This window comes from Lissotriton vulgaris, chromosome 12, assembly GCF_964263255.1.
Source record: "Lissotriton vulgaris chromosome 12, aLisVul1.2, whole genome shotgun sequence".
Classification (NCBI taxonomy): Eukaryota; Metazoa; Chordata; class Amphibia; order Caudata; family Salamandridae; genus Lissotriton; species Lissotriton vulgaris.
In genome coordinates, this window is record NC_141700.1 from 372,138,365 (window position 1) to 372,282,543 (window position 144,179).

Consider the following 144,179-nt stretch of genomic DNA (forward strand, 5'->3'; position numbering starts at 1 on the left):
TTAGTAAGTTTACAATTGTTTGCTATTCACAAACTCCATATGTAGTTTTACAACTCTGCACTCCCCATACTTATGCATATGTATTTCTTTACTCTGCAGATTCTCTGGGTGTTAGACTTCCATACACAGAAGTATATAAAGTGCAGAATTGTAAATCCCCGCAGGTAGTTTGTGTGTACCAAAAAATAGTAAACTTACTAATAAGTGAAACTTTATCTTTGAGAATCCGGCCATTAGGTTATTAACCAACTTACTTATTTGGAGCTGCATAAAATTGGCTCTACTCTCATTATTATCAAGTAGGCCACATAAGTATATTATGGCCTTATATATTCAATTCATGAGCTATAATGTAGCTTGCAGAGGAAAAGTGCACTTAACATAACATACAGAGTGCACGTGTTTTGTACTCCATACATTTTTATTTACTTGTGCTGCTAATGCTTTGCTTCAGTAATAACAGTTATAGTTTATATATCCAATTATACGTTTATTTTTTGCTTTGCTGTGTAATGGAATATATATTCATGAGAGATGCAGTTACTTTTATAATGTGACTGTTCATTTATTAGCATATATTCAGGTATGATGTGTATTTAAGATTTCCTTAGGTAACTTGACGAAAGGCCTTAAGTGTTTGGATTTTCGCAATGTTTAACCTTCAACATGATAGTTCTTTCGAATGTGGTGTTTTTCTTCCTTTTTTAGGTGCCTCCTACAATGACCTAAAGAATGAAAACAAAACTCTTTGGTGTGATTCTGATAAAGTAACAAGAAGACATTCAATGGTGCAATAAATAAATGCCAGAAGGGTGGCTTACTGCCTGTGTAGAATTGGAGCACTCATTAAAGGTTAACTAGAGATATGCAGAAGAAACAAAAAATAATTATTGATGTGTTTTTGAAACATACATCTAGGGAGAAGTAATTTCGGTTATGTCATGTGAAAGAAAGTATTGTTTAAAGGTAGTCTCTAATTAGGTCCATGACAATAATTTAGTAGGATATTTGAGAGTATAACTAGGCAATGCTTATGATTGTAAGCAGCACATTATGCTGAGACTCAGGAGAGGTTTAGACCTATATGTCCTATATTTCTATGCTTAATTCTAATTGCATGGCTTTGTGCTGTGGGATGCTTCATTCTGAAACTTCTACTGAAGTGTCATGCTGACATCTTACTTTTCATTATATTGATCTAATGAACGCTGTTGGGCACATTATGATATTGGGCGGATAGCCACCACCGGTTCGGCGGTGGCGATCTGCCTGCCAAGTGTCCCTGGTTCAACCCTGCCATATTAGTATGGCGGGGGCATTGCGGCGGATGGGAAGACCGTCTGCCTGTTTTCCACCGGTCGAATTGCCGGCCGGGTGGAAACGGGACTCAATATGGTGGCGGTGCCTTGCAGGCACCGCCATCCATATTAGGATGCATGCCTTTTCATGGAAAGGCATGGGGGAAATCTCCGCAGAGGAACATTGCGGGGTGGGGGGTCTGCACTGGAGGGTTCCCATGGTACCCCCCCATCATTGCCATGCACAAGTGGCAGGCACCGCACGGTGCCTGTCACATTGTGCATGGCAATGCACAACATGGGGATTAACATTGCGGCGGGTGCTGCTTACAGCACAACCCTCCGCAATGTTAATGTCGAGGACACGCCCGCCAGTGTGGCAGGCGCATCCTAAATTTCATGGCGGAACCGCCGCAACTTCAGCGGCGGTTGATCCCGTGCTGTTTTGCCATGGTGGGTGGACAAAGTCTGCCCGCCATCGTAATAGGCCCCTAAGTTTAGCATTTGTAGAGAACTTTAATATAGATTTAGTGATCTTCATGCAGTGTAGACAGGAAGGTCGAACTTTTCAATCATCTTATTCTGTTGTGGCTTTGTTGTTCTGTACTATTATCTTTGAAGTTCTCATTGGCTATTTGCTATTGAAAATCAGCTTTGTTCATAGAGCTGGAAGTCCATTGATAATTCTGTATTGCTACGCAATATTTTTGAGATTGACTTTTATTACACTGACTATAAATTTGTAATAAATATAAATGTAATCTGATTTCCGACTTGGAGTTTTACTGTGTAGCCAAATAGGTTACACCGTAAACTGAATTGAAATTAAAACCTACTCATTTATTTTTCAGGCTCCCTAAAAAGATCTGATACTGGAGTGGACAGAGGCACCCAACATCCCCTATGCTGGATCAGATGATAGCAGAAGATGGTTAGGGTCTTCAAATAGGGAGTTCGTTATTGCCCCAGGTTAGGTTGGTTCCAGTCCTAAAGTTCATACTTCGATTCTGAATATCGGCGCAGAACCAGTGTTCAGTGGTGGCGTAATAGCAGCAGAAGCAGTGAGTACTAATAGGGTTGTGTGCGTATGATTACGTCTAGATTGCGGTGTTATAATGATTGTATGATGTCTAGGGGAGGTGTTGTGTATGTCGTGTGACTTGAGTGTTTAATGTAGTAAAGTTGGTAACAGATCCAACATGGCCTAAGAACCCAGAATAGTATTAAAAGGCGTAGAATACTCCATATTGTATTGTCTGCTGGAGTTTTGTGGGACTTGTTGTGAGACATCATCGACAGTCCAATAAATATAGGGACTGTTCTTGTGTGATTGATGAATGTTATTATTATGATGGACCCCTTGTGCAGGAAAATACTCTACTGATCGATATGATGCTTCACAGGTCGAGGTTTCGCTTGAATGTGTGTTCGGTGTTTTCGCGTGCAATAGAATTTTGTTGATTTTTTTAGTAAAGTAGACAATTGCGTTATGTTTGGTTGTATGTGTGAAGTTGAAAGAATATGTTTGTGAAAATTGTAAATTGGTGAACTCTGCAAGGAGTGAGTTTAACACCACACTGTGCCGTGCTGAGATTGGTTGGTTAGTGTAAAGCTGTGCTGTTATTGGTTTATTGGTGGTATTGGCACAAAAACTCATGATTTCCGGAGGAACCAGAAACTCCGGATATACCAAAGAACTGCTGCTGTAACCAGCACGCTTCCGGAAGAACCTACAATCGGGCCTTCTCTGGGGCCGCACCAAGAATCTGAAACTCTCTCCCACCCTCTATTAGAAGACTTCCATCCTTGGCACACTTTGAAAAGGAGACCAAAATGTTCTTAATTGGAAAATGCCTCATCTAATGAATACCTTTCAATCACCTCATCAACATGTTCCACCCTCCACCTCTGCATTATCCAAGGCCTCCACGAATGCGACTTTTTCCTGCACTCCGGAGCATCCCCTCAAGAGCTGAGACTGAGTGTATGTTATACCTTCCTGCTTTAAGTTTTTTAACTACTTTAATATTGATCCCACACATAGCTAGGACCCTTAATGGCACGCACCTCATGTATAATGCAGCTCCTGGTATTTTTTATCTACTTGCTTTATTTTTTCCCATATGTAGCTTGAACTATATACTGCGTGCTCCTCCCTTACAATGTATCCCAAACTTTCCCAATGTGATCCCTCCCCCTTAATCCTGTAAAGCGCTCTGATACCCTCAAGGGTCTGGTTCGCGCTCTATAAAACTGTAAAATAAATAAATAAATAAATAAATAAATAATACTGATTGTGATGTATTGCACAAAAATCAAATTTTTTACAGTGATATGAGACTTAATTAGAGAAGATATGCCTATTCGTGTAAGAGAGGGAGAGGAAGTGACAACCGGAGGATAAAGCCGGTCATTATATGGCTATAAATATAAGATTTCATATGTGTGTTTGGCTCAAACAATGGCGCAAAATTAAAGAAAAGGAGGGTTCCTTAGCATTTCCTCGCAATGGTACATTTATCATACGAATTATTGAAAATTTGAGGTGTTTTTGTTTGAAATGTAGCCGCAGCCTTGACGGGCCCCGACCGAGGTACCCAATGCATGGGAACATGCTGAACAGGCTATTGAGAAAGAGAGATTTCAAGGAGAGGCTAGAAGGACAATACGTACGTATGCAGATGCAAGATGGGATGCAGAACTGAAAAAGTGGAGGACGGATATGTTAGAATGAGCTAAATTATATCCGCCTTAACGGGTGAGAAGTTTGGAAATGAAAACAAAAAAGAAGTGAGACGAGATGGGTTAAAGGAAGTAGACAAGGGTGCTGAAACAGATGGGAGTGACTCTAGTGATGATCTTTTAAATCTTTTACTGGCTGAGCATCCCCCTGCCTATAATGACACATGAGTGAAGGAAGGAAATTTTAATGAAAATTCAGAGGTAGCTACTGGCCAATAAATACAAGCATCAATGCAGTGGGAGATGCCTTTTCTAATGGTAATCAGAATGTGATACGAGCCAATTCAGGAACTTGTGTATTTAGTCACCCCATTGCCCCTTAGTACCCATACACAGAGATTCTCCTGTGCCACAAGTGCACACCCATCCATAAGTCAGGAAGGATTTCAACCTGTAAAGTCATTTGTGGCACTGCCAGAGCTGGGTTCCCTTGTCTGGGAAATGCCTTTGAGCATATTTAAAAGTATGTCAAAGGTTAACAAAGTGCCTAAGCCACCAAAAGTCCCATGTATATTGACGGATTGGAATATGGAGGATTGGTTAAAGAAACGAAGCGTTCCTCAAAGGGAATGTAATGCTTCATCAAATAAAACTCTGAGTCCAGAAAGAAGTTAGGGAATGATTGAGTCTGCTATGAGGGTGAATTTGATAAACATAGGAAAATTAAAACTTAAATTGGGTGAGATGATGATGAGAACTTTGGAATGGAATCGGATTGACACTTATCAACCGGGTGAACTTTTATTCATTAGCAAGGATGTAACCCGACAGGCTCATGAGAAGTTATTTGTATTGGCACAAAAGTACTGGGTGGATTTAGAATGAACTATAGCTCTACAGAAAAGTCATCAACTTGATTTCTCTGATCAGGACTTGGGAAATATGAAGGTGATAGGTTTAAAAATGGCAACTCATTGAAAGTGTTCACATTTTGGGAACATTGGGAAAATAGGAGGCTAAATGGTCAAGGAAGAATGATGCATGAAGCTCGTTAGGAGAATTGCCTCTGTTCAGATTTTACCTGTACGAGAAGTGCCCAGTGGAAGTTATGTATGTTGTACCATGGAGGCAAAGCTATCATGTATCACTCATGAATGAGTTTACTAAAATGAGAGAGAAGCCTCTAGATTGGTTTAAACAAGTTGAGCAGTTTGTGAAGATTTTGAAGGTTTTGTAGACTGACTAAAATACATTGTTTCATATTGTGGCTCAGAGTGATTTGTGGTTGGAATGCAAAATAGCAAATTAATGGGCTGAAAGTGAACCAGAAAGAGATCCAGAAACGAATGGTCCATCAGAGATTGCGATGTGGAAGTATAATCAATTGATGATATGGTTGAAATTTCAAAGGTCACCTAAGGTTGTGGATTGGGTCAAAATTGATATTGTCACTCAGGAACCCAAGGAAATTATTCAGGTTTATTATGAAAGATTGTTGCCGGCATTCAAACAGTATAGTGGGATGTATACAAGATTGTTGCAGGCATTCAAACAGTATAGTGTGATGTATACATTGGAACCCAAGGATATGGGATGTTTTGTGTCCAGATTTGTGACAGAATGTAGGCCTGAGATTAGCATGAATATATAGCAGCATTTGATATATTGGCAAAATAAATATATTGTTGCCATTTAGCATTATGCAAAATATTGCAGTGATGAGATTGAAATGTACCAGAAAAAGTCGAAGGAAAAGTTCATGGTAGCTAAAATTAAAGCACACAGAGAGAAAATCAAGGTCCGCCATTAGTCGCAATTGTACTTCCTATGCAGGGAGTCTGCGAACAGAAAGTCCCTACTACTCAGGGTGGAGGTGTATGTCTGTCTCAAGGTAGGGATAGAATACTGGAATTAATGTGGCTACGTTGAAAAAGTCCAATTCATGCCACATCTGTAATAGGTTGGGGCAGTGGAATCAATACTGTTCCTTTAATCCAGCAAATCAAGGGCAGAATAAAGGGTTTATACCCCAACAAGGTAACACTCCTATGCAGATGGCGCGCATGCCTAAACAAAGAGGTCAACATTTTAAGGTTCCTCAAACCCCAGTGATGGAAGTTCCACAACCCCAATGCCACAACATAATGCAGCTGGCCCCAGGTTTGTTCTGAATCAGGTTCCAAACATAAATCAAAACCTGAGTCAGGCAACTGGTTCGTATCAACAATATCCCTTATTTGGGTCCGTCCTAGAGGTAGTCCAGAATGGCCCTTATGTAAATGGTGCAGTAAATGGCCACGATGTGTCATTTTTGGTTGACACTGGTGCTACCTGTTCTACTAAAAGATCAGTGGAAGTTCTGTACCTACCCCTCTCTGGAAGAACAATCCAAGTTGTTGGAATTGCTAATTGACAAATGAGGAATCCCATTACTGAGGAAGTCCCTGTTAGAATAGGAAATTGCCAGTTTGCGGATTGTGACTCAAGTCCAGTACACCTGTTAGGACATGATTTACTGTGCAAGCTCATTTGAACTATTTACGCTACACTGAGAGGTATGTAGTTTCAAACACATGATGACGGTGTAACCTTTAAAATGGCTAGTCATACTCCATTTGTTACCATATATCCCATGATGACATGTGAAGATCTACCTTTAGATCTCAGAGATTCATTGAAGGTTGAATTGTGGGTTTTCTTGGGAAAGGATATAGGACTTATTTAATGAGTTGAACCTGTTTGCATACAGAAAGAACGTATACACACAATTTGAGTCCAGAAACAATTTCCGGAATAACACCAGTGATTAAGTCCATGATTTAACAAGGAATGCTGAAAGAAAATATGGGGACTCCATGCAACTCACTCATTATTGGCCTACAGAAGCCCAGCGGTAAGTATCGCATATTGTAGGACCTACCTAAAATTAATTATATTGTGATCCCCTGCTATACCATGGTACCGAAATCTGCTGTAATGCTGTGTCAATTTCATGTGAGGCTGGGTGGTTTTCTGTCATTAATTTGTGTCAGGCGTTTTTCTCCACACCCTTGTATGAGGACAGCCAGTTATTTTTTGCATTCTGGATGGGAAATCGTGTTTTGGTATGGTGCCAAGTTCCACAAGTGTATACAGAGATTCTCTCTGTTTTTCACCAGAACCTTAGGAAGAATCTGGGGTCCTTGGTTATGCCTTGAAATTTGATTCTGCTTAAGTATATTGACGACCTGTTGGTTGTGTCAAATACTCGAGAAGCATACAAGGTTCATACCATTGCATTGCTGATCCACTTGCCTGAGAATGGACATAAATTATCCTTTGGAAAGTTTCAGTAGTGGTTGAAAGAGGTTCAGTACCTTGGTCATCATATCGAAAAAAGGAGTCCGAAAGGTGTCACAAAAGAGAATATCGGTGATTCTGAAAACAAAACCGCCAACAATACAGAAAGAGGTTAATCAAGGTCTTGAACAGCATGATTGCTGGAGGGGCTGCTAGACAGACTCAGTGGAAGTTCATTCTAAGCGCTAGGTCTTGAATCGGTCAGTGACGCTGATTGCCTGAGGTGCAGGGGTTGGGTGTTCCAAGTCTTGGCAGAGAGGTAGGAGAATGATCCTCCTCCGATTCTGGTCTTTTGAATTCTGTGTATGGAGGCGAGGGTGAGTTGGGAGGATCGGAGTTGTCTGGTGGGTAAATGGTAGGGGAGGCAGTTGTTCAGGTATGCTGGTCCTTCTTCGTGTAGGGCCTTGAAAGCATGCATGAGTAGCTTGAAATTGGCTCTCTTGTTGACGGGAAGCCAGTGGAGTTGTTGTAGGTGTTGTGTGATGTGGCTGTGGCGGGGGATGTCAAGGATCAGTCTGCCAGCGGCGTTTTAAACATTGTGTAGTTTCTTGAGCTGTTCCTGGGTGGCACCGGTGCAGAGTGTGTTGCCATAGTGGAGTCTGCTGGTGATGAGTGCATGGGTGACCATCTTTCTGGATTCTGAGGGGATCCATCTGAATGTCTTTTGAAGCAGGCAAAGAGTGTGGAAGCAGGCTGAGGAAACTGCCTTGATTTGGTGGTTCATTGTGAGTGAAGACTCCAGTACTGAAGCAAAGATTGAACTTGAGGTAGCTGTCTTTCATTCATGCAGCGGCGGCCTTCATTCTACTGTGGAAGTTGGTTCTGGCAGTAGGTTCATTGGTGAGGAAGAGGATCAGCTCGGTGTTGTTGGCATAGGAGCCGGTGTTGAGTGGCTTCTGACAATGGCTTTGAATGGAATGGAACTTTGAAATCAAGGCTTGTCAAAGTATGTACTTCCACATCACTGAAATGGCCTTATGCTGTCTTGCTTGTGTTAGTGAGTCTTTGCAGTGCACTTGATCGAAGGGCAGGATCGTACCCCCATGAGGTTATTATGGGAAGGGCAATGAGACTTCCTTCAGTATCTTGCAATGTGCTGGTAAACATCACTGATGATTTGGTGCTTGATTACTGTAAAGCCCTGGCTTATGTAGTGCGTTATGTGTCCCATCAGGTCGAGGCAGCTACAGTCCAGCGTCATAAAGAGCAATGCCATGACCCGTTCCCTGGTGACTGGATCCTAATCAAGAAACACATGAGAAAAAACTGTTTGGAACCTCTTTGGCGTGGACCGTATCAAGTAATTCTGGTCACCAGGACTGCCGCCAAGTGCCAAGGTCTTCCCAACTGGGTGCATGCTGCCCATACTCGCCAAGTTTCATGTCTCCTCAATGAGTAACCATCGCCTGTCCCAGAAGAACCAGTGGTGGTCAAAAGGCCACAGGTGCAGCTTAGCCAAGCTATTGGGAACTGACAAGAATTGGGAACACAAGAATTTGAAACATAAGTTGAACATAAGAGTGTGCCAGTGCTTTTAGGCTTGCCAAGGAGGATGAGACAGAGGTTTGCCAGCCTCTGTTCACCACTAAAGTCTAAATAAAAATGTTTTCATTTCCTTTTCAAATTCGACTTCCTGCGGTATAAGTCTCAGATATTTGGGTAGTTTATTCCAACAGCTTGCCGCTTTAATAGTGAAGGAGGAGCCTCCCTTCCACTGTTTCTGAAAGCAAGGAATTTCAATAAGTCCTGCAGAAATGGAGAGCAAAAGTCTCCCAGGGCAGTATACCTCAATGTGTTCATTTAGGTAATTTGGACCCCTGCTGTTAAGGGCTTGATGTGTTAACGTCAATGCTTTGTATTTAATACAATGACGAACTGGCAGCCAGTGAAATGTATCCTGATAAGATGCCACTGAGGTAAAATTTGGGACTTTAAGTAGTAGACGGACTGCCATATTCTGCAAGACCTGCCCGGAGACAGCCTTTAAAAAGTAAGCCAACAAACAAGGCTGGACTGGGAACCCAAAACCACCCTGGCATTTTTGTCACAACAGCCCATCCAGGGGCAAGTGTGAAGCACTGATGCTTTTGTTAATGGGCACCTATGCAAAACCGCCCCCCACCACCGCAAAACTGGCTTCCACCCTTTCAGCCTTCGGGTGAATGCTCAGTGCCCGCTACAACAAGTCCAGACATGCTTCCAAAGGTCGATTTTGCTTCCTAAATTAGAACTCAGAAAGAGTTAGTAGGACTTCCTATTTATCCATACTTCCAAGCTGTAGGATGGCTGTTTACATTTTCTTTTAATGCTACTGGACTGAGAATACAAAATATTTTGAAATGTATCTGAACTCCATCTTTTGGCAGAGAACCTTACTCTAATTGTGCTTACGGAAATGGCAGCTTTATAGGCAGCAAATAGTCTGCATGATCTCTTTATTTCTATTCTTCTTAGACTTTAGTGCTCACTTTCAGCAGCAATGTCCAGATTTAAACTTCAACTAAAAACTACAGCCCTCTGCCTGCATCCAACAAAGCTTGCTGCGACCATCCTTCCTCCGTCATGTAATAGGATGGGCCATAGCGGAGTGAAAAGTGAATTCTCTCTGTGCATGTGCTAATTTGGAAGGGTGGCTGCCAATGTCAATCACACACTGTGTCCCTTCTTTCTCTTTCAAACTCCCCTTGCAGAGAGGGTACTTCCCTCCCATCGGTACATAGTCCGCCATGGAGAGCGGAAATCACTCCGAATACCTTGTGCTTAGTGTAAAAAGCCCTTTTATTTCAAGCAAGCAGAGCTCTCTCATATTACCTTCGGCTGAGCTGCACACTCTAGACTTCCTCTCAAGTTCTGCCTCACGCCCCATTTGATAACATTTCAACTTTAACACATTATGTTTCCTATTCCATGTCCTGGCCATGTCATTCTGTTCTTCATCTGCCTGTCCACGCTAGGCCTGGGTAGCTCCACGGGTGAATTGGCATGATGTGTCTACTTCCATTCTGCTTAGACTTGTCATCTTTTTCCTGCCTTGTCCTGAGTTCTCTTTCACTGCCACCCAAAAAACATCCCCCAAGTGTTCTTTCTGTCCCCGCTATTGCCAGACCACTTGACGTTCCCAGACTTTACTGATTCCTCAAACACTCCTGATATCTTTGCCAAATATGTCTTGTTACCCAGTACTGACAAGTGAACTACATGTTGCTAAAATGGGATCAGCAATTTATATATGATGTCCACATGTCTAACATCCCAATGCCTGAAACTTTAAAGATGGCCACCAGTTACGTAGCCCCCACCAAACTCTCCTGAGCAGCAACAGGGTCCACATCAATTCCGCTGTGTCTCATCTGTTGCGCATCGTTATCAAATCCCACTTTACCATATTAAATCATTCAAATCCTAACAGCAGCACCAGGTGATTTCCCCCCAATTGCACCACTATCAGATCCAGCCTTGATCTGCTGCTTCGTAAATCCCACAACATGGGGATAACCACAATCTTCTTGTTGTTTAAACCAAGATGCTGGCCACGGCATTGCCTCCTTGCATTCTCCTGTGTCTACTTTACAATGCAGTGGCCATAGATCCACACTTCTGTCTTCCTCCCATCTGCCTACTTCAATCCTATAGGGAAGGATACAATTACAGATTGTTACTGCTTCCCCAAGCCTTCTGGCCCCACATAACCCCACATCTTGCCTGAACACCTTATACCCAGGATATTTAACTTCTCCCTCTCCCACTCCGCCATTAATGCTTCTGTAACTACCTCTCTCAAAATGAATAAGTTCCATACAGACATTCAGGCTGTCCTTCAACCAGAGCTCTTCTATATTACTCCCAATACCTGTCCCTTTCCCTCTTCATGTAATGAGAAGTTTGTCTGACCATCACCACACACCAATATTCATTAAATTCCTGCACTGCATTCTCCTATTGGCTGAGTTTCCAGTCCGTACCCACATTCCAAGGCCCTTCCAGTCTGTTGTACAATACATTTCATGGGCTTGGCCTTATCCACATAGCAGTGTCCCTCGAATGAATCCTCAATAATCAAAAATCATCAAGGTGTAAAGGAAGTAGATTGAACGTATGCTGATCTGTCCTATTGGAACACCTTTGCCACACCTTCTCACCAGCACTACTGCCTTGTACAAACCTGTATTTGACACCAATCACACCTCTTTTGTGATGTAGTCGTTTATAGAATTTCCCTTTGGCCATAAGGTGGTGAATGAGCAGGTTTTTCCCAGCTACCTTCTTTGGCACTATCACTACAAGGTACACCATCAAATTATCCATGGGTAGGTCATGAAAGAACCTGTCATTCAGCCCATCTGACTTCCCTGTTCAACTTTGCCTCCTACATCCTTTTGATATATTTTAGGTTGTCTTTTCAGTAATATTTGAATGGTCCATTATATGTTATGTAAAAATCCTTCAGTGAGTCCCTGTGATAATCGCGATACACAGCCTGCGTGTTTATGTTCAGTTAACTTTTGAGTCACTGAGCCATTATCTCCATCCTAATGGACCCCTCTGCCTCTTCCTACCACTCTGGTCCTTCCTCTGTGAAGCATTACACCAATGGGTGTTTCCTACTGCACCCAGAGCAATGATGTGTGCATCTGCATGCAAACCAGTAACATGTGCTCCTCCACCAAATATGCCTGTGCCCCAACCTGTCTCCTTGCGTCATGTCTGAAAAGGGGTATGCAACTTAGGTAACCCACTGGCTGGGCTGTGTAGAGTATGGGTATTGGTTTGATATGTGTCATGTATTGGAGTCACAACTGGTTCTCCACTGCTCCCCAAGATTTTGTTGGGTCAAATACTCTCCTTCCCCTGAATTCAAGGGAGTCACCAGAAAATTAAAATAGCCCCCACTTTAAACCGAAGTACTGATGCCACCAAGTAAGCAAAGCAGGTGAGGCAAACCCACTCTAGAACAGCTTCCTTGTCTCTTCTATCCATTCACATATCCATTCATTCTTTTACTGTTCCATCTACCTGTTTATATCCACTATTTCACCTTCATATTCTGCCATCCATTTGTTATTTCATCCTTAATTCAATCTGTCATCCATCCATCAATCCATCCATCCATGCAGCCATCCAATCTGCCATCCATACAATCTGCCATCCATCCATTCTGACACCCATCGAACCATCCACTCTGCCATCCATCCATCCATCCACTTTGCTATCCATCCATCTAGACACTATCAACTAGCCATTCATCCATGTACTCTGCTATCCATCCACCCACCCATCCATCTACTATGAAATCCATCCATCCATCTAGCCATCCACTCTGCCATCCATCAATCCACTCTGCAACCGATCCATCCATTCATTCTGCCATCCAGCCATTTTATCTGCCCACCCATGTACTCTGCCATTCATTCATCCACTCTGCCATCCACTCATCCATCCAACCAGACCTCCATCCTTTATCCGTCCACTCTGCCATACATCCATCTATTTACCAACTCTGCCATATATCCATCTACTCTGCACTACAACCATCCATCCACCATGTCGTCCATCCATCGTCCATGAAGCCACTCTGTCATCCATTCGCCCATCCCATCCATCCCTGCTGCCTGACTGATCCCTGCCCCTGCCTCTTGCTCACTGCCTGCTAGGGACTGCCCTCAGGCCTCCCCCCTCGCCGCTCTGCCGTTTTTTCCCACCTCTCCTTTCCCGCCACCCCTCCTCCTCCCGCCGTTCTCTTCCCTCCCTCCCCGCCGCGGCCCCCCTGCGGCCCGCCCCCTTCCTTTCCCCGACCCTCATTCGCCGCCCCGCTCCCGCCTCCCAGCTGCCCCTCCCTCGCTCCGCCCCCCCCACTCTCCACATATGGCAGAGTGGCAAAGGTGCAGCGTTGACGCACAGCGGGCGCGCCCTAAGCGCGCCGAAGGCGCGCCAAAGGTAGGCCCGTCTGCGCCCGTCCGCGCCTGGACTGCGGCCAGCCCCCGAACCCCTGGCCCCCGCAGACACCAGCCCCCCCGCCGGACCTACAACACCACCGAACTCAACGCACTCACCACCGGCCGGATCCCGGGATGCTACCGAGCCACCCCGAGACGTACCCACGGACCCTTCAGCTGCCACTCCTGCAAGTTCACCTGCATCCGGACCTGCACCGCACCCGCCAAGCCGAGCAGCAACAGCAACCACCTGAAGTGCATCCTGCTCAACACTCTCTCCGTCCACAGACACGCCGTCGAACTCTGGAACCTCCTCGACACCACATCCCCAGACGTCGCCCTCCTCACGGAAACCTGGATGAACGCCTCCTCAGCACCCGACATCGCCATCGCCATCCCGGACGGATACAAGATCACCCAGAGGGAGCGCGGCAACCAGACCGGAGGAGGCATCGCCATCATCCACAGGAGCACCATCTGCATCACGACCAACACCGACGACACCCTGACAACCGCCGAACACCTGCACTTCCAGATCCACACCGACCCCAAGACCACCCTCAGAGGCACCCTCATCTACAGACCCCCAGGACCACGCACACAATTCAGCGAAGACATCGCCGACTTCATCATCCCGCACGTCCTCCCCTCCGCTGACTACATCCTCCTCGGGGACCTCAACTTCCACCTGGAGAACAACAACAACCGCAACACCACCACCCTGCTGGACAACCTCACCAACCTCGGTCTCAAGCAGCTGGTGACCACCCCCACCCACTACGCCGGTCACACACTCGACCCCGTCTTCTCATCCAGCAAGGACATCGTCTTCAGCCACGCCACCGGACTCCACTGGACGGACCACAGCTGCATCCACTTCAGCTTCAGAAGAACAATGGTCCACCACCACCAGCAACAAGTTGCACGCTGAAGCTGGAACAAGATCACAGCCGACCAGCTTGCCGCATCCCTGAGCCAGCACCCCCCCACCAGCTCAGCGAACCGCAGCCAGGCCGCCGACCCTCACAAAGTGGATCAGCAACTGCGCAGACGACCTCGCCCCACTGAGGACCCCACCTAGCAGACCCGGCAGTAAGAAAGCACCTTGGTTCACCGACGAACTCAAGAGCTCCAAGAAGAACTGCCGAGCCCTCGAGAGAGCCTGGCGCAGAGACCCAACCCCAGACAACATGACCACCCTCAAGCTCGCCACCCAAAAACACCATCAACTGATCCACGCCACCAAGAAAACTGCATTCAAGGAACAACTGGACAACAACGCACACAACAGCAAGGAACTCTTCAACATCGTTAAAGAGCTCTCCAACCCCAACGCCAGAAACAACAACATCACCCCATCTCAAGACCTCTGCAACTCCCTCGCCTACTACTTCCACAACAAGATCGCTGACATTCACTACATCTTCAGCACACAACCAACGCTCCCCATGACCGCACCTACGCCCCCCACCACCACCCTCCGAGCCTGGACCCCGATCAGCACCGAAGACACCATCCGCACGATGAACACCATCCACTCAGCATCTCCAACCAACCCCTGCCCTCACCACGTCTTCAACAAGGCCGACGCTGTCATCGCACCCCATCTGCGGGACATCATCAACACCTCCTTCGACACCGCTACCTTCCCGGAGAGCTGGAAGCACGCCGAACTCAGCGCTCTACTGAAGAAACCATCAGCGGACCCCACCGAACTCAAAAACTACCGCCCCATCTCGCTCCTCTTGTTTCCGGCCAAAGTCATCGAGAAGACCGTCAACAAGCAGCTGGCCGCCTTCCTTGAGACAAATGGATCCCTAAACCTCTTGCAGTCTGGCTTCCAGGCCAACCACAGCACCGAGACCGCCCTCATCGCAGCCACCGATGACATCCGAGCCCTGCTCGACAACGGAGAAACAGCGGCCCTCATCCTCCTGGACCTCTCCGCGGCATTCGACACAGTCTGCCACCGCACCCTAGTGCAGCGCCTCAGCAACGTCGGAATCCAGGATAAGGCACTGGAGTGGATCATCTCCTTCCTCGCCGGAAGGACACAGAGAGTCTGCCTTCCCCCGTTCAGATCAGAAGCCACTGAAGTCATCTGCGGCGTCCCTCAGGGCTCCTCGCTCAGCCCCACCCTCTTCAATGTCTACATGAGCCCCTTTGCGGCCATCGCACGCCAACACAACCTCAACATCATCTCCTACGCCGACGACACTCAGCTGATCCTCTCCCTCACCAACGACCCCGCCACCGCCAGAGCCAACCTACACGAAGGGATGACAGACGTAGCCGAGTGGATGATGACCAGCCGCCTGAAACTGAACTCAGACAAGACAGAAGTTCTCATCCTGGGCTCCTCACCCTCCGCCTGGGACGACTCCTGGTGGCCCCCCGCCCTGGGCAGCGCACCCAAACCGACAGACCACGCATGCAACCTGGGCTTCATCCTGGACTCCTCCCTCTCCATGACCAGACAAGTCAACGCCGTCTCCTCGTCTTGCTTCAATATCCTGCACATGCTACGTAAGATCTTCCGGTGGATCCCCACCGAGACCAGGAAGACGGTCACCCAGGCCCTCGTCACCAGTCGACTGGACTACGGCAACGCCCTCTACGCCGGAACCACCGCCTAGCTCCAGAAGAGACTCCAGCGGATCCAGAACGCCTCAGCAAGACTCATCCTCGACATCCCCCGACACAGCCACATCTCCGGACACCTGAGAGACCTGCACTGGCTCCCTATCAACAAGAGAATCACCTTCCGTCTCCTCACCCATGCTCACAAAGCCCTACACAACCAAGGCCCAAGATACCTCAACAGCCGCCTCAACTTCTACACTCCCACCCGCCAGCTTCGATCGACCAGCCACGCCCTCACCGCCGTCCCCCGCACCTGAAGAGCCACAACAGGAGGAAGGTCCTTCTCCTACCTGGCCGCCAAGACTTGGAACTCCCTCCCGACCCACCTCCGCCTGACCCAAGACCAGCTCGCCTTCAGGAAGCAGCTCAAGACCTGGCTGTTCGAGCAGTAGCGGACCCCCCCTCCCCAGCGCCTTGAGACCCTCCGGGTGAGTAGTGTGCTATAGAAATGCTATTGATAGATTGATTGATTGATTGATTCGCTCATCTTTTCACTCACACATCCATCCATCCATCCCTTTACTCTGCCATCCTTTCACCTGTTCATCCATCTATTGATTCATCCTTATACTCTTCCATCCTTTCACCTGTCCATCCACCTGTTCACCTATTCATTCAGTCACTCTTCCCTCCACCCATCTCTTTAATTTGCCATCCTTCCACCTGCCCATCCACCTATCATTCACTTATCCTTTCACTCATTCATTCACATTCGCATTCATCCACCCATTCAGCTATGAATCCTTGTTTACCTTTCTTTCCAATATTCCTTTTTTTACTTCCCTTTTCTGTTTATTCATTGTTGTTTTTGCTTCCTCCTGCTTGCTCTTCTATTGACTCTGTATTCAAGCATTAATGATGAACTTTTGTCTGCTGAGTTGCCATCACCATAGGCAAAGTTTCCTGACTTCGTTCGACTTTATTAAAGAAGAATATATTTCCCACAGCCATAGTGCAGTCATTCAAAGAGGTATCAATAGAAATGCTGATATTTGCCATGCGTAACTGGACTAGAAAATCGTGCAATACTTTTATTTCACCTACATTGGTAAAAGTGATTCATTAGTTGATAGAAAGTGCAGAAATGACAGACCTTTCAGGGAAATCACCCTGTCTGAAAAATTATTTTTCTACTAGCCTATAGTGTAGGGTGGTTGGATTGCTTTCTATTCATTTTTAGGAGCGTGCATAACAGCCAACACGAAAGTGTTGGTTAAGCAAGGGTAAAGCTGATATCCATGAAAAGTCTCTGTGTATTATAGTCTCTGTGTATTATAACACTGACAAGGTTTTGTGGTGCATATCTCTATGTTTCCATAACTGTAGCATCTTCAGCTCTAAATCAAATAGGGGGCAGGATGGCGGACACGGGGCCGTGTCCCAGTAAGCCAGGTTGTTGGTGCTCTCCTTTATCCCCCCGCCCGCCAGAGCCCCTTGCTCCTATGAATTTATCTAAGCATGCAGAGAAAATGGCACGGACAGCGTAGATGGCAGACAAGAATGCGGCACGAATAAAGCTGATATTATATATCAAACGGAGTGACTGTCTGCTGGTGAAAGGTGACGGAGCACGAGGAAGATAAAGGATTTTATAAAAGATTTTGAAGAGAGGAAACTGGCAAGATTTAGTCTGCGTCTGGCATGTGGGCTCTCCTATGGCTCGTTCAAATAGCTCGCCAGAAACGCCGACTCCAACACTTACTTGTTGCTGAGAACCGCTGTGTGTTCCTCGGTGCTCTATTGTCCGGCGGCTTCTGCGGAGCTGGGAGGAGCGGAGCGGAGCAGGCGAAGCTGAGGCACGGAGGCTGTGTTGTGGCAGGGTGGCACTGGAATCAGAGCTGTATCGTCGAAAAGGCGAAACAGGAGAAAGAGGGTTCATCTACCAGACAGCAGCTGGAGGGCCACTGCCAAAACCCGGAGCAGAGTTCGGAATCCATGACAATGAGACTTAAATGTACGAACATGACATCAAAGGGGGCAACAACAAGGGCAGCGGCTGCTGCAAGTAACCCTGCACCACCCTGTCCTAACTCACAGGTGCATTCAGGCCACAATAGTATGGATAATACTTCCAAAGCACAGAATGTGCGGATTACTGATAAATCCAAGACTGGAAGGATTGGGAACATGAATATCGAATCTTCTTCAGTTGGATCGCCCTCTGTCACTGTTGCCTCTAATGCTCCCACACAAGTCCCCAAGGTAACAATTCCGCCTATTTTCAATAAAAAAAACTTAGTGCATGAGGGTACAAATGATGACTGTGGCTCCTGATATGAACTTACCAACTAAAATAGTGGGGGCAGTGGTATCTGATCCATCCAGTGCAGTGACGAGCACATTGACCGGAAATAGCCTGCACTCACTGACTAACGCTGTCTCCGATCCTCTAGGGACAGAAATTGCCCACTGCAGCCCTGAAAGAAGCATAGTGAGTGTTATTCCGAACCCCCTGCCAGAGAAAGAAAGTGGGAATGATTAGGATTCCTGTGGTTCAGGGGGAAATTATTTTCAATGTCGGATGTCTTTGCGGTATCAGAGGAAGAAAGTGTCGATCTCGATTGGGCAGACGACAGAAGCTTTGCTAGTTCGGCTCTCATGGAGAAAGAGAATTTCTCACCAACGTCGGGGGTGACAATATGGTGGTAACGGTACAAGAGATGCTTAATACTAGAACAGTTCAGGCACTTAATGATGATGGCTCACCTCTACCGGACCACGGGTCAGTAATGCAGGACCCAGAGTTCAATAAGAACATAGAGACTCAAAGGCCCCTGCTTGATGAAACTGATAGTAGCATTACTCTTTCTACAATTTACCAGGCCATTATGTTACATCGAGAGGAGACGAAGGCTGAGAGTCTCCGCATCCATGGAGCTGTGCGCAAACTACAGAACACTGTGCGTCGTATAGCAAAAACATGCTCTGATCTTTCTATAAGAGTGGGCGAGGCTGAAGGTAGAATTTCTGCAATAGAGGACGATGTTTCTGCATGCAAAGCCGATGTCTCAGCCCTACATTCGGTCCGGGATGATATAAATTGGAAGTTGACTGATATGGAATATAGGGCGAGGAGAAATAACCTCTGCATACTTGGGGTCCCAAAAGGTTTGGAGGGGAAAGATATCTGCCAATTTGTTATTGATTTGTGCCTAGAAGCCTATCCAGAGCTAAAGGAGTGGAAATGGGATCGTGAGGTCCAGAGGGTTTATAGATTTCCCTTCCAGGTTCGGGGGGGGGGGCGAGAGGATCTGAGGTTAAACCAAGGGCAATTCTCATCTGTCTTAACAACTTTATATTGCGTGAGGAGTTATATGATCTGGGCCGCCCTGATTGGAAACGTAAAGCTAAGGGTTGCAAATTCTTTGTTCGCCCTGACTACTGTCAGGCTACCGTTCAATTAAGGTGGCATTTGCCCCAACTTATTCCATCTTTCCAGGGAAAGGGGGCACAGGCATTTCTACTGAACCCTGCTAGGCTCAAGGTGGTCTCCAAGGATAAAACTTTATTTTTTTCATCTGAGATGAAGGCAAAAGAGTTCTTGGAGACTCGTTGAGGAGTAGTCTCCTTGCCTGTTGTGGCCTTTGTCTTTTCTTGGTCTTCTTGCAGTCGCTAGTGTCTGCTCACTCTTGACTAATATGCTGTGTCCTTTTCTCTTTTTATTTTCTTTCTCTGCACTGTATCAATTTTTCTCGATTTTTACTGTCGGGGCAAGGGGAGACGGGGGGCAGGAGGGTACTCACTCCTTTTTCGCCATCACATATAGGGATTGTTCACTCCCTCTGCCCCACATGGGTGGGTTTGGTGTTTCTCTGGGGGGTGGGGTTGTGGGAGGTCGACTCGGGTGGGACGTGTTGGGTGGGCTTTGGGGGCAAGGAACAGAAGGAATAGAAGGAACAGAGTTTGGAAATTGAGTCAGTTTTGGCTTGATAATAAATCCCTTAAAAGTATTGGATACAGTCTGTATTATAATGACAATAAGTACAGTCAGAAGTACATGTATGTTTTGTATGTTATACTGATACGATCTCTGTTTGAAGATGGGTAAACTTGCTATTTGTTCTTGGAATGTATGTAGGCTAAACAATAGAAAGAAAGAGGGGTTATGGCACAGATCCTTAAAACAATGGGGATAGAGCTCCTTTGTGTTCAAGAGACACATATTGTCTGGAACAACAGGGCCTGGTTGAGAGATTTGGGATTTGAAACCTTGGTCTGCCAACGACAGGGCTCAACAACAAGAGGGGTGGCTATCTTAAAAAAATATTGCTGGGGTGAGTGCAAATGCGCAAAAGCCGATCAGCACGGTTGGTGGGCGATTATTGAGCTTAAGATTGATGCCTCATTAATCACAATATGTTCCTTATATGTTCCTTATATGGTCCTAATCTGGATGACCCTGATATGCTCAATGATGTTAGTATCGAACTTGCCTTGTGGCCATCACCACTAATTCTTTGCAAAGATTTTAACCTACACATGCGCGGAGATTCTGATATCCGTAGGAATTGCCATTATGAAGGAAAAAAGAATAAGGTTTTCAGGGCTACTAAGGGTCTTGACAACGAGTTTGGACTAGTGGATGTTTGGTGGCTCAAAAATCCAGAAGCTCCTGGGTATACATTTTACTCTGCCCCACATCAAAAACATGTCCGAATTGATTATTTTTGTGCCCCTCTTGAACTATTAAATAATGCTAAAATTGATATTTTACCTAAATTAATATCGGACCATAATCCAACTATTTTGGAATTAGAAATAGAAATCTTGTCCCGGCCCATTGTAAGACCGTGGACCTTTGAGCGTCATCTACTGGTGGATCAAGCTTATATAGAACATATGCTTAGATGGATTCCAGAGTTTTTCCAAATTCAATTCCGGTTCTGCTTCAGTTAGTACAGTATGGGATGCATTTAAAGCTGGAGTCCGCGGGGAGACGCTCAGCTTTTCTATTAATAAGCAGCGTAGGACAAGGGTAGTACAAGACGAGGAGCTGATCAAACTGCGTGCGCTACAGATTAGGTTGATGCAAGTAAATAGTACTAGTCAAGAATTCGATCAGATAGTAGCTGATCCAGCTATTCAAAAAATGAAAGTTTATCAAAGCTTCGCTGATAAGTTAGCTGCTCAAATAGCGATTCACCGTACTGACCTGTATGAGGTGGGAGAGAATTCTGGACGACTACTAGCTAAAAGCTTAAGGCAGAGGGAAGTGGCCAGGAGAGTGGAAACAATACAGGATTCACAAGGTCTTACACATACTGATCCGGTGAAAATTCTGAGAATTTTCAAGGAGTTTTATAGCCATCTTTATTTAAATGAGGACTCCACAGACACAGCTGAGAAGCTTGCACTATTCTTGGGGGACCAGGAGTTCCCTAAGCTTACCCTCACTCAGAGAGAAGATTTAGAGGCCCACATTACTCCAGAAGAACTTGAGGCAGCAAAACTATCGCTAGCGACAGGAAAGGCAGTCGGTCCAGATGGGATTCCGCTGGAATTTTTTCGAACCTTTTTTTTTAACATTGAAGGAGCAACTATTGAAGCTGTGTTTGACTGCGCAGAGAGGATCACCTCAGTTTGGCGTAAATCAATAATAACCGTGTTTTTAAAAAAGGACAAATCTCCCCTCTCACCATCTTCTTACAGGCCAATTTCATTAACCGCATCGCTGCGGTGGTTATTTTTCCGCTGTGCAGCTTTTTTCGAAAAGCCGCGTTAGATGACGAGCTCAGCTCGTCATCCGCACACGACCACCGTGGCTGATGTCGAGCTGAGCTCGTCATCAGCAGCGAAGGGGTTAATCAATGCTGACAGTAAGTTCTATTCTAAGATCTTAGCAACTCGCCTTTCCTCTATGATTTCTACCTTGGTATCACTATCACAACATGGTTTTATACCTGGCCGCGATACGACTGACTATGTGCGTTGAGTCATTGCTCTGAGGATTGGGCCGAGGCTACCAAAACCCCTCTAGGTATCACCCTGTTGGATGCTGAGAAGGCTTTCGACAGGGTGGCCTGGCCTTATTTATGGGAGGTGCTACGTTTGAAGGGGAGTATAGGCAACATAGGAGGGCTTATAAAAAAATGGTACTTCCTAGAGCCAGTGGAGGTTGGGGTGTACCTTATTTCTTGTTTTATTATTGGGCCGCGGTCTTGCAATTCATTTCCCCCTAGTGGACGGGGAGAAAGCAAGGTCATTGCCATGTCATAAGCCTTCAATATATACATTTGGGATTGGTGAGGAAGTTAATAGCTGTTTTCTGAAAATTGTAGAGCCAAGTTACTATCAAAAAACAAGTTCAAAATTCTGAAAGCAGCTTACTCAATTTGGAGGCAGATCAAGCAGCATCTTGTACTATTTAATATAAATGGCTATACTCCTTTTGAAGCTGCCGGTATTTTACCTATTATTTTTCGGGACTCTACAACTAGGAAGTGGCGTCAGAAGAGGATTAGTTGTTTAGGGTACTTGTTACAAGATGTACAACTTCTGTCTTTAACTGAGTTACAACAGAAATATGGCTTATCCAAGCACGATTTCTTTAAGTATTTGCCAATCCGCAGTTTTTACAGCACGTTAGGGCCGAACAACACCCGGTTTAGGAAATGTCCTTTAATTGAGGGGATAGGAAAAGGAATGTTGATAGGCTTTTTCTATTTGAATCTAATTCAGATATTACCAGATGATATAGAGCAGAGCCAAGATAAATGGAAAAGAATGCTAAACTTAGAGACGATTGATTTAAACCCCTCTATTACTTTGGCAAATGAAATTCTGATTTCAGGCAGGATGCGGGAACAACGCTACATGGTTTTGTATGATTTGTATTATTCTCCCCGGAAAGTTTCTAAATGGAGTACAGGAGCTGGAGCCAATTGCAGCAGATGTGGCTGCTTTGCTGCCGACGCCCTGCATATGTTCTTTTCCTGCCCAAACTGTCAGATTTTTTAAAGTCAATACAATATTTTTGGGCAGAATTACTGGGTTTACCTATATGTATTACAGGGGAGTTGGCAACACTAGGATATGAATCAAATGTGCAAACTAGATCTAAATCAACTGTCGCCTTTCTGTTTATTTGTATGGCTGTCCTCCGTGCCTGTATCACTAAGGACTGGATCTCTCCAGATCCTCCACTATTTTCTTCATGGAGGGCTCAGCTTCTATTTATGTATAATATTGAGGTTGCAATTTTTAAGACTAAGAATAGTCGAAAGAGGACAAGAGGGTTAAAAGTATGGGCCCCAATAACAGAATGGATTTAATGGGCGTTAGAGCTTTTTTTGTTTCTCTCTTGTCTTAGATTTATTTTGGTGATTCTGTTATATTTTAATTGTACCCTACTACTTTGTTATTTTTATTCTAAAGCTTGGCTCTCGGTTGTGAATTTTGTAGAAATCTGCTTCTGCTGCGGTGTGTTTTTTCTGTTATTTCTATATTATTTCTGTTCCTTGCAAATAAATGGAAAAAAAAGAAAGTGCAGAAATGACAGACCTTTCAGGGAAATCACCCTGTCTGAAAAAAGATTTTTCTATTAGCCTGTCGTGTAGGGTGGTTGGATTGCTTTCTATTCATTTTTAGGAGCTTGCATAACAGCCAACACAAAAGTGTTGGTTAAGCAAGGGTAAAGCTGATATCCATGAAAAGTCTCTGTGTATTATAGTCTCTGTGTATTATAACACTGACAAGGTTTCGTGGTGCATATCTCTATGTTTCCAACTGTAGCATCTTCAGCTCAAAATCATTCCATAGTGCTGTGAAATCTGCATCATCTGTAATATTACCTCTGTCCCAATCAAAATGTGCAACTGTCAAACTTCTTCCCTGATCATTGCAGCAATAATTACCAGCAAAGGCGAGTTTCAGGTGTACTCCACTAAACATAAAAGTGGGAAATAGGCCTTCACAAATATTTCACCCCATCCCTCCCTAAGCATCTTTGACTCACTAAAAATCTGTCAATACCTAGCAAAAAGGAAGTGGTGTGTGAAAGAAATTGTGTTATTAGTTGGGTGGAAGCCCACTTAAGTAATAAACATAATCCTCGCCACCAAATTAACCTGTGCTTAACCCTCTGGTAGCTTGGCACCAAAGCAATTAGTCCTAACAAAGAGGCAATGAGTAAAGTAGCCATGCAGTGCACAAGGGGCATATTCTCAAGGACTTATCGCTGAGTTAGCTGCACTTTATCGCAGCCAAAGTGGCAATAGATTTTTTTCACAAGCTGGTGCTAACGGCCAATATCGCCAGTTTTCCTGCAATAGCAGCCGCAAAAAACATGATCACGGATCACAGCAGCAACTATAGTTAATGAGATGCAGAGAAGGTGTTTCCGTGCAAAAAGCCGCAACAACACCACTTCGCAACATTCTCAACGACCAGCCAGATCAGCGATACGATCACAAAACATGTGATAAGGTGCGTCAGCAGCCAGGAATTAACACCTGCTCTTTTTTTGGAAATAAGTTGGAGGATAACCTGCACCAGAAATGGGAGCCCAGCCCACAGCCACACCAGAAGAACAAACAATAGATGCCATGGAGCTACTGGTCATGAAGCGCGGACACCCAAGAGGTCCACAACACCCACCGCCACCCCTCTAGGACCCCCCTCCCCGGGCCGTACCCCGGGGACCCCCCCAGACAAAGATATTTTACATCATCTTTAGGAAATCATGAACAAAACAATTGGCCTGATGTCGCACAATTGCAACAATTAACATACATGTGTGGTCAGAAAAAGGAGAATCATTCATTCATCTTTGAATTTCCAAACAAATCATTTTATTCCAATTAAACTCAAAACAACTATTTGGAGGAGTCATGGCAGATCATCTGTGGACAATCTGCAAGACAAAATTCAAGATAAGAAGGTGTGTCATGTGCTCATCAAAGGACAGAGAGAGAGAGAAAAAGAGAGAGAAAGAAATACAGAGAGAGAGAGAGTGAAAGGAATAGAGGGAGAGAGAGGGAAAGAGAGGGAGAGGGAGAGAGAGTGCTGAAACTGCTGACCCAGACCTCACTGCTCACCTGCTGCCACTGGTGTGTCCCCAACCACGTGCCGCTATACACTGCAGTCCACCAGGTCCTTTCTCTGAAACATAGTCCAGATTTATGAATGACAGAGTTCATACCATTGCACATGCCATCATCGCTTGTCCGCCCCAGCGCACATAGGATGCTGCCCCCCGCCCCTCCCACCGCCCAGCACTGATCACCCGCCCCTGCACACCCAGGCCTCACTGCTCACCTTCCGCCATCGGTGTGTCTCCAAGAGGGCTCACCATGGGCCGGTGCAAGCTCCAAGCCTGGGGCCCGCGACCATGGCAGCCTCCACATAATGCAGACCGCACTGCGGGCCACCAGGTCACACACATGATTCTGGGTCTTGATTTCGCAATGGCAGAGATCATATCATTGTACACGGCACCATCACAGCCTGAACATCCGCTCAGCTCTTTAGGTGCCGCTAGCTCTGTGAACCATGAAGCTATGCCACATGGCGGTAGGCCCGCGCTGCCCGCTGGCTCAGGCCTACATTGCGGTCCAGCAGGGCTCACACAAATCCTTACGGGTCTGGACTGTCAAGACGACGCATCATTGCAGGATGCACACCTGCCCAGCACTTAAGGTGCCCCTACCTCAGTGCACCGAAAGTCACCATCCCGTGGTGGTTGGCCCGTGCCAGCCGCAGTGTATCCGGTGCCACCAACTCTGTGCAACTCAAGTCATGGACCCTTTATGATTGAGTATCGTGGTGTGGACGTTATCATGTCACCTCTGGCAGTGGGGAATATGATGTGGAAGAGCCCTAGACCCTCAAGCATAAATAATACCACAATGGATATACCCAGATAGATGGTAGAAATGGCCTTGAGAACGTGCGCCCGGCCCTTTTTATTGGCAGGGTCACATGTCCTGTGACGTTTGTGCTGGATGGGCGTGGTGTTGATGTAACAACCACTTGGACTCTGTAAACCAGCCCTCAGGGAGTGGCTCTGGCATGCTGACAACTAGACCTGTGATCAGTAGATCACTACAGGGAAGGCCTGGGACATGTAGCGTTGTCGTCCCCCCTGTAAGCGTAAGCAGAGTGGGCTGGCCTAGCGTCTGCCAGTCCAGCGTAGGGGTGTGAACAATGACCCTGGGGCTCTGGACATGGTTCCATCCTGGGCTGGACAAGGAAGTAACTAATGTGTGTGTCTCTGTTGTAGTGTCGGCGCCACCCGGACCACAATCAGTGTTGCGCAACCTGTGACTCAAGTCCCACAACATGAGCAACATGGACGTAAGGGGAATCACTGACCCTACATTCATCCATACTTCCACACTTGATTGATCATAGACATGACACATCTGTGTGAATATGAATGTTTAATGCACATTCAGTGGAGTGTTGCAGCCGGTGCAGTACAGGGCCATGCAAACCCCACTTTATATTGTTGCCCCGTGGAGGGCTGTCAGAGTCCTCTAGGGAATTTACAAGTTAATCGGAAGAGGAAGAGTTCAGTCCGCAGTCTGATTGCTGTGTCATTGGTAACCAAACAGAATATGGCAGTCCATGTCGAGGTCCAAGGTGATTGTCACAGATTGTATCGGGGGACAGTGAAAGGTGATAATGCAGAGGGCAGAACCAAGCAGAAACAGGCCATATGGTGGAGATTAATGTAATTGCTTCCTTCCTTACCAGTAAGGCAGATTCAACCACATCTTCGTCCTCTGCTGTTTCATGTGCCTCACATTTGGGTGGTGGTGCTCTCTCTCCAGCATTGTGTGTCAGTGACACATCGGGGGCCGGAGGGGGAATGCCTGCCGCACTGTGTGGCACTGACACTTCAGGGGAGACGATGTGAATGGAGTGGTAGCAGCATTCATCCGCGCCTGGCCTTGTGGCAGCAATGCCATGATGAGGGACTGCAGAGCATGGAAGAACCAAGCTACCTCTCGCTGGTGTGCAGCCATGGCAGCCTCTCTTTCCGCCTACATCCGCTCCATGTTCTCCATGATCCTTCCCATGTGTCCCAACTCCTGGGTGACATCGCTGGAGCCACTCTGACTAGACAGTTGTTCTTGTCTCAGAGTCAGGACTCCAGCGATGTCAGCCATGGATCATTAGAGAGCATGGAGCAGACTGTGAGTGTACTTTAGGGACTATGAGTGGCCCCTGATGGGACTTAGACACCCATGTAAGGCATCTAGTTTGGATGCTATGAGGTCAAACCCCACCCGCACCTGTTCAGCCATCTTCTCCTCGCACCCCACCACACGGCATTGGAAGGCCATGTGTTGTTCCTAGGGGTCCTGGGAGACAGCTGTGGTGGTGGGTGCTGCTTGCTGTGTGGTCTGTGTAGGGGGTGGGGTCTCCTCGGTGCAGCTGGGCTGCCCTGGTCTTGGAGGTGGGGTGCTGAGGCTGTCCATGAGCTGTTTGAGGGTGTTAGGGCCTCTTCGTTATCAGTGAAGAGCTGTTGGGTCTGCTCTGCAGGAGGTCTGATTTTCCTGCTGCAATGTGAAGGGGAGACCCAGTTTAACATTGTATTCACATGTATGTTGACGCATTGTACATGTTTACATACAGACTGCATGACAGTGTACATTGTGACTGTTTTGGAGGTGCTGCCTATTTGATGCGGGACAGTAGACATTTCGTCAACATCACGGATGTGTGTTTGTACTTGTACATTATCACCTCACATTTCCCTGCTATGCCAAATATGATTGACCAGTTTCTACGCACAAGCGGCACCAGTTGTGTCCTCTGTTCTGTTGTGAATGTGTTACGGTTTGTACCACATTGTTGTCAATGTTGATGTGCTCTGCATGTTATGTGTGTGTGTGCTGCATTTTGGGAGAGCCGCCCCTGCAGGTCTGATTTTACTGCCCCTTATCCCTTTCATGCGGTGTGCCTTTGACTTCTGTGCTTATAAAGTGCTGAGATGTTGCAGACTTGGGTACATTGGGCTCTTGGTGGTAGTTGGGAGTCTGGGCATGGTTTGTCCGCAGATGTGTTGTTGACGTCAGGGGTTGTTTGTGCATGTGGATGTGTCAGAGTGGATGTGTCAGAGTGTGACCTACTCCTTTACGGTTGTGGTCCACACTCAGCCACCTCAGTGTCGTGATGTGCAACATTTCCTGATATTGACTAATGCAATGCTATTCTTCCTGTAGTGTCACATTCATTGTTTCTCACAGACACGCCGCTTCGCTGGGTTTTGCACATGTGAATGGCTTGGTTCTGAGATTGGTGGTACGTGGGAAGGGCCCCCTCTGGCCACATAGTTGACGGGGGCCTACTTGCTGTTACTAGGCATGTTGCAGTGTGCCAAGGGGATCAGAGACATGTAATTGTGGGTGTGCACTGTGCTATACTTAACCCCTTCCATGCTCATGACGAGCTCAGCTCGTCATGCAGTAAAGTGCTCCTGTGCTCATGACGAACTGAGCTCGTCATGACCACACCCATTTTTATTAGGGCCCAGCAGAGGAGAGGAATATCTCACGCAGCGATGTGGTTAATTGTGCATGTGTGCCATTGTGTCCATCTTCGCCCTGCCCCCCAGTCCCTGGTCATTACTAATCCTTTTACTGTTGTGTCAGGTCATGTTGAGCAGTGTCCGGTCCCACAAATCCTGCCACCGTCTTCACACTGATGACTGTGGACACCATTTCCTCCATCTCATCCAGCTCCTCCTGTGGCGCTGGAATCCCCCCTCCAGTTTGCATTGCTGCCTTCTGGTTGTTGGCGAGTTGCTGCTTGGTTTTGCGCCTCACATAATTCCAGCGCCTCTTGACCTCTTCCATTATCCTACTCAGCACTCCGCCTGCATTCACCTTGTCCATGATGAACTGCCATATTCCATTTTTTTTTGCCAATGACACAGTGGAGGTGGCGAACCGTAGTGGATGGTGTTCTATCACCTCCGTTATCAGGATCCTGTTTTCCTGCGGACTGAACAGTGTCTTCCTCTTCTTCTTGTCCTTGCACTTTCCTGACCATAAGTTCCCAGGCTGGTCCTCCGTGGGGCTTGTGGGATTCTGGTTCTCCTCTGTACTTGCTTGGTTTTGTTTGTGTTTTTTTTCCAGTTTTATAGTGATTTTTTCAGCCTGACTTGTGTGAATTGCAGGCCAGGCAAAGATTATCGCAGATTTTTTCATCGCAGTTGGACCCATCGCAACTTATTTCACGTTGAGGTTTAGATTTTTAGCGCCGTCCCAGTGACTTTATTGCGAACATTTGACGAGTTATCGGGAAACTATCGCATGTTGCCGCCGTGTTGTGAATAGGACGTTAACACAGAGTTATTTTCCCGCAATAAACGGCGATATGAAACATTGCGTTCATCGTTTTTGGCGATGATTATCGCACGTTCCTTAGAATATCCCCCATCTATACTACTATTATAAAGAGAGAACTGTGTCCTTTGAGCCAGGTAAACTCGAAAAGTACACCACTAATCCAAACACCCAATACATCCTTAAAAACGTCAGGGAAAGCAGAAGGACATAGGCTATATAAAAACAAAATACATATGTTAGAAGGGAAACGTAATTTTTAAGGGAAAGTAGTCCGTTAGAAGTAGCGCCAGCTAACGACGTGCGTGCTGCTGCGTGCTGACATCACGGGGGAGCGCGGAAGCCGGAAGCAACACCCTGCGAGGAGCGGACAGGAGAAAGGAAGCAACACCCTCCAAGGTCCGGAGCGCGTAGAGGAGCGTCGACATGCCCAGGGGAGCGCAGAGTAAGAGCGGACAGGAGAGTCTGCAGAAGCGGCTAGGACCAAGAAAACGAGCGCAGAGAACCAGCGGACACGAGCGTGGGCAGAAGCGGCCAGGACCAACAAAACGGGAGCAAGGAAACACTGTAAGTACGCTCTGCTGCTCCCAGCCGCTCTCCTGCGCCTCTCCTGCTGCGATGCTGCCCCCAGCCCCCTTCTGACCCGGATAACGCCGGGGCGGGCTGCTAGTAGAGTTATAAAGTTAAAGTATAACACAAGAAGAATACCAAATCAATTTTAAAAAATAGAGTACATTTGAAGAAATATAATACTACCACAATGGTCAAAGTCTAATTGGTAGAATCAGAGATATTCACTTGTAAACCTTTGGGTGACAACAGTGTCAAAAAGCACAAGGCACCACCCATGGATATCTGGTCATGCTGGACTGGAGCAAAGTGACAAGTACAGGCTGTCCAAGATGGATCCCCGATAGGATACAGGGACCAGGTTAGTCCTACTGAAGAGTTATCTTGTCCAACTCTGTTCGCATTGGCCATGAGAAAGAGGTTGCCAGTTCTAGGAGGTTTAACATTGTTGGCAGTTGTTGCAGTAGCGCAAAGAGCTAGTCATCCAAGGAGCTCGTGTTATTTGACTGTCATGGACAGTCACTGCTGCTGCATTGTGCACGTGGCACTATGCCGGTCATCACAGATTCTCACTGTTGACATCAAGAGCATGACCTGCTGGAGCTTCACATTTGCGGTCATTGCAGGAGGTACATTTTTGGTGCAAAGAGGTCACTTTGAGGTCGCAAAGAGCCCAACATTTCTGTATCTTCACCTTTTCTTCGTCTGAGTTCACACTAATGTTGGTCAAGGATCCAGTACTTGGGGGGCACCTCTTGGGGATCAGGATTCACTCCAGCAGAGGTCAACAGCAGGCAGGTTCAGGTCGGTCTAGACAGGTGCAGGCAGGTCCAGGTCAGCTGGGAAGTTGCAGGGAGAACTCTGGAAGCGTGTTGCATCCCTGTAGATCACAAAGGATGTCAGCAAACTTATCCTTTGAGTCACTCTGGGTAGCCTAAGATCAGGTCAAACTGATGCAATCTTCCTTCTTCAGATAACAAAGCAGTCCTTCCAGCAGTGTTGCACTTCTTCTGGCAGTACATCAGTCCTTCATCTAAATCTTCCACAGGTCCAGTAGCGCTCCGATGAGAGGTTCTGAAGGGCCCTCTTTTAAATCTGGTGCCAGCCTTTTGTGATGAAATTCCTTCCCCTTTCCCTGGTCCTGGCTCCTCGTTGTCTAGGGTGACAAAGGCAGGCCTTGTTTCAGGTTCCTGTGTATGTACTGCAGGCAGAGCCATTTGAAGAATATTCAGGGCAGGGTACAGCTGGTCCCCAGCCATGTTGTCAGGAAAATCCTCTCCAGTCACACCCAGGTTTTCCTTGTCGCACTTTCAGGAAGCAATACACAACTAGGGGTGAGAGTAACTAGCGCAACTTTGTGTAGCATAATCACACATATTTACCCATACATTCTTCAAAATGACAAGGAAATTGGCTAGAAGGGTAATTCTGTATTTAGCACTATTTTCTAAGTGCAAAACTGCCCATTTGAGTCCAAAATGGATGCAAAAATGCATTTTGTACTAAGACATAGTGCTAAATGCAACACAACATTAATATCAGCGTGAGCAATTTCTTGTGCTTGCTAAATGTGCACTTGCAGTAGGATCTTCCCCCAACTTTCTCCCAGCATTTAGCAGGAACCATGCTGATGAGTCCTAATTAGGGTGAAACTGGTTCTAGGTTGCTTGCATTCCTGTTCAGGGCTTCAGGGCCGACTTGGCCTGGCAGTTTGGGCTGGACTGTTTCTATTGGATGTATTCCATTAATAGTTTTTTGTATGCGTTAGTGTGTCACGATAAGTGGGGCAGGTATTCTCAGACGGGGGTCCCATGCATAGCGCCTCACTGGAACCAAGCTATACCTAGCTGAGCGTGGCGCTGTCAACAGACAATTTGGCTTACTCAGTGAGGCTACCGGGAAGGATTGATCCTAAGTCTAGGACTATGGACTGGTTAAAGAAAGTGTTGATTTTACTTTTTCAATGTGAAATAGCCCCTCATGCATTGCAAAGCAAGCACTGTGTAGGAGCAACAATGATTCACCAAGCAGCCAATAGCATTAAATCGAGCGAAATACTCTGGTTCCTGGAGCCAAAACACACTCTATTTATATTTTAAAGAATTGGTAACAAAAGATCTGGCAGAAAGATATAGCTGCCCGTTTGACTTAAAGATGAGTGTCTCGCTGTGAGGTTCTGATGTTCCACCAATCCTGCATATCTCTAAATCATAGGTGTAATTCTTTCTTTAAGGGCTATAGCATAGCTTTCCAAACTTTTCATGTTGGTGACACACTTTTTGGAGATGCATAATTTTCGCGACACGGTAAGGCAGTGTAGCTAGCGAGGGAGGCCAAACCAATTAAGGGGGGCTTAAAGTTATGAAAAAAAGTGGGCAAATGGTGCATTTTAAAGCAATTTGAGAAAGCAGGAAGGTTATTAAAGCAATTGTGAATCTTTTCTAACAAAGACAGTGACTGGCAAAACTGAGTGTAAGGTGAGGTTTGTGCCTGGAAAGCAGCATGTTTTAAAGCATATGTGTATGTGTGTCACGCACAGAGCAGGCACTCAATCACTGGGATGATCGCTATCAATGAGCGTCAGACAGCTGAGGGAGTATTACTCATGGGAAGATGCTCGTACCATTGAATACAATTGCTGAACAGTCTGCATAGTCCCCTCTGACCCTTTGCTACTGCCCACATGCCTCGCGTTTCTAAATTAATCTAAAAAAAAATAGACAGTTTCTGAGTAATACATGTTTGGCAAGGTTGCTCTGTTTGGACGTTAGCAGGAGAATGGCGATACAAATTTCTGAGCCGATAAGAACGTTTTCATGAGAATTTCCATCACCAAAAAAGCAAAGCAATCATATCTATCCTTTCTCACTCAATCAAGGAACCTCTAAAATCTGCAAGACACAATCTGCAAAAACCAGTACTAACTTGTAAAAAAAAAAGTTCTTGTGCCCATGGTTTTTCTTAAGAAGAACCACAGCTGAGTGCCAGGTTGACGAATGTCAAGCCTTCCTAGCCTTGATTGAACATTATGCCTTTTTCTTCCATCACCCAATGCTTCCTGTGTCTTTATCTCACTCTTGTGTGTTCTGTTCTATCCCAGATCTCTTCCATATTCACTCTTTTCCTTCCTTCGTGCATATCATTCTTTGTCCCTGTTCTACTTTGCTCAGTCTTGCTCTGGGTCAAGGTATGATGATGAAAAGGAAGTCCCAGTCCTCAAAATTGAGTGTCTATGCTCACCACCTACGCCCACCAAATTAATTGCGGGTTAATATCAAAGACTGTTTGTCCAGTATTCCGACATGGCAACATTGAATAGAAGCAAAGAGTGAGATTCTGTGACAGAAAGAGGGAGGATTTTATTTTCCAATGTACGTGATTTGGGATGAGATTTACAGAAGGTGGAATTGCCCCCAAACTAGGCAGAGCCGGTTTTTATGTCTCCTCTGCTCATATCAGGCCATCCTTTGCCAGTTTATTTCCAAAAGCATCCTCAAGAGTAAAGCAAACAGATGCAGCCCAATTATTAACAAGGACCAGTCTGTGTAAAATGAGATATGTAACCTGCAGTTTCCGTTTGCAAGTTAAAGTAATTAGACGCTTCTGGCTGGTGTTAAAAAAAAAAGCGGTGCAAAGTTCAGGATATATTTAATCTGTGTCTACAGACGTGGGTGAAAGGGCACTACCTCCGAGACAGAGGCACTGAAGTCCAGACTAACTGTGCAATCATGTCTCAGGCTGCTAACCCCCAGAGTGAGTTCAACTTTCACAAGCACGAAACAGACATTCGATTTACCCTAATAAGAGAAATAAATATAGTTCAGAAAATTATTACTTTCAGAACCAGAAAATCTGCAGTTCCGATGAAAAGGGAACATCAACGACTAGGCTAGTGGCGGCTTTTGTTAATGGGTACCAGGGCCTACCGTTATTTTTACTAAAATACATCCATCATTTCTGAACGCGTTTACAACTAGCAATACAAATATTGGCTACAAATGCAACCTAACGTGTAGGAGATAGAGCCAAGGCGGCTAGAGGATGATACCCTGGCGTCGCTGCCATACTTCCAGCATGCCAGCCAATTATACTCATTGCCCAGAGTCTGTCTGCAGCTTGTGACTCAGCTCCCTGTTTCATGTTAAGGAGGGGGTCACATACCTGGCATCTGCTAGAACCACTTTGCTCCTACCAGGATGAGGGAAGCTTAGTAATAGCATGCTGCATCCCTCTTGATGGATGGACCTCTCTGAACTGAGATAACTCCCCGACATCCTCGGAAAAGCTTTGCTGCAGCTGCTTCTTGGGGAGCTTTTGGGCATGGCACTGATATTGCTTGACTACTTGGGTGACTACAAAACTACTTGTCAATCAGGGCTGGTGAGCCATCATGGCATGTCCCTTTGGTGGTGGCTACTCTGCTGTTGGTGTTGATCAGGTTGCTTGGTGCTTTCAGTGCTGAATTTGCAGCCCTCTGCTGCCAGTGCCTGGACATTTTGAAGACTGCATAGGCTCTGTCCTCTGTATGTGTGTTTTTGTGTGAGGTTGTGTCAGTCAGAACTGGTGTTCCTGGTGTGTTGCTATGGTGGCCAATACTTGGATATGAAAGGGTGTCCACAGAGACTATACCCAGGGCTGGCCCATTGCCGCTTTCCCTGTGACCTGGACATAAAAGTCAAAAAAAGAAGGCAGTACCTAATTTCCTATGCACCACAATGAATACCTATTTTACAGTATGCTTGCTTTGGGACTAGAACCTGCTTGTGTTAACTGGATTGGGAAATTTATAAGGCTCCCGGAGATGACGTATACATTCTAACCCTAACATTCATACTATTCTCCATGCAAAAATAATACCTAACTTGAAAACTGCTACTTACTTCAGCGGACATGGAGTAAGACTGTCTCCGTCACAGCACAACGTTAAGTCATTTCATTTCATTTCAAAATCTTTTATTCGATTAATCGTTTTGATAATCATAAAAAGTACATCATAAAGTTAAATACGACATCGTAAAATCACATTATTACATTACAAGTTAAAAAAATATAAAAAGGATTACTCTTTGATTCATATACAAACTTAGTACAGATAATCAAAAATTCAGCTAGACATCATTTCTATGGCTTTACGAATTGTTAAACATGATTTCAACAACATCGCTACATTCTTTGCCACATATTGTGTTTCTAGCTGTTGCAATGCTAGAAATGCTGGGCGACAGGTCCTCAACCCCATCTGGCGCAACAATGGTATAATCCAACGTTTACGCGTTTCAACGTAATAACGACAAAACAACACTACATGTATAGTCGTTTGAGGGGAGACCTGATCACATGGACATTTTACTAATTCGTGTGACCAATTTAACATTGTTGGAAAGGTGACCAGTCGAAAAAACAAATTGAAACGGAACCTAGTAATAGGTATTTTTCATGGTTCGATATATAGAATGTAAGGTAAGGCTGTATACCTGGGGACACTTGGACCATCAAGATATGAGCATTTGATTGCTTGGCTATTTCGCCAGACAGACGCAATTCTCTTAAGTGATTGAGACATTGGTGCTTCAAGGCTTGTCTACTTATCTCAGTAATAGATGATGGCTCAATAACATACTGAATGAGGTCCAGGTCTTTCAGGAAGTTGACCACATACACCAACCATGGGATATTTTTCCAAGATGTCAATTCTAAACATTCTGAGATCAAAGCACGTGTTAGATGGCATTGTGGCTTAGTCCAAATACGGTGCCATAGGAGTATTGGTTGACATTTGATGTAATCTGCTAGGTAGTCAATTCCAAGCTCGATATGACAACCGTATGTGGGGGCACTCTGTGGGAGTGCCAGCAGATATTTGGTAAAGCCATTTTGAATTTTTTGCAAGTCTGCCGTGTTTACGTAGCCCCATACACCGGCTCCATATGTGGCGATGCTCTGGCATTTTGCTTGATGGATTTTAAGCAGTACAGATGGAGTGGGTTTACCCAGTTTTCTGGAAAATGAGACATTAAGTCATTTACTCACTTAACATTTGATGATGTCCGCCCACCCCTGTGAGTCCGTATGAGTTCTAAGATGTAGAGTGGGATGGAGGTGGCATTGGTGTGCCAAAATGTTACACTGAAGAACAGCATATCCAACATTGTGAGTACTACTAGAAACAGAGACAAAATTAGATGCCTGGGAATGAATCGAGAGCTAGATTTATTTATATGTGACTCACCAGAGCAAGACAATTGTTGCTGGAGAGGTCAAGAATGTGTCATATTTACAAAGATATGTCACATACCTACTTTTTTACGGCCCTGGTGTACTATGTGATGCCTAGCATCAATGCAGGTACCCTCGGCCCATGGTGCAATAGTGCTTACATTGCAGGCAGGATTTGTTTTGTGCAGGAAGGCATCCCTGCATTAACAAAAACAATCCTTAGAGGTGATTTCCTCTTTCAAAGTGTGCTGCACATTTAGAAAGAGGAAACAGCAAAGAGAAATAAAGGTGTGCTGCACATTTAAAAAGAGGAAACAGCAAAGAGAAATAAGGACGCCTCTGGAAATAGAGAATAATATCAACAACATGATGTGTAGTCCCTTCCCTCATAAAGTGACCCATGTAGAGCCCAATTGACCCTAAAGAAAGAATATGACTATGCTGGGATCACAGGAGACTATGGAGAGCAACCCTGAAGATATCTTTTTGTAATTCATAATTCCTCACTCTTTGTCGACCAAAATCCCATCAAACATCTGCAAGTTGGTTGAGGACATTTGGCTATGGCCAAGGGCAATACCAGAAATGATGATGGCTTCCTTCCCAATTCACTGGAAAAAGTCATGTTCCTTTGCCATAATTGTGATGTAGGAATATTTGACCAGTTGTTGGAACTATACAAACTGTTGAATGTCAGTTGTAACATTGCTAGTTTTCTCATCCAGAGTCATTACACCACTGCCATTACATTGGCTGTACTGTTTGTTAATATATTTATACACATGTATATATACATATACACATACGAACACACACCCATACACACACATATGTATTACACAGTGGCAGTCTCTACTGGGTTGTTACACTTAGGACCTGCACTTCCATAGGAAATTAATTTTTGTATAATAACTTTGGTGCCTTTTGACAAGTCGATACAAAACTGCAAAACAAAGTCACATCCACCTCAGCGTTTTCCTGAAACATTTTAGGGTGATCTGTCAAGTGGATACTGGGAAAAAAGGGATTGTCCAAAAACACACTTTCCCCATACAATGTTCCATAGGATACAGCAAAGGCGGTTGAAAAGAATTACGCCAAACTTTGCAGAAAACTAGATTGTGATTCAAAAAGCGTGCTTTGTGTGATTTGGTGTAAATTGTTAAGTTGTTTTAGAGAAATTAAGGTTCAGAATGTATGTATATTTCAGACAACTAAATATCTGTGAAGCTGACAGATCAAAACATAAAATCTGATTAGCCACCACAACATCAACAACGATGTTTTGGCGACCATTTTAGGACTTGTGGACTTAGTCCCCTGTCCTAAAAAAATATATTTTTTAAAAGCATATAGAGGTACAGGGTAGGGATGCCCTGCCCCCCTAGGCCTGGTGGTAGATCCCAGAGTGACCCCCAAATGTCATAAACGTAATACAAAAAGAAATCATGAATTTGGGAAGGATCTGAGGATCCAATGTAAAAAAAAATAGGATGGGCAAGGGATCAGGGGCTGCTGCCATTCTTTTAATTTAATAAAAAAGATGAGTTCGGGGTATGCATAGGCCCCCGTCTCCGATCTTTTGAAAGTGACTGGGAGCTTCACAAGAGGCCCCTCCAGCTGATTTTGGTAACACCTTATTGATACCGGGGAATATGAGGGCTTCGCCACCAAACAAATAGGCACGTACTTCATATAGTTAAGAGGAAGGACCCTTTTTGGTGGAGATTTACCACTTTGTTTTCTATCACAGACTTATGGATGAAGACACACATGGAACAATCACAATGCAGAAATTAAATGCACACAAGGTCATTGGAAAGCACTTCCTTGTGGTCCACTACACAGCGTAGTTTAGAATAAGCACAACACATTTATCCAACGAGGTAGCACATTCTAATTAACCAGCAGAAAATACTCCAGTTGGATGGACATTGTGACACATCCACACAGACAGTAAGACACACACTCACACACCCATTCAGCCACTCTCACATCCACTCAAAGACCCATACAGCCAGTCACACACCCATACAGTCACTCACATACCCACTCATACACCCACTCACAGACCAATACAGTCACTTACACACCCACTCACTCACCCACTCCCAGACCCACACAGCCACTCACATACCCAACAAAACTACTCACACACTCCCTCATGTCATCAGTGATGTCACTGACCATGTCATGAGTGATGTATTATGTCAGGTCATGTCAGAACCCAATTGTCTTCGCAGGAGCAAATGGCTGCTGATCCCAATGCCCGCCCGCCGGTGACGCCGCTCTTCTGACAGAGCAACGTCACCAACAGGGGGAAAGGGGAATGGGAAGTGAAGAGAAGAGACACTCCTCGACAGCTGACACGCTCTACTGCTTCGGAAACTTCTTTCTGTGTAGTGTTTTCTTCAGCCACGAAGGGATGCCCAATGCACACAGGGGGAAAACCTTAACACCACAACATTGCAATACTGCTAACTTCGAATACTGTAAATTGGGTTCTTCCTACCAGACTTTGTTGGAGTATTGCCCCTCTTCTGTATTATTGTATTAACCTCTGTAGTGGTATTGTAGTATTAAGAACTATCTGCAATAGAGAGAGAATAACTTTAACTATAAATACTCAGTGCCTGTTAATCTCCACAGAAGACCTCCTCTCAAATGAACCTTCTAACACTGAAGAGGTTCGTTGGTTTGTAATCCTTCCTATACTGTAAGTAGGAACAAAATGTACAAGTCTTTGCATATATTTGTCCTGAGAAATCAGCAGTCTTTAGTCTGTGAAAATCTTCCTTTCTTTGCTGACGCGGAAAAGGGGACAAGAAAGGTATGAGAGGAAGGGAAAGTAAAGGTAAAGCGAAAAGGAAGGACAGAGCCCAAACCAACTGGAGATGTTTGGATTAACGGACCAAGCGCTGCATAACTTCCATGGAATAGTCTTACTTGAGAAATGCTGAACAGAATTCGGTTCCGTCACTTCCCGAATTCTTGCTTGACCGAACTAGCTGTCTCAGCTTCCAAGAATGATAATTCTCAGTCTAACGGAAGCTAGAATGGCTCGATTGTCTTCACTGCAAACATCGTTCTTCTCAGTAATCTCCGGACAGGAACTCAGAAGAGACTGGAGTCTTAGTGCCAGAAAGTTCTTACTCAGGACTGAAGCTGTGGCTATATTCTCACTATGAAAGCGGAATTAAACCAAACCGCTAACGGGAAATTCTAAGGTAACCGTTCTCTCACGCACTTCACTACTGCGGAGAAACGACTCGAACATGCATACTCGAACAAAGCTAAATTGAAGTGCGCAGTTGAATCCGCGCATGATGCCCTTAAAGACTAGACCGCTCAAGAAACACTAGCATGGCTTAGAATACTCTGCCAATGCGGCAGCCATCTTATTAAGGTCGATTAACATTAATGTCATACCAAGTGTTAACCAGATTTGGTTTTACTATGACTCTGGCTCTTTTCTTGTGAATCAAAGGTGGGGACTTATTCCAGATGGTAGCAACTGTTAGGTTCCTGACAGGTCATAAGCAGTGCATTGTGGGGGCATAAATTATAGTTAGTACAGGTAACTGTAACTGCTAAATTTCTATGGTTTTGTATGTGTGCATTCTGAGCCTGACTATAACATCACTGTAACAAACTGTCCCAGTCTGAAGTCATAACAAATACACCAGTGCGGGTTCCACATTGAAAGTGTAAGATGTGGTGTACACTGCATTATCATGTAAAACAGTACTCAATATAGGGTATGCATAGAATAGTTTATAACATGTAAAGTAGCAAAACTATGATGCAAATTAGAAGAATGGTCAAACAGTAATAGTGCGATCTCGTCTATGCTTGATGCTCTGCTTCCTAAAAAAATACATATTAACAGTAGAGCCCAAGTGGGCATATTGCAGCAAACTCTTCCCATGTTCAAAATATGAAGTTATCAAGTGCCACACTCACAGTACATAAAAACCTATATACATTGAGAGCATACTGCACATATCATCAAGACATCATGAATGCTTGTATACCGATTAATAGGAAGAACAGCATAATTACAGAGACAAATGAAGAACAAAAGACATCATTGCTGTGCATCGCTCTCCAGCCTGATTGCAGATAGTCCCAATGGTACATTCAGTCCGAGTGGGCAACAGTCCCAAAGACATCTCTTGTCATTGTCTTTCTAATTCAAAAACTAACAGGAAAATGTACACATAAATTAAGTCAAAATTAATACAAGTAAAAGCAAACCCATAAAAGGCCTTCTTCTGCGGAAGTATAGGGTAGGGTGCCCCAGTCGGGGCAGCCTCTCTTCACCAGGCAAGGTTTAGGGAGTCCCTTCTACCCCCCCTGTAAGATACAAAATAAAAGCAAAAAGTTAATTAAAGGAGGAATGTGACACTGATACACCACCACCGCCAGCTCCCATTTTTGCAAGACCCCTGCGACCTGCATCCACAACGAGCTCAGTAGAAGTATGCACTGCAGAGAGGCAGACATCTACATGATCATCAACCTCCGATTCTTCGGGCATTGGCAGTGGCACCTATGGCCCAATGGGAAAGTTGACCTCCCCAGTTTGGGACTTCATTATGGTTAACAAACAGGTGGCTAACATTGCGATATACTCCATTTGCCATGCGAGTGTTCAACGAGGTAAACCTGGTACAGACAATGGTACTGTAGGCCAAATGACCCATATGAAAAAAATCAAAAGATCCACTGTGAGGTGCACCTTAAAAGAATTGCTGGTGGTAGCGTTGGTGAAGGTAATGGGAGCAGGCAGTCTGCTCTGATCACAGGAGAAGGTGACGGTAATGAGAAAGAAGAGGGTGGAATCTTTACACAAAGCAGCCTTATTCCCAGCAGTGCACTAGTATTGCCACATCAGTAATGTTGAAATGGCACAAGACTCGGCATCAGAAGGAGACATCACAGCAACAGCATACAGTGACTGCCCTGAGACACACATTGGGTCTACCACTTTACTCTCTCCAGAAGTCACCTGTGTAAGTGGCAGCAGAAAAAAAATCCAGGCTACTAGGCAAGAGGAGCAGTAGGAATGCAACCATCCAACAGCATGTTTGTTCAATGGAAGCTGGCTAAAATGTTAGCGTTGGACCTCCTGCCTTTTCCTTCTGAGAATTTGTGATGGTCATCTGTCTGAAATGGAAGGCTTCCATCCAAAACTATTTTGCCAGAGTTGCTGTTCCAGTACTCCATAACAATGTGCAGGAATTGCTTGGGCAAGCTTTGCAGAGGGGTGCTCTTCACAATATCCACCTTACGACAGACATGTGGACAAGTTGCAAAGCCCACTGATTGCATCTGAATCACTCCACACTAGATCTCTTTTTTTGGGGTTTCAGAAATGATATCTTCAGAACAGTAGTCATGTTTGTCATGGAAAAATCCCATTTAGCTGCAAACATCTTGGAAGACTTTAACAGCAAGGTCTTCGAATGGCTGCGACCCAGAGGGCTGAACATTGGCGTTGTTGCCAAAGACAATTTCAGTAATATAGTTAAGGCCATGGCAGATGGTGGCTATTTCAGGGCCGTGTGTTTGGCGCACTGCTTCAACATTGATGTACAGGAATTTCTCAAAAAAGATGACTGAGTCATCAACTTACTGTCCACCTGCAGAAGAATCTGCACTCATTTCAGCCATTCTTTTAAAGCCTGAAAGCAGATGAGGATCATTCAGCATTGCAATAGAATGCCAGTTAAAGACTTCATACAATACATTGGAACTTGACCTATTACATATTGCAACGTCTGTTTGAGCAGTACAGACCGATCAATGAGTATTTCATACAAAAAGGGATGCACCTGGGAAAGGCATACTCATGGAGATGGACAAATGTGGTCTAATCAAATGCCTTACAGAGATGCTGCTTCCTTTTGAGATTTTCACTCAGGAAGTCAGCAAGGAGAACAATGATGGGCCAAGCTATCCCATTGTTGCACATGCTACAGGAACAGCTAAACAATGTGTCTGAAATGTACATAGTTGTAGATGAAAATAAAGATGTGGATTTGTTGCTGGAGAGCTTAATCCTTCCCTTGGCTGATAATACAATTCCGGAAATATGATTTAGTTTGTATTGTTCTTTCAGTGTTGCCGTCCGTCTCAGTAACACTCAAAGATGGAGCACTTGTTTCCATGAAGTTCGGGCCGGTCCTCTTTACTTCCGGGGCGATCTAGGTCTACACTACAAAGAGACAGCTGATAGGTTTCAATTCTGGTTGGGGGTCACACATCATAGGTGAGGCACGGAGTAATTACGAGAGTGTGGCTAATTGATCCACTTTTTGCTGGTATTTAAGGGCGGGCGGAAAGACACTATTTTGATGAACTTGAGCCGTGAACAAGGATAGCTCCCGACGCCACACTTTTTACCCATTGAGTGTGTTAATGTGTGTGTGGTCTGCCTGTTGGACACGCAGTGAGCATGTGCTAAGTAAGGGTGGGCGGCCAGCTACGCTCCGTGCACGGAGTGCGCGTAGTGCCGTCTCCTACGCATTTTGCATAGCGGGCGTAGCCAGGTGGCACTATGCGCGCTCCGCAGACGGTGCATAGCCACCGCCACCCGCCTCCCTCCCGCCCTCCCTAAATACTTAAATAAAAGGATAGAATGCTTTTAAAAACACTTACCTTGTCCGCAGCGTCCCCGGGGCTCCCTCTCGCCGTCCCTGGATTCGCGCCGCCATTTCGAATACTAATGCGCATGCGCGGGCGGCCGCGCATGCGCATTTCTCATGAGAAATGCGCGGGCGCCCGCGCATGCGCATTTGTATTCGAAATGGCAGCGCGAATCCAGGGATGGCGAGAGGGAGCCCCGGGGACGCGGCGGACAAGGTAAGTGTTTTTAAAAGCTTTCTATCCTTTTATTTAAGTATTTAGGGAGGGCGGGAGGGAGGCGGGCGGCGCGTAGTGGGGCTACGCGGAGTGCGCGGGTGGGCGTAGTTTTGTGCCCACTTCGCGTAGCTCTGCGTAGCCCCACTCCGCACACTACGCCCATGGTTAGTGCTAAGCGCTGTGCGTTCAGATAGGGGTACAAATCTCTATGTCCAGGAACTACTTGGGTACATTTTCGGGGTCTAGGACATAATGCTGTCTTGTACACATATCTTTGCACTATACATAAACAGACTTACTGAATATAGTTAATTTTCTAGTGATTAGAGTGTCCAATTATTGGATATGATGAAGACAGATAGCCTGAAAGGGGAGATTATCTTCAATTAAAATATTGGAGAGCATCTCCAAACTTAGTATCGAAGCCGTGGTTTGGGAAAAAAGAGGTAAAACATAGACAATAAACGTGCCTTTTAGTCTTTCATATTTACACCAGCTCTGGGCTTGACCTCAGTTTCTTCTCTTTTTGTTTATTGCTGGAGCAGGTCAAATTAACGAAGGGCAGCCACAAAATCAGTTGATTTGTGTACAAGCTCTATTTTGGTGAGAGCGAGAAGGACACTACCAGTGTTTCATTGGAGTGAGTTTTTTAAGGTTAGGTAAAACAAATTATGAGGTAGCTCTATGGAATAGTAGAACTAGTGGAGGGACTTAATATGAATTCTTTCTACCTAAGAGATACTGGTAAAGGCGTTCAGTATGGAGTGTTTATTAGACACACAATGATGGTTTAGAAGATTGAGTAATATCAGTACACATACTGCTTTGCAGGTAAGATTTCATGGATTCTGAATCTAAGTAGGAAATACTAAGTTTAAAAGTGGTCTTTCTCTTTTCTCTGTGTGCATTAGATACCACATTTTGGAGGCTTTTAGCCATTAATGAAAGCCAGTGATTAAGTATTATTTACGGCATTAATTAAAATAACACTTGAGAAGACTCAATAGGTGAGACTGTTCCAATATTTGTTCTTCTGGCTATACAATACAAGTTGTGATTTACTGACAATAAGTGTTGTTGTATAAAATTGCTAGAACCTGATAATCAGGCCATAAGAATATATATAAAACAACTCTTTAGATGATATTATGAGAGGAGAGAGTGGATGCAAATACATTTTCTCTTTGGCCTTTTAAGTGGAACATGGTATGTTCTAAGTATGAAATTATTGGTTATTCTAAATATAAAAGTACAATGTGTCTTTTTAAGTGTCTTTTAATTTGAATATGTTTGTAGTTTGCCCTTTGGAAGAATGCTGGTATTGCTATGGATGTATATTTGTCTCAATAAATGATTATACCCTGGAATACACATGTATATGTTTTTTAATAACAAAGAGAACAATATGTTTGTCTTGAGAAGGATAGTATAAAGTGAATTAACGCCATTGAAACGCGTCAACGCACCACCTGCACAATTCGCAGTGCTGGATGGATAAGTTGATACTAAACAGGAGCTAATGTACCGGGTCTCAGTTGACCTTTTTTTGATGAATGTGTAACTTTGTATGACAAAGTGTATTGTCTTTTCTATCTCTCTTTCAATAGCTGAGGAATTGGCGTTATAAATATAGTTTTGACTTTTTTTTAACATAACGGGTATAATTACCCATGAAATGTTTTATTGTACCCAATTGTATTCATAGTTTTGGCAAGATTGCACTGTGTATATATTGCTCCTTGCTTTTTATTGTATTAAATACCAAACATACCTAGAGAATATACGTTTTTAAATAAACAATTGTACTAATTTCTACTCTTGATGTATTCAAGATTTTCTGACTTGGCCTTGTTCATAGTTATATGCATGTGTCAGCATGTAAGAGGTCATGTCAGCAGAAGATAACAGGAACTGAGGGAAAATCTTTCTTTCATTTGTTAACAGTACCCTATTCCCTTGGTCGAACTAAACGGTCCCTCTCATTATTTTTTGATCTTTTGGCTTTGATAATAAAAGGCTACAAAGACACATTGTTTCATCCAAATATTACATCTGTGCCACAATTCTTCATTCACAGTGCAAAAATTACTGGCCACTTTCATTCCTTTTTCTAAAAGGGATGTTTCACAATACAAGACATGGATTGCTGAGCAAGCCAGTGACTTGGACAAAGAATGAGTGGAAATTAGAGGACCACTACCAGCCAGAAAGTCTGGGGTGCAGCCTTCAACTTCCAAATTGGGCAGTTCTGTTTTCTCACAGCAGCCATCACCGGCAACAACCACAACCACAGGAGCATCAGACCTAACCTCAGCATTTGCTTGGTTTCAAGTGGCAGCAGCACCAATGACCATTCAGAGTATGGTTCAGGGCTATCTGTATGACCCAACAGAGGTCTAGTTATATCAAAACTCATTGGTGTATGGGTCTGGGAAGAAACACCCACCTAAGTCAAATTGAACAGGGGGTAGGCCAAGAAGTGGGACATTATGGCCACCTTAATGGTATGGGCTCGTAAAAGAGCTTAAGAATTTGCAAAATCACTCTGAGAACCCTAGATAGGGGGAGTATCGCAGGAAAAAAGTTTTTAAACAGCATTTTTATAAAATTTCCTAACTGTGGAGAAGAAAGAATTTTAGTAAAACGTATTAAATGATGTACTATTATTTTAAAATGTGAAAATTGTAATAATTTTAATTAATTAAGCAATAAACCTTTGACTTGACTTGACACCCGCCGATGGCAAGTGCCCAGCAGGCTGGCAATGAAGTATCTGCTTGTCCGGTAGCCAGTGTGTCTGCTAAGTGTGTGCTCACTGCAGGTGGTACAGTTGCCACACTGAGAATGACCAGTCTCTCATCTCAAAACTTGGAGAGATTGACCCTGATCAAAATGTACCAATAATTTATGCCACCAAATTACACCATACCCGAAATGTGACAGGAGGAGGATGAGAGTTATTGGTCAGACTCAGGTCATAGTACTGATTTAAATAACCAACTTCTGGGCGAGCTACCTGAATTTGAGGATGGACTCTACTTCCCTGACTAACTAGGCCTGTGCCACAACAGCACTCTCCATTACCGAACTGCATTACCCCCCAAAAAATATGTGTATTTCTTACCGACTGGCGTTCACCAATAGGTAGTTATAGTTAGGACCTAGTTTCCATAGAAAGAGCCTTTATTCATTTGCCAATAACTTTTGTGTCGTTTGATAAATTCCCACAAAATTTTCAAAAACTAATATGCCTGTCACATCAGCTACTGTCCTGAAAGTTTAGGGGTGATCCGTCAAGCGGGGGCAGAGAAAAAGGGGGTCCCAAAATGCTGTTTCACCATGTTAATTTCCATAGGAAAATTTAGACATGGCTGCAGCCCGAACTGCTGAACAGAATTACACCAAATTTAGCTTTTTGTCCACAAAGAACTCTTTTTTGTTAAATGGTGTAAATCAGTGGGGGTGGGCGAATTTGCGTACTCGCACTACACAAAGTTCAGCCAAACGGCAAGGTGGTTGCACCTCGGGATGTTGTCGTGATGTCCCATTTTCAGGTTTGGGGTAACTGTGCTGCAGGGAGTGACGTGATCGTGCAGTTGGGGGGCGTGAATACACTGCCTCACACCAAGTTGCTTCTGCTCTTGGAGGAACCCAGTTATGGAGGCCGGCGGATCCAACCATAGGAGGCTGGGCTGATGAACTGTACAAGGCTGACATATTGGCATTGCAGAAGGCCTGATGACCTCTTTGCTGGAAGTTGAGTGTGAGGCAGGAACTGGCCACCTGCAGGAGGTTGGGGTAACTGCAGTGGGGTGATTGGGGCTAAGGCACTGGCGGAGGTTGAAGAGACTGCACTGCAAGTGATAGGGGCTGAATGCACAAAGCGAGGTATGGGTGACTGCTCTGGAGAAGGCTGGGGTGACTGCACTGCAAAAGATTGGTGATAACTGCAGTGTAGGTGATTGGAGCTACCTGCACAGGCAGAGGTTGGGGTGGTTGTACGGAAGGAGGTTGTTGTAACTGCACTAGAGGAAGTTGGAGACTGCACGAGTGCTGCTTGGATGAGGTTGGATGTGACTACACAACTGGTGATTAGGGGACCTGCTCTGTTAGACACTAGGGTGACCGCACTGGTGAAGGCTAGAGTGACTGCACTGGTGGAGGCTGGGGTGACTGCACTGATGGAGGCATGGGGTGACTGCACTGATGGAGGCTATAGTGACTGCACAGGTGGAGGCCGAGGTGGCTGCACTAGAGAAGGCTGGGGTAACTGCACTTGTGGAGGCTGGGGTGACTGTACTAGAGGAGATTGGGGTGAGGGCACTGGTGAAGGCTGGGTGACTGCACCGGTGGAGGCTTGTGTGTTTGCACTGGTGGAGGCTGGGGTAACTGCACTGGTGGAGGCTGGGATGACTGCACTGGTGGCAGGCTCTGGTGACTGCACCAGTGGATGCTAAGATGACTGCACTAGTGGAGGTTGGGGTGAATGCACTAGAGGAGGGTGAGGTGACGGCGCTGGAGGGTATCATAGGTGACTGCACTGGTTGAGGTTAGGGTGACTGCTCTGCTGGAGGGTGTAATACGTGACTGCTCTAGTGGAGGTTAGGGGTGCCAGCACTTTCGAAGCTTGGTTGCAATGCAGGAGGACAGGCGTGGCTCCATTGGAGGTGGGCTGCACTGCAGCACCGAACAGCGCCAGCACTGCCGAATGACTCGGTGTGCAGCAGCCGCGGCCTGTGCTTGGAGACTGGCCGGTCCCTGCAGCACTCAGAGAAGGAGGTCCAGTTCCCTAGGTACACCCAGCCCTTGCCCGTCCTCATTTTACATCAGTAGTTGGGGTCCAGCACCCGCCGCTGTCTGAAGGACATCGAGGGACCCGGTCTTGGGTGCACGCACAGCATGCAGCAGATACACAGACCATGTCTGGCCTGCCAGGCTGCCTACACCACAAGTAAGTGCCAGAGCCCTGCAGTGACCAGTAATGGCACATACTGCCAGTAAATATGGGGAGAAAGCACACCTGCCCAGCCTCGACCAAGCTCACAAGGTTTTTGGGCTGATCAAGACATTACAGAATTTGAGCTTCAACTTGGGCACCTGCTTTATTTATTTCTGTAAGTGCTTCCTGATGAGGTTTAACTAATACCTCATGCAAACTATTTCCATTCCGCCGCAGATCGCGGAACTTTTGACATTTCCCCGTTCCACGTGGAACGTGGAAATGCTGAAATTTCACAAATTCCTTGAACACAACGGAATTTGCCATCCACCCCTATAAATCAGTTTAATAGTAGCTGAGAAATTTAAAGATTTCTCTGATATACAACTGTGGACATGATGGATCTGCAACCCCTCCCGATCTTGTGCCTGAGATTTGATTTGCTACCAACACTTCAAGCCAGGAAGTGTTGGCAGTCATCTTGTGATTTGGTTGAACCGAATCACTAGAAAAAACCTTAAAAGAAATGAAAAGGAGGCTGGGTAGATCCCCCTAACCCCCTAGGGCTCTTGGAGGGGTCCCACATGAACTCTCTTTGGCGGGAATCGCAGTGGGTCCGCAAAGTCTGCCAAAAACAAAAGAAAAATAAAGTGCTGCTTCCCGACGGGTGGGCCAGGTCCCGGGAGCAATTAAAAATAATTATGCTGAGGTTCACTGGCCCCCTCAGCCCCGGGGACTGTCAACTCCCCAGAGAAGAACAATAGGCCCCCTCCCTATTTGTTTAAAAAATAGAAGAAGGTCTGTCCCTAGGGGATGGAGTCCCCGAGGACAAATTAGGTCTGGGTAGGGGGCCCACGGAGCCCCCTCCCCATTTAAAAAATAGATGAAGAAAGGTCTATCTCCAGGGAATGGGGTCCTGGGGCTTAAATTGGCCCAGGAAAGGGGGGCCAATGTGTCCCCCCCTTCCTTTAATTTTCAAAAATTAAAAAAAGGAAAAGGCTGGGCCCTAGTGGATGGTGTCCCAGGACTGTAATGAGCCCAGAGAGGAGCACAGCCCTTCTTCCCATTTCAACAAAAAAAGACTGGCCCAGGGGGATGAAGTCCCCTGGGCCAAAATCAGCAGAGGGAAGGGGCTGCACAGCTGCCTTCCCTAAAATAAAATATTTAATTGAAAAAGAACTCACAGACCATGACCCCTTCACCACCTTCACCATGCCCCTTCACCACCTTCACCACCAATCTGCAAATGTGCCTCCGGGTGCAATGGTGGCTAGGGAATGCAATTCTCTTGAATGCTGAGGGTCATTGGGGGCCAACAAGCCCTCTTGATACCTCCAGTAAGTCCCAGAGAGTGGGATTGCTGAGATGACTTCAAATCAACATCCCCTTTCTCCACCACCTCCTTGCATGTTTCTGTTTCGGGAATGAATTCCACTTTACTTCTAAGGGACTCAGGTCTAAAGTGGACTACTTCCCCCAAACAATAGTGTGTCAGGATGTGCGTTTGCAGAGTAATGAGAAAAGGGGCATGGCCTCTGACAACCTCTCAACAAGCCAGCTGCATGGAAGTTACTGGACATAGCAGGAGGGGTAGTTGGCCCCCAAGGACCATGAAGAGTCAAGGTGACTTCATCCCCCAACTAGTAGTGTGCCAGGAGGTGTGTTTGCCCAGTTGTGGAGAAAAGGGGCATGGCTACTGAACATCTCTCAGCACATCCACTGTGTGGGACTTACTGGAGTTAACAGGAGGGGTCATTGACCCCAAAGGATCCTCTGGAGCCAAGAGGACTTCATCCCCCTACTAGTAGTGCACCATGAGCCGCATTTGCACAGTGGTAGAAAAAGGAGGCTTGGTGATTGACAACCTCTCAGCAATACTGCTGTGTGGGACTTACTGGAGGTAACAGGATGGGTAGTTGGCCCTCAAGGAAGTCCTTGGGGGCCAACTACCCATCCTGTTACCTCCAATAAGTCCCACACAGCAGGACTGCTGAGAGATTGTGGGACTGCTAAGAGGTCTTTGGAGGCCATGCCCCCTTTCTCCACCACTCTGTAAATGAATCTCTGCTTGTGGTGCACTACTGATTGGGGGATAAAGTCCTGTTTACTGCTGAGGGATCTTAGGGGCCAAGAAGCCCTACTGCTACCTCTTGCAAGCCCTAGAGAGTGGGATTCCTGAGAGCAGGTCAGAGGCCAAGCCCCCTTTCTCCACCACTCTGCAAACGTGATTACTAGTTAAAAACCAATGAAATTCACTGAAAAAATCAAAGGTTACAAGGAGGTTATAGTTAGGAATTATCTTTTAAAAAACATTGGAAATTCACTGAAAAAAACAAAGGTTACAGGGACGTTATAGCCAGCAAATAGAATTTTAAAAAAAACTTAGACATTCACTTAATAAAACAAAGTTACAGGGACGTTATATTTAGAAACTAGCATTTGAAAAACCTTAGAAATTCACATAAAAGGCCGTAGATTACAGGGACGTTATAGTTAGGCTCATGTTTCACTCGTACAAAACCAGAAAAAATCAGCAGTTATAGATGGCACAGCCAACTATAACTCGCGCCCCCGCAATGCACTGCTTATGACATCACATATTTATCACTCATGGCATGGTCAGTTACTGATGACATCTCAAATGACTTCACTGATGACATTAGAAATCAATGTTGACATCATCCAGTGACGGTGAGAATTTTTAAAATGTTTATGAAAGTTAAATATTTATACCATGGTGTATTGACGAATCATTGAGTCTATAAGTGCCTGTATGAATGATTCAGTGGACGCATGACTAACTGTATGTGAGTGGTGAGAAGGGGGCATCAATGGCAGTTCGGGTCCCTGACAGCAGGCAGCAACAACAATTATGTACTGGCCATAAGGATACGGCTGTCTAGATGAACTGTGGCCTGGGGCAGAGGCAGATGCTGCCGCCTGCTTATCTTCCATGGCCATCAGCCGCGGGCATTCAGCCTGGATGGTCTCCAGCCAATGCCGCCAGAGTCGGGTTACTATCTTCTGCCATGCGGGTGGTGGACCAGCAGGAGTAGCTATATCAAGAAAAAAACAAAAAGTAAAAAGACAAATTGTTAAGAATGCTCTGTGAAAACGCGTGTTTGAAAATAAATAGTGGGTCCCACAGTAGCAAATAAGATAAGATAATGTTTATTTTGCTTGATTAGTTAAAATCTTTGCAAATACATAACAATAAAAATTCCCATTGTACACAAATTATTACATTTAAAGACTTCATTAAAAAGCATCATCAATAAAATATTCCCAGTTTGTGCAATTGGCTGTTTTAAAAGGCAGTACTCATAAATTCATATATTTCAGGTAGTGCTGAACTGACAATAACTACCATTAATTTGGGGTGGGCGTAAGTTGCGTAAGGGCCTTACGCGGAGAGGCACGGAGATTTAACCAATCTCTGCACTCTCCGCATAGTTCTGTTATGCGACGCCCGCACGACGCCCGCCTTCCGCCCGCAGTATTAAATAAATTTAAAAAGCCTTAAATTAACATTCAAAATAAAACTTACCTTATCGGCAGCGCATCCGTGTCCATCAAGCCTTCTTCTGAGAACTGTGCATGCGCAGGCTCCCCACCAGGAATGCGCATGTGCAGGCCCCAGCGCATGCGCAGTTCCCAGAAGAAGGCGCGATGGACACGGATGCACCCCCGATAAGCTAAGTTTTATGTTAAATATTATTTAAGGCTTTTTAATGTTATTTAATACTGCGGGCGGGAGGCGTACAGGAGGTGGGCGGGAGGCCAAATTCCGTTGCGTCCCTAGTGTGCGGATATTCACCTTGTTTCTCTGCCTACATTGCGGAAGGGGCAAATCTACGCACATTCCGTGGGCGGAACGGAGATGTCTGCCCACCCCTACCAATAATTTCCAAGCCGCATGACACAGCTTAACCAGGTCCATTATTCAAATTAGAGGTTTAGTAATTTAAAGTGCGAGGGCAACTAAAGTAAGATATGAAGTTAATTTTACATATGAGAAGCATTGTCTTAACCTTTGGGCAATAAGTAAAAAACACTGGTACAACTATAAAGTATTATTATTCATTTTCCATTTTTTGGGAGCTCCCTCCAGAAGCCCTTGTACTCTTATCTTTAACGTACTTCAGATAACAACAGGTTATTGGGTCTCTTGGTTACAGTCTCAAAGAATTGTTTTAGTCAACCGTCAAGCTGGACGTCAACAGGGTTTCAGGCAAAGCTTCACTGCCTGCCTAGAGGACCGGATGCCATAATACCTGAAAAAGGGATGTAACAAGGTGCATCTTATATCCTTTAAGTTGGGACAGTTACAAATTACATGAATAATGGCATCCTTCCCGCTTCCGGATAAATGACAAGTCAGAATGCCTCCTTTCCTTTCCCATGGTGGGAGATAGGGGTTAATCGCAATTACCCCCGAACGCAGCCTTAGGAAGTTTTCCTTCGTTCTTATTTTGATTCCTGCACTCAAGTAGGCTTGGGGTTTGGGCCTTGCGTGGTCACTGATCACTATCCAGCCATGTGCCTTTTTAGTAGGAATTGCTTTATCTTCTAAAACAGATAACATGGATGTTGTTTTTTTCACTTCCTTTTTGAAGGAATGATGATCTATTGTAACAGCCCAGAGTTCAGGCAGGCCCATTAGCTCAATGGAGTCAAACACGTGATCCCTGGTCGAGCATTTTTCTTGATGAAGTAAGGCGTTCCAGAGGTGGGAGTTTAGAGATCCTGCCTCAACACTTCGGATTTCATGTCAACTTTTAACATAAGCACTCCTTCTTTCCACTGTTTGTCTTTTGACCCCAAATTCCAGCCGTATTTGAGCCTGAGAGGCATATTTTGGAAGATGGAAGATTGCTCTATAGGAGTTGGCTACTACAATGTCCAGAACTGCTGCGTCTTTGTGTTTATGAGCCTCACTCCCGTATGTCAGTGTCGGCAACAATTTGGCCCTCAAGACCTGTAGAAAGGGATCAAGCATTAGGGCAGGGAGCCGACTCTTCATTGACTTCAATGCTAAATGCATTGTAGTTCCCTTTTTCCGCATGGACTCTAGATGAAGTTTGAATGAGCTTTTATGATCCATTAGTATTCCCAGATATTTATAACTCGATACTTGATCCAGACGTTGGCCATCTAGGAACCGGCTATTATTATTCTTTTTGTGATAGTTAACCGCCATAATTTTGGTTTTCTTGAGGTTTATTTTGAGGGCGTTCCGGTGAGAGAAACTGCTTTTCATATTTAAAAGGTGCTGAAGACTAAGTGGCGTCCCACTAATTAAAACCAGGTCATCAGAATATAACAAGTTAGACAATAGCTTGTTTCCCAATTTTGGAGTGTGGGCTGCACAGCTGTCCAGCTCCCCTGGTAGATCAGCTAAAAAGAGATTAAAAAGAAACAGAGCAAGGACACACCCCTGCTTGAGGCCTTTCGAGATCATGATTCGTTTTGAGATATGTGTCCCTGCGCCTAATTCTATCTTGATCCAGGTATCTGTGTGCAGCTGTTTTAGCCAATCCAAGAGTACTTTCCAGTTTTCCTCAAATTTTGGCAAGGTCGACATGGTCGAAGGCGGCTGTATAGTCAATAAAACAAAGGAAGAGAGGAATTTTTAATTCATTGGCTGCATCCATTAACAATGTAAGAGCCAAGATGTTGGTTGTTGTTCCTAGACCACTGCAAACCTGGGTTTAATTGATGGGAATAATGGAATTTTCCGAGGCCCAAAAGGTTAACTCATCCAAGATTGTTCCTGCATAGTATTTGGCATCTACGTCAATAAGAGCGAACAGTCGATAGTTGTTTGGATCATTTCTATTGCCTTGTTTAAAAATTGGACTAATAATGGATCCTTTCCAAGATTCCGGGATGCTGACTGTAGAGTTTAAGCCCTTGAAGACTGGTAATAGAACCTTGCACCAAAAGTCGGCATCGTATTTATACAACATCGGAGGGATCCCACTAGGGCCGGGAGCTCCTATAGCTCTACCCCTGGCTATCAGACCTTTTATCTGTTTTTCCGTGGGTGCATACCCTTCCTCTTCAGTGGAGGCTATTGAGTCCAAATCAGAGGCCAAGAGGATCCCCTGCTACTTAGGGGTAATGGTGCTATTGACTAAGTGATCTTTGATAGTGCAGTTTTTTGTCACTTTTACCTTGTTAGGGGATTCCCTATCCGGTAGAGCAATGCCCGTTTCCTTATTTGATTCCCCTCCCTGTTGCCTATTGTTGTTAAAATGGGTGGAGAGATAATCTACCCAATCGGCCTCTGGCATCTGTTATAGTGGAATTCATTCCTGGATAGTTTGGTCGCTCTAATTTGTGGATTGTTTGCCAAAACTTAGCGCTGTTGTGTTGGGTGGCATCATGCAGTAGCTTGGCCCACATTTCATCATTCTTTAGTCTTATTTTCCTCCACTTCCTCCTTTTCAATAATGCCTTAATTTGTCGAAGGGTCGACTGCAACTCCAAGTTCCCTGGTGTTTTTCAAAGTTGGGTTTGGTTTAAAGTGTGTTTCAGACTCTTAAATTCCAGGCTGGATTTCGCTTTTGTTAATTCGTCTTCCAATTGTCTTGGTTTGGTCCCAGTCCTCGTCACAAATTTCCCATTGAAGGTCGTGATGAAATTTTCCCATGCTGTTACGGTTTGGACAACAGTTTCTTTTTCTCTCTCGAATAGGATTTTAGCAGACACTGATAGTGCTTCAATATTGTTAGCATTGCACCTTATACGCTTTACATTAAAGATTTCTTCAGTTGCAATCGGGTTCCAAGCGTCTAGTATGTCAGCCGGCCTTGCCTTCAACAGCACTTCCTGTGGTATGTGATCACTCTGAGCATTGTCGCCTATTTTGAAAGTTGCTCTTTTGTTGAACATGGCTAGTGTTGCAAACATAAAGTCTAGGTAAGAGGAAGTTATTGAAGAGTGAAATGTAGCAACTGGTGGATTATCCTCCAAGAAGCGGTTGTTCAGTGCTCTTAAATTTAAATTTTCTAATTGCTGCAGCAGATATTTGGCCAATCTTGACGGTTTGTTAATATTAGCTTGGCCCTGATTCGGTATTCCCCATAATGCTGTGCGTTTGTGTACAGCGCCGTCATCTTGGCATGACCCAAAAAGGTGTAGATTCAAATCGCCAGCAACGATTATGCGGTCGGTGTCTTGCTCATCCATAATCTGTTTTATTTCATTTGACAGCTCCTTTACAGCTTTTTGTTTTCGTTTGGTATGCACGTAGGTGTTAATTATTATAATTTCTTGTGGCATATTGTTGAACTTAAGCATTATCAGTAATGCTTCAACCGCATTAGGTGCAGTAATTTCGCGTCTATGGGCTGTATTGAACCTATTGTAGGTATTGAAGCCAACATCATTAATCCCCCGAACAGCGACCAAAGTTGGAGTCCTTTGTTGCCGGGATGAAATAAGAGGTGTACCCTTGGAGCTCCTGGGCCTTATCTTCCCAGGTTTCCTGGAGGAGTATTATGTCAAATGTATTCAAATAATTAACTACGTTGTAATCGAACATTTAGGCTGCCAGGCCGTTAATGTTCCCGATACAGAGTTTAATATTAACTTGCTGTGGTGGAGCTATCTGTGAGGTGTCGCTCTCTTGTCAATTTGGACTCTCTGTTATTATTGTGCGTATTATTTGTGACCGAGCCTGTGGTCCCGGTATCAAAATTGGAATTGGTGACCCTGAACTTGTGCTTAGATTGGAACCCTTCATGCAAGCAGTTAATTCACCAGGAGTTCTACTTCTTGCCTCTCTTAATACTGAGGTGGTGATTTTGTCTGGGGCTTTGATCAACGCTTTTAAAAACGGAGTTGGATAAGGAGATTTCAGTTTGGGTACCAGTTTTATACCCCAATGCTTAAGCATGTTTTCTTCCTCCTTGATTTTTTTCGCATTTTCATTGGAACTCCATCTTGTCATTGTCGCCTCAGGCCCCGGACGATTATTATTTGGAAGGAATTCTATTGAGAGTAAGACCGATGAGTTTATGTTTCCGAAGCTCGGGATGTATTTAAAAGTCGTAAAACGTTCCTTCTGTTTAATATATCATCTCTTCCAGTGATTCATATTCAGGAATGAGGATGATACTAACCAATTCTTCAGTTGTTCTTTCCTTCATTCTGTAAATAGAGGTTTCGTACTGTGAATGAGGCCTTAATTGCAGAAGGTTGGTCTCTCCTGCTCCTTGATTGACATAAGTGCGAGAGATTGGCGAGAGGACAGATAGAGACTTGGTTTTGCTGGGTAAGCAGCTTTGTTTTCAGGAGCCCCCCGCCAAATGTTGTAGTTGGTCTTCATTTTTTGACAAATGGACTTCTTGGATGATGTCCCAAGGTTTGTTCTTACTTGATATGTTTTGGAGTTGCTGGTTCTTTTGCTGATAATGTTGACTTCTGCCTCTCGTTCACTTTTGGAGGGTTCCTTCTTGCTGATCTCAATGGTGGCCCGAACGTGGCAGCCATGGTTGTGGGAGGCCCTGCGATGGAGTGATCCAACCAGCCAGGCAAGGTCTAGAAGGTAACGGACCCAGTTTCTTCAACATCGGAATCTGGTACAACCACAGTGACGTGTGGTTTACTCGAAGTGCTAAGAGCAAAGGCTAGTGGCTTCTTATTTTGTCCCTTCCTTTTTTGTTTGTGACAGGCTTTCCGAGGGGTGGATTTTTTTGGGGGGAGGAGTCGTTTGTATTGGGGCCATTATTGGTGTTGCATCACTATCTACAAGAGTGTTGGGTACAGTGGTTGGTATTGGATCCATTTTATGGGGTTCGAACGGAAATGTCCCTGGCTTATGCTGACCATCTGTATATTTAAGGGACATTGAAGCACTGCCTTTTATGTCTGATAGATGATTCCCTACCATAGATGGTAATGTTATTAGCTTATCAATTTTTGGGGCGCAAATGCATTCAAGATGAATGGTTTTGCTTCAGTGTAGCGCTTCTTGTCCCCACTTAATTAGGCTATTAAGCTCTGATAACTTTTTATCAATCCCTGACATATAGTCCGCCAAGGGTGATGGACCGTGAGCTGTAAATCCATTTTGTGCGATTGGTATTGTAAAGCTGTGGTTGAATATTGCATTGAGTTTAAAATTGCCACCCAAATAGATTTGGTGGGCATGGCATTGCTGAAATTGCATCTTTCCTGCAATGGTGTGTTGATTAGTTCAGAAGATGTGTGATTTTGAACAGATTTTAAATTATAAGAAGCGACAAGCTCCTCCCATTCCTGTGAGGCCAGGAAAGACATGTCCAGACTTAAAGAGTGGTGTCTGGTTAGAGAGGTCACGTCCAGGTTCCGAACGGGTGCCTGTTGGAAAGGGCGGTGTGCCAAGTCCCCTCCGCCCCCTCCCGAGACCCATGGTGCATGTAGTGTCAGCACCTTCTAATAAACTCAGTTTCTCGCCGAATTTGAGGGAATCTTTCTAGTGTTTTGACCATTTTTTACACTAGTAACCCCAGGTTAGAGTGGGCCTTAGCATGCCCATACCGCCAGGGTTCTCATCACATTACACTGGTCCTGACGAAAGCCTGACAAACTGTTCATTTAAAGGCAGAAATATGTTGACCAACACCTTGGGGATTCAAATTTACTTTTAATTTGGTCCTTTATCCCACGCTTCTATTTGTATTCATGTCTAATTGGTAAAACAAATAAAGCACTCTTTTTTTACACAATTGGACATTTTTATTTCCCTCTTCACCCTTCACTGAACCAGCTCCGCAGTAAACTGGCGTTGCAGCACACTAGAGTGGCATTCGGCCTCTCCTGGTGGAGCCCAATAATGAAGCATACCACCAACTAGGTTGGTGAGTGAGGGCCTCAGAAAAAATAAAGTGGTTACATTCACAAGTTAATGTTACAGTGAATATGGATGCATGCTTGATGTTCTTGCATTACTGATACACTCCTTTGTTGTTTTCTGGTCTTCATAAGGAGACATTGTGTAACGTTCTGATGGTTTGCTGGCCAGTGGGCTGTTGGAGGCTGCCGGGTCTACTGGTGCACCTGGTTGTAATTCTTGCAGCTGGAGTGGGGAGCTGCTTTTTGGAAGCAACGGTGGGACCATCCCCAATTGATCATCGGACTGGTTTGGGTCCAGAGAGGGACCCGAGGGTCCCTCATGGCCCCATTTACATCAGTTTCAACTCTTGCCCCCATTGTCTCTTCAGAGTCACTTCCAGCCAGCCTGATGTCGGTGGTGCTTTTGGTGGAACCTGGTCGCCCACCATAGGCGTATTCCTTTGATGTTTTTAACTTGGTTTTTAACTTCGTGGTGGACATGGGGTTCAGGGGACGTGGTGAGAGGCAGATGAGTTGATCCGAACTTCTCTGGCTGTAGTGGCTATTGCTGCCATTGTACGTTCTCGCTTTTGGACTACATAACTGTCCCAGGATCTTTCAAGAACGAGAATTTTGTGTAAATTTTAGGTTGAAAGGTGCAGGGTTTTTTCCTTTGAGATGCCCCGTCACTACGTATGAGGTCATTATCCATTCGTACCTTATAACTGCGTCGAGTCAACAACTTGATGGGAAGTTGTTTTTCCCGTTCATGGCACTACACTGACGTCTTCGCCATTGGTGGAGGAGTTTGTGCCAGAGCACATGCTGGTGTTGCCCTTGACTAGGTTGCTTTCTGTACTTGTTTTAATAGATACTGGCCCCAGTCCTGGGACGCTTAACTCTTCTGTGCTTGCTTTTGCTTTTCCCTTTTTTGTTTGGATTTTGGCTTTAAGGGAGTCTTCCTTACTCAGCCCGACCTCATGACTGTACTGGCACCGTGGCCAAGTCTGTTGTAACAGCATCAGGATGCTCCAGTGACGCGTGGCAGTGTATGATAGAATACAGGTGAGATACAGGTTATGTACATGTGATGTACAGGTAGGATGCAGGTCTAGATTGTCACTGATTTTAATAATAAGGCTGGTGAAGGCTTTACTGATAAGAGTGAGAGTGACCGCAAGTATCCAGTTACCGTGGTTACCAGACCTTGATGAAGTAGTCAGGGAGGAAGAGGGGCAACAAGGGAGAATAGAGAGGAGAGAGGGGGCAGAGAGCGCAGGAAGCACAGTAGCGGTGGTGGTGCACCCAACCAGGTCACAGGCTTGACTGGCACTTCACTCGGTGGCCACTGTAATCACACTCTCTCTCCACGCACCTTCAACACCCACTCAAATTCTGCCAGCATTCCTTCCTCAAACCTTAGGGCCCTCCTGGGGAGAACCTCCTGCCCCCGAACATGCACCTCGCTTTTCCAATCTCACTGCTATCTCAGCGGCACCAAGGAGAGGTACCAAAGCAGCAGTCCGGCAAGGAGAGAGGGCCTCAGACTCTGCCTCAGCGCAAGTCCCCTGAGTGACTGCACTGCGGACCGGGGGGCCAAAAGGCTGATGAGGCCCAATAAAGTCAAGAGAGGCTGGTGGGGCCAGGCATGGGCTAAAGGCAAGCCGATTAATTGATTGTAAAAGCCGCCGCCTGCGGCTCACTACTCCTCGCTGCGCTGCACCTCACCTCTCTGTGAGATGGAGACGCCATGAACTGCAAGCTGACTGAGGCTAAAACAGCCGCCTCCACAGCTTACACTGTGATCACACCAGCAGTCCGTGATGTCCTCGACAAATTTCACCGCCGCTGTCCCACTGGGGGCTAGATGGTGGAGGCGGACGGTCACATCGGCCACAAAGGGCGGCAACGGAGCTGGAGGTAGCCGACGGCACAATACAGCAAGCTGCAGCAAGCGGCGGAAAACAAATCACTCCGAAAACCAGGACTGGCATCCAGGGGATTCTGTGATTGGGGCGCATTTGACAGTAGCAGTATATTGCTGGTTCCTTAGGGCCATTGGAATTTGACTTGATAAGGAGAGTCACAGGGCCATTTTTTACCCACACATGACTCACATAAAAAAGCACTGACTGTCTGGCTGAAAATAAATAAGGCAGAATAACTCCATATTAAAAAAATGAGTGGCTTCTCAAGTAAAAGAATAAACAGACACTTTGGGCCTCCTTAAGATAGCGGTTGGGTGAGTATCCGACCACCATTGTATCAAGATGGAGGCCACTCAACATGTAGTCGGCCGCTCCACCCACCTTATTATGATTCAACTGCTTTGAAGGCAGTCAGAAACATGCCTTTTCAACTGTAGCTTTTGCTGCAGCCTGGAAAAGGGCCTCAGCACAAGCCTCAATTGAAAAAGGTATTTTTTTAAACATCCATGCACTGTGTGCCATGCATCCTGTGGTGTCTGGCACACAGTGCATTGATGTTTGGGTTGGCACCACATGTGCCCCCTGACCAATAGTGGAAGCCCATAGGAGCTTTGCTAGGGTCCCCCAAATTCTCATTTCTTCTGCCTTTACATGGAGGTCAGCCCGCCAAGTAAAGCCAATAGGAAAAGGCACATCATAATCCCTAAGGCAGTGCCTCCGCAAGCATCACCCCTATTGTAAGTAATTGCGCTCGGTGCGATGCTCTGACGGGCTCCTTGAGCCTGTCGGAGGCATTCATTGGTCCCTCTGCCCGCAGTGCTCCAACATACCTCATCATTATGCAGCGGTCAGACTGCAGCCTCCGATGTTGGATGGACCGCCACGACAGCCTGTCAGTGGTAATGCGCTCTACATCATAAACTGGCCCTTTGTGTGTGAAAATAAAAATAAATCACCTCTCATTAGTGAGTTAAGGCATTGTGCACTATGGAGTGCAAGTTATTGTACTAAATTTTCGGAGGCATGCCAGACAGCGCGTTGGGTACTTTGCTACTCTCTGCAGTCTGCAACTGGGGCAGCTGTAATGGACAACTATCTTACTTTAATTCCAATGGCCCTGTTCTTCGCCAAATGCCTGTCAAATAAAATCCTATGTCACAGTTGTCACTTATAAAATGCAGATATTTTGAAAATTATGCACTGCACTACAGGCAAGGGAACAAGATATATAGATTGTATTTGACAAGTTCATAACTGAGTATTCCAGCTGCCAAACTTGAAATCAGGCACTTAGTCCCACTTTACTCCATGGCCTCGCCCTCCACTTCAAATTATTTCCAACAAATTAATTCTTTGGCAGTAAGGAACGGAAACTTGACTTACTCTAGAGCAGGATGAGTTAAAATTATTGGTCGGGTAGGTAGAGCATTTGCTTTAGAATAGCGGGCTGTCAATGATCATCATCAGGTTCCTAAGCTTGGGCTTATTCAGACACTGTAGTTGAAAGGGAAAAATTTAACCAGGCATAAATCTGTTATGGGAAAGCATAAACTATATTTATTAACCCTGGGCATAGTAGTCGTAGTGGGGCTACGCAAAGCTACGCGAAGTGGGACAGAAACTAGGTGCACCCACGCACTTCGCGTAGCCCCACTACGCGCCACCCGCCTCCCTCCCATCCTCGCTAAATACTACCCGCCTCCCTCCCGCCCTCCCTAAATACTTAAATAATGTTTTTAAAAAGAATAAACACCACTTACCTTGTCGGCTGCGTCTCCAGGGCTCCCTCTGGTAACCGCGCCACCATCTTGGATACTAATGCGCATGCAAGTATTTAGGGAGGGCGAGAGGGAGGCGGGTGGCGGGCAACTTCGCTACGCCCACGGAGTGGGCGTAGTGTTGCCTGCTACGCCTACTTTGCAAATGGCGAAGTAGGCAACACTACGTCCATCCGTGGGCGTAGCAAAGTACTACGCCTAGGGTTAATATTTATGAATCACTTCACATCGCCAGAAATATGAGGCCCATGCCAAGAATGGATTTTTAAATTTTTTGGTATGCTGGGATCAAAGAAATTAGGAAAGAATATAGGAGTGAAGTACTAAGAGTGAACTGAGTGGGCAAAGGGAAACACACCTTCCTTGTGTTTGGTTTGCAATGCATAAAAAACCTTGTAAATGTCACATTAACTGTAGGGGGGGGGCAAAGTTTGCGGAGTTGCACTATGGGAAATACCTTGCAGTTGCATAAAAACTCTGTGAAATTCCGCAGAGTTCTGCTCCACCCTACCTCTTCTCCCTGCCTTCCTGTCTCTCTTTATAGCATAGCTGACATGTCCTCATGCTCATGACACAAAATGCATTATGTTGTTGGCTGACAAACCTGGCCACCTATTGGTAGCATTCACTAGAAGGAGGCAGGCTGGGACCATGTCACTGTGATAAAATTTGTGAGATGTACCTACTCCCTAAATATTAAGTCTGCTGCCTGTCTGTTCTGTACACAGAAAGGCCTTGGGCTGCGCGGAGGCCATTATAAGGGTTACAGTGGTCCCCGTTATGCCTCAGACTCACCATCAAACCTCCATATATCTGCTGCCCTTTGTCATGCATATATATTATATATATATTTATATATATATATATAAATATATATATATATATGTAGATATATATATATATATATATATATATATACATATATATATATATATATATATACATATTTATATATATAAAAAGAGCACAGCTGATACGCGAGCTGTCACATGCATTCAGGGCCTTCAGGACTAACTGAATGACTCTGCATTGTCTAAATGCAGAGTCAGGCCAGCTGAAGCTTTCAGTGGAGGCATTAGCAAGCACATGGTTCCTGATGGACAAGTCAAGGTTACCTTCTCTCGATACAAGTCAGATGGCTGGTTGCGAAGGATGATGATTCAAGAGCTGCTGTGGGGCGCAGTATGAGTACCATCAAGGACAGGCTGCCTTCATGAAGAGGCTGCTCACCACTGCCAGCACTGATTCACTATACAGGTTACGGAGTAGGGGTGGGAGGCGGGGGCAAACTCCACCATCCTGTCAATCGGTGTTTTTTTCTTCATCCATGCTCCCAGTGGAACACAGAGTTGGCAAAACTCCTCTGGCTGAGCGGAGTTCACTGCCCACCCAAGATTAACTGAAGCAGATGCACATTGCACAGCCAACACTGCAGTCACAAATTCAACCATACTGCACCTAGGTCATGGGTGGCGAAATATATTGGGCAGGGAGGGTGGTGATGAATGATGATGGGTGTGATTTGTATCTGCCTCGCTTAACAAATACATTGAGCCAAGGGAGTAGACCAAAAATTTAAATATGCCCCACCACTTTGAACCCTAACTTTGATAATCATAAAACCAAGTAAGTGATGTAGGTGAGCATGCCCCTCTCCAGATAGCACCCTTGTTTTTTCATCCAAGGAATTATTCATTCATCCTTTCATTCTTCTATATACACCTGTTGACAGTCACCATGATTTAGGCTTTACTTTCCCTCATCCAGTCCTTCACTGAAATTTCCAATACATACTAGTATCCATCCATCTATCCATCCATTCAGGATCGACCCTTTCAACCATCCATTTATTTACCCAATACCCACCCATGCATCCTTTCACTCACCCATGCATTCTTTCACTCATATACCATTTCACCTAACCTTTCTTTTAACATTCTGTTTTTTCCCCATTTCCATCAACCCATCATTAGTAGCATTAGTTATGCAAGCTTTTGCTGAGTTGCAGATAGAAGAGGCCATACAAACTCAACCACAGCTGTTGCTGTTAAAACGAGGGGTTCACAATCACAAGTCACAAGTCTCACAAGTCACAACGCCCTTGTAAATAGTGATTATAATAGTATTTGTCAATAAGCAGGCAATGTGACTTTAAACCACACGTCCCTGTTGCTGCTGTATCTCCCCCTCCAACCACCTCTGCAGCAGAATTAGCCCCAGCACAGGTGATCTGTGTGGCAAGAAAATGCTAGATACACCACCCCTTATTTTTTTTATCAAAAAAATACAACCACAATACATCACTACAGTTTGGTAAGCAGTATATTCTATGAAAAATATCACTCTGTGCATTTTGTTGGTTGACAGTGTTAGAAAAGTCAGATAGTCCAGCCAACCAAAATCATTTTGTAATGGATGGGCAGAGTTAAATCCTATAATGATGACTCTGAGTTATTGAAGCGCAATGAAGGGGTGGAATAATGGTCAATGAAGAACATATGGGATTGGTTGGCCAATGCACTGTGACCTCATACATTACAGCCATGCTGCACTGTCACGGAAACTGTTGGTATACTGTATACATGATTTACAGTACAACATGGGGGTTCCATGTCTAAGGCCACTGTCTTGTTAATTGTTAGAGCAGGAGCAAGAAAATGAAAGCCTTCTCAACAAACATGCATGGTGAATATTATAATGCTAGCTTACTTGGGCCTGCAGTTTTCACAGTAGACAGTAGAATACCAATCATCCTTTCTTAGTCTTACAGTACCACAAGATATATACGAGGGAGGGAAAGCATACTAACAAAAAAGAAAATAAATCTATAGAATAGTACAGACAGGAGAAAGTCAGCTACAGAAAAAAACATGAAATATGGAAAAAGAGGATAATGCTGAAACAACAAGAATGAATCGTTTTTTTCATTTCAAAAGCTTTCTTCGATTATTTCACAAAACAATCATAAAAGCATACAAAATATTAGCAGTTTACATTCCTCTAAAAACACTCTATTATTAATCGCACTTAAAAGTACCAGTACAGAGATATAAAGATAGAAAACATAACAGGGATGTATACATAATTCAGCACATAGGGATAAAACTTGAAAAGAGTTAAAAAACCATACTTTTTCTGGCGGCCATGGATTTTAAAATAAGTACGGCTGTAAAAAAACATACATCTGGATCCTCTAGGGAGAACAATAGACTCATTGCTGATTTTGTCGTTATTACACCCTTTTTTTAAATAATGGTTTCAATACATAATTCGAAAGTGCAAATAAAGATCACAGATAAGTAAAAAATGCACAGTGCTCTGCTTAGTAACCTTATCACAAGGGCAATGGGAGGAAGGATGATTTTTCATCCGAGGGAATGCTACAAAATGGTGGACTATTCCTAATCGTAATCTGGTGAGGACAAACCGATGAGATGGTCTAGTAACAATCCTCAGATAATGTTGGAAGCCAAGTGTCACCACGTTGGAGAAATACAATTGTGACGTTGTTAACAACATATTTGTATCTCTCCGGAGGCAAGTTTTCTTACTCATGTAGTGACCCTTTAACTCTTTCTTGGGGATATCGGCTAAACAATCAGGCCTTGATATCTAGATTGAATGTATCTTTAGCTGTTACCACAACATAATGGATCCATGGAATCAGTGAGCACTTGTCTAGGAGAAGGCAATCACTAATAATACTTCTGGTGAAACCAGTTTCTTCCTTCATCCAGACTGCTCTCCATATCATCAGGGGCCTTAGACTAATTTGGTCAGACAGAAAATCCAAACCCAATTCCCAGTGTGCGATCTCGTTCGAGGCTGATTTAGGTAGACATAACAGTCTTTTAGTGAAAGCATTTTCCTCGACCTGTAGTTCCGTATGCCTACTATGTTCCCAAACACCGGACCCATATAATGCGATTGACACACATCTACAACGGTAGATGTGCAACATGTCATGAATGGGACGATCTCCAAGCTTAGTCGCGAATTTGAATGTTCCGTGGGCACTTTTAGACATTTTGGCCTTCACGTTGATTATTTCTTGGGACCACATACCATTGCTACTGAAAGTAATCCCCAAATAACAGAATTGGTTTACAATTTCTATTTTTTTATCCTCTATATAGAATGATTTCAACTTTCTCATTTTCTTCCCACACTGCATAATGAATGTTTTGGTGTTGTTGATTTTCAGCTTCCTGCCCTTGATAAACCCCGCAAACGTATCCATTAGCCTCTGCAGGCCACAAGGGGTTCTGGATAAAAGCTCCGAATCATCGGCATAAAGCAGGACCGGGATGGGCAGGCCATCAATTTGTGGGGCATCTGAGTTGACCTGTTTAAGTTTGGTATTAATTGCGTTTATAAAGAGGGAGAAAAGAAGGGGCGCAAGGACGCACCCTTGTCGAATACCCAAATTAACATGGATACTATTCGTACATTCTCCCCCTTGGCCATATCTTATATTGGCAGATAATTTTGAATGTAATCTAGCCAAAAAATAAATAATCCCAGGCGGGGCACCTTGCTCTAATAGTGTCGACCATAACAATGCATGGTCTACGAGATCGAACGCGCAGCTAAGGTCCGCAAAGCAGAGGAACATCGACCCCTGCTTAGCGCGCGTGTACTTTCCTATTAGAAGGTCTAGGTTAATACACTGTTCTATAGTTCCCAGACCCTTGCGGAACCCAAAGTGAGACTTTGCGAGGATACCACTGGTTTCTGCCCACTCCTACAACCTGGACAGCAGTACTCGACTCATCGTTTTAAGTGGCGAGTCTAAAAGGGAGATAGGTCGGTAGTTCTTCGCATCCGACCTATCTCCCTTTTCATATATAGGGATGATTATAGATTCACCCCAATTATGTGGAGTACTTACATCAACTGCCGCATTAAACACCTTGGTCAAGACGGGCCCCATAGTTTGGAATCGGCCTTGTAGAGGTCGATGGGCACCCCATCCGGACCTGGGGCTTTCCCGCCCTTACTGCGCCTAATAGCAAGCTCAACCTCTTGAACGGTAATGCATAGTGGGATTATGGGCCACTGATTAGTCATCGTAATTGGTGAATTGCCCATTCCTTCCAGATCAAAGATACTTGTGAAATGGGAGACCCAGCACTCTTCACTAACTGTAGCAGTGAGACATGGCATATTATCGCTCTTGAGGAAGGGGCAGTTAACAGTATCCCAGAAGAGTTTACTGTCTGAGTGTTCAACAGCCCTAGTCAGCTTATCCCATGCATCCTCCTGCAATTCGAGCTTCCTGCGCTTTATCTGCCCCTTATAAGCAACTCTCAGATCTCTGATAATCTGCCTATCTCTGGGCCTAATAGCTAATGCCTTTTTTAACTTACGTCGTGACTCCGAACAAGCAGTGTCAAACCATCCAGTCCTCCGTTTCTTATTACTAAACTTTGTTATAGTCATAATATTATCAATTTAGGCATTCATCTGGCTAAAACTTATAAGAATGCCCCTTGAGTCAGTATTAATATCTAGACAGCTACAGAGGTTTGGTAAGCAGGCTACCACAATCTTAGTCAAAAGGTTTTCAGAGTTATCTCCCCTCCATTTGAACCTGTGGCCATTAGATCTAGTTGGAACAATATCAGTAACCACAGGTTTAACAGCCATTACTTTACAGCCCCAAATAGTTAATACCATGGTGACAAAGTTGTGGTCACTCATCGCGAAGTCCCGGACAACAGGACTATCACAAGACCCGCTAATATTGTCCGAGATCAACACATGGTCTATAACTGTTGCCGCGTTCCTCCCGGTGAATGTAGAAACAATGTTACCCTCACAATCCTTCATAGCTTGTAAAGCAACCAAATCATATTTTGCTAAAACTAGGTTCAGTGATTCCCCATACACACTATGGGCAAAATGTAAGCAACCATCACCAATCTCATCATTAAAACCACATACCCTGTTAAAAGACAATGGGCACATCTGGACATTAAAATCCCCCCCCAGATGAATGCAAAGTTAACCTGGTTTACTCGACAAATCTTTTCCATGGCCTTTTCCAATTCATTGACTGCATTAGGGCGTGATGAGTCCAGCAAATAATTGTAATAATTAATCAATAAAACATTGCGGCCGTTTTTATGACTTAACCACAATAGTTGGGAGTGCCAACCAACCTTCTCATAGAGAATAACTTGCACAGGAAGATCAATGGACAACAAGATCAGGAGGCCCCCTTTAGCTCTACCCATGGTGGAACCTTGGGCTGGTAAATTGAACGAGACAAATCCTTCGAAACTTATATCCTCCACACTCCATGTCTCTTGAAGACACAAGATATCAAAGCCTTCCACAATGTCTCTCCAACCCAAGAGATCTTTTTTACTATGCCAACCTGCGATATTCCAGGAAGCTAAAGTATACCCTCTCTGTCCATTGGTCTGTCCCAAATCAGCTGCTCTTATTCTTTCCCTAAACCTAAATGCATCTTCTCCAGACCCAGTGTCAATAAAATTGGGGTTGAAGCCATGATTCTCCATCACCGGGTATACTTGGTTGGGAGCCAAACTATCATTTACTGGCGCTAGGGATTAAGATTATCACCTAACTCACCCATACATACATCCTCCAGCATACCTGGATCAGCACTACCTTCTTTTTCGCTTAGCCCTAGTTGGTTTGGCTCCATCTGGCTAGATGGATCCATCTGTTCAAAAGGCGTACTTTCCACCCCTTCCTGATCGCATAGCAGCCCCATGTAATGGTCGGGACCCAGTCAGTCTACCTCCTCAAGACAGTTAAAATGGTTATAACTAAGGAACATGTCGGGTAGAAACATAGAATCTGGTCTATACTGGGGTATCTTGGGTATATATTCCGGTCTATTCCACGTTCCCCTATGTCCACCCCTCCTCGCTATTCTTATCCAATCCGTAGAATTTCCTACTTCTGTATCCACCCTATATGGGGGGTCGAAGAAGGTTAGTGGTAATATCTTAATCATACCTCCAGTTCCTTGGTTTGATCAGGCACATATATGAGAAACGGTTCTGGAGTCTCTAAAAGTAACCACTATACAGAAGCCAGCTATGCTTCTAGCTGATCGACCGATCCATGATGTTCTCCTAACCATTACAATCCCACTCATAATATGGGGAGGCAACAGTCTGTTCATATTTAGCCAATTGGCTACCTTATTTCTGAGGGAGGCAAAGTTTCCTTCACATTTTCTTCCAGACTGGGTACTCCTGCCAGGATAACTACTAAAGAGGTAGCCTCGGGGGGCAAGTCAGGTGTTAATGCCCTTCCCACCCTATTATTGGCTGCTATTCTATAATCCTTAGACGTAGCGAATTGCTTTCCCAGTGATGCAGGATCATCCACTAAAGTCCTAGCCTTAATACTGTGGCTAGACTGGGGAGCAGTATTAGGAATAGCTGTGATGTTACTTGCAGGCAGTTTACCATTTAACCTTCTGCCATCCTCTGATGAAGTAGGGGTGGGCTGCTGACTAAGTACAACATCTGTTGCCCCAGGTTTTGAACTTACTGGTAGTTTTTTACCCACTAAAGACCTATTTTGACCAATTTAGTGGACTGACTATTCGATTTAGAAGCCGGGGTCAGTTGGTTCACCCTATGACCGTTACTCGTTTCTAATCCCTCATCATTGGTCAGGGGGGTTTTCCAATTAGCCATAACACTTAGCATATTATCTAATTTATATGAACTTTCTAGGATATGATTCTCAAGCTGATCAATTTTGGAAGCCATCATCCTAGTTCTCTCCAGTAATGGGAGCATCAGTGATTTTACAAGTATTTCAATTTTTCCCAACAGGCCGTCATCACCATCAGCAATACAAGAGGGGGATTCGTAAATAACATCTAGCGGAGCCGTATACAGGCTAGAAGGGTGGGGAACAGCTAATAGGGTTGGGATAATACTGCTACTTTTCTTTTGCATTTTTGCAGGCCCACCCTTAATAGTACCACCCTCTCTCTTCCTTTTATTGGGTATTAGGGTGACTGGGCGTCCCTGATCCTGGGCTATTTGGGATAAACTAGATACCTGAATTGGGTTAGATATCTCTGTGACACTGCCATTACTAGAGCCTATACTTTGATGAGATGTATTAGCAGTGGAACAGCTCCCTTCGTTATACTCGGCAGCATTAGTCTACTTTGTGCTAGCCCCACAGCTTAAATGCGTCGGGGGTACAGGTGATACTGCAGGCCCGATTGCACCTAGCGATGAGCGCTTCTCTGTAATTAAGTCCAGGGAAAACCGCCTCTCGGAAAGCGAATTTCCTTATCAAGGATAGTAGGCGCCCTTTTGAAAAACTGATCCAGCGTGCCTGTAACTGTCCCACTTGAGGAAGAGAGCGTAACATTTCTCTCTTTCCCTGATTGGAGAGGAATAATTACTTTCCTATGAGCAAGGGCAAAAAAATAGTATTAAACAAAACCTTTGGTCAGTAATCCTTAACTGAGTCAGTACATACAACAAGGAAGCTCCGTTAAAAAAGGGCTGGCATGGCCATGCCTAGTTCGTCCTTGGACGGCCGTAGACGGCCCGCCCTTCGTCCAGCGCAGGTCCCGCGCACGTCCCGCGGGTAATGGCGGGTGTTTAAATAGGAAGTAAAGGGGCGGGAAGAGGAACCAGGTGTGGCGGATTTGCTCCCGCACAGACTACTGGTCCTCAAAGTCCCACTCCGGCAAGTCCTTTCGTGTCACACTGCCCAGGATCGACAAAAGACCCACAAAGTTAATTTTACAAATTGTAAGCCCAAGGATTTGACACACAGGGTCACAAGAACAGCAAAAGTCCTCGGCGAGCCGCACCCCTGTTAATAGTCGCAGCCGCAGCCGCAGCCGCAGCCGCAGCCGCAGCCGCTTCCTCACCGCTTCCTCGCTGCTTCCTCACCCAACTCTGCACACTGTTCTGATGACCTCCGGCTGTCTGCGAAACCCGGACCGCACTGTGTGACTGCATAGCACAACAGAGGAAACAGGAGTGGTCTTCGCAGAGTTTGCTCCTTCACAGCGTTCGTTGGTCTGGGGATTTAATTACACCATCTCCAGGTGCGGGGTGAGGCGAGGTAAAATTCAGGCAGAAGTAGGGCCGAAACACCTTGCTAGCAGTATAATGGGGTAGTGTGAGGTGAGGCTAAAGCGAAGGAGGTTGGGCGCGGGGGTAATGGGCTCTTTCTCCCCTTCTCGTCCGACCACCACCTCCTCTTACCTCTGCTCTCCTCCGACGCGCTAGGTGTGGGTTTGCAGGCTGCAGTACTGGGTTTCAGGTGCCCGTCAGCCGCCCCGCCTAGCTGAGGTCCTCGAGCGTCTCCCGCCCACTCTCTGTGTCTCCCGGCTTCTCTTTTCCCCCGTCCACCGCGTTTCAGCTCGCAAGCTGCTCTCGCAGGATCTTGTTCTCCGGCTCCAGCACCTGTGCAGTCGCATTCCGACGCGGCCAAACACCTCACACCGGCTTCACTCCTCCTCCGACTCTGGCAGCCTGCAGCTGAGATCTGAGAATGAATCAAAATTGGATAGGGGAGTTAGGAAAAATGGACATAGTATAAAAAAATAAACAAAGCAGAATTTAAGTAGTATAATAGCGGGCAGAGGTAAATTTTAGGGAAATAATAATAAATAATAGGATTACCTAATTCCCCCGAGCACTCAAATGTATTATAAATATATATGTTAAGGTTGAACAATCAAAAGGCACAGTCAAAAGGTAGATCAGTTCATATATAGATCCAATATGCCAGATCCTCGTGTTTTTGGGAGCAGGTTTATTTCGATGTTTACTTCCAGAATGCAGCCATAGTCTTTTCCAAATTCACAAATATATACAGCAGCCAACACATGTTTCGTTGTGCTAGGTAGAGCACTTAGACTTCATCAGGGCTGATCTTACACTTCTCCATATTGTAACCTCTATTCAACCACCGGATCGCTACCCAATCGTTCCAATAAATAGATTGTAATTTCGGCCCACCGCCGTGATTATTGTAAATGTAAATGTACAGGAATTTATATAGCGCAAATCACCGAGCGGTTTCTAAGCGCTTGCTTAGGGACCCCGTCCTGGTATTCCCCTGTGAGATAACCCTGGCAGGGTATCCGCAAGGTGAAAGCCAGGCATCCCGCCGCGAGGGGCCGTTGTGGAGATTAAGCAAGCTATTGCCCAGAGTCGCAGAGTGTGAACCCGTGAATCGAGTAGGCATCGGAGCGAGAATTGTCGAGTCCATGGACATTTTAGGACTCAAGACCCCGCCGAGCCGGGAATTGAACCCTGGTCCCGGGCTGACCTCTGCTTCCAGGTCTGCCTCCTCTAACCAGTGAGCCACACTTCTCCAAAAATCCAATAATAACGTTGCTTCCCAATATTTTCAGGTAGAAGGGACTATATTCTCAGTCACTTCACAAATTCCAATTCCAAGTCAATCAAATTCGAAATCATATATTTTCCATGTCGGGTCATATCTATCAACATTCCCCCTCGGTAGCTGGCGTTCTACCTAAATTTAAGTAGTATAATAGTGGGCAGAGGTAAATGTTAGGGAAATAATAATAAATAATAGGATTTACTGGGATGAGCAGAACCCTCAGTTAGCGGAGCTGGTGTTCAGTACTACTTGCTGGCTCCTGGACCAGCCTCCTCGCTGTCCTTTTTCTTCTTGCCATGGGGTGCTGATGTAAAAAATAAAGAGGATTAAAAAAAGTGGTACAGATGATCTCCCCCAAAATATTATGACAGGCTAACACAGTAAAATTGGACGTTTCTAAATCAGATCTCCCATAGTACTAGTATCAACTATCAAAGTTGGCTACTACGGTACAGTGCTCTTATGGCTTTAAGAAGTTGGGGGGAGTTCCCCCAGGAATTTATTTTGTGCCATAGGATATCCTGGTATACTCTATCAAATGCTTCACTGTAGTCCACGAAGCAGCTGAATAGACGTGGTTGATTATACTGTGAGGCTCATCTGTACAGGTAGGCCAGTGCTAGTATGTTATTGATGGTTCAGCAATCTTGTCTAATTCCTGACTGGGTGTTGGTGGCATGCTGTTTTCGACTGCCCTGGTTTTCAGTTCACCCAGTAAAATACGAGCATAGGCTTTGGCTTCAAGGTCCGGTAAGGTTATAAATTGATGGAAGGGCAGGTTTATGTGATCTCCCCTTTTGTTTAGTGGTTGAAGGATTGATCCATGTCATTTTGGTGGGATTGTGGCTGTAAGGAAGGCATGACTGAAAAGCCAGGACCCCTGCCAAAAGGTTTGGGGAGATTTGAACACTGCTGCTGGAATTCCATTGTGTCCCGGTGCGCCATCATTTCTAATTTGTTTGATGGTTTTAATGATTACGGCCTCTGAAATATGGAAATCCTGGATCTCCAGGAGATTTGATGTCAGTGTAGGGCTCGGTGTTCTTATTTCACTGCTTCGCGTAATTGACTTATACACCACCTGCTACTCCACTCTCCTTTGACTGAATATACTTACTGAGTTGATTGATGTGCTTCCAGAATAGGGTGTAATTTTTCTCTTTAAGAAGGGAAAACAGTTTTGGCCATTCACCTTCTATCTGCTTAGTTCGATGCAGCCAGACTCTTTTCTTGTACTCCGCTTTAAGGTCTGAGAGGCATAGGCTAGGCATGGGCGGAAAATCCGTTCCGCTCGCGGATTTTGCGGATTTTCGGGAAATCCGCAATCCGCGAGATTTGCGAATTTCCCGCAAAATCCGCAAATCCGCGAGCAGCGGATTTTGCTCGCACTGCTCGCACTGTTCGCGTGAGTTCGCGCCCCGCGAATAAGTGCAAAATTGCAGAAATACGATCTTAGCAAAACTGAAAGTAACTACTTACCAGGTTCAAAAGTTCAGGCTCATCATTAGTAGCCATTTCCTGTAGTGCTTCCTGAGGGGCCCCTCCAGAGTTCAGTTGCCAGTTGAAACTATTATGTGACCCTGCTCTGAACCTCAGAATAGTTACACATATGCCACAAAGGTCCTGAATTACAGCTAAGGGAGACAAGCAGCAGCCAGGCTGGAAGTTAAAATCCATTAATCAGCCCCTAATTCATTATTGTCAGTTGGGGCAGGGCAGGTGTTGTAACTAATTTTGCAACAATGAAAGCACTTAGCAAGTGCAAAAGATCACTAATCAGGGCGCACTAAGGAAGCAGGTGCCAGCTAAAAAAATATTCTGTGACACATTAATCAGCCCCAAATTAATTCAGGTCACTTGAGGCAGGGAAGGTGTGCTTTGCTTTGCCGAAAATAATGTACACTGGACAACCAGAGGGTGTGGTGATGAAACAGAGGGTGGCATGGGTGGGCCAGAGGGTGGCATGAGTAGTCAGAGAGTGGCAGTGGTGACAGAGAGTGGCAGTGATGAAGAAGAGTGTCCCAAACAGGCTGGACACGTAGAAACAACAAGTTCGCGAAACTTGCGACCCGACAGGTAAGTTCGCAATTTGCGAAAGTGTACAAAACCCTCGCGAACTGGTAGAAACACGGGCGAACACAAAAAAAAAAAAAATCCGCAAATTCGCGGGAATTCGCGGATTTTGCGGATTGCGAATCCGCAAATCCGCAAAATTCGCGAACGCGAGATCCGCAAAATTCGCTCATGCTTAGTATAGGCCCTGGGGTGTGTAGTCGGCTCTCCGTCTTTCCTTAAGAGCCTTTCGAAGCCAATGCTTACTTGCCACCATCTCCTTAGCTTCATTGGATGGTGTTCGGGTCAGATGAATATGCTTCCACCATGTGTTAAGTCGATCACTGACATAATACCGTCAGTCAAAATATCGAGGTACCAGAATATTGTGGTCAAAATATCGATGGACAAAATATCGAATTCCTATCTCTATGCAGGTAAGTAGCAAAATTTCGATACCAAAATATTGTTAAAAATATCGTTGTATAAAATATCGAGTTTTTTTATGTCTTAAAAAAATATAAAATTAATAAAATTATAAATACAATGAAAGAAAACAGTTAGAATTATTAATTTTTTTTAACATTAATAAGCAATAAATGTAATGTAAATATATATTAAACATGCATAAATATTGTTTATATATATTAACTTAATATTAATAGATACCTATTTCACTTAATTATAAAATGTTAAAAATATAATTACAATCATAATTACATACATATCAAAATAAACCTGTAATATAAATATAAAAATGTATTTTATATATAAAATATTAAATAATTTAAAGGATTTTTTTTGTTAAACAATACTTCACACTACATTAATTATAACAGTAGGGACAAATATGCATAGCGAGGGGATAAACTTACTACTCCCACTCCAACAAGTGTAACATTAGGGAAAGTGTTGCATAGCGTGAGTGTAAAAATTACTATTCCTACTCCAGGAAGAGCAACAGTAGGGAAAGTGTTGGGTGGCAGGAGGGTAAAAATTACTTTTCCCACTCCATTGAGTACTGAAGTAGGGAAAGTGTTGGATAGCGGGTGGGTAAAAATTACTGTTCCCACTCCAGCGAACGCAACAATGGGGAAAAGTGTTGGATAGCATGTGGGAATAATTTACTATTCCCACTCCCCCAAGTGTAATAGTAGGGAGAGTGTTGAATAGCGGGAGGGTAAAAGTTACCGTTCTCACTCCACCGAGTGCAACAGTAGGGAAAGTGTTGGATAGCGGGTGGGTAAAAATTACTATTCCCACTCCAGCGAGTGCAACAGTAGGGAAAGTGTTGGAAAGCGAGTGGGAATAATTTACTATTCCCACACTACCAAGTGTAACAGTAGGGAAAGTGTTGGATAGCGGAAGGGTAAAAATTACTATTCTCACTCCACCAAGTGCAGCAGTAGGGAAAGTGTTGGATAGCGGGTGGGTCAAAATTACTCTACCCACTCCAGTGAGTGCAACAGTAGGGAAAGTGTTGGATGGCGGCTGGGATACATTTATTAATCCCACTCCACCACGTGTTACAGTAGGGAAAGTGTTGGATAGTGGGAGGGTAAAACGTACTATTCCCACTCCAGCTAGTGAAACAGTAGAGAAAGTGTAGGATAGCGGGTGGGCAAAAATTACTATTCCCACTCCAGCGAGTGCAACAGTAGGGAAGTTGTTGGATAGCGGGTGGGAATAATTTACTATTCCCACTCAACCAAGTATAACAGTAGGGAAAGTGTTGGATAGCGTAGGGGATTAATTTAGCATTCCCACTCCAGCAATATAATCAAAATTAATTAACAATAAATTAATTTAAAACAAATAATTTACCCACATCATATTCCCTATAAACGTCACCACCAATATTGTAAAATAATAATAAATTAACATAATTAACTATCAATTAAGTAATTAACTAATAACAATTAACAATACAATTAATTACCATCAAATATGAATTAATTCACACAATTAACACTATAAAATAAATTTAAATAAATATTATATAAAAGATATTTAACATTTTAATACCAATTAAATTACTTCCGACTCTACTCCCCTATCAACCCTCAACACACAGTAACAAATTAATTATTAATAATTAATATCAAATTAATAACAAATTAATAACCTATTAAACACAATTAACATAATTACCAACCAATTAATAATAATAATTAATATTAATATTATTATTATTCAATTTATAATTATTAACAATAAATTAACTAGCACAATTAACAATGTACATTATTAAATACAAAATTATTAATTAATTATTATTTAAATTACATTACTTCCCACCCTCTTCCCCTATAACTCACAACCCGCTACGGAATAAAATTACAAAAATATATTTAACATATCAATTAATTAAAAAAAATCGTAATCAATATATTATAATTAAATTACTTCCCACCCTATTCCCCTATAAACCCACAACCCGCAACGGAGCTAAAATGCACAAAAATAATTTAACTTAAAATTCATACTTTTAAAAAATTGAAACATACATTACTGAAATATTATATACTTTTAACACATATACTAACACTTAAAATACTAAATAAAAAAAATGATATTTTTAACAACGGTATTATGACTGACAATATTACTTCCTTCTATATTATTAACAACAATATTTCTTACTTGCAAATCGATATTCTGCACCACTATATTTTTGAAAGTCGATATTGTGTCCTCTCGATATTTAAAACTTGATATTTTGCCACCTAGATATTTTAAATTTGATATTTTGACTGTTTACAGTGTTAGGTAGCGGGGTCACCCTTCAGCGCCGGTTGTAAGTCAGCTCGGAGGTCAGCCCAATGTTCTAGGAGGGCCTCAGAGCCTAATGCATGCTAGGATTAATAGTGTCACTAATCACAATAAAGGGGAGAGTGTCAAACTATTTATACAACTCCACCACCCCGAACCCCCTAAGCACAATTTTACACACAAGAAGGGGTGTGGAAGACTGAAAAAGCATGAGACAGAAAAAAACTGCCCTCACTCACACACCGAAGTGTGTGAAATGCTTCATCATCGGGTCTGCTTACAAAAACGCCCTGGTGTAGCCACACTCAGGGCGGAGCTTAAGGGAAGGAGTAAAAAATAAAAAATCAGAAGACACAACACAAAAACAGATATATCAAAGACAGTGATGGAGCAGTGAAAACCACCCTGTGACTGGGAATAGTTATACAACAAAGTGCATTTTTTGGAAAGTGCTCTAAATCTGGTTTGAGGATACCAGTCGAAACTTTATTTATAGGTTCCTCCACCAAGATTAAAAGAAAATGAGGTAGGTCATGTTTACGTGAGACAATTAAGTTCTCAAAACACCCCTCCTGATACTGCTTGTGTCAATATGTTTCAACCGACTTACTGCGCCTTCAGAGGTCACCTGGTCTTCTGCAGGATGTCTATCGTTCCCAGTCCTGGTAATAGCCCGACCGTAATTCGGTCAAAAGAGCCCAAATAAACTAGTCTCTTGTGATCATAGTTTAATCGTCACGTGTGGAGAGAATTCCCAACAACACGGGGTCCAAATACTGAAAGAAAAGCATAATAATATATGCACTCACATTTACATGCCAAAAATGGGGAATACCCTTTCAAGCATCCAATTCTAATATGTCTACCATGTACCCCTTATATGATTCCTTGTAGCGTCAAATTATACACTGCAAAACCCTGCTGGTGATCACAAATCTCACCTTGAAAAATCTAATCATTGCTTATCTCGATATGAATGGAGAGATCAGGAGTCACAAAAAGGGCCAAGTTTGTAGCAGACCTGAGGTGTCTTGATTACATCAACTAACATTAGAACGTTTTTTGGAGCCTTCAAACAGTTAAACCTATTGATAGAGTGCCAAATATTGTTTCTACCAATCCTGACAATTTGTTCAGCTATGGCTGACGTGAGGCCCACACTGGCAAGGAATGAGTTTTAGTTTGGATGATAATTGGTAAATAATGATATGGGGGGCGGAATATGGTTTCCACCCTCATCCTTTAGAATGCATTTTGGTTCAGGAACCTGCTAGGAGCTTTGGTTGGTGTTATAATAGCATTAGAAAATGCCACTGACACTGCAAATTAGATGAAAGGTGACCTCCATGCCAAACGTGTAACTATGAATTATACCATTTCCTTGTGTAGTGGGGTGGGTTTACTGGGTATAAACCGTAACATGAACAGCAAGCGTGCAAGGACAACAGCTCAGAGCACTGCATGCTTCACCGCCTGCAATAACCTCGGAGCAAGCCGGCGTGTCAGGAGCAGCTTTGGCCACCCTCCCAGATGGGGCATAGCCAGTTTCTTACAGGTGGTCACTTGGGTAGCTGTCTCTTTCTTTGGGATGTACTAATGTATAGGCAGAGCCATTGCAATTATGCAGCAGGTAAGGGCCGAATTATGCCGCAAAGAAGGCCAAATTATGCGATGTAATGGAGCACATTTCTTGCTACTATTACTTCCTTATTTGATTCTTTTTACACCTGTTAAAAGCGGTCTGGGCAATGGGTGCACCCAGTGCAGTGGTCGAAGAGGGAAAAAAAGTAGAGGAACTTGTGGGCGGAGTGGCCGCTGCGGGTGTGGGTGTTATCTTTTTTTTCTTCTGCAGCCCTTGAATAATTTGTTTGCATGTTTTAAAGCTGTGCATAGTGTGCAATATTTTTTGCTGTTGTGCGACAGTTGTGCTCACTATCTATAATTTCCTTTCTGAATCGATTCCACCATCTAACACATTTTTCTGCGTGGGTCTCGGCACTGACGAGGCGGGGTGTCTTTGATGAAGGCGGCTCTCCTCACATCTTCTCACTCACACAAAGCTCATTTGTGGCCACTCTCTGCTACGGGCCTCTGTACCTCCTGTGTGTTCTGGGCAGAGACTGTCACTTCCCTTCCTCAATTGTGTCCCTCGTCCCAAGCACCTCGCCCAGAGATTGTGCTGTTTTCTAGAATACCCCAAAGTTGCCATTTTTGAGTGAGTTGGATGGATGTGTGATTTAAAACAGATTTAAAAGTTATGATTCCCTTCCCCCAGCTGCCTGGATGGTAATAGGCTACATACCAAAGACCACAAAATGAGTGTAACAGTTCTTGAGCTTTATATTTTCAACATTCCTTTTCGGTCAGTAGCCTTTTCAAGGTGTCATCATTCTGAGCATTCCTGAAATTCATCTGACTTTTCGCAGAGCCAATTGAGGATGTGGGTGGGGCTAATAGAGTAAGTGGGTGGGGCCAATGGAGGAAGTGGGTGGAGCCAGATAAAGTGGGTGTGGCCTCGACAAATATTTGAGCACCTGCACTTCATATTTCACAAATGAGGAACTGCCTTGGAGTTACTTTGGTTCTGGGCTGTAGAAATGCAGGCCCAGTCCTTCTCCCTCCCAGGCAAGGGGGGCGATAAGGGGCAGGTCTCCACAGCAGGGCAGGAGTCCAAAAGAGTCCAGCAGAGTGACAGACCTTTCAGCAGCACAGTAGTCCTTCTTCCTGGTAGAATATCCTCAGGTCCAGAAGTGTGCAGAGTTGGTGGTGTCAGGAGTCTAGTACTTATACCCAGTTGTGCCTTTGAAGTGGGGGAGACTTCAAATTGAGGTTATGAAATGCACTACCCTTCCAGCCATGGCTCCAGACTAACTACAGCGGAGTATACAACCCTTTATGTGGGGACAGGACATTACCGATTCAGGTGTGTCAGCTCCTCACTCCCATCCTGCCCAGAATGGCCCATCAACATGTCCATGGTCCAACAGTCCCACCTAAGCTCCCTTTGTGTGTTGATGTCTGTAGAGAATGCACAAAGCCCCGCTGTCATCCACACCAGGTGTATATTCAGAGACAGGCAAAATGCACAAAATGGCTAAAGTAAGAAAATGCCAGCTTTCTAAAAGTGAAATTTTCAGAATTACAATTTAAAATCTAACTTCACCCTAAGTTAGGATCTTAAATTGTGATTCCAGGGGCACCAATCTGGGGCTCCCATCTCTTCCCAACTGGAAATTACACTAAGAATGAAATGTAATAAGGTAATCCCCAATATTAACCCACTGGAGAGATAGGCCTTGCAGTTGAAAAATGAATGTAAGAGTTTTTAGCTACCAGGACATGTAAAACTTAAAGGTACATGTCTACTTTTTAAATGCACTGTACCCTACCCTTGGGATGTCCTTGGCCTACCATAGGGATTACTTCTATGTATTAAAAAGGAAGATTTAGGTTAAACTTACACTACTGTTAAGGCCTGTCAAGAGGTTTAACTTGCCAGGTCAACATGGAAGTTCAAAGCTGCACCCAGCAACTCTGCAATTGCAAGCCTGAGACATGTTTAAAGGGTTACTGAAGTTGGTGGCACAATCAGTACTTCAGGCCCAATAGTAGCATTTAATTTACTGGCCCTGGGCACATATAGTGCACTTTACTAGGGTCTTATAAGTAAATTAAATATGCCAAGTGTGGATAAGCCAATGTTACCATGTTTAAAGTAGAGACCACATGCATTTTACCACTGATTAGTAGTGGTAAAGTGTCCAGTATCCTAAAGCCAGCAAAAACGAAGCCAGCAAAACAGGAGGTCAGAAAGAAAAAAAGTCAGAGGAAACCATTCCAAGGATGCTAGGTCTAACATATATGATTAATGTTTTTAATTGAGGCTGTTTCATTATACAGCAACAATGTGGCAGTTACGTTGTGCTTGCTTTGTTTTGTTAATGTATTTACTTTCCACTAGAAACCATTACTGTTAATAAGATTGCTTATAATGGGTCTACAAGCTGGCTACAATGTTATAAATGGGATTTGTTTTCATTATGTTTCGATTAACTCGTTACAGTGTTGCAAAGGGAGAAGGGAGCAGTTTCACCTTCTCAGTAAAGGATACACTGTGCTGGGCCACCTGTTAACTGCTCACTGGCAGTTCCCAATCTGTCACTGAGTTTCTGAAGTCATTCACACAGGTATCATTAGTTATAAGTGTTATAGGTGGGCACCATCTAGTAATGGGATGGCACATTGTTTTCATTCTGATAACGCATCCCTTCCTTAGGCCACAAGCTGGGATGGGGAGCATTGAGTCGATGGGCATGAGTGAGAGGATAGTCATAGCTATGGATCTGGTCTGATGGATTCAAAGACCGCCCCATCAGGATATTTGAGTGATTGTGATCGACCTATGATGATTCGGTCATCATGGTTTACAACCCGACTCCTCATGATAGTTTTCCTTCTATACTGCAGTATTCGCTTGGTTAGCCGCGACAGGCGGCCTAGAGCTATAGATCTGCTACCCCTCCATTAGCCTGTATTGAATACATGGATGAGGGGTGTTTAACTCACAAGCTTCTACAGATACTTGTTCTAAAGGTCTTTTGGTGTTCCCGCCACTGAATGGCCCTAGGTTGTTGTGACAGATTATGTTTTTTGTCCTGAGTAAACTCATAGAAATGATTGCATGGGTCGAAATATTGACAGTATCCCAGAAGCTGCCCAAAAAAGAAATCATGGAAATAAGGACCACTAATTATATTGGACTTGAGACTGTCTAATGGGAGACACCCCTGAATGTGTATGTGTATCATTGGCGAAACACAGCCCCCTGCAGCCCCTCAGTCCACGGTGTAGGGGGGGGGGGGCTGACCTGCATTGGGCCAACTCAGCACAGTACTCTGGACTGAGAGCTCCTGATTAAATCCGGAGAGGGGGGGCCCTCCATGTACCTTGCAGTTGGCCCCGCATATTTCATTAAGCCACTGATGTGTATTATATTATACAGTTCACAGCACTTTTAGTTTTGAGCACTGCGTGCTCTGCACTATTGTCAATTGTTACATTAAACAAAGAGCAAAGAAGAATATAGTTGATTTTATCACAGAAAGAGCTCTGTTCAGGATTTAATTCTCTCTGATGTCGTACTATAATTGTTCTTTGTATGGTTCTCACATACTCACTAGACCTGTTAAAAATGAGACCGAAAGAACCGTTGTATATTTCTTGAATTGCCTTCCAGGCCATATGTAACAGAAGCAATGCAGCCCAGGATGCCCCTTAGTATCCAATCAATGAAAGAATACACTACATCCGGCATAATCTCGCAGTCCATCATAAATGTACATGTCCAGCATTTTTAAAGCGGGAGAAATTAGCCAAAGGCATCAAGGCGCTAGGGGCCCTCAGGAAGATTAAGCGAGCTATTGCCCAGAGTCACATGGTGCTGGGCTAACCTGCCACCAGAGCCGGGGATCGAGCCCCAGGTTCCAGTGTCAGTCGCCCTGGGCGCTGCGTCACACCTCTACCAACCCACAAGACACAATGAAGCCCAAAAGGCACAATGAAGCCCAAAAGGCACAATGAAGCCCAAAAGGCACATGCTGCCTCAGGGTCCAGGGATTCCGACTTCTAAAGCGAGGCCTGTCACAAGGAGAAGCAGCACGGGTAATGGCGCACGGCCCCGCAATTTTCAGGGCCCGCGCTTCTCCTTGTTCATTCCTTTAGATATTTCAATGTTAGTTAGATATTGCAAAAGAAGAGTTAGCCTGCTTTAGTGATATTCTTGGTAAGGCAGATAACCTTAACCACCCCTAGAAGTTGCCATATAACCAGAGTAGGGTCGTGGTTTAACCTCACAAAAACGTATGCCCAGACCGCCTAAGGCACACATCTGACCTCCAGAAGAGAACACAAAAATGCCGATTTAAAATGCGTTCTCACCTCTCATTCAGAGTCGATGGGCTCAGGGGTTCAGAGGTCATTTAGTTCAATCTGCTGAGCTGTGCAAGGCTTCTCACTGACTCAATAATTGACAACCACGAGGGAAAAGATTTTTTTTCTATTGCTCAATAAAGTGTTTCTTGGCATGAGTAGAAGTTCTTGCAAAGAGCACAGCTACCAACAGAAGCCCATTTGGAACCCCTGATGGTTAACTCAACGTCTGAGCATATTTGGCTCAACATATCGCTCTGTCTTTATTTTAACAAACACTGACATAAATCAGCACATAACCCAGCTGTCCAGATAATGTCTGAATCCAATTGTAGTCAAGTGGGATTTGCAAATAAGAGCCTTTTGAATCCGAGGAATGCAGAAATTCGGTATAAAGGGAGCTGCCAGGCTGGCCCACGAGTTATATTTGTGTAGGAAAAGTACCCATACATGCCACTTAATTTGTTTAAAGAATCCTAACTGTTGTGCTAGTTTAAGAGATGCAATTGCAAGTGAAGCAAGCCTAAGATTATGCAACATGAGCATAATGTTTCTTTTGTTTTCGGTAATGATCTATGGCGCACGTTCTGCAGTGTTGATTGACACTGGTGTCAGAGTTCCATCAAACGCTTTCTGCAATTTCTAAATCCGCATTTTGGCCACCTTAAGGAAAATTTGAAAAAAACTCCAGTGCTTTTGATAGGTGACAGGAGATCAGGCTAAAGGGAAAAGAAGTTGCTTAATTAAGGATGTAAAGTGAGTATGGTTTTATAGACAGCGGCATAAGTGAAGTGATATATTCGTACAGCTAAGAAGAATGCTAACTTTTTCTCATATGCTCATCTTGCTTTAGAATGAAAACAATGCTCTTTGCAGTCATTAGGATTGCAAGAACCATGTAAAATACCTGCTATGTGCCACCCTCTGTTATGTGCTTTGGCAAAGCCAATAAATATGGCTTATACTAGTTATTGTGGGATACGTTTGGATGAAGAAAAAGTATTTTTTTTAAACTCATGCAGGGACTCATATTCACACAGGCCCCCCCAACCACCTATGATGCACATATCCACACACACAGACAATAACGTATGCGGACACCTATACAGTTAGACAACACACCTATGGGAAGATGGAGACATTGATGATGGCGGAATGATCGTGAGTGCTTACGTTGGTGGGCAGATGGATGGATGTGGTGTTATGACTTGATGGATGCAAGTGTGGATGGATAGGTAGATGAATGGATTATTGTTTGGGGGTGGGTGGGATGGCTATGAGTCTGGGTGAGGATGGTTGATTGACACAAGGAGATGGGTAAATGGATGCAGAGGTGTAATTTCGAGCCACAGGTCACATGTAGATGCTCAATTCCCTTTTATCAGCATCATCAGGATTGTAGAAACACTTGTAGCTGCACAAATCAGTTCTAGGTGCAAAACACATACAGGTGAAAAATTTAATTTAGGTGTAAATTTGGTTTTATGTGGAAAGATCGCCATTGGAACAACATCAGCATCACACAGAATCACATTTAGACTCAAAAACACATTTAGGTGCAAAACCCCATTTAAATGCAACCACCCATGGTGCGAAGTCAGCTGGTGTAATGTGTCACAGAAGAAACATAAGCGACCTGGACTACATAAACAGCAAATACAACATTCATTATTCTTTTTTTTTTTATTTTGATCTATGATTTTCCTTTACATAAAACTGCAAAGAGACAGAAAAAAACAGCTCAAATGACAAAAAAGAGGCATTTCAGGTGTCAGGAATCCACCCATCACATCTGCCAGTAGCTCCTACAGGTTACACAGGAGTACACCCAGGTCGGTGAGTCCATTGCCACAGCGACAGCCTCAACCACCTCAAACTGGACGGTACCCTTTGCAATAACAGACTCCTAGGAGAACACAGGGGACTAGTGGTGGGAGCCCTCACTCTGTTCCACAAAGATACCATGTATCAGGGGCTACCTTCTGTGGGAGACATTATTGTGGCCGTAGACAGCATGGAGGTCCAGGAGGCTAGATTTAGAAATGCCTGCCTTGCCCCTTTGGTGACTCTAGACCCTATTTCAAGCAAGAGGCGCTGTGGTCTCATGGGCTACTTTCTGTGAGATTTAGCAGTTATCCTGGGTGGAGCTCTGTTGTTTGAGGAAGCTCCACTCACTACTAACCACCAGTTATTGCAGATCTAAAGCAGTGGTAGCAGCTCGAGGTACATGTTTAGATCCAGCAATCATTTTGCCACAAGAGTGTCTTATAGAGAATTTCCTACAAGTTGGGGAATTCTTCAGAATGTTAGTCCCAGTTTATTTTGAGAGAACTGAGACTGAGACTGAGAATCTTGACGGTAAGGTAAGGTTTAGGGAAATTGGAATACCAGGGTGGCTTACAAAGGAGGCATTGAAACCAAGAATCACTTCTAGAGAATTTTAGAACTGCAGCAACCTTATGTATGCAAAGAATCCTGGGAGGATTTTGAAATAAGGGTTTTTACATCTCTGGTGGATCTAGTGCTGCAAACTCCTGAAGTTGTCCAGTTTATTGAGGGGGCAAATCCCCAATAGAAGACCAATTGACCATTGTTGATTGGAGGGGGACCCGGTCCACTTCCAGACTTTATCTGCCAAGTTCCAAGTCTGATATGTAAACCCTTCTTTGATCTAAAGGATGTCAACTTGGTGTGTGCCTCTGGGTGAATGTGAGTGGATGTTAGATGTAATCAAAGGAACTGTAAATAATTCTCTGCTAGGGTCTCAGCTCTACCGTACTGCCTTTAAACCCACTTTTCTAACAAGTCGAGGAGTCATTTCGTCAGGTCCTTTTCTCTTCTTTAAGTTTCACCACACAGCAAAATTCTGCTAGGAATGATATATTAACACACAAAACAGTAATAGAGCAGAACTGAGGATTGAACCTTCATAGTGATTATCTTCTTGGTAAACAGGATCTATTCCTGACAGCCCCTTCCTAACCCTTTCGCTTGTTGTGGGTCTTCACTAAGATTTTGTTGGTGACTACTGCTCCAAGATTAGTCAAGTCAAGTCAAGTCAAAATATATGTTTATTATGACCATAGTCTTTAAACAATGCAGTGAACATGACGCAGTATGGAGTATGCACAATAACTTCATAAACTTATTTTTTAAAAATGTGTCCTCCAAGATTAGGATGGTGTGAGGGTATATTCTGCTCTTGTTTTAGTTTATGGTTCCTGACACCAGGGTTAATTCATCTACTGATGATGCCCTAGGCTGGATCGTACAGTGATACTATTTCCTCTCTTTGAATGATCCTTTATCCTCATAAAAGAAATATTTCAGAGACGCTTGCAGATAGGGAAAAAGGCATGCGTGTTCTCAAAGACAACTTTTATTTAACATATTTGATAATAGAGCTTTGAATACCACTTTGCTAATCTATTCCTTATTTTTTGCCTTGTTTTCTATGTGCAGGGCGGGAGACAAATTCTTATTCCATTCACCACTGCTAAATTTATAATTGCACAGTCCCCTTGGGGGACACTTCAAACAAGCAATGGCTCCATGATGTTGACCCAAATCCCACATTCTGTGCTAAAGGCTGGAGCTCGAGCAGACACCTAAAGCCGTCTGAGAGCAGACCTTTTAAGGACATTGGAGAATTTGTTTATTTTTCAGATCTCTCTAAATTGTGCATAAGCTTTCTTTTTCACTCGCATTTTCCTCATGTCTTTTCATCCTTACTTTTTTGTACCAAATAAAAGTTGTCATATCAACCATTCTAAAATAATCTGTCTAGTTTAAGTAGGCAATAAGGAGTAACTTGGAACTATGTACCCATCTTCACTCTCCTGTGAATTACTTATTTGGCTACTTATGTCCCCGACGTTTTGAGCCCTGTGACTCCCCTTACTCATGACAGGGCTTGGATGAAGTAGCAACCAATTCTCTAAGACCTGCTTCCAGTGTCTTGGAGGTTGGCACTGGTGGGTGTGCTTCCTTTCAGTCCTAATCTACTTAAAGCAGGATAGATTCCCAGTGAGGGAGTGTCTGTTGCTCTCCACAACAGAATGGTGCAGACATATCCAGTGTTCTACTGGCTCTCGAAAGTCACAAACCATTCCTTCTAGTTTTTTAACAATTCTATATTCAGTAAGACGAGACGACTGGCAGAAATTGCACTGTAGAGTGGTATCTGCTGTGACCCAAGCCCTGCACAACTTGATAAACAGTGATCAAGCAACGAGAAGTAGGTCTCCTGCTGCACATACTAGAACCTAATTATATATGAGAAGCAGTAATGTGTTTACTTCAGTTTTGCTTGTCAGGAAAGACTAAAGATCATCTAGTATACTTCAAAACAATGACTTCTCAAACTCAATAAAAGAGGAATTTAAAAAAAACACTTTTAAAATTCCAGGACAACAGTTAAAATGCTCTTGTCTTCAATCTAACAATCACAAGAGCACACAGAGTCCCGGCTCATAAACCCAATAATCTTAAATACCCTCGGACAATATTACTTAACTTTTCAGACTACAGGGTGAAAGAGAAAATTCTTAGTATAACCTTTTCAAGAAGAACATTTAATGCAGATGAAGCAAAAAACCTCTGCATCTTCTCGGACATGTCAGTGGCATCTGCCCACAGACGCAGGGACTTTGACAAGATGATCGATTCTTTTAAGGCTAAGGGGGCTCAAGCGATGATCATCCAGCAATCCAAACTGAAGGTTCTAGCCAAAGGGAGATTTTTCATTTTTACAGATTTACAAGAAGCCCACTCATTCTTGCAGGGTCTCTTCACACAGCTGGGAGTTAAATAGTCAATCAAAGGTCTGCTGGAGGGAGTGGGGAACCCCCTTTGATTACTTGATTTGGAACAAAAAAAAATTCTTGTGTGAATGGGGCGGTAGTAAGGGGATACAGGAAGCGCACCAGGATACAATAAAATGGCATCCATCAAGAAGAAAAAGGAACAGAGGCAGACGGAAGTGGGACCCAGGGGTTTACCGTCGCCTCAAGGGAGGGTTGGAAGGGGGGAAGGTGAAGGGGGTGTTGCAGGGGAGAGAAAAGGAGAGTTCATTTGACAAGAAGCTAGATGGTCAGTTAGAGTTTAAATCAATAGTGGAAATCATGGTAAGGTCTAAGCTTTATGTTTTTGCACTTTATTTGCTGACTTTGCACAGAGGCCAAGTATAGGAGGTTATGGCATTTCCTTTTTGGGTGATGTTTCCTATACACTTGTACATTTTTCTGCCTCCAATCTCATACCTCAGGGTTTGCATATGTTGCACTTTATTTGCACCTTAAACGCTGAGTGTGTACAAATTTATTTTTGCTGCTATATGGAGCGGTGGAGTGGTGGTTTGCGTATTTTGCTCAGAAAGTCTTTTAAATTGCTACGATCATGGAATCTCTATTTTTTATCTCATGGTTTGTATATGCTGCACTCTATTCGCACTTTAAATGCTGTTTTTGTACAACTATTTGCTGCTATATGGCTTGGTGGTTTGCGTATTTTGCACAGAAAGTCGTCTAAACTGCTATGACCTCTGAACTTTACGCAAGTATTTTGCACATACTTCTTTGGGATTTTTTCTTCTCCAATTCCGGTTTTTGCTGTATTTTACAAACAATCGGTTATATACCAGATATATGAACATTATGAGAGATTAGCTGAAGTTTTTATCTTTTAATACAAATGGTTTGAATAATGTTCGCACAAAAAACGCAATTGAATGCTGGTTAAAAAGTTTATGCCCGGACGTTATTTTCTTACAAGAAACCCATCACAGAGTTCAGGCTGAATCCGATAAAATTTTAAAGGCCTGGGTGGGTTATAGAGTTTCATCAGTAGCTGGGTTAGCGCAGAGGGGAGTAAACATTATAGTAGGAAGGCATGTAGGCTTCTCTCCGGAAGGGTCACTAATAGACCATAGTGGCCGATGGGCACTTATACATGGTAAATTAAACCAGGTAAAGGTAATATTAGCCACAATATACGCACCAGTAATAGATGACCCACTCGCAATTTTACAACTGAAACAAACACTGACGGGCATTCCCGGGCAAATAATATGGGGAGGGGATTTGATATTTTGCAGAATCCTTTAATTGACTCATCCAAAAATGACCGGCGCCAGAATAAAACCAAAGTTTCTATCACCCTACAAAGTTGCAAATCAGACCTTGACGTCATTGATTGGTGACGATCCCACAATACATCTAAACGCGAACATTCTTGCCATTCTGCAAAATATACTTCAGCATCTAGGTTGGACTTTTTTTTAACATCTTATGGTTTAGAAGTCCATAAATACCATCACCTACCAAATGCATTTTCAGACCACGTAGCACTTTATATGAAGTTAATTATAGGGAATCAAGAAACAGAAGTTTTTCACTTGGAATAGAGGGTCAGCCCCAATTAATGTAACCTGGGACGCATTTAAGGCCACTCTGAGGGGAATAATTACCTCTAAAGAAATACCGAAATAAAGGGCAAGAAGGGAGGAGAAAATTAATGTACAGACAAACCTTGTGCAGGCGAATCAAGAGCATTATAGACTGAGATCTTCAACTTCGGGTCGAAAGGTAGCAGAAGCGAAAAGAAAAATGAAGGAATTCTACCATGACTTAGGTGATACAAATAGTAATCTCTATGCCCAGAAGCTCTATGAAGAGAATGAATACACAGGTAAACTCTTGGCGTGGCAAGCTAAAGAAAACCAAGTCCATAATAGAATAGAGCACCTCTTGGACCCATTTACCAAAGTACACGCGAAGACTACAGCTTCTATAGGCGAGATGTTTTTAAAACACTTTGAGGGAGTTTACCAAACTAGTGAAGGGGTCGCCACAGAAAAGATCCGGGAATTTCTAGGTGCATGGGATTGTCTTTTTGAGGTTTTGCACAGTTTCGATTTTCCGACCGATTTTATTTTCCTCCTGAAACAATTATATGAGAACTCTAAAGCACAGATTATTATTAATAATATAAATGTTGGGACCTGTAAAATTAACAGAGGCACGCGTCAAGGCTGCCCCTTGTCGCCAATTTTATTTGCTTTATTTATTGAACTATTGGTGATTGCAATCAGGGGGAAAATGACTGACACAGTACCCGAAGTCGGCATGACAAATATAAAATTATATGCCGATGACATTGTCTTGTTTCTAAATTCAAAGCCTACAAGTCAAGTAAAAATTTAAAAAATCTTTTCTGACTTTGAGAAGTTAGGGGGGTATAGAATAAATGTTAATAAAACGGAAATCATTTTAGCCAACTGCACAGTAGACACTTTATCATCGGAATTTAGGCAGATTTTTAATACTAACCCTAAGAGATATTTGGGAATATTCATCTCTGAAAGTTTGGAAGACTTATATACGCTAAATTATATACCCTTGTTAAAAAGGATTGGTTCAAAATTAGATCGTTGGAACCAAATACCGCTATCAATAATGGGACGTGTTGCTCTTATTCGTATGTCTATTCTACCATTGTTTAATTTCCTTTTTAGCGCAGCCCCATGTCCAATTCAAGTCTAATTTTTTTAAAAGGTGGATGCCATGTTCTCCTCTTTTCTATGGGCAAATAAAGTACTGAGACTAGCACTTAGCACTTTGTATCTCCCGTCCGCACAAGGGGTGTTGTCTCTACCAAATATTAGAGATTATTATTTTGCTACTTTCGCACATCACAGTTTTAGGTTTTTTTTGTAGAAGATCATGAAGCAGACAATTTTTTTATGAGAAAGATGTTGTTGGAATCTAAAAACTACGATCCAGTAAGAATTACAAAATACCCAAAGAAGGTATGTTATAAGTCTATACAGTGGTTATTTAAAAAGAAAACCCAGCTCCTGAAATATTATGATATTTTTGGAATTTGTAGCTCGACTAACTTGTTCAATTTAGTTTTTGGGGAGAGGGGCTGTCTGGATAAAAATACTGTAAGACTCTGGAAGGAAAACGGCTTTGAGATAATTGAGGATTTTCTTATAGGTAATAGATGGAAATCTTGGGAGGAAATTTCGGGGGAGATTCACCTCTCGAATACAATTTTGAAATGGTCCTTTATTGCTCTCTATACTCAGTTCAGAGAGCTAGACATATGTAATTTATGTCATAAAAGTGCGATAACGGATGTGCTGAATATCGTGAAGCAAAGGAAAATTAGTGTCTGGATAAAAATTCTCAAGGATGATGATTCAATTGTATTATATAATAAGGCCAGAGATAGTTGGAAAAAGAGGGACGACATTGAAATAATAAACTCACTTGGGATAAAATTAATACATTTAACAAATGTATTTTTCGAGGTGCCAATTTTAAGAGAATGCAATTTTATAGCAAATAGTTAATTTACAGAACGCCCTCGTTTCTTCATAGTATATACCTCTAAGTTGTGGATAAGTGCTGCCGCTATGAGGAAAAGGGCACTTGGAAACACATAGTCTGGGAGTGTTCCAAAATACAGAAGCTTTGGAAGGAGATAGGAAAATATCTCAGTAATTTGACCAAAGTCAATATTACTTTTGATGAACTAACTTCAGCCTTCGGCTGCTCCTTGAACTCGACTTCCCATGATGAATCCTTGTTTATAGCATCATTGGTAGCAAAATCGCTTATTTTGCAGTGTTGGAAATCAGAGAAAGTACCAACGCTAAATGGATGGAAAGTAAAATTAGCAAGGATTCAGGGAAGGGAAAGAAAGTATGCATTGAGATCAGGGGCCCTTAAAGAATATGATAAATACTGGAGTATGTTCGAATGTTAGATTTAGTATGCTGGACATATATTTTTATTCTCTTTCTTAGTCTGTTTTACTGTCATTACATTGCACTATACACATTGCACCTTTTGATGTATTCTTAAATTTAAAATTTGAATATGAATCCGTATTTAAATGAAGGAACTTGGTTTGTGTATTGGATTTTATTTATATTGCACTAGGCACTTTACTAATCTTATTGCTCAAAATTGCCATGTATTGTCTATTTGATGTCAATGAACTCTCAATAAAAAAATAAAAAAATAAAAAAAATCTAACAATCTAATTAAAACATCCTTAAATAATGACCTTCACCATATATGCAATATGACAACAACTGAATGATCAAAAAGACCCTTTTTGTGGGAGGGACACCCCTTCCAAATACCAGATCCATATTTGGTAGCAAATGCAAATTGCGACCAATAGCAATTTGCCATTTGTACAAAGTAAAAAGCAATTTTGCAGTTGCAAACGGCCTGATTCTGCAAATCAGGTTGTTTGCGATCGCAAAAAAGCTTTGTACATCTGGCCCTTAGTCCTCTAAGAAAGTTATGAACCTCTTGCTATATTTCAGCATCTGATTGTGCAGATATGTAAAGGACTCTGTTCAAACATATGCCAGGAAGGCCTAACCAAAGAAACATACTGTTTGTATTATTTAGAGGAGCAAGCAGCTTGTCAATATCCTGCAGATAGAGGCTCCGTATTGACCTTATCTGACTATGGACTGTTTGAGCCTAGTGGTGCTCACTATGGATTAGTTCTTTCAAACAAGAGAAAGTAATTTTAAAGCAGATTTAAAGTTTGATAGACGGGGTACTCTGCCACAAACTTGGAGGAGAGGCCAGTTCATCAGGCACTTATTTCACTGCTCTAAAATGAGTCAAGAAGACCGTCATCTTTCTGAGGGAGGTGCCCCTCTGCCTCTGCCATCAGAAAAACTACTCCCATTGGCTCACATTGTAAGGACATCAGACACCTTGACTTATTTAAAGTTGACTGTCTGATTTATTTTTTTCCATCCAACACTACCAGGAAAAATCTGACAGAAAACCAGACAATCACCTCTGTACCCTGGGAGAAAACTCTCAGAGTGTGTGGCTCATTAGTTTTTGTTTTTCAATAACAAAGCTCTTTTTTAAAAACAAAAATGTTTGTTGTGCTACCACCTGACCTTACTCTAAATCTGGCCATTTTGATCAGAGCAGGAATAATGTGAAAATATCTTAGGGTAGATATGGCCCCTGTACCTCGACTTGCCGGTAATCTCAATCCAATTGTAACAGCTTGCGCTATTGCAGAAGACGGAAGTGACAAAATGCCTTTTTAGAGGCAGTTCGCAATCTGTTCCAGTGTTAGTTTTGGGATCTAATGTTATCAGTTCAGCCCCATATGACATTTGCAGGAAGGGTACCTTTAGATGGAGAAGCATGGAATAGAGGGGCTATTGTGATACCACCATAATATCATGTAAATTTGCACAGGCCACAAAAGGAGGCTAAAGCCTAAACTGAAGAAAAGTCAAGGTGCAGTGGCCGGTACAATGATTTATGGAAGGTCATCCTCAAATACATACATTAGGAGTCTGTGCATTTGACTCCTAAATATACCATGAGAACTTACTGAGTTTTATGTCAAGTGCAATTACTTTGTTTTATCCATGTTTATTGTGAAACAGCCTTAATCGGGTCATGGTTCCAGGAGCACCTCAACCTGTGCCCAGTTTGAGATATGTAGTTCTCTTAGAATTTACAGTATCTTTTGAGGGAGTCATAGCCATTAGATTTACCATAACGTCTGTCTATCCACTAAATGAAGTGCAACCCTATAATCCACAACAAAAGAAAAAAGATTTCCCACTTGCTCAACATTTATTAAAAACAGTGATCATGCATCGAAAGACCATATCTAAAAAAAATCTTTGGGGTGATTATGGAAGTGTACTACTAGAGTTCATAAAAAGTTTGAAACGGACACCAGTCATTGTTTTTTTATCTCTTAGAGAATGGAATATGAGAGCATTGTGGGGAAAGAGCCACTCTGCCCTTTCCATGTTATTTGTATATTATGTTGTACCAGGGACAAGCGGGACATTAACCTAGTGGTCAATCTAACTACAGAGGTATTCATGGAAGGAGAAACTAAATAGAGACTTAAGTTTTGTTCCCACTAATTACGTGAATAAATTCAAGTTACAATGCGAAATGGCAGAATTGTTTCAGAAAATAAGATTAAAAACATTTTTACAGGCTCTCCCTTAGATAGACCCTGAACGTGGATACTCAGAAGTAAAATAATACTTTTTTAATCCACCAGCTGCATCCACACCTCCGAAAGACATTGTCTTTGAGAAGGCAATCATTAAAGACTTTGAGAGATTAGACCCCAAAAAAAGTCAATTACCATAACCTCACCAGGGAAGAAAAACAGGCCTTGAACGTCTGAAGACCAGAATAAACTGTGACATAAAACAGGCAGACAAAGGTAGGCCATTGTGATTTAAAAAGAAGAAAATTACCAAAAGGCATGTGTGAAGCTACTAATGGAGGAAAGAAACTATAAAATCCTAACCTCAGATGCAGCATACTTGTTACAGAAAGAGTTCCAAATTCTAGTAGACACTACTAAAGAGAATAGGTGGATCGCCCAAAATGAAAATGTTGTATCACTATCCACCCTAAGACAACATATTTCCATACACTGCCTAGGATCCACAAGCAACATGTCCTAGTACAAGGCAGGCCAATTGTCTCTGTCTTAGGCTCAATTCTTGAACCTTTACCAACATTTTTAGACAGGTGCCCCCATCCACTAGTAATAAAAATGCAGTCTTATGTGAAAGACACCAAACACCCGATAAACCTACTTTCTGAAATTGATTTTGAGCCTTAAAATAATCTACTCATGCCACTGAATGTGGAGGTACTATATGAATGTATACCACAGGAAGAGAGCCTCTGCATCATTGAGAACATACTCACCGAGCCTTGCCTTTTTGTATGTCCACATTTTGAAAAAGAGAATGGAACAACGACCCGTTCATGACGCAATTGGTTGTCTGGCGCCGTTATATCGATGATGTCTTCGTGGTCTGACTTGTTAACATCGAGAGGGCCCACGTGTTCCTGAGCTGGTTGAAATCTTGCAATCCCTTCTAAACATTTAGTATGAACATCGATCCCAAACAGATGCCCTACCTAGATTTAGTCATTACTGCAGTAGAAGGTAAACTTAAAAAAAGTATGTACACGAAACTAACAGACAAGAACAGCCTATTGCATTTTGAAAGCACACATCCCTGAAAATCTACCAGTAGGGCAGTTCCTCCGGATCAGGCGGAACTGGTAAGTCATTATAAAGCAGAGGCCAAACTCTTGACAAATAAACTTACTTTAGAGCTGAAACATGTCAACCTTTATGTCTGGTGTAGGATCATTATCACCATAGGCGCACCCTTACTTTATTTTATAATCACACCAAGAACACAAGGAATAAAGGCATACCTAGGTGTTCTGAGGTATTTTTATACTAGGAACCCCGCAGGACAATATACAAAGTGCTCCCAGAAATATAGTAGAGGCCATCCTGGTGTTTAGGAGCCAGGATGAGACCTGATGGTAAAGCATGACTGCAATAAGGTGTGAGTGAGTCCTACAAACAAATAATACATTATTTGGATTTTTTTATTGTCAGTGTGAGAGAGTCCAACAAACAAATAAGAAATTATTTAGTTTTGTTATGGTTAAGACATATACCTTGTGCAAATTACTTAATCTTCCTGTGCCTAACAAACAAAGAAAAAACAAAAAAGTGTCCTCATGTAATGCAACTGGTGCTATGTAAAGCGCTCTGATAACCCATTCAGGTCAAGTTCACACAATGTAAAACTCTGCAAAATAAAAAAAAATTAAAAATGAATACCGTTTGGTGGGACATGTTTAGAAGGGAGGACGTATCCTAGTTTCTTATCTCATCACATACTTAGCATTGGATTGACCTGCTGGTCCTTCCTTGCTACCATTTGTTGGGGATATATAGGAGCACATATTTATGCAAAAATCATGCAGCTCAGCTTGCTGTGTTGCACTGAGTAATAGGGAGATGACAGGAATGCACCATAATTAACAATATTCCTGTCAATTCCCAGTTCTGGCACACAATATGTTGTAGCACCAATGCAGAAATCTTCGAACCACGTTGCACGGTTGCCTGCATTGTAAGTAGGATTGTTTTTGTGGAGGGACACCTTCCTGTACAGAAAAAATCCTGTGAGGATTTTCCTCTTTCTATGTGCAGAAAGCAGCATACATAAAAAGAGGAAAAAAACAAGAAGAAATAAACATATTTCTCTTTGTTACGCCTCTCCTTGGGAGGTGCAGCATTTTGACGCATTACCAGGTTTTCCATTGGCGGTAAATCTGGGAATGTGCCAAAATCCTTGGGTGGATGCTCCTCTTAATTTGTATTCTGAGGGATATAAGGTTGGTGATTATATTTCGTCATCTTGATTCTTAGACATGCTACCACTTCCTTTATCAACATAATTATTACATTCAACTGACAACAATCAGTGATGCTCTCTATGTAACTTTGAAACTGAAATGGTTTTACATGTTGTTGCTTTCCTTCCAATCTGCTGGGAGGTGCTGAAGATATTTGTTAGATCTGGGGGTCTCTAGTTGTCAATTGTATACACCTTTGTCCTAATAGGGTCCCTTGCTTCTAAGTCAGGATAAGGGGATAACACTCCTAAATAACCCCTGTTCACCCCCCTTGGTAGCTTGGCATGAGCAGACCAGCCTATCTCAGATTCAGTGTGCTAAGCATTTGTGCATATACACAGTAATACAGTGAAAACACTATAGATGGACACAACACAGGTTTTATAAAAATAAGTATTCTTTATATAGACTTAACACAAGACCATAAACGTCAAAAATCCACAATACTGTACTTAAAGTTGACTTAAAGATGGTAAAAATGACTTAGTTCAAGTTGATGATAAATGCGACAAAGTTCTCAATGAAGTACCTGGATGCATAACGCAAAGTGAACAAAAGTCTCGCAAAGGGGGAGATGCGTCGGTTCTGTGATCCGGGGCAAATGATGTGTCGTGCCCCAATGCTTGCGCAGAGTAGGGGATGCGTCGTAATCCTTACCGGTGCAGAGATGATGCGTAGATTCTCGAGTTGCGGGCTGGTAGCGATGCGCAAGATGGCGCCTCGATGCGATGCGATAATCCTGGTGCGATGCAAGAAGATGGCGCCCTTGATAGGACGATGAGATGACGCAGCGATGATGATGATGCGTAGTCACCCTGGCAGCCTGGCGACAACTCTGTACTTTGGAGCAGCGACCGGCACTGTGACTTGCTTCTCTCATGATGCAATTTCGACTCTCTCGATGGCATCACACTTCTCCTGTAATGCGGCAGCAGGCAGCTTTGACGAAGACATGCTTCCAGGGAGATGCAGTGGTGGCAAGCTTCTCCGGCGATGCGACGATCTCAGCTGCGGCGGCGACATGCTTCCTCTCAATGCGTCGCGCTTCCAGCTCCCAGCGACACGCAAATGTCGATAGATAGAATTCCCAGCAAGGAAATTCACAGGGGGAGCTGGTAGTGAAGTCTTTTGTCTCTGAGACTTCAGCAGGAGGCAAGCACAAGTTTAAGCCCTTGGAGAATATTCTGTAGATGATGAAAGTCCTTTAAAAGTTCCTTTACCTTTCTCTTGGCAATGAAGCAACCACTGCAGGCCAACTCAGCAAACAGCACACTGGCAGAAGGGCAGTCCAAACTCCTATAGCTTCCTTGGTTCTTCTCCTTGGCAAAAGGTTTCTTGTTCCCAGAAGTGATCTAAAGTTCTTGGGTCTATTTATACCCCAAAATCCTTTGTTCTCTGAAGGCAGAGAGGCCTCTGCCTAGTCCAAACCAGTTCCTGAGCACTCTGTTTACAGGAATCCTTATTTCCTTTCACAGTGCAAGGCATAAACATCAGACACCCCACAGGAGGTGGAGCCAGCATTGTAGAGGGAAAACACAGCTCTGGAGTACTTTGTTGACATGAATCCTTCTCTTCTTCCACAGTGCAGGGCAGAGACATCAGCCACACTCCAGAAGGTGGAGCCAGCATTGTGGAGGGAAGGCCCAGCCCTATTCAGGTCCCAGGTGCAACTCCCCCCTCCCATCTAGATGCAGATCTCCCTATTCACCACTGGGATGACTCATTCAGTCTCTTGGAATCCCCAGCCCTGTCACTCAAACTCCAGACAAGGAATACACAACCTAGTAGAGGCAGGCTTTGGATAGTTAGACAAGAAAATAATACCTATTTTCTGAAAGATATGAACAGAATCAGTTTTTCTCATTATCTTGTGGTGATGGTAACATGCAGGGTTACTGCTGTTGGTACGAGGTATGGAAATAAGATATTTTCTTGTTCAGAATCACAAATGTGTGTTAGCTGAAGATTAAGGCCTCCTGCCACAACAGCAATTGCATTAGGAAATTGATGGCAGATAGATTGTAAATCACATTCTATTGCTTTTCATAAGCTGTTTGTCTGTTAACAAAATATATACATTGATCAACATGGAAATTGAAATGTTTGTAGTGTTTGGAAACAGGTCACCTTTATGTGCAAAGATAGAAGCACACTGGGTGTCAATGTTAGCTATATTTTCCATACATTGCTTGATAACAAACCAACGGAGGGTCAACCAACATCATTTGCAGTAGCATGTAATTATATAATCATCAAACCTTCTATCAAGGGCTTCTTGTGCAACAGGTCTCCTGAAAATATATATGATTATTCTGTTTGAAAGCCACATCCAGAATTCCTGCCTTCAAATCCTGTTGAACCCATTGATTACCCAGGCTAGAACACTGCAAATTAGTGAGAAGCCTGGAGAGAATATAGATCATATAGTGTTCTTCAAAACAATGGGTATATTTTCCCTCATGTGTTTACCAAGTTTTCTCTTTGGCTATTCTGGAACCCATCCATTTCATCATTAGGTTCTTTTGCATTCAAATATACATGCTGGATGGACTGTACATTGTTTATAGGGGATTGAAATTCTACTGTATAGTACTACTTAAACATTTATCATTTGAAGAAGTCGCTGGAAATATTGCCTTGTCCAACTGATTATTTTGAACCAAACCCACATAAATGTAAGGTCAATATACAAATGTATGGAGAATGCCGATTTTCACATACTTTAGAGACCATTGTGTTATCTTGGTATCTTGCCGGAATCAACATTTTTATATTAGCAACAGCACCAAGTTGGGATGTATCTTCTTTGATAACCCATAGAAAAATCACCTTTATCTTAATTATTGGGTTATCATCTCTTAGTTTTAGATCAAAGTTTAATCGTCAAGTGTGGAGAGAATTCCCAACAACACGGGGTCCAAATACTGAAAGAATAGCATAATATTATATGCACTCACATTTACATGCCAAAAATGGGGAATACCCTTTCAAGCATCCAATTCTATTATGTTTTTTAGCTTATTGGTGTTGGTTTTTAGGGCTCTGTGCACTTTACCACTTCCAACCAGTGGTAAAGGGCTTGTGCTCTTCCCCTAAAACCTAATTGAATTGGCTTACACCTGATTGGTACATTTAATGTCCTTGTATATGATACCACGAGTTTGCAGGGCCTGTAAATTAAATGCTACTATTGGACCTGCAACACTTGTTTTGTTATCCACTAAAGAAGTCTTTAAAACATGTCTCAGGCCTCCCATTGCAGCCTGGGTGCAGGTTTAAGCTGCCAATTTAAACTCGTAAAATAAACCTTTTGCCAGGCCTAAACCTCTCTGTTTAATAATATATGTCACCCCCAGGGTAGGACCATAGGGCAGGTGCATTATAGGCATAATCGTTCTAACATCATGAGTGGTAAAGGTATTGAATGGTAAAGGTACCCGCGTCGTAACCACTGCATGATAAAGGCATGCGTAATATTTTGCATGCGTGGTTCCATCATACATCCATCCTTGTGGGACAACAGGACAATGGTGCCACTACTCCTTAAGTAAAAGGCTGGAACGCAAAACTCAAAAGACATCTGGAGACGGAAATATCTAATTATAAGACAAGAGTTCCTTACTGCAACTAGCCTGAATATCTTCCATCCTCTTTATATCCAGGAATAGTATTTCCTTTGAGAGGGTCGGGAAGGGCATTTTACAGGGTTAACCAATCAGGTAACCAATCCTAAAAACATTAACAATCCCTACAAACCCATTTGCAGCATTTCCCAAAAAAAGGAATGTATTTCCTATGTTTGACACATGCTTTGTGACCCCAAGATTTCCAACAAACAAAGGCTTACCTGGAATCCAAAATCAAAATGTGAGTCCTTCACTCACCTTTTCAGAGTTCTCCCCTACCTTCAACTCTCTGATCTGTCCTTCATTTCATCACACTTGATTACAAACTAAACACGCTTCTCTGTCCCAACCCTTGATTGAAACCAGTTGGCTACACTCTTTCTGCTACAGGGGAAGGCCGCACTAAGTTACTTCACTTTACCAGAAAAAATCCTCTACTTCACAATACCCCAATGTTTGGTTCTTCCCATCGTGGATATTGTGTGGATACTGGATTGTCCATTTGGAAAAGCAGGTGACAGGCAGAGCCCACATAAGATATGACTGGAGTGTGATCCCAGCTAGAGCAGGGCATGTCTTGGGTAACATAAAACATCTGAATGCTGGACGACTGGATTTCATATTCCTAAACTGCTACACCAATAACAGGTGATAGGAATTTAACTTCACCATTGATCTTTTCAGCTTACGTTATCCATTTGCTTACAAATGTGGTTTTGATAGCACTTTCATAGCTCCATGTTTAATTTACATTATATTTTATGGAGCCAAAACATGTACTGGAGAAAGAGGTGCTAGGGAAAAGTAATTTCAAATCAAATGCTGTTTGTTATGAGTGGGTGTGACAAAATGTCTTTCACTCATATTTCCTATTCCTGTACGCTATGCAGGTAGTTGTATACAGAATAAGATATACAGAAATATTGCTTGACATAAATATTGTGTCCTACATATCATTTACGATAACATTGTCCCATTCAGTATAGGTTTTCTATTATTATGTGCAATGAGAAAATATTTCTGCAGACTATATTTAGCACACCATATTAAAGTGAGACAATATCATGACAAAGATATTCTGCTACAGTGCAGCTATAAAGAGGGCCAGTAGCCCACAGCTTCCTTACTTGGGGGTGAGGGGGATGGTGGAGGAGGGGGAGGGAACATGTGATAGTGCCTGTTTACGAGGCTGCAGCTACTTCATAGGGCAGTACACCAGGTGTCTAAAGCAACAAGCATTTTCAATGCAATAGGTCACGCATTTGTGAAAATTTACGGTATTGGCATTTTAAATGACAACGCCTTTTATGCTTTTTATAAAGGCAAAAGCTCAAACTTTCGAAAATGCGAGACCACTTTAATGGTGGTTGCCCCCCTTTCGCAAGATGCTGCTCACCTTATTCAGGTTACAGTGAGCAGTGTCTAAAGAAAGGGGTGTGGACAACATTAAAGTGAAAGTGCAGTACGAGGTGCTTTCACCCCCTTTCCCAAAAAAATTATGTTCTGTAGCACGGCAGCTATAGTTAAAGTGGATCGCACTGGAAAATTAAATAAATTAAAGGTGCATCCACTATACCTAAAGCAGACCGCGTTGCAAATTAAATAAATAAATAAGCGTGGCTGCTATAGTTTAAGTGGACCTGCAGCGATTACTATTAAAAAGTTCCCTATAGGAAACCACACCGTGGGTGGAATACTGGAAGATCATTCAAGAAAATAGCACTCACAGAGAAGATAAAGCTGACCGCAAACAACGCAAGTAAAAAGTCCAGTCCTTATGGGAGGTTACAAATGTTGGCGAGATGGTACCAAGGAGGGCCTACTAAGCTTATTTATCAATTAAAAACAATGATTTTGAAAGGACAGTAACAGGAGCCACTTGAAAAGACAGGCGGGAAAAGGGTGGAGGTTCTATTCCATACCTCAATATATTATGCCTCACAGAGCAGTACCTGCGCTGCACAGGCTCGACTGAAAAACTGAGGGGAACTTAACAAAAAGAAAAATATCCTCACAGATTCACTGGGATATTCGCAAAATGCATCAGCAGAATGTCACCAAAATAATTCACAGTGCTCCCTTTAATCATACTCAAATGGAGCCAGACATCAAAGTTCTCCAGGAAAATCCAAGAAGAAATGCCCAGACTTCGTGCCTGGTATATTACCCTCAGATTACTCTGTGCAGGATTTTATAACCTGAAGAATTGTTGGCTATAGTCAGAGTTAGGGATGCCCCAGAAACTAAGAAATGGAGGTATTGTGGAAAATGGGCCCCCTAACGTCAACTCACTTGTTATAGAAGGTGTTAACGAGGGTCAATGAAATGCCTTTTTGTTATAGGTAACAAACGGGGTGCCTGAGTTGTGAGCTAGACACACCTCATGCAATATATGAATTGGGACGAGGAGGGGGGTGATGAGGTGTTAAGAGAAGGAATGATGTGCTCCAATCACGCTCCACCAATGAAGTTAAAGTGCCATTCATAGTATCCAGGCAATCTATTTGCCTGGAGACCAACAGTGTTTCGAGACCAAATTTCATTAATTTAAATCCACTTACTGGGAAGAACAGAATAAATGGATTTACTCTCATTAATCATACATTGTTCTATAGGTCATTATTTTGGAAGGTTTACCAGTTGTTGATATACTACCTTGAAAATTCACACAAATGTGAGCAATGGAGAAATTGCAGTACTCCAAAAAATTTCCTAGAGCAGGTATTTTCACCGTGCCAGCACGTCTGGCTGTCAGAAAAATGTGATGGGGTTACTGAGGGAGCTAGATCAATTATTTTTCAATGTATAAATGACTTAGTAATGTTGACATTTTCAAACTACCCTTACTAAAGGATACCAGGAACTTTGAAAAATAATGCCTTAAGCTGCACACAGAAAAGGCAAATTAATTTATACTACTGCCATAAAAATAACACATCAACATTATTTATGGCAACACATCTAGACGTTTAATATAGCAAATTTGACAGATTATCTATGTGATTGCTGATTTTAAATGTAGCATAGTGGGACATATTGTGACCATTTTAGCAGCTTCTGCAATTGAATCATTAATCAGCATCTTAGTGTCAACAAATTTCACCTGGATGGATATGGGGGCTCCATTTAGTCTAGAATGCACCTGAGTAGATCCTTAGTATTGACTTGGCTTCAAGACAATTACTCTCAGTGCCTAATTTGAGCAGGTGGTTTCCAGTGCTCCGCAGGCACCTAATTGGTTCCTGGTGCTGGGCACTTAATTGTGAACACCACACTTAGGACAGCCTACCTCATGGTGGTGCTGCTTGTCAAATTTCGAGATGAGCAGAACAACAGTTGTTTATGAATACAATGTACATTAAAAATGACTAATACCTGCCTCCCCAACCATTCTTTTTTTTGAAGTCGGATCAGGTGGGAGACAGGGTCCTATACCAGGAGAATAGCGTCAAGGAACGTCTCAGCTTGGTCAGTGTGTACATCCACTGCAGGAATTCAGAATGAGTCCAGTATCTCTCTTTTGGAGATATCGGACTCACACCGTACACAATCGTGGCGGCCCTGGATTACTCGCTGGACGGATTTGATTCGACCCGCCTCATTCTCCAGGAAACCACAGCCTGCAACTGATGCAGTGGATCGGGGCTCCGACCTAGCACCATCTAATCTGCATTCTGAGTTCCTGCAGTGGATGTACACACTGACCATGCTGAGACGTTCCTTGATGCTATTCTCCTCGCATAGGACCCTCTCACCCACCTTATCCGGACTTCAGCACTCACAATCTTGGTCACCCGGTCCTGAAGATGATCCTAAATTTCTAGGATCGAAACGCCGTTGACCATTGTTACCAGTGCAATCTGTGGCGCACTTTCATCGTTGGTTCACCAAATCATTCCAGAAACCTTGATTAATTGCCCTGAAATTCTTGTGTTGAACCAACAAACTGTGTATATATATTTCTTGCCATTTTTTCACCTTGCGCCTAGCGCTGTGTTCCTCACTTGTCACGTGCGCCGTCACCTTTGTCACAAGCACAATGTGCACTAAGTTCCTTAGGGTTGCCTTAGCATGTATGCTAACAGTGCTGATATAACTGTGACGTATAAATTGATTTTTAAATATTTGATGCCATGAGCACATACAGAAAAATTACTTGGAGTCTCCCGCTTTTTCTTGGTGTCCTTCTCGTAATGTCTTGTATATACATATATATGAAAAATCATTGAATCAGTTTGAGATTTTTGTTGTTAATTTGCATATATTCATCCTGATCTCTACCTGGTCTATGGGTTACACTCCTGTGGCTTTATACTATGGGTTTCTTTAGGACGTCTGCCGCATCAAATAGTGAAATAAGCCACCTAATGTGGTTGTCTGTTCCCCTACCCTGATAAAGCCATGCTGCCATTCTGAAACGAACTGCTACATAACCTTATTCAATCGGGATGCAAAAAATCTTTGAATATAATTTGATGTCACTATTTAACAATGTTATTGGTCTATAAGACCCCATGTTCAAAGAATCCTTCCCTTTCTTTAAAAAGATAACAATATTTGTGTTCTCCCATGAGGCCGGCGGACTAGCCCCTACCCTAACTTCTTTAAACACATCCAAAATCTCCTGGACAACCTCCTTGACAAACATTTTATAAAACTCAAGCGGTATAGCGTCCTTGCCAGTGGCCTTACCAGATAGAAGGTCTTGCAGTGCCCACTGAAGCTCTTCCTAAGAAATTTCAGTGCCCAGAAAAAGAGCCTCCTCCTGTGATAGCCTCGCCTTAGGTGGAAAGTCAGACTCGTAAGTGATGTCATCTTTAGAAGGTGGGACTTCCACAGTATGAAGTACCCCATAATATTCTTTATAGGCTTCTCTAATCTCGGTGGCATCAGACAATATATCCCCTGCATATTCCTAATTTGTTTTATATATTCTGCCGCTGTCTGTTGCCTGGCCTGACTGCCAATAGTTGACCTACTGTCTCACTATTCATAGCACTGTTGTTTTTTAGCGTGGTACTTGTCAGCCATTTTGTCTACATAAAAATCATTTAAGGCAGCTCTAGTCACCATAATTGAGTCTGAAATTATTGAAAAATCCCCACCAATATTCACTGCAAAGATTAATTCAGTCTCCAAACGAGCTAGTTTCTGATAGTCACATTTCATTTGTTCAGTAATTTTCTTTTGTTGATTAAGGCTATAACTGATGCTTTGAAGACATCCCATACCATTCCTGGGGATGCTCTATCTTTGTTGAACCTAAAGAATTCGCAGATCCACCCTCTCATATAGTTTACGTACTCCTGGTCAGAAAGAAGTGCTCTCTCAAAAGTCCATTTTTTCTGTGTCCTTGTTAGACCCGCTAGAGAAAATTCATACACTACCAGGTTGTGGTCCGACATTACCCTAGGAAATAATTTTATTCGAGCATCCTTCAAAAGAGACGGTGAACCCAAGAAATAATCCAACCTATCGAATTTCTGGTGAGGGGCTGAATAATATGTGTATCCCGGCTCAGTGCCCTTCAGGTTGGGCCATGGGTCCATCAGACCTAAATCTCCTAATAAATCTTTGAATGCCCTGCAGACTTGAGGCTTGCGAGTTGTGCTTACTGCCCGACTACCCTCCTGGATCCCTTTACATTAAGATCCCCACACACTAAATAGGGGGAGGACCAAGAAGGGAGCTCAATGAATAGGTGGGTCAGTACTGAAGGATCATCTAAGATGGGAGCATATACTGAGCATAGAGTAAATGCCCCAGCCCCACACTTGATTTTCATAATTATCCACCTTCCATGCTTATCTACAATCTTTCTCTCACAAATAATATGTTTATCTCTGGACAAAACTGCGACTCCCTTAGTCCTGACATCCTGAGTCGTATGTCCAATCAGCTTAAGCCCTAGAGTATTGAGTATTTTAAAGTCTTTACAAGCTATATGTGTTTTATTGTAAACACACCAGATCCGCTCGTAGAACTTTAAGGTCTTCTTGTATCCTCTTCTTTTACTCCCATCGTTGAGGCCACAGAAATTTATAGTGGCAATGCGAATATTAGCCATTATTCATTAAAAACATCTCTTTGAAGAATCCCAGCCAAATTAAACAAAGACGTTGAACACAACAGCACACAATGTCTATTAGATTTCTAAAAGAGCCCTGAATACCTTTGCTAGCAGATTTGATATTTTTACCCATCAAACACACACAAAAATCAAATTAGAAAGTATAGCTTAATTCAACTGTAGTTTGTTCTCAACTCTGACACAAAAAAACACTGACCCCCCCTCTCATACCTCCTCCCTCCCCCAAGCCCGAACCCCCCACCCTGTGAAAGCTAGCAGACCTCCCAGGACTGAGTTATAGAGAAAGCACACAGCATCACAACACCCCTTCCCCCCACACGGAAAAAAAGAAAACCATAACCATACTAAGGAGGAAGATCCTGGAGGAACACTACATGAAACCAGGGCTATTCATAACCATTCTTATTCTTTTCGTTTCTCTCCATTAACCTGATCAAGATACTCCCTAGCTTGAATTTCGGAAGTAAAAAAAACTAACAGCCCCTTTAACTATCGTTTTAAGCCTCGCTGGAGCCAGTCGCGTAAAGTTGCCAAAAAATACCAGAATTGCCATAGGCTGACTTGTATCTCTATTTGACACCTTCTGAGGAACAAAGGGGAATCTATGAACCCTTTGGATTTCTCGCTCTGAGTCCCACCCACTGAGCTCCGGAAAGGTTTCCTCAAAGAGACTAAACATAAAGCCCCAAATATCATCTCCTTCTATGCCTTCCTTGATTCCCAAAACTCTGAGATTATTTCTACGTTGAAGGTTCTCTATGTCCTCCAGTTTCCACATTACATCCGATAGCAGGGCTTCATGAGTCTTTATCTGCTCCTTCACCACCTCCAAGTCCTTCTCAACTGCCACAGTTCCAACTTCCATAGCGTCCAGTCTTTCACAAATTTCTCCACTTGTGCGACCTACTTTCCGGATAGCTCCCTCCAATTTTTTTGTGCCTTGTCTAGTCTTTTTCCCATCGACTCTGGTTTCTGCACAATGCTCCTCAATGGTCTCCAAAATAAGACTCGCCAATGATATTTCTTTTGGGGTAGAAGAGCCGAGATGTTCTGACAGGGATGGATCCGCAAAAACTGAAGCTGATCCTAAAGGAGCGGTAATTCCAGTATCTGAGTAGTCCCATTTCAGACCAGAGGCCCCACTATTCTTTTTCTTCTGTATTTCTTTAGGCCCCTTCAAGCCTTTAGAGGTCCTCCAAGATTTTTTATGTTGCCTTAGACCTGTATCGGGAGCTTCCATTGTGCTTGACCCCGAGGTAGTATCAATGTGGTCAGAATCACTGTATTCCATGTTGGAATCCGAAGTCCCCGAATGGGACTCTTCTGTCAGAGAAAATAATGTATTCGTCCCATCCTAGATAGCTTCTGAAATGATCTCTGTAGAAGGTGGCTTATTTATGTCCTTGTCAATTCCCTGACCTGGAAGTAAACATGATGCCTTAGGTGGAGGGATAAACAGCTCATTAGTTGGGAGCAGGACAGCCGATTTTGTCGCCTGTGGTAGTGATTGCTCTGCAGCCCTAGCCACACAGGATAAATCCGTATTAGCTTCATAAGCCACAAACATTCCCTTTGTCTCCTGTGAGACCCGGGTCTCCTCATTACCATAGGGAGTACTCTCTAGCCCAACAATGGCAACTGTGTCCCCATTCCTGACCATTCCTTTAGCTTTAGGGACCTGAAATTATCAGAAATGTTGCACTTGCAGTTGAGAGAGATGGTTAGTAGTTGTTCTGACAGCAATCACAGGGGCGATGAGTGGTGCAAGCTGCAGAGGCATGCGGGTAAGGGCCCTGGCATTTATTATTTTACAAATTAGGCTCTGATTACTCTGACCCTTGCAAACTCCACTGCCTCCCAGAAAATTTGATAATTTTATTAAAATTTACCGTAACATTTAACAGAGATTTCCATAGATTGGTGTATGGCATTTGTAGCCCCAATTGGCCTTATGCTAATGTTTTAATCTATGACCTGTGAAGAACACTTCTTTGCATTAGTGAGGACATTCAACTGTATGGAGGGAATGGAAGCCCAGCTAAACGCAGCACCTAGGATCAGGAACTCAATAGTGGTTCTTAACCTGTGGCCCAGGGACCCCTGGGTGTCCCTGACTACTTCTCAGGAGGTCTAAGGCTGCTTAGAAACTCAACAAACTGCTAACATGTACATAAATATAGAAGCAACATTTTTTAAATTGTAAAATGTTCTATAAAATGAAGGAATTTGATATTGGACTCTAAAAATGAAGTTGGTATTCTCAGATGATTCGTGGGAGCAGTGAAGTGTATTGGGTAGAATATAGTATGGATGATTTTGGGGTATTGTTTTGCCTTTCAAGTCATCAAAATTGCTTATGCCGCTGTGCCTGGATTCCAGTAATTTCTCAGTCGGGGTCGCTGGATTCCAATTAGGAATCACCGGGGGTCACCAAACTCCAGTAATGATTATGTGGGGGTCCAGAAAAAATCGACCGGTTAAGAAGCTTTGTGTTAGACTATAGTAGCTCCGCTGTTCTCTAGAAATATAGGGGGTGATGCAAGGTACACGTTTACTTATCACCTTTCCAAAGGCCCTTGTGGTTTTCAAAGAGAACATTTTATTGTTGAACTACTACTCAGTTTCATTTATCATACACCATTAGCATGACGTTTTAAAAAGTGGATACATTATTCCAAAAGCACAGTTGAATGTGCCTAAATTCAAAAGACAATATCTTTGTTTCTTTTGCTGCAAGTGATGACGTTATAATACATAATTTTTTACTGATGATATTAGTTTCTGCTTTTCACTCCTAGTTAAATGTCAGTGTGTTTGAATGAAGCTACTGCCTTCATGGTGAAAGGCGTTACTTGATGTAATCATCATGACAACACACAATGAATGACGCACATCTTCATAGTTGCAGATGGACCTCTGGCTAACAGTGAACTTGCGAATGTCAGGAAACATACTGTGCTGGTGATTACCAGCCACTGCAGTAAGATCTAGCTCTCAAATCAAACATACTAAGAGATGCAATCAGAAATCTCTTACGATAACTAGATTGTAAAAATAAAACTCGAAATATTTCAGAAACATAGTTGTAGTCTTCAATTTTGCATCCACCAAAGATCACAGAATAATTTAATTGGCAGCGTTCACCACCAAATGTTTTTCCATAACGCCCGCCTGTTTTATGAAATTCGTTTTTGTTGGCATTAGGACTCGAGTGCACTTTACAACTGGTTACCAGTGCTAAAGTGCTTTCTCCCTAAAACATGGTAACATTGGTTTACTTTTAAGACCCTAGTATATTGGACTTCATGTTTCCAGGGCCATTAATTAAATGCTAGAAGTGGGCCTCCAGCACCCATTGTGCCATCCATTATAGCAGCACTTTAAAACATGTTAGGGTCAGCTAATGCTGCCTGTAGTGCAGCTTTAAACTGGCAGTCTGACCTGGCAAAATAAACCTTTTGCCAGGCATAAGCCTGCCTTTTATACATAAAGGTCATCCCAAAGGTAGGCCATATACAGTCTATAGCGTAGTGAACAATGTATTTAAAAAGTAGGACATGCGGTTTTAGGTTTTACATGTCCAGGTTGGAAAAACTCCTACATTTGTTTCACTTCTGTAAGGTCTACCTCTCACGTAGGCTAACATTAGGTTACACTTACATTTAATAAGTGCGAAATTGTGTTGGTAACAGGTCGAAATGTCATGTTTGGATTCAAATGAGTTGTCATTTAAAATCCTCTTTAATGGTAAAGCCAGAATTTAAGTCACAGTTCTGAAAAGGTCACTTTTAGAAAGTTAACAACAACAAAAAGTTGATTAATAGAACGCTTAATTTAATCTCAGCCAATGACAATCGCCCATCCCAATCCATCGTTTTTTGCCTACGGTGCCACCTCAGTTTGGACCCATTCATATGCAAATCAGCCTTGACCCTGCTTCTCATGAGAAGAGTTCAGCGCAAACTGCCAAGCCAAGCCCTCCCTATACCAGAATACAAGCATGCTAGGACTTGTTTCACCCTGATAAGGCCTCATCAGCCAATTATAGCTGGATTACAGTGACAAAGTGAGCACGGGACCCACGTCTAGGCATACACGTCGCACTTAAAGCATCAACTGCAACAGCAACAAGGTGATGGGTGGAAAACATGAAATAATCTCAGCCACTGGCGATGACTTGTGCCACATCACAATGCAAGCTGTATCAGATTGATGAGCCCATAACTATGGCAAAATGAGTCCTTGGTTGCTTGTGTTGTGGTTCAGGCAGGACCTGGCTTGGCATTTGGGGCTGGACTGTTCCAACTGGAGCAGGTTCGACTGATCTACATATAGCTGGGTCCAAACTGAGGTGACATGGTGTGCAAAAAAATTATGGATTGGGATGTGTCGCCGAGGTAATTGCGAGTGGCTGAGATTATTTCAAGAATTCCATACGTTACTTTTTGTTGGGCTTTGTGTATTAGCCCCTAGACAGTGAGACAAAAGGGTCTAGGTGTTGGCAGGATGGGTCACACTGGCAGATTTTTCAGAGGCCGCACTGTTCCCTGCCCTACTTACACCTCAATGGGATATCTCCAGCACCCACAAAATGAACCTGACACTTGCCTTCTGTCACCCCAGACACCTTGAAGCCCTGACAAGGCAAGGAGGCAACTTTCCAGAATCTGATTTGGGGTAGTCTCGAAGGTTTCTCCACTTCAAAGGCTGACACAAGGTATAAATATTGGTCCCTCAAACCCCTTCTTCAGTACACTTCAAGACCTGTGGAAGACTATGGAAGGACTGCCTTGGACCCCAGAGGTCTGCCCTGCTTCTTGAGGCCTGTTTTGTACCTCAGAGGACTGCCCTGCTGTAAATAAATGACTGCCATGCTACCTGAGGCGTCCATTGCCCCTCAGAGGACTGCACTACTGTTTGAGGCCTGCCTTGCCACTTGATATCAGGACTATCATTGTGACTTCAAGGGCTATTTGGTTATCACCTTCTGTGAGCCACACAACAAGCCCCAGGGCCTTAAACCCTGTATCTATCCTTTGTTGGAGTAAGTCCTAACCACCACGTGGCACAGTGAGCATGAGACCCATTTCTGTGCATACCCATCGCACTTAAGACGTCAAAGGCAACAACAACACAGTGATGGATGGAATGCTTGAATTAATATAAGCCACTGGCAATTGCTCAGGCCACATCAAAATCCAATCTATACTGGGCTGAAGAGCCCATAACTAAAGCAAAACTGGTTCTGGGTTGCTTGCATTCCTGTTCAGGGAAGACCGGGGTTGGCAGCTCAAGCTCGACTGAAGTAATGACTAATTTACATAAAGCTAGATACAAACTGAGGAGACATGGTGTGCAAAATAATATATGTTGGGATGCAGCCTTGAGTCATTACCAGTGGCTGAGCTTAATTCAAGCATTCCATCCAATACTTTTGTACATTTTAGTGTGTCACCCTAAGTGGGGGAGTTATGCTCTGATGTGGGTCCCGTGCACTCTGTGTCTTTGGAATCAAGTTGTATCTGGCCGATTATCACTGAACTAGGGCAAAGCCTGTCCTGCCTTGCTTTCATTCTGGTTTAGGCTGGATCTGTTTGGCAGTCTGGGCTGGCATAGACTGATTGTAGTAGGGTCAGGACTGATTGGTATACAGATGGGTCCAAACGGTGGTCTCATGGTGACCAAAATAATGATGGATTGGGATGCGCCCGAGTTACTGCCAGTGGCTGAGGTTAATTCATACATTCCATCTATTAACTTTTGTATTCATTCATACATCTTGCATTTTCTTGTCCTAACTTTTTGGTGCCTGCTGCCAGTGTCCTGGGTCACATGGCTGTGAATAGTCAAGTTGTCCGGCTTTGTGTATTCTCCCCAAGACAGTGACACTAAAGGGGACTAGGTGTTGGCAGGATGGGCCACCCTGCTAGAATGGCTTAGGGCAGAGCTGTTCCCTGCCCCACTTATACTTGAAAGGGCTACCTTTAGGACACACACAAAGTAACCTGACAGTAGCCTTTTCTCACCCAGATAGGTTGAGTTTGTAACAACCAATGAGGCGCTGTAGTTTGTCTGGTAGGGGAGTTTGGGTGGGTACTAAGGTGAGTTTTGGCACACCCTAATTCACTGAGGTTCCAAGCCTCTATTCACAGTTCTGTCTGAGCGCGGAATCTCTGCGACATGGCGCTAAATCGTTGTTGGTCTTATAGCATGATACTTTAGTAGTACATAATTTCAGTCCTTAATCCCTTCATTACTGTTTCTGGTTAACGGTGGTGTAGGATAAACCTACCTATATTAGTATAGGTCTTTTCAAGCTTGAATCTTTCTAAACGGTTTCCTTGAATTACTACCCAGTTGTGCTACAGGGTTGACTTTGTACCTTTACCTTTCTGTGTCGCTATGGCCGCGGTGGACATTCCGCAGCATAGCGGCATTGCGGTGCGCAATCATTTGCAAAATTATAATGTTCCCGTGGATGGCAAGGCGGTCATAATGGTGGTGAGTGCGGAAGTAGCTTACCCATCCGAAATTTTTTATTCATGGGTGACCTTCCCTGCTGTGGACTGTACTTCTGATGTGTTCCATACGTACATTCCCTCTGTTCTGCCGAATGAATATACTCCCTATAGGGCACAGGAGGTTCCTATTGATACTTGGCAGCATCGAGTTTGGTTTAATCGCGCCCTACCCCATCCATTAGCAGCTCTGAGGTTGGTCCTTTGTCCATTCCAGGCGCTACTTGGCCTGTTTTGGCTGGGTTTACCACTCATCCTCAACATGGAACAGGTTCAGTAGCTGAGTTAAGAAAACTACATGTAGTCTCAATTATTATGATCAGGTCGTTAGTACAATACATTACCAGCAATCTCCCAGGCGGGGCCCTGGGTGGTTCGGCGCTTCCCGCCGGACAGAGTGGTATGAAGCTCAGTCCCGTTATGGTCAACGCTGTGATGGGCAGGTGTCCCCAAGAACAGGATGATTTTCCTTTCTGGCTTGCTGAAAAGCTTGACCAGCTGGAAGCAGTATTTCCTAACACGTCTCCCGGTGAAAAACACAGGATTCTGACAATTAGCTTACCTAAGGACTTGACCCCCGAAATCGGTGACTGTGAGTCGTGGGGAAAAACATTTGCGGCAGTCTACACGAGGTGTTACGGCACTCCATCTATGGCTGTCCTGCCGACGATACTTAAACGTGTTCAAGATGACCACGGACCAGAGGCTGCGGTTGAATTGGGTATGCGCCTCTGTGGCACCTTTGATGTGGTTTGCGATCTCATCCTTGCTAATGTCAAGGGGGATGCAGTGAACTTTCAGGTAGCCAATGCTTTGCAGGCGGTTCCCGATGCCGATAAACCCCGACAGTTGGCGAAAATTATTGTGGCAGCTTATAATACCATGGGCCGCAATAGTAGGGGTCTCAAGCCCTTTTCCACTAAAGAAAAGAAACAACCCCAAGGGCAGAAGTCGGAAAGCGACGATCAGCCCAAGTCCAAAAAACAAAATTGGCCTAAAAAACAGAAACAGGGAAAACAACAGCAACAACAGAAACAGGAGTCCCGTCCTGTGTCTCCATTACCTGCGCCCACACACAGATCATGTTTATTACTTGCGCGATCGCATGACGATAAAATCACCTGATCGTTTTCAGGTTTCTGAACAACGCTCTCCTCGTTCTTTACAGGACTCATCGGCTTTTTCATCCGGTGGTGAAGGAGGCAGCAGGGGTCGGGGTGGCCAGCAAGGACGCGACCAGCCCCGCCCGAAAGAAGGCAAAGGCAAGCAGGACTATGCTACACCGAAGAGACCCCAGTTTCAGAAAAAGAAAGTCACTGCTTTAACAGCACACAGATATGCCACAGATAGTGAGAACCCAGCTTCGGAATCAGATGTAGGCTCTGACCTTGCTGGACAGCGCAGCGGAGATTACCATACTGCGAGAGGCCCTGCGTCCACTACTGAAGGTGACAGCGACTGACAGTTATGTTGTGGAGACAGCTGACACTAGAGTAGCTCCCCCTGACAGGATCTATGAAATAGTCTTATTCATTGAAGGTGACATTCAACGCACCATAGAGGGGGTATTTTGGGAGAATCTTACGACTACCTATGATATTTTGTTAGAGGAGGCTGACTGGCCCCCACCTTTTGTGCTCGCAGCTCCGAGAGGGGAGGAGGTAATCCTCCCTAGTTTCGTGCACACAGTCTTGAAGGAGCATGCGCTGAATTTTGCAGAAGGGTGGGCTAAGGCCCTTGCGCCGGCTCTGTACCGTACTCACTGTGGATGAGATACATTTTCCCCTCACCACGAGATTCCTTTGCGGTCTATGCCTCAGCCTCAAGCCCAATATCCTTTAAAACGTGAAGCAAAGTCTTCTGTTGCGTAAATCCTTGAACAATTGGAATATCAGGGTGTTATTGAAACTTGTGTGTCACCAATGAATAACCCTCTTTTTACTGTAACCAAGCCTGACGGTTCATATCGTTTGGTATTGGATTACCGGCATTTAAACTCACATTGCCGTACCTGAGCAGTACAGAATACTCATGGCTCTGCTTTAGTGGATAGTCTTGTGCGTAAGCGGTTTAAAACCACGCTTGACATATCCAACAGTTTTTATGCCCACCATCTGGATAGTTTTAGTCCCCAATGGACCTCCTTTACTTGCGGCGGTGTCCAAAAACATTTCAAACGTTTACCTATGGGCTATAAGAATAGTCCTGGAGTGTTTGCTGCTCGCATGGTCTCCCTCTTAGAGAGGGTTGACCCGGATGCTTGTTCATATGTGGATGACATTTATCTCACAGATGATGAACTGTGGGAGCATCTTTGTCTGGTTGACCGCTTAATTTGTAGCTTTGCGGACTTCGGTTACAAGTTTAACTTTGCAAAATCGCACATTGCAGAGTACACAGTGTTGTTCTTGGGCTACGAGCTCAACAATGAAGGTCGAGGATTGGCTCCTCACTTCTTGGAGAAATGGGCACAATTGCGCGCTCCAACAACTCTGAAAAAAGTTACAGTCCTTGCTGGGCTTTTTGAATTTTGGAAAGACATACATTCTAGATAATGCTCAGCGTATCAAGCCCTTGTATGCTTTGATACACCCGAATTTTACAAAATCGAACTGGCTGCCTGAGCATTCAGCTATACTGCAGTCTTTGCAAGCTGACCTGCTCGCTTCTAAATACTTATTGACTTGTGATAATCACACTAACCTGGTGATAAGAATCATCCCTGGGACGGTGGGTTTCACATACCTTACTTTTAACAAAGGAGATACAGTACCTATCGCTTACAAGTCACACTTGTACACTTCGGCTGAATTGCGATTTTCCACTGTGGAGACTGGAGAGTTTTGACGGCTGTGCAAATGGCGATTCTGAAAGAACGCGCTCTGTTCCAGGGAAAGCGCATGTTGGTTGTTACCCCGTGTCCTGCTTTGGAAGCAGTTACGAAAGCCAATGTACCAAATTCTAAGGCTTTGCACCCTCGGTGGATACAATGGGCAGCATCATTGAAGTCTCCGGATGTCACATTCATTTTTGATGCCTCCTTACGCTCGCAGGAGTTTTTGCAGTATGAGATTGTTCATCCTGCTCCTTTGGCTATGCGGCCTTTGGAGGATTTCCATTGCTTCATATACACTGATGGTTCGGCGAGGGTTGCGCATGGTTCTAAACACGCCTACGTTTCCGCTTGCGCCATTGTGGTAGGTGCCATGATGAACGATGAGTTCAAGTCCAGGGTTGTGCACACGCAGACTCTAGGGGACTGCACCGCACAGTTAGCAGAGCTCCGTGCTCTGATGCTTGCATTGGAGTACGCTGATCCTAGTGTGACAACACTAATCGTGAGTGATTCTTACTACTGTGTCCAGTCTTACAATGAAAATTTGTTCTTTTGGATTCAGTATGATTTTCGTGATTCCAAGGGTAGCACAATAAAACATAAAATGATCTGGGTCCGAGTGGATGAGCTTAAAGAGCAGTTGCCACTCATGTTTGTAATTCATACTCTCGGTCACCAGCAGGTGGGTGTCCACGCTGTTGGCAACTCGCTTGCTGATGAAGCAGCAAAATCAGCGGTATCGACATATTTAGTTGCAGCAGTCGCACGGTCCAAGAGTAAGATTGATAATGATATGTTGGCGGCTATTGCTGCCACTGAGAAGGGAGATAAATATCCTCAGGGGTTCCCTTCGAAGTACACATACCACTTAAGTCCCGATAAGGTTCCTTATGTAAAAATACCTGAAGTTGGTGAGATATTGATTCCCAACTCTGATCGCAGACTTTCACTGATCACGGCAGCACATGAGGGCGTTGCGTCTGCGCATGCGGGCGTTTTGGCTACTGTGACTCAGTTACAACTACGTTTTTGGTGGCGGGGACTGTACAAACAGACGCGTGACTATGTCCTTCAATGTGACATATGCCTGCAGATTAAGCCTTCAACTGCTTCGCGTCCGCCCCAAACACAGTGGTTCATTTCTAATAAACCCTTTGGTTGTGTTTATTTAGATCACTGCGGTCCTTTTTCTTCTGATACTGCGTATAAGTACATCTTAGTAGCATTTTATTCATGCACTCTCTTTGTTTGGGTCTGGCCTCATCGCAGCACTGATTCACAGACTGTCATCAGGGATTTGCGTGTCTTTGTAGGAATTTTTGCCTGTGGTACCTTCCATTCGGATCAGGGTCCTGCTTTCGTCTCTAAGGCGTATAGGGATGCCATGGCTTCCATGGGGGTCCAAGTCAAGTTTTCGTCTCCATACCGACCTGAGGGTAATAGTGTTGTGGAACGAATGGACCGTGACTTAAAGCAATCACTGACAGCTCGAGTTATAGGCACTGCAAGAAACTGGTTGGCCCATCTTAATAGCATGCAACATGCCCTTAATAATCTCCCTAGAAGGTCTCTGGGTGGGCGGACCCCAAACGAAATGCTCTTTGGTATCAAGATGTATGTCCCGGACCTTGACCGGCTAGATGCTGTCGGTTCGGCTGTCTCCTTTGACGTAGATGAACATTGCAATGTTTTACAGACTCTACAAGAGACCAGAGACAGTCTCGCAAAGGAACACTTGCCCTCCACCTCGGATGATGCCTTGCAGATCCCGGTAGTTGGCTGTCTACCCCAAGTTGGAGAACTAGTTCGGGAGAAGATCGATAACAAAAAGGAATTTGGTCCCTCATACCGTGCTCCGGTTCCCGTGCTTGGAGTGAAGGGCACAAGAACAGTCATATTACCACCACTTCCAGGTCGTAAAGAACACAGGTATATCTCCATTGACAATGTCAAAATACACAGAGTGACAGATTCTTCTTAGCATGACACCAGCAGTCTCATGTCCTTCGATGGTGAGAAATTCTGTTTTTTCCACTGCTTCGGATTGTGCACCGGAGGTGGTCCTCGAGATGCCTGCAGTTTCCAGTCCTTTACTGAGTGCTTTGCCTGGTGCTCACCTTGATGATACAGATTACACCTACCCAACTGACTTATCGATGCCTGATAAACAAATTCATTTAGCCACAGAATCCAGATTTTCATTTGACACTGTTTCGCGTACATCAGAGAAGCCCACAAGCCTATGAGACTTTGTTTGAAAAACATTTTTTGATACCCCCTTGGACTTACATTTGGCTGGGGCTTTTTGCTCTCTATATTTTTATGTCAATTGGTTTTGTGTTTTATTTTTTTCGACTTGTAAATGGACATTAAGTCGAGGAAAGAACATGCATTAAACATCTGAATGGAACTTTGGCACCCCACTCCTCCTCGCATTCAGCACACAGACTGAAAAGAGACTTGGCCTTTGTTAATATCACCGCGTGGCTTGTCCTGGATGGAATAGTCTGGGATGCAGTTAAATTTCAAGTCCATGGCCCGACTGAAGTTGTTAATGTTTCTATTGTACTTAGAGTTAATATGGGGGACGTGGTTCAACAAAATATACGTTCTGATGATTGGGATGTGCAGTCCGTAGAGGCTTTGTTTGCTGAGTTGAAGTATTATACTGCCTTTGATGCTGAAGATTTATATTTAGGACCCGCTAATTATGGTGATTTGTTTTGTTACCAACATTTTGGCAATCACTACTTGCACAAAACTAATTCTAGGAGGGGTACTGTGAATTATACCCAGTGGGAACATTGCCCAGCTCCTTTGAGGGGCAGCTCTGACACATTTTTGAAAAAGTATACATATTTTACTGATTTTAATCAGTCCAATCCCGCATCATTTTATTTTAAAATGACAGACAAATCCAATTCCAAAGTTAGACTTACTGATACTAAGTTGCTGTATTCGAAGTCCTTTCTAGACCAACTGGCTGTTGGTGGCTACGAATTATGGAAGAAAACTATTGACCTTAAATCAGTTTGGGGTTCTAAAAGTTGGCAGGTACAAGGCATTGAGGCTTTGCACCTTGCATGTCTCATCCCAAATCATATGTTGTTTTTGAATTCTAGCATTTCGCAGACAACATGCTTTGGATTGGCTACTTCTAAAAAATTAAGTGCTCCTTCCTTCCCTGATTTGGAAGAATATTCGGGTTGGGAAAATTCAAGTAAATTTTCAATTAGAGATTTGCAGACCCTTTTGCTAAATTCATCCTTTAACATATCCAGTTTGGATCCCAAGGGTTGGTTGATGTGGCACAGAAGTGCAGATTCGTGCCAACATCGTTTTTTGGGCCTGGCTGAGTGTTTTACTCAGGTCAGAGTAGATCCCCGTTTTGAGAGTGACCATTCTGAAACCACTTATGCAGTAGGCAAATTATGTCAGAATTGGCTCAAACACTCTACATTGGAGTCGGTAAAATTACATTTGTCTAAAGTGACTGACGAGGTTGACTTAAATGATTTCATCAAGGGCCCGGCTAAAGGTAGATCTAAAAGATGGATCTATGCCATTTATAATGAACTATGGAAAACATCACAGATTGAAGCGGCTACCCGCCTTAGAGCTATTGACCAAGCCAATTTAGAAAAAGTGCTTGCAGTTGTGGACAACAGCATTAATACCCTTTCCTCCCGAATGTATACATTAGATAATATTGTTTCATCTGTTGTTGAAATTGTACATGATGAAGTGTCTGTTTTGTACCATGGTCAAAATCAATTGCGTTCTGTTATGCAGTTTGCGTTGACCTTACAGACGTTGAAAAATGGTAAAGTGCCTTGGACTTGTGTTAATGTCACATCTCTGTTTGCACCTTTTAATTTGACTGAAAAACAATGTTTGCTTTCCATTAGAGATGCTTCTTTTTCAATGTTACACATTGAACGCTTAGAGTCTTTACCCTTTTTGGTGGCAGAGGCCACGGCTGCAACGTGGCTAATCCACAGATTGATTACTTTACCTTTAGCGCTTTTCCAGTTTTCAAATTGCTTGAAGTATTTTGCCATTGGCAGATATGAGCGGCTCGGTACCTCCTACTTACATGAAGACTGGTCGCTCCCTTTTACTTATGGATGCCTTAGGGATGGAAAAGAGGTATATCTGAATGGAGATGAGTGTACAAAAACACCAGATCACTCGTTGATGTGTAGGCACATCCAATTGCATGGTTCATGTAACCAGAACTGCCCTAATTTAGCATGTGTTTTAAAAGATACACTGGTGCCTGCTATAGTCCCGACTTTTACCTTATTAGTTAACGGGAGTCATTTACTTTTAAACAATGAAGATTGTTGTGGGTTATTGAAAGGCATAGCTTACATTGTAACAGTGAGTGAGCGTGTTGTTTGCTGTAAGAATGTGCTTTATCCACCCCCGCATGGGAACCTGGATGTTTCCATCTGGCCGAGAATTCCGGCCTTGAAGTCAGAGTTCAATAAGATGAGCAGAATAAGAGCCTTATTGTCACAAAAAGAAGTTGCCCTGACATCTGCTCGTGAAACATTTGTCCTTCACGTAGCTAACACCCGCACAGAAGTGCATGCCTTATTAAATACTGACCTTCCTTTACATTTTGGTGAGCTGATTCACACAATCTTTAACGCATCCTCCACTTCGGGGCTGGCTCATTTTTTTAAAGTAGTCAGCGGTGGCTTAGTGACTTCTTTCCAGAAAATATTTGGAGTCATTCCTGCTTTCCTTCACTCGATATTCTCTGGTCTGTTTGGTGGATTTCCTGTTTTGCTGGCACTGGCTGCTGGTTTTTTGTTACTATTTTGTTTATTGCAAAATGGATGTCCGTCCTGTCTTCGCAAACGAGTGGAAGCAGTTGGCACTGTTTCGCAACAGGATGCTTGAATACTATGGTGTGCTGCCACTTGCCACCTTGAGTGCATCATATGGATTATCGTTTAGATTTTCCTATTTCCCCTGTGTCCAGCCTGTATTTCATTGCCTGAGCTGTGATTTCATGTTGGCCCTGGATTTGTGTCTCTGCAATTTGGTGTCTCCTGAAGTGGATTATGATCATCTCATGAGTCCCTTAGTTGCTCATGAATTGCTTTGTTCTGACTGAAGGATTATGGCCTTTGCAGCGATGCATGGAGTTCTGGGTCGTTGGAATATATTCGCAGCGGCGCAAGATTTCTTGGCACACAGCTTCATTGAGAAACCACTGAGTTGTCCTCTGATGGTACTAGAGGCTCTGGTAATTGAGGAGCATGTATGTTCTTTCTCTCTATTAAATTGGATGGCTGATTCGTTTTCGGATGCTAACAGTGACTTCCTTTTGGAAGCGGTTGCTGCTTATTTCGCCTACTCAGTTTTAAGCTGACTCCTATTGCAGCCATTGAAGTTATTCTTTTTTCTTCTCTCAAAATGTTTCCAAATTCTTATGGATTTTTTTTATATATATACAGACCTATTGGCTTTACTAACTGTGGACATTACAATGTCATGCTGGTGAGATTTTGGATTTTTATGCGGACAACATTTTTTCCTCACCTACTTGATTTCGAACTGAGCGTTTTATTGAACTCTGCTTTCAACAATTGAGTCCCTTTTCTTATCTTATCCTATCTGATATGTGCTCGGATCAAGGGAGGGTGATATATGGATAGATGTAGCCTGATTACTGTGTTAAGTTAGCATGAGCTTTTTGTGAGTTTAAACGCCATTTTTCCTTTCTGCTGCTTTTGCACACGACACGCATCTCCTGCTTTAGCTTTGAGCCTAGTACAATATTTCGGTTCATACGAGAATAATATGTTGTTACACTGATATCAGCCTTGCTTGGCGAGCTGTGTCTGTACAGTGAGTGCTGAAACCTTCAAGGATATCTCAACACAGTAGTTGTTATGAGCACTAATCTTCGCACGTCCCTAGACATAACATACATGCAGCTGCAGCCAAGTTCTGGCTTTAGGCGCGTTTTATATTGCTTTGCACAAGAGCATACACACACACTTGATGGTGCTTCGCATGAAGAGAGCTGGTTGCTGATGATGTGATACCTTACCCCTAGATCTTGAGGTATGGGGCCGCTCTGCTAAAACCCACAAGAAACCTTCTTAGATATATTATGATATACTAGCTAGGGAGGGTGAGAATTAGGTTTTGTTAAACCCTATTCATTTTAGCATAATACTATGCTTGCACCATTTGTGTTCTATGCACTAGTGACTATGCTGATTACTTTGTTTCTTATAATATGTTTGCTTGTATTGGCTAAGATACTGCGCTTGAGAGCACAGCATTAGTGAATAAACATTTCAAATGTGCAGGTGTCCTCTTTTACTCCTTGTTCTGGATTGAAATGATTTTATAACGAAAGAGTGTTCATGTGTTCCACGTTACCTGAGGTGTACTAAGTTCATGTTCTGGTTTGTCTAAGCATTGGGAGTTTGTAACAACCATTGAGGCACTGTAGTTAGTCTGGTAGGGGAGTTTGGGTACTAAGGTGAGTTTTGGCACACCCTAATTCACTGAGGTTCCAAGCCTCTATGCACAGTTCTGTCTGAGCACGGAATCCCTGCGACAACCCCAGGACTACTAGAGTGACTCCAATGGCTAGTTGGCTTGCAACCTGTGTGAGCTACAGGTAGATTACAAGCTCCAAGGCCTTTTGACCTGCAGCAGCCTATATTGTAGTCAGTATTAATCCCCAAGTAGTGCCCCCCAAGTATTGAACCCTTGGTTGTGGTGTTAAAGATGCTGTTACTTCCGAATCCTAAAGAAATGGAACTTAAAAAAATGTTCACCAAAAAGTGACCTGAGAAGTGACAGAGGATTGGGACCTACCTGCTCCCCGATCCGCCCAAGATATTTCACCCGTCGACCTGACACCATGGTAGCTACTGCATACATCCTTCTTCACAGCAGCAAATCCTGTTTAGCGGGACCTCTCTGCGAGGGTATCTGACCTCGTGGAGCCCCCATCAACTACAGCCTGCAGCTTCAACCCGCTAGAGATTTTTGATTTCCAAAAAGTGACCAAGTTCAAAGGTATGAATTTTCACCTCTACTCTGTGGAGCGGCTCCCTGCCAATGAGGACTACTGCTCAGACATGGCTGGCTACTTTGTTATGCTGAATTTGGCCTTCTCAAGAACTTTTCTTCGAAATTTCTTCTACATCAGAAGGTAAAGCAAGACCAGACTCCATCGTGGTCAGCCTTACAATTTGAATATAATGGTGGAGAAGACCTGGCTATTCGCTCAATGTTAATCTCTCTTCTGTTCTGTCATCTCACTCTGTGCTCTTAGCACTGGGACACCTCATTGGTGGGGCAGCCATGTGCTCTACGAATACTTTAACATAACATAACATTATGCCCTGGTCCTGTACTACCAGATACACTTTGATCTTTTAGGAGCTATTTTTCACATATTTCAAATATTTCAATTCATAACTCTGATTTTACTGATTGGATTAAATTAGTCTCAGCGCCACTAAGTTATAGAAATGTTCTCTCTTTTTCAATACTTGTTTAGAATATTTCTTATGTTGTGTTTGCATTTTGTTGCTGTTTGTGTGCTGCATAGTTGCTTTGCACATTGCCTCTAAGCTTAGCCTGACTTTTTCTGTGCAAAGCTATTAGAGGGTTAAGCAAAGGTTAATTTTGTGACTTGTTTTAATTCACTCTGACAAGGGTTGTGACTTTTTGTGACTTTTGTGATTCTCCCTGACAAGGATTGTGGTTGTTGACGAGAGGGGCTTCCACTACCCTTAGCCGATAACCAGTGGCTGCTCCTGTGCTAAGGCAGAGGACCGTCGCCCTACTGCTCGTTAAGCAGTGGAAAATAAAAATAAAATGATAATACCAAGAAGTTATTATCATTTAAATTGTCTTTGTGACTACAGCCAGGTCAAGCAGGGCGATGCTGACTCATCACAGAGAGAGCAGGAGTGGTTTGCACTCCCTCCCTATATGCGCATGACGCTTGGACTGGCCCTCCAGGGGGGGGCCAAACCATCATGCACATTTGGCACATTCTCCAATGGGCTGTGTCGCACAGCCCCGTGGAGAGCATGCCAACCCTCCCTAGGCCCTGCCTAAGTGGCCAAACAGGTCACTTAGACTGATCACGACGATACTCCTGCAGCGTCGTGATTGGCTGGCAGAGGCTTCTTTCAGCAGAGAAGAAGACAGAGAAGAGGCGAGAGAGAGGCATGCGGAAGAGGCCTCAAAGAAGGTAAGTTATTATTATTTTTTGTTATCCCTCCTCCTGCCCTACCACCCTCCCACCCCCATACACAGGCAGCCACCACTGTTGATAACCCAATTTCATAGAAAAGGTGGCTAATTGTTCTTGCATTGTAGCACGTGAAAATGTCCCTTATTATATGTTCAGTCGACCCTCTCTGAAAACTGAGACATGGAATCTATGAAAATCTACTTGGACAGACAGTAATGTATTGTGCAGTGACAGATGGGGAAAACGTGGGACTGCACACAAAAATCTGGAATGACTAGTCACCCTAAAATGTGTACCAAAATAATTTAAATGATTCACCCTATTAGCACACCTAGCTCCCTTTGAGAATTTTTTTTATAAATGTAAAATGCATTATATACATTTGAGAAAACCTAGAATAACTTGAATTGCTTATTTGTGTAATGACTAATATCGATTTAATCTGTCATGACACTGGTACTATATTTGTATTTACTGGTTGTCCGTTCTATTTATTTTTTGTGGAGTGTGAGAGGATTTTCTGGGGCTAAATTGTGTACTGTTTTTATAGACTTGTGCAATTTTAGTTCGATTTCAAATCTATGTTGTCTTTTTTTGTGATACTTCTGATTGCTAAATAAATTATCCTACTCCATGGAAAAATATCTGTTTCAAAACAGGCAAAAAAGGATTGTGGGTCTTTAGTCCCAGACAAGTAGGTACAAAGCTGTCTTTTTGACAGATTGCGCAAATCTATTCCTCATTTATTTTTGTAGAGCGGGAATCTGGCAACTGTAAGTGCATGCATCAGTTTTAATGATAAGGCACATTCTTGAGACAGCTGAAGACTTCGCCAATTCTACCTTTTGCCTTCTCAGATTTTTAGCCTTTGGCTTGTTAGGAATGCAATCAGGAGAATAGAGTGCAATGTTCACTGCTAGGCATGTATTTAGGACAATCATTTTCTCAAGTTGTATTCATCACTTAACTAATTGTAGCCCAGCGTGTAAACAAGGTCAACCTAAAAAACAAAACACCGCCATTTTCTTTCCACAAGGCTTCTTGTTACACATCGAGTTCCCTGTCCCAGTCTGTGCAGTGGCAAACACTCACTTATGTGTGTCTGGTGCGGTCAGAGACACCGACCAATTGTGGGAAAGAATGCGCTCTAACCAAGGCCGGACTGGCTGTAGCGGGCATTGGGCATTTCCCCGCTAGGCTGGAAGGGTTGGGGCCGATTTTGCAGCAGTGGAGGCCGTTTTTGTTAATGGGGACTGGTTTTTCTGCGGTGCTGCTAGACTGGCCCCCAGTATTAAGAGCAGCAGTGGGGCTGGATGATCAAAATCGCCAGGACTGCATTAGGTTCCCAGTCCAGCCCTGTCTCTCTCCCCAGCCTAGGTGAGACCCCTGTCTGTTCACACCTGTGATGGAGACAGCTAATCACTGAAAGACAGAGCTGGTGTTTGAAACTGTGGACCCGTCTTTAATGGAGGTGGAGCCAGACACGCACTTTAGAGGGTTAGAGATCCAGCGCTTGTGGGTGGGTAATGTGAGTGTATCCATGTGTCGCGGATGCCTCATGTGTCCCTGGTATCCCATACACAACTAAGGGGCACCCAGGGGCCACAGTAATTGCACATCACCACCACCTCATACATGACACACAGTCAGTGGGGTCCTGAGCACTCTTTCTGGGCCTGCTTCCAGATTTATAATATGGCCCCAGCGTGAGGGTAAGAATGTCCCTCATTTGCTAGAAGCCACACACCCATGCAAATGACGGAACATTCCTTTGTGGTAGCACAGGTGCACATTTTGCCTCTAACTTATAATTAATGCACAAGGATAGCTCTATAATCCAGAAGGTTTAATTATGGAATAACAAAAAGAGTCCTGTGGCATCATTCAAATGTATGTTCCATCCAAAACACTCTGTGGAATAGGAGCACGTTATTGTGGATGAAGTAATAACAATTGACTTAATCTCTAATCTCTGCCCAAAAGCTACATTTAACTCATTTTCATTAAAAAAAAATATTTGTTCTAACAAGAACTTAATGAATTATGCAACAAAATTAGTGGTAAAGTATAGACGGTATCATGCTCAAACAATATATATGAACGCATTTTAGATCCCTGGGTCGATACCAGTTTTCCAAAAAGAGGGAAACCGAACAGTGAACAGCCCAAGGTTTTCTGAATGACCAAAGCTCACTTCCACTGCTGGTGTGTTGGCAAAGTTTTAAGTTTTAACCCACTATGGTCCAGCAGGTCTCCTCAAGTTGCCATCTGTCTAAGCTCCTAGTAAAAAAGGAAGGATCTTATGATAACAAAACATACTTGTACTGGCATACTCCACACCCACTTTTATAAAGATGTATCATAAAAATACATTAGCCCCAAACTTCTCAGCTATATGTAAAGATTCATCGAGGCTGTGTGTATGCTTGGTATGATCCCAGCTGCAATATAATTTACAAATAGAGCTGTGTAAGTCAACCAGGGAGTTAATCCAAAGGTATCAACCTTAAATATTATAGGAGTGTCATTACATGTCGTATAATGGAAACCAATAGGGTTTGCCCATCCATCTATTTTGGTGACTAGAACACCATCATCATTCACTTGACATTCTCTTTATTTCTCAAAAGCCGCCCCCAAAATGAAATTGGGGGGCATGTCAGAGTTTGCTCCAGTTTGGCATATTTACTAACACTTTGCTCCGGGTTTGTGTTCCAACAGTGATGAAAACCCAGCACAAAGTGGTCGGATGGGATTGACATTTGTCTAAAGTAACACAAAGTAGCAATATGCACTGCTTTCAGATACTTAGCTTCAAGAGTGCCTACTATGTGTAGCACATGAGCGTTCTCATGCAACCACCCATGTATTTTGATGCAAGTCCCTATCTACTAACATTTAGATAAGGATTTACACCCAAAAAACTGTGACTCTTTTAGCAGGTGTAACAGTGGAACACGTTTTAAAAGTCTCCACATTTTCCTACTTTGCATGTGTGCTGCACTGTGCAGCTCACATACAAAATGGGAAAAATATTTAAACATAATATTTGTACTGGAATGGTCACCTTCCAGTACAAAACCTATGTTTTACAGAGCACACACATACTTGCTCTACGGTGCAACTGTGCATGGCAGCATGACATTTGCGGGTGCTGGGAGAGAAAATCTTAGTAGATAATCAGCCAGATTCATGAAGGTACCATCGTGCGATTAGCAAATTGCGAAAATTTGCGAATCACAGTTTGAGAATCGCAGAATGGCATTCATGTAGAAATGCGATGAAAAAAAGCGATTCGCAATCGATCGCAATTGCTGATTGCCATCTTGCCGCAATTGCATATCAATCGCAGAATCTGCAATTTTCAATGTAGAAATTGTGCCCTCGCAAATAGCGAAATCGCTATTTGCGATCTCGCTAACTGCGAGATCGCAAAAACGGGAAGTCACATTTGGAGCCCACTGATGACATCACAACCAGGAAGTAGGCTCACCACACCCACAAACAGAATACAGAGCCAGGGAGTGGCAGCAGGATACTGAGGAGCAGCAAAGCTTACACTGTGCAGCACCCCAGCTTGCAAAAAACTTTTCCAAGATGTCCCAGGATGCAGCAGGGAGCAGTGGGCAGGAGAGAAAGCGGAAAATTAAGTTTTCTGAACTTGAGCTGGAGCATCTAATTGAGGGGGTCTGCAAGGATCATGCCCAGCTCTTCGGAAAAGACTCCCGGAGGGTGCCAGAGGCAGATAAGCGCAGGATCTGGCAGCACATCCGCGCCAAGGTCAATTCGGTTGGTGTGACCCAGTGGTCAATTGATGAACTAAAAAAGCACTGGTACGACCTGAGAGGTCGTTCCAAGGAGCGTATTGCGGAGAGGCTTGGGGAGCGACTGGCCACCGGTGGAGGGGAACCTGTAGCCACACCAAACACCCCATTGGAGGACCTGATAGAGGACACCATTGCGCCAGAAGCCTGCGTGGGGGTCATTCAGCTGGACTCGTCTCGACCCAGCCATCAATCTGAAGGTAAGTGCCATGTGACTGCGACCCTGTCCCCCAACAATGCCCTTAACTCCTAAGCTAGCAATATGACATCCCCAACAATGCAGCCCATGCACACCTAAAAAGCTGCATTGCATTGTGGTAGTTGTAGTGTAATCATGTACTCCCAGTTAGTCCAACACTGCCAGAGCAGGTAATGCAAAGTAAATCCAAAAGCCAGTCAGGGAAAGCAAGGCTGCATGCATGTATCAACATTGCTTGTGCAAGATACGTAACATTAATCATGCACCCTTTCACATTACAGGTGCAGGTGAGCAAGCCAGCACAGACAGCGAGGCCCTGCACATCGCCGAGAGCCAGGAGGACAGTGAGGGTGAGGGCCAGTCCTCCCAACGACCCGGCCCATCACAGCCACCAGCAGTGCACCCACCATCACCACCCCGTGCGGACAGGGCCACCCCTGCAGCCACAGCCGTGCAGTCAACACCCCAGCAAACAGCCACACCAGTGGTACAGGCTTCCCCACCAGCACCTAGGAGACAGACGAGGCACACAGCTAGTGCCAGATCGCACACCAGCGCACTGAGGCGCCAGCAGCGTCAGGGCCCAGCAGGCAGCGGCAGGGCACTTCAAATACCGGATCCAGGCCTGGCCATCGAACGCCGCATGCTGGCGGTGCATCGCACACAGGCGCGTCACATGGCAGCAATGCTCACCCAGATGCAGGCGACAGGCCAAAACATAGCCCAGATGACCGCTGCAGTCCGGGAGAGCAACCAGCTGCTGGTAGCCCAGCAGGACATGACCCGCCGACGCCACCGCCAACTACTGGCCCGCCTATCGGCCGACACAAGATCCAATCATGTAGTTGGGAATGCTACATCACAGCTGGCACGCAGGTCACTCGCCATGCAGGGCCAGATGGTGCAGTGTTGCCAGGATGTGGCCAGGTCACTAGATCTACTTACCGCAGCAGTGCTTGGCAGGCAGGCCACTGGCCATGGAGAAGCAGAGGGGGCTGACGACGCAAGTGAGGCTGCGTCAACCAACAGCAGTGCATCCTTGCCACCGATGCCTGCACGTCGCCGCAGCAGCAGGCCAACAGCAGCAACTAGGGCCAACACCGTCCCTCAGAATACAGAGAGACGACTTGGGGCGTCACGTCGTAACCAACAGTGAGGAGTCAGACACACTGAGGGAGGCCATGCAGTAAACCCCTGCAAACCCACTACCCCAGCATGGGGAGGTATGGAGCAATACACTCTCCATGAGACAGTAGAACAAGTTAAGGCCAATTTATTGTGCATAAACAATAAAGATTAATGGTCAAACTTGAATCACACTCATGTCATTATTACATTTGTCATGCATGGGTGCAGTGTTTTGAGAGGGGAATGGGTGCTCTAGAAACAGTTAATAGTGATGTGGTTGCGGCGCCTGTGTCCTTCAGCAGGATTTTCTCCGCGTGCATGACGTACATGTGGAGGCGGCCGGTTGTCACCTTCAGACTCACTGCCAGATATCTCCACTGATATCCTGCGCTTGGTAGCAATGTTGTGGAGTATTGCACACACGGCCACGATGCAGCAGCAGACGTCAGGTGTGTATTTGATGGCCCCACCAGTCTTGTGCAGTATGCGGAAACGGCTCTTCAATAGCCCAAATGTCCTCTCAATGCAATTTCTTGTTCGTATGTGTGCAGCATTGTAACGGCGTTGCTGTGGTGTGGCAGGGTTGAGGTATGGGGTGAAGAGGTACTCACGTAGGCCGTAGGCGCTGTCACCTGAGGGTAATAAGCACAGGGTGAGTGCCTATCCTGCGCAGATACATGCTCAAAGTGTAGTATTTGGGGACATGTGTACTTACCTAGTAGGTGTCCTTCGCCAAAGTCTCCCCTTGCCAGTCGTGTGTGAATGCCGCTGTGCCGGAAGATGAAGGAGTCATGTGTGCTGCCCGGATATTGCCCGGATATTGTGCCACTATGTCCATAATTCTTTGCGTTGCACACCATCTGGATATTGAGGGAGTGGTAGGACTTGCGGTTGCGGTACATGTATTCCGTTTGTGCTGGTGGGCAGATGTGGATATGGGTACAGTCAATGCATCCAATTACATGCGGAAAATGTGCAATGTTGTAGAATTTCAGCTTGGTGTCATTTATGTCCTTTTGGGTGGTGGGGAATGAAATGTAGTGGTGTCGCCGGGTCAGCATTGCATCCAGGAAAGTCCTTAGGCAGCGGGACATGGTGGGCTGGGATATCCCCCCTGCGACGGCAACTATCCCTTGGAAACTTCCGGAGGCCAGTAGGTGCAGGCTGCACAATACCTGCACATGGGTGGGAACGGCATTGGTTCTCCTTGTTGGATGCTGCAGCAGGGGGTCTAGGTCCTAGATCAGCTTAATGATCATTGGGCCATTTAGGCGGTACTTAGCATAGATTTGCTCCCTGGTTTGGCCCTGAAGGGTGACCCGCTGACGGAATATCCGCTCCTGGATTCTACGCCTGTTCTGTGCTGCTCGCTGTAGCCTACGCCGCCTGACCACCATGTAGAGTCCTGGCCTTGTGAGAGTCCTCAATCTCCAGCTGCATGTCCTTTAGTGTGTTTGTTCAGGCCTGCACCTGTTTGCAGTTAACTTTAATCAACTGTTTTTTTTTTCCTTGCTGGTTACCACCTGGTTTGGGTTCTCCTTAAATACCGCCTCGCAAATAGCAATTTTCGTGTTTTTCGCAATCTGCGATTTTTTATGAATGGCTACTGCGATTATTTAGCGATTTCGCAATTTATTTCGCAGAATCCATGGTTTCTCGCTATTTCTAATTCGCACATGGGCTGGTTTCAGGATTCTGAGATTTTATTAGCGAAATCGCTAGTTTTATTTAGCGATTTCACAATTTTGCTACTTTCACTGTCATGAATTGCTTTTACTACATTTGCGATCGCAATTGCTATTTTGCAGCAATTGCGATCGCAATTTGGCTTCATGAATCTGGCTGATGGTGTTGTTTTTCTCTCATTACTCTGTTCGGCCAGAGCATAGTACATTTGCAATTAATCAATCACTTGCAGCCAGTGCTTATTGTCCATGCAAAACAGTGTTCAAGTCGTAAGAGAAATGGAGAACATGATCAAAAACCATTTGGTCATATTTTCCCTATTTTGTACCAATAAGAACTTACTCCAGGGAGAAAAGAAACTTTATACCTGGCACTACCTTTTTTTGCACTCAAGACTTTCTGCCTATTACTCCAACATAGAGCTATATGGCACTATAATTTGCACCAGATAAGATGTAATAACTGTAGAATGTAAAGAATTGATGCTACTATTATAAATCTGGGCAAATTGTTTGATATTATAAATACTTTTGTAATTTTTCTGACATGCGCTGCATGATATTTTGTTACGCACCATTAAGATCTATTTATGCAAATAGACAACCAAACTGACACTGGAGGTAAATGCAGGCTCTGTTTAAAGTGATAGGCTCCACATCCACCAAAGCATTTAGATCTATGTAAATATTTGCACAGTTGTTGAAATGTAATGAGTTTCCTTTTGATTGTGAATAAAAAGAAGCAAAGCAGTGGTTCACAAATTTCTTCCACCCCATATTTTTCTGAATCAAAAACCCAGGAAGCACTGTCCGAAGTGTACTTGAAAAGAAATGCCAAATTTCACAATTTCCTTTAGAAAATAAGGAATTCACCCATAGCAGCTAATAAAATGATAATATTGCCCAACACTAGATCAAATTGCATTTTTCAAACGTAAGCTGTTTGTTTCTCTATGCGAGCCCCTTTGCCTTCTAATCAACAGGATGATACAGGCAAATTAGTTTGTCAATGAGTGTATCCTTTGAGTGGCCCTATGTAGGTAGGAATGTGAAGAAAAGATTTAACCTTCAGAAGGATTTGCTTTAAAGATATGCTGTATGAGCACACATGCAACATTACTGAAACAGTGAACTGAAAGATTAGAAACAGTTTGAAATACAAAACACTATATAGATGCAGGCAACAAAGCCCTTACTTTAAGAGCAACACATTTTCAAAAGCAACAATGAGCAGAGCGAATGAGACAGTCTTAAGATGAATACTTCTGACAGTAGATCTTTCTCCTCAGTTATGATAAATTAACTTACGAGGTACCCAAGATTTTGAATACCTTTTCCTATATCACTTATAATAATGCATGGCAGTCACATATGTCCAAAATGCATGGGACACGCCATGTGGAGACATAGGTCATGTGGCATGAAGGTGTTATTACGACTCTACATATGTGACACAAAGGATTGCGAAAACACGTGTATGGAGAATTCACTTGCTGTGTATACGGATGAATATTTAAAAAACATATTTATTGTAATGACAATCAGGTGTACTGAGATTAATTTTGTATATGGGTTTCCACGGATCGTACACAATTAAACTCTTTATATAAAGAGTGCTTTAGAAGATTGAACTAACGTCACTGGGTAGATTTTAGACGTACTGGTGATGCAATCGTTATAAATTAACTTTCTGTTACATATGATTTCTCAGCCCTGAAGAAGTCATGGGATTTGATACCCAAATAAGGACGAAACACGTGTTGGCTGAGACTGGTGTTTATGCGAAAGAAGAAGAATAAAGAAATTGACATCTCTGTCGACATGGACTTATGATTTACTATGTGCAAGACATCAAGTGTGTGCTGGGGAATTGGATGTCTTAACTGGGTGGTCCAGGCCACAACATAGGGAGAGGGGTGGTTCTCCCTACCTTACGAGCACTGAGTTAAAGATATTGGATAATTGGATAAGGTGTACTTTTCCTAGGGGCGCCACTACCCTGACACTAATCAACCCCATAATCAGGGATCGATTCAGTTGATAGTTTTACCCTTTTGTCTTGTTAGTCCTATGCTTGCATTTCAGTTTCTTCCAACTATCTGTACTCATTTATTTAGAGCAGTTGTCTTCCTGATGCTCGCCTTGTAGTCCTCTTGGGCTCTTTGTGTATGGCAAGAGTAGAATCATATCTTCCAATGAGTATGAGTGTATTCATATTTACAAGGCCTGGCTCCTGGATTTCAGGAAGCACTATCTGCTACACCCTTTGTCTTGTGTTACATGTTGTCTTGAGAGCCTTACTGTGAAAGTGTGATATTGCTTTTTTCATAGGCATCTCCGCTGTGTCTTCAGCTGGAGCCAAAGGGGCATATCTCAAACAATCCTTGTTTGGGCCTTAGGTTCCAGATACAGAATGACTTCTGCTGTCTCCTTTCTATGGCTTTGGAGGTTGACTATGTGCAAGAGTAATATGCACAGAGAGGCTGACTTTGCCTTTTGCTGAGGGCAGTTCTGAGTCTTACTTGGGTACAATCTTAGTGGTAAACCAGAATGTTTGTGCAATATTGTTTCCTTTCTCTGTTTGTATTCAGTAGGGTTGCCTTGCTCTCTCTATCTTGTACCTTTCCCTTAACCTGTTTGCGCCTGCTCTTTATTTGTGTACTTCTTTGCTTGCTCCTCTATATTGGTCCACCTACTCTCAGCTTTCAAGCTGATATTTCATAACTTTAAGGCTTGCTACCTCCAAGTCCAATAAGAGGATAGTGGATGACCATCTAGTAGAGAAATTGAGATCCCATGGAAAACATAGTATGATATTCATTTGCTTTAAATCAGGCGTAGGCCCGTTAAAGTCCTTCAATAAACTTCACACTTTTAAACAAATAATACCATTCAATCCTTAAATATTAAAGACACTGGGGCATATTAGCAAGGAACCTCGTTAAAATTCTCGCCGTTTTATCACAGGAAACTGACGATAAAACTGTGATAATGGGCTTGCTAATATGCGTTATAGAATTCCTATAGAATCCCAGGTTAGATGTCCTGCACATCTAACCAGGGGATTCTATAGGAATTCTATAACGCATATTAGCAAGCCCATTATTGCCGTTTTATCGTCAGTTTCCTGCCGATAAAACGGCGATAATTTTAACGAGTTTGCTTGCTCTTATGCCCCTCTGTCTGGTGTGGCCGAGTCCCAAGTGAGGTCTATCAATGTCCACCTGCTGATGGAAACCTTTAAATAATCATTTTACAATTAAAATGGAAAATAGCTAAATTATATCCTCCAACAAAGGTACATTTTAATATCTCTACTTGGAAAATGCACTTATTAACACACTGCACACACACCGCTAAAGGTGGTGCATAGCCAGGCATGTCAGATTTTATTGTGGGGCCTGGGTGAACGACTCGATGCAGGGACCACAGGAAGATTCGTTTGCTTTTGCCAGCACCTGATTCTCTTTCTTTTTTTAAGTCCTTCGGGGAAAGAGAAAACATGGTAGTTACAGTATCTTGAAGTACTACATTGTATCCTACCTCATTATAAATTCTGACAAGGCTTGCTTTTTAAGTTAAAAAATCTACAAATAAATTTTCCTACCTTGAAAAGCAGATGGCCTGGGGCACAATTCCCCCATGCTTTCCTCTTGTGAAAGCGCTTCATGGGGCTCCCTTATTATTAGGCAGGGCCGGCCTTAGGCATGTGCAAACTGTGCACCTGCACAGGGCCACCTAACCTCAGGGGCCACCACACCAATATATATCCTTAATATAATAATCCTCTGAGGATGGGTACATATTTGTGTGGTGGCCCCTGGCAGGGATTTGCCGGCTTCCGGCTCTGTTCCACTTCCAAACGCCCTGACCCCCCCTCTTCACTGGCCTCCGCGCTCCGCCCCACCCAGACCCCCCTCTTCCGGAGCCCCCTACCTACGCTCCCTGCCCAGGGCCACCATGAGCCTAGAGCTGCCCCTGTATTAGGCAAAGATGCACACAGGAAGCACAACGTACTCACTACACCCATGTGACCACAACCTAATGGTGTGTGGCCCAGTAGGCCTCATGCACTCCAGTAGCGGCTCCTGGAGGGAGTGCTGCGGGGTGGTGGGGTGGTGTGGTGGGGAGGGGATAATTGCGATGCAGCGCGCAGATGTAATTCGTTTTATTTATTTATTAGTTACTGAACTCTGTTTGGCCATATGCCGTAATTAACTACCCTCCACCCTGTCCATCCCCCACCTCGCCCTGCCCCCCTGCAGCACTCCCTCCAGGAGCTGCTACTGATACACTCTCCACGCCCTCTACTAAACATGGCATTACATATCTGCCGCCACCATTTGTGTGATGGATATTCAAGATTCCACCTTTGAGTGCGTCTTCTGCAGTCTGCAGGAGCACGTTCAGTTTATAGCAGGAACTACCCAACTTTCCTCTTATATAAGTTTGGTTCTACATAATGTCAAACAGCCTGGAGGATCCTTTGCACAAGGGCACAAGTGTGATAAATTAGTTCCAGTCTGATTTCAGGAGCAACCATTCATTAGTCATAGGCAACCACGGCCCGTGGAGGGAGTTTCGGTGGGGCGGAGAGGCGGGGCGGGGGAGGGGCGCTCCGAAATTAATTTTACTTACCTTCAATTATCCTTACTCCAGTTTTTACCACCCCCCGCCCTGCCCCTCTCCCGCCCCGCCTCTCCGCCCCACCGAAATTCTCTCCACGGGCCGTGGCTGGTCAGAGGTGCAGTGTTGTCTTTACTCTGTTTTCATATTCCACTGCTTACCTTCAATTTTTGCATCCTGATTGGACACAGATTCAAGCTGCCAGTGGGTGATAAGACCATCTCCATAGTGGGCCCAGCGTTTTGTAACATCTTGCCCATTAAGCTTCCGTCATGACTTTCCTTTCACTTCCCCACACTTTGTTCCTCATCACACTTCCCACATTAGCTGATGCTCTGTTTCTACAATCAGAACAAAACTTGGTTCTTGGAATACAAAGTATTACAAACTCTGGGTAAATTGTGAAATCAGAACGTTCTAAGGCATGGGCAAAGTGGACAAGTGTTTAGGGCAGCCATCATTCAAGGCACCACTCACAAAGTGAAATTTCTCTCGGGTTTAACGCTGTCTATTCTATTTCTCTATCTAAACTGAAGGCACTCTCTGCCTACCATTACCACCGACCTTGTCTTTTTATGCTGTGTCACCCTAGAATATTTGAGATCCTGGGCAAGACATATTTTAACAGTTTTTTGTGACCCTAATAATGTTTCACATATAATTGAGTTTTACTTGGCATCATCAGTGTTTAAAATAGCAGGACATATGAAATTAAACTTTGTTCTGTTCCAAAATATGTCTTGCCCTCGGCAACAGAATCCTGACATTGTGTGAGACATTGCATATTACAACAGTTCGAGAGGTGGCTCATCTTTGGAACTTCCTAGGATCTGTCACCTATTGTTTACTTATGGTTTATTCCCTTCATCCTCACGCAGCTGTGCATCTGATTACATTATAAGGTTCAATATTGAAGATATTCTTTTTTATTACGTATAATGCCAATTGCAGAAGACTAGTTTATGGGTAGAATGTCTTGTAGGAAATCTCGAAGTGGATGTGTGCTGCATTCTTTTCTCTTGTTGTATATCTCTTTCAATAACTTGAGAGCATCTTGTGCATACCTACATACATCTCACATGCTTTTGTGGTGTCACAACATACAGCTTTGAATTCAATACCCCACTAAGTCAAATCAATTAAATTGGGAAATGATATCACTGGGCATTGTGGAAGCACATTGACAAGGCAACATCTGTGGCACTAAGGGCCAAGTAAATGAAGAATTAGCAACGCCAATCGGTGTCGCTTGTGTGTGAAGGAAAGACGTGGTTTGGCAACATAGGTAACAGTACCAAACCACTCCTTACCTTTACACTCAAGCAACACTAATTGCATTGCCAAAGCTTGTTTTTCTTGCAACTGACTCAAAAAGGGTGAAATTACTAACACATGCAATTCCAGTAGTTTGTGCACGAATGACAGGTAGAACAAATGGAAAAAAATAGATTGAACGGATTCACATATGCAAAAAAAAAAATCCTTAAAATATAGTGATTGGCGCGAAATAAGGTTATACCTTTGTGAAAGAATATACCTGCCTGCAACGAAGCGCGGCATGCACTACAGAGGGGCTCTGTATCTCTTTGTGCCAGTCCGGCGTTTTTTAATCTCTCACTGTGTCCACATTGTGAAACCCAGCAAATAAAAACTAAGCCAGAAAATATAAAGTATGAGGAGGAAACTGATAACCTTTAATGGGTTTTAACTGACAGGACTGAAAACCAGACAGAAGGCTCTGTGCGCTATTGCAGTAATAGTTCATTATGCAGCGATGATATATTACAGAGGGGGTCTGCCGTTTATGTGTTAATTATTTAAAAAGAAAACATCTAATGGGGACATGCACAATTGATAAAGTGCAAATATGTTCTGCTTCGGTGTAATAAAAAAAAGAATGAAATGATAACCTAGTGAACTTTGCAATAGAAACTGGACCAAGCCGTTTAGTAGCTGATGATGATGCAAAATGATGAACTCATTGCCTTCAACGAGTTTCACTATCACATGAGTTCAGGGCCGTCCATGGCACTCTGCTTCCTGGCAAAACTTAGGTCACCAAGTTCAAAGGATCATTTTTTTGTTCTTCATCCTTTATTATTGAAGTGATAAGTAAAGTAATTTTCAAAAACCTTTCAGGCTGAGTCTCCATTAAAAAAACGAATTGTGGCTGAGTAGCACTACTTAAGAGACTAGCTAATATTCACTCATACCATATATTGAAATCATGAACATTTAGGGGCCCATTACGATGTCGGGCGGATTGCCTCCGCCAGGCTGGCGGTAGCCACAGCTGGCCTGGCAGAGGCAATCTGCCCGACATCCATTCCCGAATTCCCCCCGCCATATTAGTATGGTGGGGGGGAACGCGGCGGATGGAAAGACCGTCCGCCGCTTTTCCACCCTGGTCGCCTTGCGGCCGGGGCGGAAAATGTTTAATATGGTGGTGGTGTCTCATAGACACCGCCAGACATATTAGTATGGCCCTTCAGTCATGCCTTTTCGTGGCGGCAATGCCGCCACGTAAAGGCATGCAGTCTTCACTCTGGGGTCCCCCTGTGGGCCCCCAAAGTGAAGGAGGAGTGGGAGCTGCACAGGGGAGGTACCTGTGGTACCCCCCCACATTTGCATAAACAAAGTGGCAGGCACCGTGCGATGCCTGCCGCTTTGTTTATGCAAATGCTGAAATGGATTTCTAGCATTGTGGCAGGCGGTGCTGAGAGCACCGCCCCCCACAAAGCTAGAAATGCAGGATGTGCCAGCCTCTGTGGCGGGCACATCCTAATACCCCCCACGGGACCCCCACCCTTATGGTGGGCGGTCCCAATCCCCGCTAGGATGATGGGAGGTCAAAGTCCGCCCGTCATCCTAATGGACCCCTTAGTGAGGGAACTTAGCAAACAAACATTCGTTTGGAAAGTTAGGGGAACAGTATACAAAAATCGAGATACCGTTAAGGGTCCCTGGTGCTTTCATTTTATTTATGTAAAAAAACAAGGGTTGAGGCAAAACAAATTGCACCTGCTTTCACCTGTGGCTTGTAATTAGGAGTGATGGTGCTTGTGATTCTAAGGAACACAACCCTGTTTGTTCCTTCAAGGGCAAAGCCCAAAAATTGCAATGTATGATAAGAAATCAGCACCCATCCAAAAGGTATTGTCTTTATAGTTTCAAATGTCCACAGTACATATAAAAGTGCACAATCTTGTGAAAAAAAGTCAGAATTCTTGCAGATTTTCTTATTTAAATTCTTTATTGCAGTGTTTCAACACAAGAAAAATCCAAGAACACAAACGGATTTCCTTCTTAGCCAGCCAACGCCTTTCGTCTCTGACAATGAGACTTCTTCAGGGCTTCAATGTAAATTGGTAATCATAAATCAGTACATCATGGTAGATTTCCTCAAAAACAGCATATTATGGTAATTTCTCTTTGTCCTGACGAGAAGTGTTCAAGAAGACAGAACGCATACACAGTCAGGAGTCCCTGTCTTTTAGATAGTTGTATTTCTCACACTGTTTTTGCCGTGTTTAATCTTGATAGTCTTAAAAAAGGTATGGTAACCAGCGGTAGTTCCACATCAACGGTAGGACAGCATTCCTTTTTATCACTGTCTGAGTACAGTAGAGTGCAACATTTGCAAGTCAGGGTGCCAAAGAAATATTCATGGGGTTTTGGAGGGGTGGAGTGGGAAATATAGCTCAAGAAATGTGGATAAAAATGCCAATTGCCAGCCAATACATATGTGAACCGTAAAACGTTGAGAGAGAGGATGCTGTAAGAGTGTGCTAAATATTTCTCAGTCGTGGGGGAACTCGATAGGGAGGCTTGGAGTAACTTTTTAAAAATAGTTTAAAAAGTAATTTAAAACAATGTGACTAGTCATATCTTTATTTGATATTTTAAACACTGCAAATGCCTTCAGCTGCGTTTTTTTTAAAGGAAATTTGACAAGCTTATTACCAAAATGCTGCTTGGTTTTCAGTGCCATTTGTAACAGTGCTGAGGCAGCATTAATTCAGCCCCTAGAGATTCAATTTAATTCAGTTTGGAGAGCTAGTCTAGAATCTGCACTCTTTTAAAACCTTTTTATGCGCATATTTTTTCTTTTAACTGTTCTCATGCTAATGTGAGATTATCTTTTAATATTTTGTGTGATCGTGGATACATGTTATTTCTTTTAATTACTTTTATTGTCAATTCTAATTAGACCAAATACAGTTATTGAATTGAATTGAGTCTGCACGCATTACATTTTTATGTCAGATCTAAGATCATTGCTTGATCAGACCAACTCTCACCCACCATGCCTCAGCAAACTAACCTTATCCCATCATTTCATATACAGAAGATGTTGTATTAATGAGGCTTACCAAAGTTGGCCTCCCGAGATCCCTGGCTGAAATGCATGAATATGTCACTGCCAACAAGGTGGAAATCAACACCCAAAAACCTAAAATCCTGTTGGTTCAAAATCAACCACGCTCTGTTGTGTGTTGATTGAGATACCGTATATAGGTTTTCCCGATTTATGTCCTTATATAGGCACAACTGACATTGCCCTTATTTAGGCATGGAAATCCTACTCTTATTTAGGCATTATCCATGCTAACCAAACACAGGCATGGCCACCTACATCCATCCATCTACGTCACAATGAGTTCTTGGAAAACCAGACTTTTAAGCCTTTAGGACTTCCCCTTGCTTGGATTATTGATTTCTCCAAGAACTCATTTATTATGCATGAGCATCTATTCCTTAGGGGTTCATTCATGACATTCCTATGCCCGACTTTTATGTCAATACTGGCATTCCTAATCACCTTCAAGGTATAAATATACCTTCACTTGCCCTGGCAAACCACGGTACCTGGTACACGGTACGGTTCAACTGCATACTTCCACGACGTGGTTCACCACGGCAAGTTCAGCAGGAAGTTGAGTTCCCGACTGACGCACTGACCAGAAGCTGTCATCCTCTTTGCCAAGAATCCAGCTCCAGTGTTTCTGATTCCCCTTGCGGGGTGTTAGAGATCGAGACTAGGAAAGAGATTCCAACCTCTCTCATTCTAAGGTATGGAGCAGACTAGAACCTAGAGCAATTCTAGGAAACTCTTGGCAAAACCAAACTATAGCTAAACTAGACTATAGAAAAACAGGACCTACTTCTTACCTCGTACTACACTTAGGTTAGGTACACTCGGGTAGATCTAGCTAGAAGCACCAGATGAGTATTTATATTTTAGCCTGTGTTATTTATGTATGTATTTTATTAATATCTGTCATAGCTACAAGTCATGCTATTGCAGTATTATTTTATCTTACTGCTAACGCTGTATGTATTATACTTCGCATTCTGTCTTACGATTGTAGCAGTTCATATCTCTTCCATGAGAAATAAGACTGTTCAATAAACCCTTTTTTTAAATGCCCATCTATCTATTTCTGTGTAAGTCCGTAGAAACGAAGCATGCACAATTGACTGAGTGAAACTGTTATCTATTGTTTCCACAATTCCGATTCTAAAGGGAAAGAAAGTTGTCATGTTTATGCGGTTGTCAGAAACTAATCCTTTCTTGTTTATTTGAGAAGTTTCTAGTGACCTCTGAGTTAGCTGGCACACACAAGTAATCAAGTTTAATGTACTCTATAGAGACATACTGACCTCAGTCCTATGTCAAAACTATAGTGTATATTATTCCAATGCGCAGAGCCTATCAGGGATATAGGAACTTCACGACATGGCACCCAGCGGTTTGGTAAGGCACTAATTTAGCGCTAGATACTGCAGTAACTCAGTCGTGCTTTTTTCAGAGACCTCTACTCATAATAGTCAATAAGACGTCTGGAGTGAGTAGGGATAATATCCGCCATAGCTGAGTAGGATGAAAATCCTATGTATTAGCATTTTTGGTTTGTTCAACGTTGAAGGATACAGTGTTCCAAAATATGGTGCACCTTATCTTTGTTCCCTTGAAACTTGCTCTGCATTTTACATTTCACAATGTCTAATAACGGCAATACCAGCGATACCGGTAAAGCTGTGCTCGACGATGTCGCAGCAGCTTTAAACTTTACAGGTTTTAATGAAACGGATGAGAATGCTATAATCATTCCTATTAATTTAAGGAGAGACATCACTGTAAAACTTATAAGACATGGTCTAACACCAAGAGGTCGTAGAGCAGTTTTTGTAATAGAGGCACATGAATCTCACCACACAGAGATATTCTACTCATGGATAGTATTACCTGAATCAAATCCAGTAACTAAAATGTTTCACTTCTACAAAGAAAATGATCCACCAGAAGAATATATTCCTTTAGAGGATATTGAAATTCCACTCATATACCAGGAGCATGAGCTCTTGTTTAAAGGCACCCTAAAACATTTAAAACACATTACCAGGCTTGGTCCACTAGGTAGACCAGGAGCAACATGGCCTGTTTTAGCAGGTTACACACCTCATCCTGAAATCGATGACATGACAGATGTAGAATTACTTGCTCAACTCAAAGAGTTATTCAAAATCTATAGACAATTGATCCAATATGTCATGCGGACTTTCATAGTCCAAACTCCAATAGTGATTCCAAAACAAACCTCTCGCCAGGGTTATACACAAAAAATCACTCCACAGAATTTACACGCAGTCATGGGTATGTTGCTCTCAAACTGTGAACAAATTCACTTCTGGATAGCTCAGAAAATTACTCAAATCGAAGCAGTAATTCCTGATACTAGCCCTTATGTGAAACATAGAATCCTAACAATCTGTTAAGCAATGGGCATCACACCACATCTGGATGATTGCACCACTTGGGGTACAGTCTGTGCTGTAATCTACACTAAAACACATGGTGTCCCATCTATGGTGATGATACCTGATGTCCTGAAACAGATTCATAATGAACACTGTGCAGAGCCTGCTTTAAATTTACATATGAAACTAATGAAAAATTTCGACCAGGTCTCAGCAATAATATCATCTAATATTAAAGGAGAAGCAGCATCATTGGCGATCCACCAGAAATTAAGGGAATTTGATGTAACAGAACAACAACAAGCACTAGACAGAATAATTTGAAAATCCTATGAAGAATTAGGCAGAGACCGTTTGGGTGGGAAACCAGTTAAACCGCAACTGTCTGAGAGTTCTGAAAAGGACTCTATTAAACACAATCCTACCTCTTCTAAAAAGAAGTGGGAAAATAACAAACAACATTCGAAAGGGAAACACTTCACAGACTTGCTGCTTTCAGGAGAGGCTCGTTTCGGCGTTCTGCTGCTGATTCGAGGAGGAGAGGCGCTTTGTGACCCTGAGCGCCTGGAGCCCCGCAGCGCTAGTTGGTAGCGCTTTATACCACCTCTCGCGTTTCCCGCTTTGCGGGAAACGCTCGTAGCAGGGGGCCAGGCTACAACGCAGGAGGCAGGAACTTCAACGCCCACTGGACACCTGGGCCAGGAGCACCTCCCCGCCACGCCCCCCTCAGCTGGGTGAAAATCGGCACCAGCGCCGCGTACAGCGGGACGCGAGCGGGACGCCCGGACGAAGCCCGGACAAAGGGCGGGCCGTCTGAGGCCGTCCGAGGTTGGCCACGGTTGGGTTGGGCCAGGGACTTTGCCTCTAATTACATCATCTCCAACGCACGAGGCAGACCAGGCTTACTAAGCGCCAGGTAATCTTTTACCCCACTATTTGTAGCACTTGTTTTTGTCTCAAGAGGATTTCTGTTGTCAAATGCCTGCAAAAAAGCAACCCACACCTTCTAATACAATGGAGAACTATCTTGTACAAGTTGTGGCAAAAATCAACACTGATAGAAGGACCTCACTGGGTCTGGAATCACCTCTACAATCACCACTGGTAGTTATTGAGAACGAGGATTCATTCACCTTGCTAAATAATAGCCTTCACGGCGGGGCACATGCCTCCCTCCAGGACTCAAATTGCATTCAGCCTAGCGGCATTGTTGCTAACACAGAAGAAAATAGTGACACAGAGGCACCAACTGTGCTTTCCGTAAATAGCGAGTCTGCTATTTCTACTGCTCCCCCCATCCCCGCACCTAGGGTTTCAGGAGGTAAAAGGAAAGCCATACAAAAAAGAGGAGGCTTAAGGTCATCTAAAAACAAAGTGGCGTCGCCACCTAGGAAATCTATCGATGATGACGAAGAGGACTTGAATGGGGAAACTTATGTGACTCTTTCCGACGATTTATTGCAAAAACTTTGTTGTCTGATGGATACAAAAATCAAAGGGATGGTAAAACCCCTGATCAGTAAAATCGACAAATTAACTGCAGAGGTAAGCAAATTGGAGGGTCTATTGGGAATAACTCTGGGGGAGGTGAGAAAACTACCAGAAGTCATCTCAACTTGTGTCCAGCCTCTGATGAGTGAAATTCAATCTAACCACTCTAACGGACCGACTTCTGTTGTTACACAAAAAACCCCGTTGCCCTTATTGGCAAACTCATCTGATAGGCCTCTCGGAGACGTCTCATCTGTCTTACCTCATGGGGAATCAAATACCACGAAAGGAGCATCAGAGCTCGTCGTTGAAGCCTCACCATTAGTTCTTGTTCTTGCTAATGTACCCAAATTAGCCCCCGGTGATGTTGAGTCGACCGCGTCATTACTCAATAAATCGTTATCCTGGCTAACTAATAACATGGCCATAACACCATGGGGCAAGGAGCAACTCGCGGAAGAACTGGTGAATGCACGAAGGGTCGAGTGGATTGGTAACAGGGCAAAAAAATTCAAGGGGGATTGCGTTGTACTTAACTTCTCTGACCCCGAGGTCCTGCCAAATATTTTACCAAATCTCCACCCGCCCCAGAAAAGATTTACCCCTATTGTTCCTCTGACTTTAGATTTCTTTTATCCTAGGAAAGGTAGAGGTCCTAATTGCAGCACTCTCAGAACAAAATGGAACGTTGTAACCAAGAGGGGCAGCAAGAACTCTGATCTTGCTGAGTGGGGTCTAGGAGTGGAAAATAGATTTGCTGCACTCTCCAACCTAGACGCTTGTGACTGACTACCATGCACCTCTACCATCGTGTCGCAAGTTCCTATGGCTGCAAACAATATAGTGGTTTCGAGTTGTTTTAAACCATTTCAGGATGTGTCAGGCACTACTGTACCTAGAGCTGGTGTAGCTATTGCAAAACCTAATGTATCTGGCAATGTTGATTTATTGTTAACAGGGTCGGATCATTGCACTTGTTCTACAGCAGCAAATACAACCGGGAATTTATTGTCTTGGAATATTGCGGGGCTTTGTTCTAAATTGGTTTGTGGTATATGGTCTGGTTTTGTCAGCCAATACGATGTCTGCATTTTCCAAGAAACCTGGGCTGTAGATCCTGTATTTGCGCTTGGTTATTTGAATTTTTACCTCCCAGCTACTAAGGGTCCTAAAGGGCGACCGATGGGGGGACTTACGATATGGGTGCGCCAGGCTCTCATGGTTGATGTGAGTAATATTGAGCTTCACCAAAAGGACATTCAGCTCATTCGATTAAAGGGTAGCTCATCTACCCCCATGGACATTTACAATATATATGCCAGGGGGGGAAATGTAAGAAAATCTGAGGTCCTTTTGTCTTTGTATAACTTAATAGAAACTCACTCATCAGGGAATAATATATTAATAGCCGGCGACCTAAATCGCACTTTTG